This window comes from Mchenga conophoros, linkage group LG3 (genome assembly GCF_057382185.1).
Source record: "Mchenga conophoros isolate Kocher_MC1m ecotype Shallow Benthic linkage group LG3, M_conophoros_male_GT1.1, whole genome shotgun sequence".
NCBI classification, from domain to species: Eukaryota; Metazoa; Chordata; class Actinopteri; order Cichliformes; family Cichlidae; genus Mchenga; species Mchenga conophoros.
In genome coordinates, this window is record NC_140528.1 from 6,270,447 (window position 1) to 6,414,625 (window position 144,179).

Genomic DNA, 144,179 nt, shown 5'->3' on the forward strand with positions numbered 1-144,179 from the left:
GTACACGTATGTACATGTACACTATTTTTATTAATAGAGATTTCACCACTGAGGTTAAACATGATATATAAGTCACTTAGATCACTTCTAAATGTTAATGTTTGGCTTATTTCAGTGTTTTATTTGTTCCTGAGTAAACCGGTTTGGCTGTGATTAAAGTTAAGCTTCATAACATATTACTCACAGTTAAATTAAGAGGGGACGGCAGTAAAAACTCTGGACCTGTGACATCATCAAGTATGCCGGTGTTCCAATTGTACAAATTGCGAGTCCGTGCTCCCGTTTCCGGCAAGTCCGTGCTCCCGTGCGGTCTCGGCAAATCCGGTCTCGCCGAGAACGCGAGTACATACTTGCGTACTTAGAATTGAGAAAGGGCCTCTGACTATATCGCTCTATCGGGAGGCACCAAGATGGCGGCTTGAACAGTCGTGTTTTTTTCAGGAGCTCCGAAAGACCGCAAAATTTACTAAGTAACTTCATTCTCTTTCCACTCGAATTATAACTATGGATGCCCAAAAGGTTATTAAGAATGCAAAGCTGCAATTTGTGCCATCAAACCCCAATGTTAAGACGTCGTCGCATGCTAAAGTCAGTGACCATGGCTATGCTAACACTGAAGCTGCCAACGTGGGCTTAAACAAGCGAGAACGGGGAGCAGACTCGGCGCCGCCAACTCCTTCAAAACAACCGCCAGAGGAGAAAAGAACAAAATCTTCAGAGAAGGAAGACGATATCTCCAATAAAACTATTTTTGAAGCCATTATGGGACTTGACAAAAAATTTGAAGCACAACTGGAGGATATCAAGGAACAAAACAGACAAAGTGCAGCTATGGTTGCCAGCTTGGCTAAGGCTGTAGAGTTTAATGCTGCAGAGATAGTTGATTGCAAACTGAAAGTTGTTAAACTGGCAAATGCGAATGAACAGCTGCTTAAAGACAATGAAGACTTGAAAAGAAGAGTGAGAGAACAGGAGCGCTACCGAATGAGGTGGTGCCTAAAACTGAAAGGGATGAAGGAAGACAAAGATGAAAACATTAGAGTGAAGGTTTTGCAAACGCTTCAGAAGATTGCCCCTGACTTGAACTTAGAAGAGGCCGTTGATATTGTCCACCGTTTAGGGAAATGAGTTGATGGCAGAAACAGAAACATCATTATTCTATTCACACAGAGGCGAATTAAAGAAGAGTTGTGGAGGCGCACCAAAGACTCTTCAACCTGCAAGCAAGAAGGCATCAGTTTCGCAGAGATGTTGCCGCAGGAGGACATACAAGATCGACAGCGCCTATGGCCTCTGGTGGAGGAAGCAAGACGTGCGGGTAAACGAGCCTACTGTCGTGGTCCACATGCCTTCATTGATGGACGCAAAGTTGAGGAAAGACAGGAGAACTAAAAATGACAAAAACTGAAATAGTGGAAACTTGTTCGCGGTCTGAGGAGCTCAGCATTTAGTACTTTTTTTCCTTCTTTTTCTCACGTGGTGAGTGATATTCTGTCTATAGTTCATGTTGAATGTTAACATTTGTTTTGGTTCTTTAAATGTTAGGGGTTTAAGAGAATCTGTTAAAAGAAAAGCCTTATTTTTGTACTGCAAAAGTAAAAAATCAAACTGTATTTTTCTACAAGAGACTCATTCATCTGATAGTGATGTATCTTTTTGGTCAAACCAATGGGGTAGCAAAATCCTGTTTAGCCATGGCTCAACGAGGTCGGGGGGTGTAGCAATTTTATTCAATAACTTTCCTGGGGATCTTGTACTACAACGGACTGACTTGAATGGTCATTGGTTGATTGCTGTAATGAGAGTTGAAAGTTTGTTTTTCATTTTAGTCAACGTTTATGGATATAATAATGAAAGTCAGAATAAAATTATGTTAGAAGATATAACTTCAAATATTTTTGAACTTAAAGATCGATACCCTACAGAATACATTTTAATGGGTGGTGATTGGAACATGACTCCTGATGAATGGACTGATAGATGGCCCTCAAGGACAGGTAGACCACAAAAAAATAACCTAATTATAGATTTTTTGATAAATAACAACTTGACAGATATTTGGAGAGTAAGAAATCCAGGATTTAAGAGCTTTTCTTGGTTTAAACCAAATGGAGCTTGTAAATCTAGAATAGACTATTGGCTAGGAAGTGACATCATTCTTAGGCACACTGTAAAAGTTGTGATGTCAAATGCACCTCTATCTGATCATTGCTTTATTGAACTGTGCTTAGAATCGGAAATTAGACAATCAAATAAAAGAACTTATTGGAAGTTCAATGCCAAACTTTTACAAAATGAAGACTACTGCGACATAGTCAGAAAAATTATAAAAGATATTATGGCTGATCATCTAATTGTAGGATATATCAATAAATGGGAATTCATTAAATTCAAAATTAGAGAATTTAGTATTCAATTCAGTAAAACCATAAGTCAAAAGCAAAGAGAATATGAATGTAAATTATTCCAAGAAATTACTTATTGCTGTAGTAAAGATGATCTAAATACCCAAGAAAGGAGTAAACTTATGGAGTTGCAAACTAAATTAGATCAGCTCTACCTAAATAAAGCAGAAGGAGCTTTTGTGCGTTCACGGGCCAAGTGGATTGAGGAGGGGGAAAGAAATTCTTCATATTTTTTTAATTTAGAAAAGAGCAGACAGAAAAGAAATTTTATATCTTCTCTGTTAATTGATGGCATTGAATGTGACGACCCTAAAATTTTGGAGAATGAAACTTATACATTCTATTCCAATTTATACTCCTCACAGTTCTCCCAAGCAGATTGTGATGTCTTTTTTGATCAAATAGATAATCTGATCCCTAAAATTGATGAATCATTTAAGGAATTATGTGAATCTGACTTCAGAATTGAAGAGTTAGATGCATCTGTTAAGAAAATGGCACTTAATAAATCCCCTGGTCCAGATGGGCTTACAGTTAATTTCTTCCAATTTTTTTGGGAAGACTTACGGGAAATTTTATTCAAAGCTATACTGGCCAGTATTGAAAAGGGAGAATTGATGTCTAGCATGAAACAAGGATTAATTACATTAATTCCTAAACCAAACAAAGATAAACGACAATTGGATAACTTAAGGCCCATAACTTTATTAAATACAGATTATAAAATTTTCTCTAGCTCAGTTGCAACAAGGCTCAAACAAGGGGTTTCAAGTATAATTAGTGAGACACAATCAGGGTTTTTGAAAGACAGGAACATTCATAATAATATCAGATTGGTTTTAGACTTACTGGACTACAATGATCTAATTAGTGATGACAGTTTTATTCTTTTCTTGGACTTTTATAAAGCTTTCGATTCAGTAGAACATCCTTTTATTTTAGAAACACTAACTCGATTTGGATTTGGGGATAAATTTAGGAAGATAATACACTGAACAAAAATATAAACGCAACACCTTTGTTACTGCTCCCATTCCCCATGGGATGGACGTAGAGACCTAAAATTCATTCCAGATACACAATATAACCATCCCTCCCAAACAGTGGTCACAAATCAGTCCAAATGTGTGGTAGTGGGCACATCTGCTATATTGAGATAATCCATCCCACCTCACAGGTGTGCCACATCAGGATGCTGATCTGACATCATGAGTAGTGCACAGGTGTACCTCAGACTGCCCACAACAAAAGGCCACCCTGGAATGTGCAGTTTTGTCTCACAGCAAAATGCCACAGATGCCACAAGCAATGAGGGAGCGTGCAACTGGCATGCTGACAGCAGGAATGTCAACCAGATCTGTCGCCCGTGCATTGAATGTTCATTTCTCAACCATAAGCCGTCTCCACAGGCGTTTCAGAGAATATGGCAGCACATCCAACCAGCCTCACAACCGCAGACCTCGTGTAACCACACCAGCCCAGGACCTCCACATCCAGCAGGTTCACCTCCAAGATCGTCTGAGACCAGCCACCCAGACAGCTGCTGGAACAATTGGTTTGCACAACCAAACAATTTCTGCACAAACTGTCAGAAACCGTCTCAGGGACGCTCAACTGCATGCCCGTCATCCTCATCGGGGTCTTGACCTGACTCCAGCTCGTCGCCGTAACAGACTTGTGTGGGCAAATGCTCACATTCGATGGCGTCTGGCACGTTGGAGAGGTGTGCGCTTCACGGATGAATCATGGTTCACATTGTTCAGGGCAGATGGCAGCTGAGAATGTCCCAGTTCTTGCATGGCCAGCATACTCACCGGACATGTCACCCACTGAGCATGTTCGGGATGTGCTTGACCGGCGTATACGACAGCGTGTACCAGTTCCCACGAATATCCAACAACCTCGCACAGCCATTGAAGTGGAGTGGACCAACATTCCACAGGCCACAATTGACAATCTGATAGACTCCATGCGACGATGTGTTGCACTGCATGAGGCAAATGGTGGTCACACCAGATACTGACCGGTTCTGGGTCCCCAGACCCCCAATAGTGCAAAAAACTGCACATTCCAGGGTGGCCTTTTGTTGTGGGCAGTCTGAGGTACACCTGTGCACTACTCATGATGTCAGATCAGCATCCTGATGTGGCACACCTGTGAGGTGGGATGGATTATCTCAATATAGCAGATGTGCCCACTACCACACATTTGGACTGATTTGTGACCACTGTTTGGGAGGGATGGTTATATTGTGTATCTGGAATGAATTTTAGGTCTCTACGTCCAACCCATGGGGAATGGGAGCAGTAACAAAAGTGTTGCGTTTATATTTTTGTTCAGTGTAGATATACTGTATAATGATATAAATAGCTCTGTGTCATTAGGCTATGGCACTGGTAAAAGGTTTAGCGTTAAAAGAGGAATTAGGCAAGGGTGTGGAAGCTCTCCGTTGTTGTTCATAATGGTTGTGGAGATGCTCGCAATTCTAATTAAAAACAGCAGCGTTGTTGGAATTGAGATTATGGATAATCTTTTAATAATTAGTCAACTTGCAGATGACACTACTCTTTTCTTAAAAAATGAACATCAGATCCCCCTGGTAAAACAAATAATCACTACATTCTCAAAAGCTTCAGGCTTAAAGTTAAATTTAAATAAATGTGAATTATTGGCATTAAAAGAGTGTAATTCACAATCACTGTACGATATAAAGGTGAAGAAGGAGGTAAAATATTTGGGCATCACAATTTCAAAAGATCACAAAGTCTTAGAAAAAGTAAATATTTTAGATAATGTTGACAAATGTAAGACAATCTTAAATAAATGGTTACAGAGAGACATCACAATTTTTGGAAGAATATTATTAACCAAAATGGATAGTTTATCTAGATTTATATATCCAGCTTACTCTTTATCAATATCGAATAAAGTTATTAAGACAATTAATGGCTTGAATTTTAATTTTATTTGGAGGAATAAGTGCCATTATATATCTAAAGATGATTTGGTTAAACCATACATTGAAGGCGGTGGAAACGCAATTGATTTTGATGTAATGAATGGTGTTTTGAAACTTAAATGGTTAAAATCCTTCCTAAATAATCCACACTCCATTTGGTTTTTTATACCAAATAAGGTCTTCAACACACTGGGGGGTATCGACTTTCTCCTAAAGTGTGACTTTGAAATTACTAAGCTACCTGCTAAACTCTCTGAATTCCATAAACAGGTCCTTCTTTATTGGAAAATGTTATTTAAACATAATTTCACTCCACATAATAGCCCAATTTGGAACAATAGATATATGCTGATAAACAGAAAATCTATTTTTATTCAAGATTGGTTATCAAAAGGTGTTTGGGCAATTGCCCATTTTGTAGATGAGGAAGGACATGTTCTAGGACATCAAGATTTTTGCCAGAAGTTTAATATCCAATGTTCTAAAAGTAAATTTAATCGGGTTATAAAATCCATTCCATTGTCACTTAAAAACATAGTTGTAAATGATATAATATATTCTGACATCTCCCCCAAGTTAAGGGGTATAGATATATTCGATTTTGTGATGTTAAATGTAACAATAAGTTTCTTAGATCTTCATTAAGGAGTCTTTATTCTCCAAATTTACTTAGACGTAATTACATATTAAAAGATTTCCAAAGGGAAGAAATTGAAAAAATAAGAACTGATTATATCACCTTCCCTATCCCTCCTAAAGGGAAAGAAGTCCAATTTAAAATCTTGAATAAAATTTACCCGACAAATAGACTCCTTAGTGATAGATTCAAAATAGAAACAGGTAATTGTGCATTTTGTGAAACAGAAGAGGAGGATTTGGATCATCTATTCTTTTTGTGAAATTTTATACAAATATTTTGGTTGGATTTTCATACCTGGCTTTATTCCAAGGGGATTCAAATTACCCCATTTACCCTAAATATGATAATGTTTGGAGTGTTTTTGAAAGAAAAGAAAGCTAATTATGGTGTTAATGTGTTATTAATCTTGTGCAAGCATTTTATACATAAATGTCGTTTTTTTAAGACTAAACCAACACTAGCTTACTGGAAAAACGACTTAAACCTGTTGGTTAAATCTTTGACTTTAGTTAAGAAGAAAAAGGCTGCTTCTTTTATTTCCTTTATAGAAGATTTTGATTTAGTGAGTTAATAATTTGTTGAATTATGTGACCCCATCTTTGTATTTTATTTTCACTATGCATGAAAGTTCCTAATATGTAAGAAAGGTCTATTCTCTGAATCTGTAATATATGGTGCATTTTGTTTGTATGTTTATATTACTAATAAAAAAAATAAAAATAAAAAAAATAAATATATATATATTAGGGGTGCAACGATACTCAAAATTCACAGTTCGGTTCGATACTTTGGTGTCACGGTTCGATATTTTTTCGATACAAAAAAAATGTTCATGCCTTTTTAATTTGTCATTTATTAAAATTATAAATATATATTTTAACACAAAAGTACAGTTTTTAAATTTAACCCTAACCCTTGTGCGTGTTGTTTTTTAGCTCGTCATATTGCAGCCACAGAAATTCTTTTGTCCATGAAACCATAAAGCTGCACTTTCTTTTTGCCTTATAGTCTGATTTGTCATAACTTCTCCGTTTTGTGGTAAGCTTTTCTTTGGCTGTCACTTCTTCACCCTGACCTGTCTTATTTGGCTCAGCAGAACTAAAATATATATCCTGCTGCTTTTACACGCGCACTCACATAAGCTCAGCGATTCTCTGCGCGATCAACCTCTCACATGTTTAAGCTGCGGGAGATTTCACTTGTCATGTTTGCATAGTAAGCTAACAATTAATAAGACGATGTCAGAGGAATTGGTGCACAAATTATCATCACTCACAGATCAGTGCTGTCGCTCTCTATACACAGTTCGCGCGATTGCAAAGTGAAAGCAAAAAAACAAGCGCAAATTCAAACACGATTTCAATATGTCACATATTGACAGTGGCTCACCCAATGACATAATTACCCAGCTACATTTCTGAAAGAATGCAAAAGCATTGACATATATTTTTCCTTCCTACAATAGCCCGACAGGCAGGGCAGAGATAGCCCCGGGACATCGGGCTAGCGATATTGCGAGCCCTGTATCTGATTGAGGAATCACTCATCTTTGGAAAAGAGAGTTTATTACAGAGAAATGGCTCTTTCCAAAATAAAAGCTATACTATCCGCTTCTTCTGGGCTATATTCTCAGCAGCATATTAAACATATCAGGTCTCCATAAGGAGAATCCTGTGCTAACAGCTGTCTAAATGACTCGGCTAAAGTTTGTAGCATGCATGCTTGTTTTTGTCTTTGCACTAGGATGATGTCGGTGTAAATGTGCAGTCATATTCGTTGTGTTCCCACTAGTGCTTTCAGGTTAATCTCGTTGAAATAACCTTAACGCCACAACACGGCAAATCTCCATTAACGAGCTACCCTATACAGAGGGGCTAGATGGCCAACACGTTAACGAGCTAACTGCGCTAACACACTAGCTCCCACCCATGTAATTGAGCATTGCATGGCACATCCAACATACTGTTTTACTTTAGTCCATGACTCGCTTACCTTCAGGGTCATACGTCACATGAAAACCAAAATAATTCCAAACGCCAGATCTGAATGAGGGTGGGGAGGTCCACTTCTGTCTCGCTAGCTTGCCCTGCGCTCTTCCTTCTGACCATGCTGTCTGTGTTGAGTGCTCAGTGAATCTGCGTTCGACTACTCTGCCTAGGCTGCACTCTCGAGCCTAGGCGGAGTAGTCGAACGCAGATTCACTGAGCGCTCAACACAGACAGCATCGTCAGAAGGAAAGTTGATAAAATAAATTACAAATTTTGTATTGTTCTTTTTTTTTTCTCCCCTTTGGTTTTCTTTCTTTCTCTCCCCCTCTTTCTTTCATTCTTTCCCCCTGTCCTATCCCACAGTCATGTCTGTCCCGTTTGCAACTGAAAATAAAATAAATTCATAATTATAATAAAGGTCAATCAAATGGACCAATATGATGATCCACTTAAAATAAATCCTCTTGGCATCTTTCTTGGCCTCAAGACAACAATTCTGATGGCTATAGATCCAAACGGGACACAAAAAAAAAAAAAAAAAAAATTGAAAAAAATTGTATTGTTCGATACATATGCGTACCGAACCGAAAGCACTGTATCGAACGGTTCAATATCGATACGAATATCGTTGCACCCCTAATATATATATATATATATCGCTCTATCGCGATAGCGCATGTTGATGATGTCATCAAGCTGTGCCTTTTTTGGTCTAAAGCATCGCAGCGGCTACGCTGGTCGTGTCCAAATTCATGGGCTGCATCCTCCTGAGGACCCGGCCTTCGCGGTCTACGTGGGCCGGGTCCTCAGAAGGTCGAGTAGGCCGGAAGTAAACGGCCGTGAAATTGGACGGTCTAGCCTTCAGATTAGCGTCACCGCTGTCTCGGTGGAGTTTAATAAACTCAGCCGTCTGCTCCTTGCTATCTAAAATATAACAGGACACTGGCGTAAATTCTCGACTGTCTCATACTTCTGTTTAATCAGTTTTCTGTTTCACGTTTAGTCAGCTGTGTGAAAACCAAGGAGGAACCCACCCGGGGGATTAATAAAGTTTTATTTTATCTAATCTAATCTAATAACTTTAATCTTAGCCAAACCGATTTACTCACGAAGAAACAAAACACTGAAAAAAAGCCCAACAATAAAATTTTTAGGTTGTCTAAGTGACTTATACATTACGTTTAAATCGAGCAGCGATAGTCCGCGGTGATCTGAAAATGATGTGCCGGGAGTTGTGCCATTCTCGGCCGCATCAGTAACCCTCGAGCTCCCGGCTAGCTGGGTAGCAGACGTCTCCGAAAACGTCGAAGCACTTTTGCAAATATGCGATACCTTGATAAACCGAGCAGATATTTGATGTTTACACAGCTACTTTCTCGCATGAAAATATGTTAAAAGTTTATTTTGTGACACAGAAAGATTAGTATGAGTAATTTTAAAACTTAGTAGCGGCCGCCATTGTTGGAAACTGGAGTTTGGCTGGGCCGCGCTATGAATTCTGGGATATGGTAGGCCACGAAGGACACACCCGACCCATCCTTCAAATTCGGGGAAAAGGAGGACGCATTTGTCGGCTGCATTCGGAGGAGTCTACGAATTTGGACAGCCTTCGACGTGTCGCTGTGACGTAATCGGTCTACAAATGCGGCCTCAGGAGGATGCAGCCCATGAATTTGGACACGACCAACCATTATCCTCTTCAAATTATGGCGGGCGACAGTCATAACAAAGAGATAAAGCACTTTTGAAATACGGGGAAAGCCAAAAACTGCACTTCCTCCACTTCCGTAACATTGATTCATTAATGTTGAATTCTCTCGCAGCTGCTCTATTCCCATGTTGTTGCAGTATATTAATCAGAATCAGAATCAGAATACTTTATTGATCCCTGGGGGAAATTATTTTTTGTTACAGTGCTCCATTTTAAACCAACATTAAGACAAGACAGACAGGCAGGCAGGAATGATTTCCTGTGTCGTTCAGTGGTGCTTTTCGGTAATCTCAGTCTCTCACTGAACGAGCTCCTGTGACTGACCAGCATGTCATGGAGTGGGTCGGAGGTGTTATCCAACATTGTCTTTATCTTGGACAGCATCCGCCTCTCCGACACCACCTTGAGGGAGTCCAGCTCCATCCCCACAACATTGCTGGCCTTACGGATTAGTTTATTAAGTCTGTTGGCATCTGCGACCCTCAGCCTGCTCCCCCAGCATGCAACAGCATAGAGGATCGCACTGGCCACAACTGACTCATAGAAAATCCTCAGCATTTTCTGGCAGATGTTGAAGGACCTCAGTCACCTCAAAAAATAGAGACGACTCTGGCCCTTCCTGTAAAGTGCTGTGGTGTTTTTAGCCCAGTCCAGTTTATTGTCAATGTGTACTCCAAGGTATTTATAGTCCTCCACAATGTCAACACTGACCCCCTGGATTGAAACAGGGGTCAAGTGTTTCCTGGTCTTCCTGAAGTCCACGATCAGTTCCTTGGTCTTTGCCACGTTGAGCTGCAGATGATTCTGCTCACACCACGTGACAAAGGAGTCGACCACAGCCCGGTACTCTGTCTCATCATCCCTGCTGATGCATCCAACCACCGCAGAGTCATCAGAAAACTTCTGAAGATGGCAGGTCTCTGTGCAGTGGCTGAAGTCTGTGGTGTAGAGGGTGAAGAGGAAGGGGGAGAGGACAGTCCCCTGTGGTGCCCCTGTGTTGCTGATCACCTTGTCAGACACACACTGTGGGAGACATACATATTGTGGTCTTCCTGTCAGGTAATCAACAATCCAGGACACCAGAGAAGCATCCACCTGCATCGCTGCTAACTTATCACCCAGGAGGGTCGGCCTGATGGTGTTGAAAGCACTGGAAAAGTCAAAAAACATGACCCTCACAGTGCTCGCCGGCTGGTCCAGATGGGTGTAGACACGATTGAGCAGGTAGATGATGGCGTCCTCAGTTCCGAGACGAATCATAACTAACCTCATATTGTGGATGGATGATTTCAGTTGTTCTCCTGACTGAAGTTTGGCCCGTGTACAGCATCCTGCTATGCGATTGCATTTGTCCCTGACCACCAGAATCCCTCACGTTAACTTTTATCGAGTGGAAAAAGAGTTGGCGTTCATCCTCCAGCTTCACTGTGCTAATGTTATGCTAACATAGCTGTGTCGCTAGCAATCACTTAGCACAACATTATATACCAGGTAGTCCAACTTCAGTAACCCTGCAAACGCCACTGCTGTTTAGTTTTCTGTCTTCATTTATGGTGGAAGTGATAGCAGGGCTGTACATTTGAATTAGTTTCAAAAATCTCTCAGTCAGAACATGGTATGAAATGTTTAGGTGTAAACTAGCGAGCTAACTTCCTGTTAACGTCTAACTCCGTTAAATTTAATAAATTCTGTTTTCATGGATGTTAAACTTAATTGTTACACCTGGTAAAGCAGCAACGCTGATGATTTTATTAAAGATGAAAGAATTTAGACCGTTTTTAACTCTTAGTGTTCGTTTGACTTTGGGACCTGAAGCGGACAGAGTTTTAGACCCAGATTACTCCGCGAAGCTCCTCACCATGGCAGCCGTAATGCTCTGACAATCCATCAAGCAATGCGGCTTCGTAGCTTACCAAAGTTCTACTAAAACATTTTTTAACAGATTTCTGCAGCCCAAATCGGTTCGAGGTCAGTAAGCACAACCAGAATTCATACATAAGACACACTCTTGATTTTTGAGAAAATTAAAGGATTGTAAGTCCTTATAGTGTGGAAAATATGTTATACAGAAGAAAAGAATATATCGCGATATATATTGTTACCGCACATGCTTCAAATTATACCGCGATATGGATTTTAGGCCATATTGCCCAGCCCTAACTCCCAATTTATTTACAACATTTGAAACATACAGTGTAGCTCCGTCAAAACACTCCAAGGCCAAGTGAAAGTGCTGAGAGGGAAAAGATCATGATTAATGATTTATTTAAACTCATAACTGGGTGCAGCAGCTGAGCTTTGACCTGTGAGCTGCAGCTTAAGCTTCTTTTATGGTTCAGTGTTTAATGTGTAAACTGTTTATCACTGCAGAGACGCCTACAGGCTATCTACTGTTCAAAAGTGAATTGTTATACACAGTGCAGCAGCTGACCGTTGACCTGTGAGCTTCAGACTCTTTGCTGAGTGTTTAATGCTCATCTATTGAAGCCTGCAGACACACCCACACACCATCTGATTCGTTCTCAGGGTTGTTTTCTGTGTGTTGGAGTTGGAGCAGAAACCTGCTGCAGGTTAATTATTGATCAAATTAATATCACAAAAGGTGCAGCAGCTGACCTTTGACCTGTGAGCTTCAGAGTCTTTGCTGGTGTGAAGTGTTTAATGTGACGCAGCCTGCAGACACAGACGACTGCTGACGGAGAAGAAGCAGAGGATTTTATCTGTTTCTACACAGACCTGGTCCAGACAGCAGAGAGCTGCAGAGTGAAGACGTTCATTGGAAGAAGAAGCTGAGTAAGTTCAACGTCCTCTTTGAATCCTGGATCAGGAAGTGAATATTTGGTGTTTAAATAAGGTTTCTGTCTTTGACTCAGTCTGCTGTCACTTTTTAGAGAGAAAAGGAGATTTTAGATTAACTGGTGTTCCTGCTGCTCTAGCATTAAAGGACAGTATAGGTGACCGCGCTGATGCCTGTTTATAATTTCACCAAAGCTAATAAACTGTTGGCTAAATTTTCTTGTTTTTAGATGTAAACAGAGGTGAGAGGAGCAGATAATAAGGATTAAATATTATGCTGAATAACTAAATTCTGCTAGTCTGTGACGTAACTCCCAGCAGCATCGCCTCATTTCTTTGACCTTTAACATGAGTTAGCTTAGCTAGCAGAGCAGCTATCTCTGCTGTCTGTCATGTGACCGAGTCAAGTGTGTGTAGTAGACTTGTTAGCATAGCTAGCAGGCTGACAGAGGCTAGCAAACTGTGTGAACACTTTGTAAGAGGTGAGCAGTAAAGAGAAGGATAAGGAGCTCCTCCAAATGCTGATAATGCACTTAACCTGAATTTTCTGCTTGTTACATTATATGTGATGTTCAGTCAAAAACAATTACTTAAATTAACATTATTATTAGTATTATTATTATTCATAACATGGCTCCCTACTGTAGTGGTTTGAACAACTGATCTGTGGTTATTGTGTCCCTGCAAATTCAACAATGCGCCTCAATGCAAAGCATCAAATAAACATTTTTATTATCAAGTCATTCGACCTACTGGTTGAATCACCGTAGCTCTGACAGTGAAGCACACTCATTTTTATTGGTAGTCACCTTGTGAGCAATGTTCCCTCTAAGCTGCGCAAGTGCGCAATTCAACCTGCCAACACGGACGATGATGCAGTTCTACACTGCAATCATCGAGTCCATCCTCACCTCCTCCATCACCGTGTGGTACGCTGGAGCCACTATCAGGGACAAACAGAGACTGCAGCGTGTTGTGCGCTCTGCTGAGAAGGTGATTGGCTGCAGTCTCCCATCTCTGCAGGACCTGTACACCTCCAGGACACTGCGGCGTGCAGCTCGGATCTCAGCTGACCCTTCTCACCCTGGACACAGTCTGTTTGACCTGCTCCCCTCAGGCAGGAGGCTCCGGTCCATTCGCACCAGAACCTCTCGCCACAAGAACAGTTTCTTCCCCTCTGCTGTTGGACACATGAACAATAACCGTATGACTGTCCCCGCCACAAACACAGGACCCTACGCTGTGTCACTGCATCATTCCATGTTTGGCACTGATCACCACCTGCACTCATGTATATATCTTTCTACGCAGCACTCTTAATCCTTATTCTCATGTATATATCTCATGTATATCTCATGCACATATCTTTCTACGTAGCACTTTTAATTCTTATTCCTACTTTTATTTTTTTTCATGTCTATTTAAGCGCAATTTATGACAGTTTGTTTGCACTGAAGCACCGCAGCAATTTCCTAATGTTGTAAACCTGCTCAACATTTGGCAATAAACCCCTTTCTGATTCTGATTCTGATTCTGAATTGCGCACTGTTGGCACGGTCTCTGCGCAGAGAAAATCTGTGTTGCGCACACAAAAAGAATTCTTTGAAATTAAAGTAAACCAATCAAAACATGGCATTTAGTTGTTAAGAAACGGAGTGACGGCGTGTTTGAGATGTGAGAGATTTGAGGTGTTTAGAGCAAATCTTGTGTAGTTAGTGTGTAGTTAGTGTGTAGTGTAGTCAATAGTGTTGTTGTGTGTGTCAGAACAATGAGGCGACTGCTGAGTGTTACAGGTGTTACAGCAGTGACACATCTGCTGCTGTCAGGCCTGCAGGTATCAGGCTGTTGTTCTCCTTCATCTCATAGAGGACAGGAATTATTTTTTGGAGCGGCACAAATAATTTGTGTGGCATCAGATTTGATGCAGAACAGCTGATTGTTCTGTAAATAGTTTGAAATGTTTATTTTAAAAAAACACCTTGGCTGCATTTTTAGGTAAACAGCTGCAAAAAACTTTGTTTGCATAACTCAGTTACTTTTTTGAAGAAGTAACTATATAATTAACTGCCCAACTGTCAGGGGTTTTGACATTTATTTTCACAAGTAAGAGAAAATAAGACACTTGCAGACCAAATCAGAGAGTTTTAAGACATGCGCATGGGTGTGTGCCTCTCAGCAAAATCACACACACAGAATGCATGTCTTGTTCCTTTATTTATAGGGTAAGAAACTGATTACATAGTACTTCCTCTTTTCAGTTACAGGAGGAGAGTTCAGGCATTATCTCAACCTGTCTGACCTTTCAGACTGGGGTAAAGAATACAGAAGTTTATCATGCTTATCTGACATCACAGATACTAAAAAAGAATACATTGCGTTTGTGTTAACAAATAGACTCAGTTACGTGAAAATATATGAACACTAGAAAATAAAACACACTTGATTATATTGTATTTGAATATAAAGCACATTTGATTATACTTGATCATATTGCATAATAAAAATCCTCTATCACCAACATTGGTCATTATTTACTGTATGTTGCAGACAGAGTTACAGACTCTCTCCCAGACCACAGACTCATAATACAAGTCAGAGCTTTATAAAAAAAAAAAGAAAGTTGTGTTTTCAAAATTGGAGTTCAAGTTTTTTTTTTTCCTTCCAATAGTGTTAACATACTACACACGTCATGAACAAGATTTTTTTAAATTTTCATTGTAAGTGGGCTAAAGCAGTTAATTAAAAGTAGTCCATCAACTGAAAGGTTTAAAATGTTCACACGTGTTGGACTGACTGAAGCTTCCAGTCACAGTGACTCAGTGTGTGTCAGTGAATGCATCGTGTGTGCTTCAGGCTCCACCTAGTGGACTGATAGCAGAGCAGCTGATGAATTTGAAGAGTGTGGCCTTTTTGCACACAGCCTGTAAATGTCAACAACAAAAGGAGTGTGTAAAACATGTATATTGTAGTGATGCAGTGTACTGTGTATATTTATACTGGCAGTATGGAACATGATTATTTGGAAATGCCTAAAATGGAAATGATCATATACTGTGAGGTGAGGTGTGGACAGAGGTTGTGCTTTTGTAACATTGAGGCAAGGACAGTGATTAGTGTTTAGGGGACACATCATTGGTTTTTGTTAAAAAGAAACAGTTTCTCCACTGTGGCAGGTCGTAGGCGATTTTTTTTTTCTAAACTGTCTCTAACTCTCACTAACCGCAACTCTCCATCAAACGCCCACATTTTGTCTGAGGGGTTTATATCGCTGTCATAGCTCGCGGCAAAGTTCGAACCGCTTCCTGAACCAGTCACGTGGTACAGCCGGGCAGCGAGGCTTCGGACGTCATCATTTTCAGCTCCTCCCATAAATGAAGCAAGCCTGGATACGCGCTTCGCGGAAACGCCCCCTCCATTACTCGACACACGCTTCGAAGCCTCGATACAGAACGTCACATCACTAGTTAAAGCTGAGTAAACACTGACCCCAGACCAGCACCGTGATAAAGTGAGCTGCTGCTGCTGAACTTGAACAGGTAACAAAGTGATGAGCAGTCAGGCTGCAGGTTTCTACCTGTTCATGTTTCTACAGTAGAATCACTTTGAAGTGTCTTTGTGCTGTTTCATCTTTGATTTGTGTTCATAAACACTCAGAGAAACATCACGTGACCTCATCAGGATCTGTGTTGGTGTGTGGGGCTGTACCTCAGCTTTATGTTGTTACATGCTCATTTGTTCATTTTACACAGTAACATCAAAGTAATGTTATGAGGAGTAATGAAGTAACGTACTCCATTACTTTTAATCAAAGTGTTCTGTGTAATATGTGTAATAATGACTGTTTTGAGTAATGACCAACACTGATCACAACAAAGAGGAAATGCCTCCAACATGCACAAACATTTGAGCCACAACATGCAGTTAATGTGCACAAATGTCTTTGATATGCTGCTCAGTGATGGTAGTGACTGTCAGAGCAGAGCTACTGAGAATCAATAAGTAATATCAATGATGGGATCAGAATCACTAAATTCTTCTCATCCCTGTCAGTATCATACATGTGCTGTATAATGTGATAAATGTAGAGGTGCTGGCTGTTCTCTCACTCTGCTGTTTAGCTGTAAAGGACGCCTCCCTGCCTTTGTCTCATTCATGACCTTTAATAGTCTCTTCTAACATGCAGAGATCTGTATGATCTGTTTCATAGAGTCTAACCAGCCTGTACAGGTAACAACAACAGTCACTGCATCACTGACACACAAACGTCATCTCTGTCAATAACAACATTCATACATGGAATAAAAACACATCAGTGGATCATTGCTGGAGCTGATGTTTGTGCTCCTGGTGCAAAGGCTCTCAGTTTCCTCCTTGAAATAACATCAGTGGTGGGTCAGCGACATGCTTTCTTTCCCTCTCAGGTTTAAATATCTGGGACTCTCCACCGTTTGGTTTTAGAGCTGAAGAAGCTTCTCAGATGAAACGTCTTCCAGAAACTTAAAGACGTCTCTTTTCTCTCCAAGCTCCTTAGATCACATGACCTGGATGACTGAACCTACAGACACATTGACCTGGTTTCATGGTCACATGACGGGTCAGAGGTCAGCGACTGTAACTCAGTTCCTCCTGTTAATGTGAACTCACTGAGCGTTTGTGGTTTACCTCTCAGACTGACTGAAGATGATGATGGAGGAAGAGGAGGACAGAGCAGAGTCTGCAGGGTCCAGCTGTCCGTCTGTGAGGAGTGACCGGTCCAAAGGTCAACAGCCAGACTTCAGTGGTGAACCTGGAGCAACGAGGTCAGAGAGCTGAACTCACTGAGTAACAGAAATAATTCTGCACTGACATTATAATCAGTGTTGACTCTGGTTGATTGTCTGACTGTGTTTGTGAGCTGAGAGGAAATGAAAATGAGTTTGTAACAAAAATCAGTTTTGTCCAGTTTTCCTGTAAAAAGCTGAACTCTAATCTAAGAGGATGTTACTGACAGGAAACAGCTGCATTATCTGCAGTCTGTGTGATCACAGCTGCTTCAATCATGTTTGTGTCTGCAGAGGTCAGAGGTCACAGTCTGCAGGGTCCAGCTGTCCGTCTGTGAGGAGTGACCGGTCCAAAGGCGAAAATCCATTCTTCAGTGGTGAACCTGGAGCAACGAGGTCAGAGAGCTGTGATGACTCCTTTACATGTTTGTGTTTCCTGGATAAATATGACCTGAAACATCCTCAGATTGTTACAAAGATTCATTAAAAAGAAAACAATGAAAGAGAAAAGATCCAAATGTTCGACTTGGTCATTTGCTGTTTGAGGACAGTGATGCTCATATCTGTGGGGAAAGTGTGACCTGAGTGGGTTCATGTTTGTCTTTAAAGAACAGAGCTGCTCTGATTCTCTTTGTGTCTGATCTGTTAAACAGTCTGAGAGGTCACACAGAGACCCAGCAGCTAAAGCCTGGATCATACTGGCTGCTGTTACTCCATCAGGACAACACTGAACCACAGTGGTGTGGATGTAGTGGATAAATCCCACCATACTGATGCTCAGAGTTAACCACAGGGAACAAAACCAGATGTTACCTTCAGATTGTGACCTTTGGAGTGGACGATGCAGATTTCAATAGAGAATAAATGTTGTTGTTTTTCAGCTGTGAAGAAAGAATCTAATTTTCTGAACTTAAGAATTTATGATGCTGGAAACAACATGGAGACTATAACACAACATTTCCACTGTGTTCATAGAATGAATGTAAAACTGTCAGACATTCATTAAATATGCAAAATGTCTACAGAAGCATCAGAGGGTCAGACGTGAAGCACTCAGTGATTTTGATCAAATGACTCATCAGTTATTGATCTGTACTACACTGATCTACCACGTTAGTAAAGCTGGTGTTCTGGTGGTGGAGGGAGACTCGGATCATGTTCTGGTTTTGGAGCAGTGATCTGCTGATGGTTCAGTTTGATGAGCTTCTTCAAAATCATCCCTGACATCACCACTGAAAGGACGTCCATGAAAACAGACTGAAAATTACTGATATGTTCACAATCTGAGAGTTTAAAACTTGACAGACTTGATTCAGATGAAGTTATTTGAGCAGAAACTCCTGGATCTTTATCCTGTGTGGATCTAATCCTTCATGGTTCCTCCACAGAGTGGAGCAGCAGAGCTCAGAGGTTCCCAGTGGTCAGTCTGCCCAGCAGCATCAAACACAGCTGGACTCCATATTTATGGTCTGTACATGTACAACAACTACTGTTACATCTGTTCTGTTCACAGTCATCTCCATGCTGCTCTTTGTAGACCAGTGGATCGTCAGTGTGTCCAACATGGATCTGATGTTTGGCTCCATGATTTCAGTCTGATTGGCTCATTCATAAATATTCTGTTCCAGCTGCTGGAGGACAACATCATCACTTTTGTGAAGAACGAGCTGAAGAAGATCCAGAAGGTTCTAAGTCCAGGTTACCCAGAATGCTTAGAGAGTCAGAGGAGCAGCAGCAGAGAGGCGTTTGTGAAGATCACAGTGGACTTCCTGAGGAGAATGAAGCAGGAGGAGCTGGCTGACCGTCTGCAGAGACGTAAGAGGATTTATCTAAAGATTTAAGCTGCTGGATAAATGAACATTTTCCAGAGATGGAAGATGGAGCAACATGTTTTAAAGATTAGTTCTTTTTGGAATTGAGTGTTTATTTTTCTTCTCATTCAGAGCTTCAAGCTGCAGTTTGTCACTGTAACCTTAAATCCACCCTGAAGAAGAAGTTCCAGTGTGTGTTTGAGGGCATCGCTAAAGCAGGAAACCCAACCCTCCTGAATCAGATCTACACAGAGCTCTACATCACAGAGGGAGGGACTGCAGAGGTCAATGATGAACATGAGGTCAGACAGATTGAAACAGCATCCAGGAAACCAGACAGACCAGAAACAACAATCAGACAAGAAGACATCTTTAAAGCCTCACCTGGAAGAGATGAACCAATCAGAACAGTGCTGACAAAGGGAGTGGCTGGCATTGGGAAAACAGTCTTAACACAGAAATACAGCCTGGACTGGGCTGAAGACAAAGCCAACCAGGAGATCCAGTTCATATTTCCATTCACTTTCAGAGAGCTGAATGTGCTGAAAGAGGCAAAGTTCAGCTTGGTGGGACTTGTTCATCGCTTCTTTACTGAAACCAAAGAAGCAGGAATCTGCAGCTTTGAAGACTTCCAGGTTGTGTTCATCTTTGATGGTCTGGATGAGTGTCGACTTCCTCTGGACTTCCACAAAACTACAATCCTAACTGACCCTAGAAAGTCCACCTCAGTGGATGTGCTGCTGATAAACCTCATCAGGGGGAAACTGCTTCCCTCTGCTCGCCTCTGGATAACCACACGACCTGCAGCAGCCAATCAGATCCCTCCTGACTGTGTTGGCATGGTGACAGAGGTGAGAGGGTTCACTGACCCACAGAAGGAGGAGTACTTCAGGAAGAGATTCAGAGATGAGGAGCAGGCCAGCAGCATCATCTCCCACATCAAGACATCACGAAGCCTCCACATCATGTGCCACATCCCAGTCTTCTGCTGGATCACTGCTACAGTTCTGGAGGATGTGCTGGAAACCAGAGAGGGAGGACAGCTGCCCAAGACCCTGACTGAGATGTACATCCACTTCCTGGTGGTTCAGGCCAAAGTGAAGAAGGTCAAGTATGATGGAGGAGCTGAGACAGATCCTCACTGGAGTCCAGAGAGCAGGAAGATGATGGAGTCTCTGGGAAAACTGGCTTTTGATCAGCTGCAGAAAGGAAACCTGATCTTCTATGAATCAGACCTGACAGAGTGTGGCATCGATATCAGAGAAGCCTCAGTGTACTCAGGAGTGTTCACACAGATCTTTAAAGAGGAGAGAGGACTGTACCAGGACAAGGTGTTCTGCTTCATCCATCTGAGTGTTCAGGAGTTTCTGGCTGCTCTTCATGTCCATCTGACCTTCATCAACTCTGGACTCAATCTGCTGGAAAAACAACAAACAAGAGGCTCTTGGTGGCCTTTCCAGTTTATGCTGTGGTTTAAACCATCTCTCCACCAGAGTGCTGTGAACAAGGCCTTACAGAGTCCAAATGGACACCTGGACTTGTTCCTCCGCTTCCTCCTGGGTCTTTCACTGCAGACCAATCAGACTCTCCTACGAGGTCTGATGACACAGACAAGAAGTAACTCAGGAATCACTCTAGCAACAGTCCAGTACATCAAGAAGAAGCTCAGTGAGAATCTGTCTGCAGAGAAAAGCATCAATCTGATCCACTGTCTGAATGAACTGAATGATCGTTCTCTAGTGGAGGAGATCCAACAGTCCCTGAGATCAGGAAGTCTCTCCACAGATAAACTGTCTCCTGCTCAGTGGTCAGCTCTGGTCTTCATCTTACTGTCATCAGAAGAAGATCTGGATGTGTTTGACCTAAAGAAATACTCTGCTTCAGAGGAGGCTCTTCTGAGAATGCTGCCAGTGGTCAAAGCCTCCAACAAAGCTCTGTGAGTAAATCTGTGATCATGTTTATTTTTAAAATATTGATTAAAAGTGGTCATAGATTTCTTCCATGACAGATCCATGTCCTATGAGCCAGCGTAGTTGTATAGTATAAAAGAAAAAAGGAGAACTTTTGACCACAATATTGTAACTTGAATGAACTTTGGATACAGCCTTCAAACACTTAAGGAGCTTTAAATGTTTTGATCTATGAACCCACATTAAACACTCTAGTTAAACTCTAAAACCAGAACATTAAAGTCTGCAAATGTATGTGCATTGATGTGAGCATGCGTCGAGATCTGAGGTTGGTTGGTAGGATGGACCCATGTGCAGAATCACATGTGTGCTAATATTTCTTTGTTTGGATTTTTGAGAATTTGGTTCTTTGTCTTTTCTCTCGGTATGTAGCCTTGGGCTGGTTCACATGAATCAGGGGTGTCCAGGCTGCTGGGCGTGGTGTGTTGATTGTTATTTATTGATATATATTATTTCTGTTCTAGAATGTATTAAAATATCGACATTTTAGTAATTTGGGGTATTTTTTTTTTATTATTAACAGGAACACAGTTGAAAGTAACTGCATTGTTGGGATTGTCTAAATGATTAGTAGGAACTACTTCTTCCACAGTAATGTGTGAAATACAGCCGTAAAAATACTTCACAGCTGATGTGTGCTCGCTCACTCAGGTGATGATCATAAGCGAGTCATGTGTGAAGATATTTCAGCTCCACAAACTGCCAAGATGCTAGTTGTGAGAAATGTGGCAGGGGTGAAAACCTCCTCCAACACAAATAAAAGTAAATTTTAACACAGAGTAGTGCTGCAGGCAGGTACTATCCCTGCATAGAGGGAGGAAATATGTAGCTGGCAGTGTTGTATAGCACGGTTGCTAAACTTTGTACAGTGACGTAAATCCAGGCTCCGGGTTTTTCTGTTTATGTTTAAATGATGGGAATTCACTGCATCTTTAAAACTACAAATCCCATTTGTTCAAATTGTAGAGCATTTAAAGTTGACTATAGACTAGCTATTTTAAAAATATACAGTGTACTGGGAGTGAAACAGCAGCTATTGGCTTTAAGCAACAGAAATACAATTCAAAATATTTAATGGTAAATGGCCTGTATTTGTATAGCGCTTTTCTAGTCCCTAAGGACCCCAAAGCGCTTTACACAACCTGTCATCCACCCATTCACACACCCATTCACACACTGGTGATGGCAGCTACATTGTAGCCACAGCCACCCTGGGGTGCACTGACAGAGGCGAGGCTGCCGGACACTGGCGCCACCGGGCCCTCTGACCACCACCAGTAGGCAACGGGTGAAGTGTCTTTCCCAAGGACACAACGACCAAGACTGTCCAAGCCGGGGCTCGAACCGGCAACCTTCCGATTACAAGGCGAACTCCCAACTCTTGAGCCACGATCGCCCCATATAGGAAACAGAGAGAAAATAACACCATCCATCCATTTTCTTCCGCTTATCCAGGGCCGGGTCGTGGGGGCAGCAGCCCAAGCAGAGAAGCCCAGACCTGCCTCTCCCCAGCCACCTCCTCCAGCTTGTCCGGGGGAACACCAAGGCATTCCCAGGCCAGCTGAAAGATATAATCTCTCCAGCGTGTCCTGGGTCTGCCCTGGGGCCTCCTCCCGATGGGACATGCCCAGAACACCTTCCCAAGAGGCATCCTTGTCAGATGCCCAAACTATCTCAACTGACTCCTTTCAATGGCCTTTCCGGATGGCTGAACTCCTCTCCCTATCTCTAAGGGAGAGGCCAGCCACCCTTCGGAGGAAGCCCATTTCCGCTGCTTGTATCCATGATCTCGTTCTTTCGGTCACTACCCACAGCTCGACACCATAGGTGAGGGTATGGACATAGATCGATGGGTAAATTGAGAGCTTCGCTTTAATGCTCAGCTCTCTCTTCACCACGATGGATCGGTACATGGTCCGCATCACTGCAGCCACAGCACCAATCCACCTATTGTTCTCCTGCGTTCTTCTCCCATCGCTCGTGAACAAGACCCCGAGATACTTAAACTCCTCCACTTGGGGCAGGAACTTGTCCCTGACCCGGAGTGGACACTCCACCCTAAGGACCATGGCCTCAGATTTGGAGGTGCTGATCCTCATTCCTGCTGCCTCACACTTGGCTGCAAACCGTTCCATCACCCGATAAAGCCAACAGAACCACATCATCTGCGAAAAGCAGAGATGAGATTCTGAGACCCCCCCCAGGTGAAAGCCTTCTGCCACTTGGCTACGCCTAGAAATTCTGTCCATAAAAATTATGAACAGAATCGGTGACAAAGGGCAGCCCTGGCGGAGCCCATCACCCACCGGACTTATTACTATCCAACTTATTGCCGGCTATGCCAACCAAGCTCTTGCAATGGTTGTAAAAGGATCGAATGGCCTGTAGCAATGGCCATAAAATGTTTCCCAGCTTGATTATTTTCAGTCACATTTGTTTTTGATTATTAATTGAATATTTTATGTTATACAAAACATCATATTTTCTTATGATGTCTTGTATTGATTCTGAGGGAATAGTTTTCATCAGTATCGCAGATACCAGCCTGAATTTTACTTTGTATTGGATCAGGAAGGAAATCAGTGGCATCACACATCACTTACAGCAACTTCAGTACCACTTCATTTTAATAAACTGGGGGAGGTGCACCAAGATTCAGTATGAGATAAAGAATTATTTTTAACTGTAAGGTTGGAGAAATCTGTTGTTGGAAATTGGAAGAACAGGTCATCTTAAAAATCACTGCATTGTAGTTTTATTCAGGCCCCTTCAATCTGTGATCGCTGTTGCTTTGCATTGTAAATGCTACTATTACAAAAGTCACAAATATTAGTGTATGTGTGTGTTGTTGGGTAATAAACCAAAAGAACAGAATCTACCAGCACCTCACTGATTTCTGCTTAAAAACAATAAAAAAGCAATAAAGCTCTGATTTGTTTGGTTGATCTTGTCTCCCTTCCACCTTGATTTCAGACTGAGTGGCTGTAACCTGTCAGACAGAAGCTGTGAAGCTCTGTCCTCAGTCCTGAGCTCCCAGTCCTCCCATCTGACAGAGCTGGACCTGGGTAACAACAACCTGCAGGATTCAGGAGTGAAGCTTCTGTCTGCTGGGATGAAGAGTCAATACTGCAAACTGGAAACGCTGAGGTCAGATCAAGCAATATCGATTTTTTTTTCATCAATTAACATCATTTAATCAATTTCATTTGGAAAAAATTAACAGTGTTTATGTTTTGTTTTTTTAATGAATCCATCCAAATCACACTAAACTGCCACATTTGTCTTTTGTAACATGAGGCAATAAGGATTCCAGCATGTCCTGAAACAGTGTTGAAATATTGTAAATGTAGTAGCTCCGCATGGCACCATGAATATACTTTAACACAAGTATTTCATGTCTTCTTGTCATCCTTTCTTCAGACTGAGTGGCTGTAACCTGTCAGACAGAAGCTGTGAAACGCTGTCCTCAGTCCTGAGCTCCCAGTCCTCTAGTCTGACAGAGTTGGACCTGGATCTGGGTAACAACAACCTGCAGGATTCAGGACTGAAGCTTCTATTTTCTGCAGTGGAAAGTCCAAAGTGTACACTTGGAATTCTCAGGTCAGGATTCAGTCTTTTCTGATAATGATTTAAAACCTGAGTCAGGTCGATAAATGGCTTACTCATTTACAACAGGCATGATTTGTGAAATCACCTTATATCTAACCCAAAGGTCCTGTGTTTTACTACTTTGATTTTGTGGTAAAACACAGGACCTCTTAATATTTATCTAAGAGACCATATATAATTTTTTTCCCTGGATCATGTGTGTACCCTCCTGGTTGGAGCTCCAGCAGCCTGTATCAGTGAATGTGACTTTAAATGAAATTGCTGCCCCTGTCAGGAAGAGGTCTGAGTGACACACAAAACAGAAAATATGAGCACTGCATGTGTCTGAGGCTACTCAGATACAGACCTGAATGAGACACTAACTTTGTCTCTGAGAGATAACTTTTATTATTAAATACACTTCATTTCTCATCTGTGTAGAGAATGTAGAGTTTGACATGCTAATATTACAAAATGCAAAATCACACTGAGTCACAAAGAAATTGTTTTGGAGTATTTATGGTTCAGCTGATGAAATTGTTCAAACAAACCAGTAATTTACACCGAAACAGCACAAGTGAAACTTTTTCGAGGGACTTACACTAAGCTTGTCCTGGTACACCTGTAGAGCCCAGCTTCTATGGACCATGAGCTTAAGTTCTGTGCTGCTCTGATTTATTGCCTGTGCTGTCTTTCAGTTCAGCTTTGTCGAGCCTCTGGTAGGATTTCTTTTACATGACCTGTGTAAAAACAAAACAGTAAACATATTAAGCTGAAGTAAGATGCACAATTTGAAAAATGGGGCACAAAAAATGTTGCTGCTTTCAGGAAAGTGCATCTAAGAAGACCCAATGGAGAAAGTGAAGAGAAAAATCAATGATTAAGAAGAAGAAAAATGGCAGAGGCAGTTTCTCTTGGACTACCTGCAGATGGGGCGAGACTCTAGAAACAGGGATGATTGGAGAAAATGTAAAGAGGCCAGGAGATGAATACTCTGGTGTTCTGGGGATAGTGGGAGTGAGAGGGAGAGATGCCAGTAAATGATTTCCAGGATAAATTTCAGAGAATCAGAGCTAAGAAACCAAAGCAAGTGGGGAACTACAAACATGTGGACAGACTCATAATTAGGCCAAAGACACATTAAAGGAATTATTACAGGTTTAGAAACAGGGATGGATATGAAGGAGCTTAGCATGAATTTGCATTGAGGAAAGAATAGCAACGAGCATCAGAGGAAACAGTTAGGAAAACTAAGAGGATGTACTGGCAGGAATACTGCAGTACTTTAGGAAGAACTACACCAGTTCAGAATGTGTGGAGTACAGTTAAGAACATGAATGCAGACAGGAAACAACAGCAGCTGTTGTAAAGTAAATTCAAACTCCTTCATTAAATGCAGCTGGTTGAGTTGAAAACAATGGAGAATGATTGTGTTAAACTGTTTATTCTCTATAGAAACGGAGCAGAAGGAGTGCATGCAGAGCTGGACGTGGGCTGAATATACATGCGTGTATCTGTGTTGTCTGTGAGCAGAGAAAACAAAACACTTTTGATTCTCCCACAATGAAATATAAATGTAGTTTACATAACACCTGTTAAACAGTTACAATAATAATGATGCTGTTAGCTTCAACAACAACTCCTCTCGACACACATTAACAGGCCATGCAATAAACTAATATCCACAAAGGTCCTGACAGGTAATAAACCTGTTATTACTTACAGTGGCTTCATAAACGCACTGATGGAAATGTCCAGTGTATCATAAGCCAGCCAGTCCTGTTACTGCAATTCACTTCTTCACCAGAAAGTGTCACCATCAGGTTTCAACAGCAGTTTCCAGTATTAATAGTATTAATGAGCTACAGGTAGTATGGACGGGAAAATGTAGAGATGCTGGGCAAACAATCTGATCAAATCCACAGTGGGAATAATTGAAGTGATGACGGCAGGTGTAGAGAACAAAAATGAATCATATTGAAATGTTAAATCAGGAAAATCCTGGAGAAGAGGATAGTTCTAATGTTCAGTTTGTAATGTTGAATTCAAAGCAGCTCTTAAATGCATAAAATGACTTCACCTGGGAAGGATCAGGTGTGTTACATCATGATGAAGCAGTTAGAGGAGGCTCTGCTGCTCTTCTATAATAGAATATATCAGGAAGCTGGAAAGAACTGTGAAAGCAGGGAAAGACCCCACTACGACCACAGGTTACAGGCCTACAGCTCTAACACCTCATCCAGGGAAAGTCATGGAAAGACTGACAGTGGACAGACTGATGTATGTGATGCAAAGAAGGCAGCTGTTTGCAGCTTCTCAGCAGGGGGAGGAACACCATGGAGCCAGCAGTCAGTCAGAGTCAGAGATAAGGAAAGCTCAGTGCATTAGGAGATGAGGTGTGGTTTGTATTAGCCAGCTTAAATGATGGAAATGAAGGAGCTGTTCCTGGTTAATATTCTGTTTGCTAACAGTACCACAGACCCAGGCCTAATCTGTCATCTGTTAACACGTCCAACATCTCCTCATTTATTGGTGGATAATCCACTAACATGTTGTAATGCACAAGTTCATGTGATGTCTGTGTGCTGATAACATTCAGTCTGTTCTGTGTGGAAATAAAATAATGAAACCAGACGAGGTCGTTTCTGGAGAAGTTGTGGTGGGATTGTTGCTCCTGCCGGACTCGGTCTGTGGCTCGCTGCTGCTGATGCAAAGTTGGAGGTAAACAGGTCGGCTAAAAAAGCTGAAGGGAGATGGCTCGTAAACAAGTGACCGCCACTTTATTAGGTCACGGGTGAACTGTACCTGAGACAGTGGCCACTGTGTACCTAATAAAGTGTCAGCCACGTTAAATGTGTTTCCAAGAGGAGAAAACCAGCTGGCAGCAAAGGCAGGGAGGTGTCCTTTCCACCTAAACAGGAGATATAAAGATGATGAAGGCCACAGTTTGTATTTCATTCAGTACAGTGATGTACTGATCTAGGATCAGTCCAATCATCGGCAGTTTGATCCACGTATGGATTGAAGTGTGTTTGTGAAAATGTTGGACGGTTCCTTTATCAGTGTGTAGCAGTGTGTGTGTGAGAGCCATGTAATGTCCATGTGTGCATGCTGACTGTGCTGCTCTGACCCCCCTCCTCCTTTCAGGGTGGAGCCTGCTGGAGTCCGATGGTTGAGACCAGGTCTGAGGAAGTGTAAGTGTGTTTTTAATGGGATTCATGAAAACAAAGCAGCACACATTCAACCATCTTCATCATGTCAGGAGTCATCATCAAAGTGTCAATCAATGAACAGATGATGGATCAATAACTGCAGCTGGATTGTGTTTGTTCTCTCCATCAGATTCCTGTCAACTCACAATCGACACAAACACAGTGAACACAAAGCTCCAACTGTCTGACAACAACAGGAAGGTGACACGTGTGGAGGAGGTTCAGTCATATCCTGATCATCCAGACAGATTTGATGTTTGTGAACAGCTGCTGTGTAGAAATGGTCTGACTGGTCGCTGTTACTGGGAGGTCGAGTGGAGAGGAAACGTTTATATATCAGTGAGTTACAGAAGCATCAGAAGGAAAGGAGTCGGTGCTGACTGTGTGTTTGGACTCAATGATCAGTCCTGGAGTCTGGAGTGCTCTGATCGTGGTCCTCAGTCTGTCAGGCACAATAAAATAAAAACATCCATCTCCTCCTCCTCCTCCTCCTCCTCCTCTGTCTCTAACAGAGCAGCAGTGTATGTGGACTGTCCTGCTGGCACTCTGTCCTTCTACAGAGTCTCCTCTGACACTCTGATCCACCTCCACACCTTCAACACCACATTCACTCAAACTCTTTATCCTGGGTTTAGAGTCTGGTCTCCTGGTTCCTCAGTGTCCCTGTGCTGAGTGGAGTGTAAAGAGTGTCTCCTGTTACAGAAACACTCTGACTGTTGAACAGATAGTTCAGTCTGTACATGTCTGTCTCTTTCACTCACAAACACGTTTTCAGATTCATGGATTCAATCAGTTGATGTTTGAAACTCTTCTAAATGATTCCTTGTAAACTTCTTCCTCTTCAGTCACAAACAAACAGGAAGTGATGTCACATGTGTTCCTGTCCACACAGCAGAATGAGTCTATTGCTGACAGTGATGTACAAACAGAGTGAGCATTTCTGAGGCCCAAAATAAACTGAGTAGTTCACTGAATGAACAATGGACTGTGAGCTCAGTTCCTTCATCATTAGTATGGATTATATATGTATATGTATTATATTAGTATCATATATATCAGGTGCTGCTGCTTTCAGTCATTGTGCAAATGTGCTGTTTGTAAGCTTGTAAAGCTGCAGTCAGCTGAGACTGAAGAAGTCACCTGATCAGTGAGCAAACGTTTCTGAAAACGTCCAGATGAACAGAATCAACCTTTTGGGATCAGCCAGCAATGCAGCATCATTGTTGTTCAGCTTCAGAGGTTTGCAGGAATGAACTGATGACCAGAAACAGCTGCAAAGTCCAAGAAAATACCAGCTGGAGTTCAGCTGCATTTGAAGAAGTCAAAGAAAAGTAAGGATGGCAAAGGGCGACGTTTTCTTCCAAAGAGCTGCAAACATGGTCGACGCCTCATTAGAAGAATCATCTGGACATTTGTGAGGAACTCTAACCAAGAAAGCAACGTCACACAGATCCAACAGACAGTTTCCATGACTGCAAGTGTTGAGTGGAAAAATGCTACATTGCATTATTGCATCCTCTCACCACAGGAGGCGCTGTTGGCACCACTGATTGCTGATCAGCTGTTCTCTGATGATCTGATTGATACTGTGAATAACGGGACTCACTGAACTCTGTGACACAGTGAAGATTACAGAGTTTAACTTCAACATCTGACTGACGTCACACAGACAGAAGGATGAACCAGTGAGGCACAGAACACAGTTACTGGAGATACTGGATCAGCTCCATGTGAACCTCTGATGGAGAAGCTGCTGAGCCAGAGAAACATCAGGACATGACAGCAGCTGCACTTATCTAACAACATGTAGCAGAGCTGATCTATGTTAGAGGATCTATCACAGCAGCTGAAGCCAAAGTCCAACACTGGATACCAGCTGAGCCTGTGCTGAGTGTAGTGTTACAGGAAAAGGGCAGAAACACTGGTAGCTCCCAGTGATGCTGACTGGGGCACAGAGCTGAATGATGCAGCATCAGGACACTGTTTCAGTCTGACTGACAGAGAAACCTGTAGCTGTATCTACATGTGAGGCAGAGGCCACACAAGCAGCTTTCTATGTTTCACAGTGACTGAGATCTTCAGTGGGGGTGGACATGCTCCTGTACAGACCTCTGAGGAGAACCAAGGTGCAGTCAAAGAGTCCAGTCTGTCCTCACAGATGTGAACATGTGCTTTCATCAGGTCTGCTGTCAGCTAGCAGGCTCACATCAGAATCACTGTTCCTGAAAAACACAGTCTGTGTGACATCATCAGTCAGCTGATGGTCCCAGATCTGAATGGTTTCTGTCTCTACTGAGGAAGTCAGAGAATATCACTGAGGTGTGGATCAGGTCTGAGTGAGCTGTGGAGGGACAGCTTTAAACAGTCCACAGGTCTCACGTCCTGCTCAGTCTGGTAGCAGATACCTCGTATTGTTCCAGATGTGCTGACATCAGCAGCAGCACAGCTGTGTGATACCATGAATCTCAGTTATTGATCCAACACACAGTAAATACAAAGATCAGGATTTCTGAGAGTAATCATTATGAGTCTGAACACATGATCACTGAATGTTAGTCTCCACAATAATAAGCTAACACAAGCAAACACAGCTTTCAGCTCTTATTTTGAAACTGGCTTATTTAGAGAGCTGTGATGTGAGCGTGCCTGGCTCTGAGGCACTTGGGTCAGCCTCTGTTGTTTAGAAGTGTTACAGACTGTGAATGACACAGACCTGTCAGTTTCCATGTTTGTCTGTAACACAGCTCAGGGCTCCATGCTGAACGCATCCATCCAGTGTTATTGATCCAGGACTGATACCAGCATTGGGATCAATACTACAACACACAATCACATGTGTCCACGTGATGCAGTTTGAAGAGCAATCAGATGTCTCTGTATGAGGAGGCGGGGTCACAGGAGGTTCACAGAAACTCTGCAGCAGCATCATCAGCTCACATGGAAACTTTGATGATTCACTTCTGTGGTGTTTTTACAGAAACACGTCACAAAATTAGCTCCACCTGTTTTGTGAGCTTTGAGTTTCTTGTCTTCATCCTGGATTCTTGTGTTGCTGTTTTTACACACAGCAGATATTTCCTGGTTGCTTCCTTGATGACCACATGAAGCTTTCTGAAGCTTGGATTGAAAACGCTTCATTACTCAAAGCTTTCCAACACAGGCCTCTGTGCTGCCATCTGGTGGACAAACATGTGAAGTGCAGCGTGAAGCTACAAATGAAACTGCTTCAGCTACGTTTATATATAACATACTATAACCTATATAACTATATGTATAGTGTATTATGTAGGTGTTAGAGCTGGGGGTAGAACTGCTGATGGCCTGGTTGTTATTTATGTTCCCCATGGTTCACCAGCTCTCACACAACATCAGCACCAATGATCCACGTCCTTATAAACCTCTGAATCAGGTCCTGAAGCAGTGACGTCCTGAGTGAAGACCTCACTGATCACATGACTCTGGTCACCTGGACTCAGTGTTTCTGAAGCAGTGTGCTGGGTTTTTAAAAATACGTGGCTGCTGCCTGATGTTGGGCCCACAGAGGAAGACGACTCACTCGCTCTTCTTCACTTCCTCCTTAAACATGTGGAAGGAGAGCAAAGTGCTGCCAGACTCTTATTTCTGACAGGAACAGAAGAAACCACAGCAAACTGGTCCAGTTCTTCATCTTCATCACAATCTGTTTATTTCTGATGGTGTCTTCAGTCTGAGGTTTGAAGTTTCCATGTCTGTGTGATGTGTGGTGTGAAGGCTGCTGGTTAAACTGGGACTCACTGTTTAAAGCACTGAGTGCTCATAGAGAGATGCTCCATGAGTCCCAGTACAGACTACAAACATGGTGGAAACTTAGCTTTGATATCCACACACTCTGCACGTCTGTGAGTAACTGTGATGAAGATGTGCAGAGATCTGTGTCCAAACAGGAGAAAGACTGTAAAGACTCTGTGCTTCTAACAGCCTCTGTTAACATATGTGAGGCTGTTTGTTGTTGTTGCCATGGAGCTTTACACTGTTTGGGTCAGCAGGTCATGTGATCAGGTTTGTTCTGCTGGACGATGGTTCAGTGTCAGGTTTGTTTGCATTCATCAATAAATATCTAAATAAATCAAAGACTCCATGTTTGTTCTTTCATCATGTGACCTCTGCTCATCCATCTCTGTGTGTATCAGGATACATTTGGTTCATAATACACAGAAAAATCAGAGTTATTACCTGTAATAAATGTGAAAGATTCCTGCAGTGATAACCAGGCAGGACTGAAACACATCCAAGCTGTCACCACGGTAACAGCACCGTCCATCCACAGGTGAGGGGAGGAGCAAAAAGAGGGACTTTGACCATTTTATACTAAAAACACTCAACTAATGTTTCTAATATGAAACAAATAAGCCCACATTAATGTGAGCGTTTATTAAATAATAATAATGATGATTTCCTCCTGATCTCATTTCCACAGCAGAGAAAACTGTGGTGTATATTGAGGTGGAGGGTGTGGTCTGTGGCTCAGGTGTAGAGTGAGGGTGGGGTGCACCACAGCAGCATGCTGGGACTGCTGAGGGTGGAGGAGGGAGTGATGATGACATCAGAGCTGCAGCACAGAGACCAGTGAACACACAGTCTGTTCATCTTTGCATAGATACAATATACAGCACAATATTGAATGACAGACACGCTGTGGGAGCTTCCACAGATACACTGACGTCAGCATCCAGAGTCCTCCTGCTGCTCCCCCCTCAGAGCCCCGTGATCAGCACCAACACATTCAGTTAGATGACAGAGTCCAGCTGCAGCTAGAATCAGCTCCCCTCTGTGAACAACAGCACAGCGTCAGTGTTTCACACTCAGTGAAAGGAGGAAACAGCAGAAGAACACCATGTGTGCTACGTTTCCCAGGACACACTACAAACTGCACAAATACAGAGCAGCACGTGGAAGGACCTGGAGCTGCATTTACAGAGCTGCAGACAGCGTGATGTCCTGTATGGACAGGTGGAAGGAACCAAGTCCTCAGCTGGAACACTCGTGTTTGTCCACAGACAGGAAACACAGCAGGAAACTTCCTCACAGAAGTGCAGCTCATGGATAACACACTTCCTGTCAGTCAGAATGAGGCTGCAGCCAAACACAGAAAGGTGTTTTTGTCCAGATGAGCCCAGAGAAGAAACACGAGTGTTCACAGACATCAGAAGCTCAGAGAGGTGAAACATGAGGTTGGAGTCCTCGTCAGCATCCAGAAGAGCTGCTGTGAAACCCTGAGTACTCATGACAGACTCTGATGGCACAAACACATCATGATTCAAACAGAAAGACAAACATGGAGCTCCTGATCCTCCTGCATGAGAACAAGCTGACATGAGCGCTGTGTCTGAGAGTGTCTCCCTGTCACAGTGACAATAACACAGCTGCTGCTCACAGTCATTAAACTGACCTGAGGTCAGCTGTGCTCCTTACATATGAACCATGTGACCTCACATCAGTGCTGTGGATGACTGTAGTCATAGAAGAGTAGAGCTGTAGCAGGTGGTGTGAGGAGGAGGTGGTGTATTCTAGTTAACGCAGTACTGAAACACTCCAGCAGAGGGCGCTGTTAAGTCCTTATTGTAACACAGTTACTGTGTGCAGTTAGACTTCATACATAATCTGCACTTATTTCCATCAGACATGCTGTCAGTAAATGATTGGTTTCTATTGATTCTACTTCCTGTTGACTCGTTTGATGACAGTGAAACAATCACAGCTGATTGTGTGATGATGTAAACTGTCACTGTTACATTCAGTGTGTGTGACATAATGTTAGTGCAGGCTGATAACAGCCTGGTTCTGTTAGAAACACATGAACGTGTCCATAGATCAGTGTGTGTTTAACATGAGAGCTTCAGCCCTGCTGATGTGTTAAATAAAGACATGCAGGAAAACTGATGAGACTCTGAAATAACTCTTTATATTTATAATGTAACTCTGCATCAAAAGAACAACAAAGGATCCCAGACAGGTTTCTGTGAACAAAGACCATTCTGATGTTTCTGTGTTTCTAACACTTTGACATTATTAGTAAACAGACTGCAGTGAGCAGCATTTATAAAGAGCTTCTATATAAAGATATGACAGCTGTTTGACAAGTTTATCACTCTGTGTTTGGACCTGATCAGTCCAGCTGTTTACTTGAAACATGTTCATTTACCTGTTCTGTTATATTCATGTTCTTGTCTCTGTTGAAAACACATTTTAATGTCCCTCAGATTTTTCTCCCAGATGAATAAATATAAAAATGACACAAACTGACTGCAGCTACTTTTTGTCCTTTCTGTCAAAAACCTTCATGTGACTCATGAGAGACACGTTTCAGCTGTTTGTGACAGATCAGAGGCCAACAAGTCATTTATAACACTTTCCATCATTGTTTAAAGTTCTCAGTGTTTCTGTGTTGCTGCGTATAGGATCTCCCAGCATCATCACTGTGCTGTCCAATCATTGTGTGCGAGGTTACCCTTATAGTGCGATGTGTGTTTGCACAAAGAGAAGCATGTGTGTCAAATATAAATAAGCACAGAACAGAAACAGCTGCTCGTTTCTTCTGTTTAGAGTCAAGTTAGTGTTTTGTGTCTTTGTTTGAGGCCTGATGTCGAGCAGAGGTGTGTGTAACTGCACCGCTCTGTTATATGTGTGAAGTGTGTGCTTCTCTTCAGCATCATCTTTGTCACTGCTGATTCCTTTGTGTCATCATGTGTTGAGAAGAGAGAACAGTTATAACGGAGAAGCAAAAGGAAGCCCTGAAATCTGCATCAACAAGGAAGTGTTGGCTCACCAGTGATCCCAGCAGAGCCACTGGTTTGGCTCCAGTTGTTCTAGATTCAATGATGTTGTTGCTACAGATACATGTCAGCATCTTTATTGAATTTTATATGAAGCAGAAATGGTGTCATTAGGAGAAGAAGAGGAGAACAAGTCCGGCGAGGAGGCAGCAGCTCTTAAAGATGAAACAGCAGCTCAGCCCTGAGCTCAGAGAGCTGCACATGAAAAAGCTCCTCAAGCAGATCCTGTCAGAGGTTTGTCATCAACAGGAGGAACTGTTCACATCATAGGATGAAGATGCTGTCAGCTGGATGAAGAAGGTTATTTAATGCAAAACGTTCACACTGAAGTCAAATTGTTGTCGTGTTGAACAGATTCATGTACTGATCGTCTCCAGAATGTTAGAAGAGCTTCAATGAATCATTAGAAACAACTTACAGCTGCACAGCTGTGTCAAACACATCTGTGTGTCATTGTGGGATTGTTGTGTTTCTACATGTGACACACGTCTAAAACATGCACACAATCTGAACACAAACAGGGACTCATGTGTTCCCACAGCCAGATGCTGAGAGCCATTTCCTTGTAGTCCTGTGTCTACATACATGAACCATTAGATGTTATTGGAATGATTGTCAGCTCTGATAGTTTCATGTGTGTTTAGCTGGACGCTGTTTGATCCTCGACATGTTTAAAGGTGTCCAGTCCTGAGACACTGGGGCTGGAAACAGCTGTGATGTCATTGGACTGTCACACAGACAGAAGTGCATGAAGTGAGCAGCCGAGGAGCCGCTGATGTTTTGGATTCAACAGCATTTGAAAGGTCGACACAGACACATTTGCACACAGAAAGCTGAATCTGTCATATGCCACAGTGAACTCACTGTTCAGTGTTTTTCAGGAAGCTTCTTAACTGCCTCTGCTGCCAAACAAGCAGCTGATGTCCTTGAGAAGAAGCTGAAGAAGTCTTCAACAACAAATACAGGAAGTGGACTTTCAAATACTAGATTCACTTTAGACTCACAGAGAAATGACTCAACCAGCTGTGTTTGACTATATGAAAGGTCAGTGTGTGTCTGCACACAGACTGTTGTGTTGGACTGTTATTCAGTTGTCTGCTGAATGTTTTCAAATGTCTGCATCTCAGCTGTGATGAGGCTGGGGGTCATGGGAGGCCACCGTAGCAGCCTCTTCAACATCATGACATCATCATAAATGCTGCTGGACTGTCTGATGGGCTGACGGTGAAAAAGCCGTCGGGAAGGAAACAGAAGACATTTCAGAGGCTGCAGCAGATTTCTTTGATTCGGGGCCTTTTTCAGCTTTATTGGACAGAGCAGTGAAGATAAGTGACAGCAAAGCAGAGAGAAAGGGGGCGTGGCCCGGGTCAAAGCCAGGCCAGCTGCTCTCCACCTCGTGGTCACCTGCTCATCCTAGTGAGCTCCACCAGCAGCCCTTTCACACACTTTACACTGTCAAACACTGTGTGTGGACCTCAGCTAACAACAGGCTACATTTAAGTCTGGACTACATGCTTTTATATTGTTTTTATTCCATCAGCAGCTCAACATCATGAGCAGCTTTGACATAAAGACATCAAACTCAAGCTGACTTTAAACTACTTTTAATACAGGGGCTCAAAAACAACAACATCTTTATTATATATCAGGACACAAAGTCATTTCATCTCAAAGGGAAACAGCTTTATTTGGAATAACCAGTACTATCAACTGGTTTGGGATCTCCACCAGTTTCATGTCTTTGCAGCTTCTCCAACAAAGTTCCTGTAAAATCAGCATGTTTGTCTTTATTGGTTTGATAGTGATTGATTATTCAGTCCCAATCTGCTGTCATCTAAAGAACAAAATGATGTTTCTATGAGTCACAAAGCTCCAGATGTTGTCGGCTTCACAAAGAAAACAAAGAACTTAAACACAAAGTGTTTGGAGCCAAAATGTTCCCAAGCTGCTCTTTTTGAAATGGCAGAGGTACAGTGGTGTCTAACAGCACACTGTGGAAGGCAAACATGTTATTGTTGGATGAAACTTCATGAATCCTTTGTAGATTTGAGCTGTTGGAGCCTTTCTTTTCTCTTCAGGTGTACAGATGCTGAGGAGGCAGGTGAAGCAGGTGGAGCTGTTGTGATGCTGGCAGAGGGTGTGTCTTAGTAACTCTGTGAGGCAGAACTGGATCCAACATTGTGGATGTGTTGATGTTGGAGCCATTAAGAGTCTCTGGCCACACTGTAGGATTTCCCTTTGATCCACTGTGGGGGCATTTTGGAGTCTGTCAGTGAAACTCTTCATGTTTGTGTTTGACTCCAGTTTATAGAAACAGAGAAATGTGTCATGCTTTTGTTCGGCCTCCACAAATACACACATTTGTTCATTGGTTGGACTTTTTGGAAGGAGACACATTGAAAACCATGTTAATAAGATCTTGTTGTTTCCTGTGGATCCGACACAGAGAGTGGACTTCAGACAGAAAGCGTGGAAGAGATTTTAGAGGCCGTGTGTGGCAACAGGAAGTTTCTGTGTGTTTGCTGATCTTACATGTGGAAAACAACACGTGATGTTTGTGAAGTCCTACAATGATCATTGTTCTCACAGCATTTTGAGTGGGAACAGTTCAAACTGGGAGTAGTGGGAGTTATTTACTGATTGAAACAAGCTGAATGTTTCTGTGACGATGAAGATCAGCAGCTCAGCTGATCAATGAACTGACATCTATCAGTCGTTTCATGAGATGAAGTCATCAGCAGACATTTGTTCTGACTGTGTGATGAATGTCAGAACGTCAGGGCTCTGCTTTAGTCACTGCTTGATGATCATTGGCTCATTGTTGAATCCAGGGCCCAGTCTGACCTCTGACCTTTGCTGCAGGTCTTCTGTGTTATCTCCACTTTCATGTCTGATCTTCTACTTGTAGTCCTGTGTCTACATATACAGTGGCTTTCAAAAGTATTCGGCCCCCTTGAACTTTCCCACATTTTGTCACATTACAGCCACAAACATGAATCAATGTTATTGGACTTCCAGGTGAAAGACCAACACAAAGTGGTGCACACGTGAGAAGTGGAACGAAAATCATACATGATTCCAAACATTTTTTACAAATAAATAACTGCAAAGTGGGGTGTGCGTAATTATTCAGCCCCCTGAGTCAACACTTTGTAGAACCAGCTTTTGCTGCAGTTCCAGCTGCCAGTCTTTTAGGGTCTGTCTCTGCCAGCTTTGCACATCTACAGACTGAAATCTTTGCCCATTCTTCTTTGCAAAACAGCTCCAGCTCAGTCAGATTAGATGGACAGCGTTTGTGAACAGCAGAAATTGAAATTGAAATTGCAGTGAAGTCAGCTAGAAACTTACAGTGACGTGGACATCATGCAAAGACTGCCAGACTCTGTAATACTGCAAATGATCAGTGACTCAGGTTAACACTAAACTTTAAACGGCACCTCTGTGTCTCTGTGTGCTGAACATCTAGGATTGAGTCAGGCTGCATCAGCTGAAGCTGTTATTTGTATATATCAGTATTTTTTTATTCAGGTGTGGGGAAAATACGTAAGACTGCAGTGAAGCGATGCACCAGATGAATCCCTGGCCAAAGGTATCGTACTCAAATCAGACTACTGATCCAGCCACATCAGCCTTTTGTGAGGTCTGTTTAAAGTAGACTAAAGTGAACTGCAGGTTCCTGAGAGGTGGACTGTGAGCACAGAAACACATGTTCATACATACAGCTGCAGCAAACTTACATTAATTTTAAATAGATTTGTTACTCTGATGTCTGTCTCTGTGTTAGTCCTCTGACAGACTGGTGACCTGTCCAGGTGTGCTCTACCTACTACTGGGACAGGTTCCAGCCTCTGTAATAGAAATGTTCTGTTATTCTCATTTAAAGTGTTTAAGTGCTTATGCATATGCTTAGTTGTGACACTGTTACTGTTCAGTCGAAAGTTGCTAAAACTAGATGAACTTACTTCAGCAGTTTGAGAAAACAACTCCCTTTACAGGTGCTGATAAGGCCAAGGGCACAAAACAGCACAACCATTGATGCGTTAGGTTTCATAGCGAGACACGTGAAGTGTGGTAGGATCAGTTTGTAACTTCCTCCCTCTTCCTTGGAAGGCGTAAAGGAGGAGGAGCACGACCTCTGTGGCAGCGCTGACATGACTGAACTGTGATGTTTGATGTGTGTTGGCGCAGTAATAAATAGCTTGATCACAGCTCTTTCTGTGTTGCAGACTTTATTTTAAAAATTCCACGAACCCCCCCCCCCCCCCACTGTGAACCTGAATTGAATATTCAGAAGACATTTGTTTAAATAGTTCTACAAATCTGAGCTGTTGGTGTGTCCTTGGATTGTGTGGTAATAATATTAGAGCCTGCAATCTTTCTTACTGGATCTCTACTATGAGTCATGTTACCTGAGATTAGTTCTATGTTTACCTGTCAGCCTGGACGAATGTGCTGTGTGAAGAATGTAAATGACATCAGATCTGAACTGCTTACATCTAAGGAGCCTGTTCATATTTAATTGTAATATGAACCAATGATTTTCTGATTGATTGCTGATATATACAGTGGGGCAAAAAAGTATTTAGTCAGCCACCGATTGTCATCATTTTAGGTGGAGGAACTTGCACAGAGGTCAGTAATTTGCACCAGAGGTACACTTCAACTGTGAGAGACAGAATGTGAAAAAAAATCCATGAATCCACATGGTAGGATTTGTAAAGAATTTATTCGTAAATCAGGGTGGAAAATAAGTATTTGGTCAATAACAAAAATACAACTCAATACTTTGTAACATAACCTTTGTTGGCAATAACAGAGGTCAAACGTTTACTATAGGTCTTTACCAGGTTTGCACACACAGTAGCTGGTATTTTGGCCCATTCCTCCATGCAGATCTTCTCGAGAGCAGTGATGTTTTGGGGCTGTCGCCGAGCAACACGGACTTTCAACTCCCGCCACAGATTTTCTATGGGGTTGAGGTCTGGAGACTGGCTAGGCCACTCCAGGACTTTCAAATGCTTCTTACGGAGCCACTCCTTTGTTGCCCGGGCGGTGTGTTTTGGATCATTGTCATGTTGGAAGACCCAGCCTCGTTTCATCTTCAAAGTTCTCACTGATGGAAGGAGGTTTTGGCTCAAAATCTCACGATACATGGCCCCATTCATTCTGTCCTTAACACGGATCAGTCATCCTGTCCCCTTGGCAGAAAAACAGCCCCATAGCATGATGTTTCCACCCCCATGCTTCACAGTAGGTATGGTGTTCTTGGGATGCAACTCAGTATTCTTCTTCCTCCAAACACGACGAGTTGAGTTTATACCAAAAAGTTCTACTTTGGTTTCATCTGACCACATGACATTCTCCCAATCCTCTGCTGTATCATCCATGTGCTCTCTGGCAAACTTCAGACGGGCCTGGACATGCACTGGCTTCAGCAGCGGAACACGTCTGGCACTGCGGGATTTGATTCCCTGCCGTTGTAGTGTGTTACTGATGGTGACCTTTGTTACTTTGGTCACAGCTCTCTGCAGGTCATTCACCAGGTCCCCCCGTGTGGTTCTGGGATCTTTGCTCACCGTTCTCATGATCATTTTGACCCCACGGGATGAGATCTTGCGTGGAGCCCCAGATCGAGGGAGATTATCAGTGGTCTTGTATGTCTTCCATTTTCTGATGATTGCTCCCACAGTTGATTTTTTCACACCAAGCTGCTTGCCTATTGTAGATTCACTCTTCCCAGTCTGGTGCAGGTCTACAATACTTTTCCTGGTGTCCTTCGAAAGCTCTTTGGTCTTGGCCATGGCGGAGTTTGGAGTCTGACTGTTTGAGGCTGTGGACAGGTGTCTTTTATACAGATGATGAGTTCAAACAGGTGCCATTCATACAGGTAACGAGTGGGGGACAGAAAAGCGTCTTACAGAAGACGTTACAGGTCTGTGAGAGCCAGAGATTTTCCATGTTTGAGGTGACCAAATACTTATTTTCCACCCTGATTTACGGATAAATTCTTTACAAATCCTACCATGTGAATTCATGGATTTTTTTTTCCACATTCTGTCTCTCACAGTTGAAGTGTACCTCTGGTGCAAATTACTGACCTCTGTCATCATTTTAAGTGGGGGAACTTGCACAATCGGTGGCTGACTAAATACTTCTTTGCCCCACTGTATGTATGTATATATATATATATATATATATATATATATATATATATATATATATATATATATATATATATATTTTTTTTTTTTTTTTTTTTTTTTTTTTTTTTTTTTACATACATAGTTTTTTGTTGCCTTATGGTTCCAAGCGCTGTCACCAATCTTTGCATTTTGTTATTATCTCATGACACTTGTTTAATCAGCTACCATCTCTCCTGTGGACTTTTTAATGTCTACAGTCTCAGACCAACACAGCCCTGCCCTTCCCATATTAGATTCTTGATGAATGTGTGTTGTTGTTATTCAGCCTGGTTCAATGTGCCCCTTTTTAACTTTGAGCACCCGCCCCTTTAAACCTCTCTGCACAGCCCTGCACTGAACTCACTATCTTCTCCCTCTAACAGCCTCCACATGTTCTCACTGTAATTTCCCCTCATGAATGAATTTATGCTGCACTAATGTGAATGTTTGCAGGGAAATCAAACGCATTTCACACGCAGTACTCGAGCTGACTTACCTTTGTTTGAATGACGACTTGTACGCGCTGACTCCACAGATAAGGTACGAAAATATATCAGGCTACGTCTTCAGGGTTTCTACTCCACGGCCGTATTTCATACGGGTCCACATTTCCACTGCACGCAATTTTCTGCAAGTACCGCCGCTTCGCCTCTGGACGCAATCGGTCTCTATACAGTCCGTTCTCTTTTGAGCTGCTTTTAAGCATCTTGTAATCGTCGTTCCAACACAGTGTGTTTGTTTTGATTCGTAGACCTCGAAAATGGTGCCGCGCTCCCACAATGCATTGCGGCGTGACGTCAACTCCAAAGCCCTATAGAACATGTTCTTTTTCATTGTCAAAATTATCAGGAATAAAGAAGAAAACTGATTCAAAACCTGTGGAACCTGCCAAAAAACAAGTTTTACTGCAAAGGATTTCTAGATGTGAAGGTTTTGTGGCTTTTTTCAGTTTCTAAAACAAACTCATTTGTACAGAAGGATATGAGGATGTATATGTCCGGTGGTGGGTTTTTTTCTTCTTGATTTAATGTATTCATTTATCTCTTCACTTAATCTTTCTTTATGTTGTTTTTTTTTTGATTTGGCATGAGCGATTTCCGGTCCTCACTCCAAGCCAGTTGGTGGCGGTAATGCACCACATGTTCTATCACAGCTGCGTCCGAGAGGACAGGAAACGTCTGTATGCGTCTGCAAACCAGGTAACTACACTCAGCTGAGCCTCTCTGCTAGTCGTTATTAGTTGGAGGGTTTTGCGTCACTTTCTCTCGGCTTGATAAAGGGCTGTATAGAAATCTCTGGTACGTAACACGTAACGTCATTTTTAGGGAGCGTCGCAGAGAAGTGAGGCTGTTTCTTTGTTTTTGTCGAGTTTTGATTGAAGACATGTTTCCAGTCCGTTTTTTACTCGTTTGTTTTTTCATTAATAACTTTACATTATCACAGAGAACAAGAAGGCGCTTTGTTTGTCACATTCACCTTATGTCTGTGAAGGTTCTCAGTCATCCAGGTCATCGTAGTCAAAGGAGCTTGCAAAGAAAAGCGTCTGGACTTCTTTAAGTTACTTGAAGACGTTTCACCTCTCATCCGAGAAGCTTCTTCAGTTCTAAGGTCAAATGGTGGAGAGTCCCAGATATAAACCTAGTGGGAGTGTCCCCCCACAGAGGGACAAAAGGACCCCCTGATGATCCTCTAATCACCTGAGCCAAGGTGGGAAACTGGGTGTGGGCCCCAATCAGCCAGAGTTTCGGGTGTGTTCATTGTGAAACCTGACCCCACCTTATCATGCGAATTCCTGAGGTCAGATGGCCCAGGATGTGAGTGGGCGTTAAGGCGTCAGGGAAGGGATCTCAAAACTGGATTATAGATGGCAGAGAGTTGGTGTCGTAAACCCCGCCTCTGTTCAAAGATGGTCGCTCACAGTGGACATAGATGGCTTCTTTCACTCCTCTTTCAAACCATCTGTCCTCTCTGTCCAAAATGTGAACATTGGCATCCTCGAAAGAGTGTCCTTTATCCTTAAGATGCAGATGGACTGCTGAGTCTTGTCCTGTGGAGGTGGCTCTTCTATGTTGTGCCATGCGCTTGTGAAGTGGCAGCCACTTGGCAGCCACAGTGATAAATGGCTGAGATGGCTGCAGCTGTACGTGTGAGGTACCTACATATTTCAAGATGAATTTGCAGAGATGTCATGTTTGGTGCTTACAGACATCACACTGCATTTTGTGATTTCGTAGCTATTGTTGTGATATTTCGGAGCTTCCCATGATCACCGTGACAGTCATTCATTTTAACATAACCTTTCTATTCCTTTCAGGGATCCTCATTTTTTTGGTGAGGAAGATCAGCAGCTGTGTCGACAGGCAACAGGTAACGGCATGCTTTTCTGTTAGTACTGTAGACCTTGGTCTGGTGCTCTTTTTTAGTTTAACACAGTATTTTCATTTGCCGAAGTGTAAAAAGCTTGTTCCAGGAGAAACAAACTTTAGTGAGTTCTGCAAAATGATTCCCACCATTGCACACTCTGTCAGCCTCCAGTGTGCCCTTTTTTTGTCTTTAACTGAAGAAAGTCGGTAGTCAGAACATATGAGATAAGTGAGATCCTCATTTTGCCTGCTTATTTCAAGATACAACATTTTCACAAACTGCTGTAGGATAACCTTGCTATTTGTCTTTTCCAACACTTCTACATTCATCCATATTTCCTTGTCTGCTTCTTTCCAGGTGAAAAGTACCTGAAATGGGTGAAAGATTTTGTTTCCAAAAACAAAAGCATGTGCGTTCACCTGAAGAAGCCAAGTGGTGCTGACCTGTGGATAGAAGAGCTTGAGAACACCAAATACGACGGGGATGATGATGAAGTTAACGCCTGGGGAAAATTCTACCTTCCCGAGATTGTAAAAATGCAGGTTATTGGTGTGGTAAAGGGCACCTCATGTCCATGTGACGAGCTTGTGCTGATGACGCGTGAGGACAAAAAGCTGTACGGCTATGACGGAGAGGAGCTGCATCTGGTGGCTTCCAGTTTCCTGGAACTATGTGACAAAACGATAGAGTATCCAGCATCCAAGCGCTACTACAATGGAGAGGCCTTCAAAGATATGGTGAGAAGTTAGACTGCTAAGAATAAGACTGGGGATGCCTAGTGTTAGAGATCAATCACCTGAGCTTTTCTTTGTATTGTTGTGTGTTCTGTTTAGACTGAGGAGGACTGGAAAAAAGTTAAGATGAGTGATGTGGGGAGGAAACTGCAGGAAGAACATAAAAAGCTGGTAAATGAAACCCAGTCAGCGTTCGTAAGCCTAATATCATAGGTGGGTATTGGAGCTGAGTATCATCACTGATTTCTAGAACCTGTTCAATTCCAATTCACAAGGTCCCAATTAGATTCCATTTAATTCTTACTCAGAGAGTCAGAAACATTATAATTCTGATCATTTATCAGTACTGACACTTGTGAAACTTCATCAGAGGTGTGAGCATCACAGCAGATGCTTTTGTGTCAAAGTAACTGAGGATAAAACACAAAACCATGAAGCAGATTTTCCTGGCCTAGCTTTTTACAGTAGATAACCTTAAAAATATTATTCTGCAGTAGAACAAAAGCAGACGAGAACCACGACTCAACAAATGTACATTGGCTGATGCTGCTGAAGTGATTCAGAGGTTTTAATAAGAGGTTTTAATAGAGACACAGCAGAGCATTTTGCAGTTTCACTTAATTTGAAAAAAATAAATAAAATTTGGTATTGAACAGCAGAAATGAGGCTGTCTTGTCAGAAGTCATTAAAAAAAATGGCTGTAAACAACGGTAGACTGCTTCATAACAAGCAAGCGAATAATGCCAAAAACAGAGATTTGAGATGGGAAACGGTGTTCTTAAAGTACACTGAGAGAGGCAGAGAGCTGTGCTGTGTTGTTTTTCTGTGTGTGTTTTAATGGTGGTGGAAGCAAACCAGCAAAAGTAAGAGGGAATTCATGACAATGTTTATGTCAAGCGAAATGTGTCTTCTTTTGCTGCTGGTTTGGTTAGAGAGAGACAAAACGTGCAGCTTCAGGATCTGAGCAGCTTTCAGCACCAACGGCATCACAGCTCAGACTTGGATTCAGGATTAAGCCCTTTATGTTTGACTGTAGTGATTGTAGCTCTGTCCTTGTTATTAATCGCTTTAGTCAAACACAGCTATTGTTTGCTGGGATGTGTATATCCTTGACAGTTTGTATCTCAGAGTTATCAAAGACACTGTGGATAATCATCAAGAGATTGTTGTTCTCTTAATAATGACCTATTTGATTGTTTGTTTTTTCTTCTTCTTACAGATTCTGGTATTTGGCCAAAAGAGAGCTTCACAATTCTTGGCTTCACCTGTGGTAGAAAAATGACTGAAGTTATGCAACGCTCTCTAAAATTAAAGCTATGCAACGCTTTAACATGAATGGTGAAGGAGTGCATCTCTTTCACTGTCTCTTCCTGTCCTCTTCTCAGTCTTTGTTGTGGCACCTCTGCTATGTGTTATAGAAAGCACTTGGAATCATGTTCAATACAAAAACACCAAACTCGTGGGATTGCCCTAGCAAGCAGTTGGTAAAAACTAATTAAAACTGATATATATCAGCTTCACTTTCTAGCTGCAAAAGCACGTTTCTGCAAAAGCATGCAGTTTCCTGTCAGCACTTTTTGGCACAGAGTGTACTCAGAGTTAGGCCTTTCTTATATAAAGCAATATAATCAGCATATAAACATTTAAGATGATAAATTTAAAGCTCAACAGTAACTGCTATAAATATTATAACTACACATGTAGTGCTTTTGCTTAAGTAAATTATAGTTGGGATCATAATAAGAAAACATGTTTTTATTTTCTGTGTACCCTGGGTACAGACCAGTATAAATATGGGATTCTTCCCAATAAATGCTGTCTGATAATGCTTCATATTGCATTAAACACTAGATATGTAAGCAAACAAACAAAAACCCATAGAAGCCAGTTTTAATTATTAAATGTGACAATTACATGGAGATGGAAAGTAAACATGCTTATACACGTCTCTGTGATTACAGAAAATCCACACAGATGCTGTCAGAGCAGAGAATCTTTGATTTATCAGAATGATGAATGCAAATGATTTCATGAAATCTCACTCTTGTTCTGGGTTGTAAAATTCACCTGTCCAGTTAAACCGAATCCTTTGCAACACGGTTCTAAGAACCCTACCAACCTCATCCTCAGCTCTCTGCCTGTTATCCTTTTCAGCTGAGTATTCATCCACATGTGTTTCAACTTCTCTCTCATTTTCAAGCAAATTGCTCAGGCTCTCAGCTTCAGCACAGTTACCATATGGCCACTCTCTGAGGTCTTCTGTGTTCAAGCCAAACAAATTCTTACATGATCTGCAAGGCTTCATTCTGGCACCATCACGGAGACAAAAAGCCTCACACCTGATATTTCCAGGTACTTCAATTGTTCCATCAAAGTAATCTTTCTGGACTGTGTTTGGATAATAGGTCATCACCGCACCAGATACATATTTATGCCATTTGCTAAGACAGGAGGCAGCAATCATAATTTTCCCAGCGTTAGGACCTTTGGTGGACATGGAGACTCCGCAGTACCTTTCTGATTTGTTGGTTTGGGATTTTTGAGAAATGCAGATGGTGGACGAGACGAAAGCTGTTTTTTTATTATTCTCTTCTAAGTCCAAGTCTGTGAGGAGATCTTGCAGACTCTGCTTTATTTGCTCTTCATTCTCTGAGTTATTTTGCAGGACGATCTGAAAACAGTTACAGATCTGGTCAAAGTGTTGCACCTGATTATATAGTTGTTTTTAATATAAAGTTGATCAACATGTTTGTTTCGCTGCTTGACTTATTTAACTATGCAGGACCATTGGATGCTTTTGGTTTAGACATTTTAAGATAGGGGGTGAAACAAGTCACAAAAATCTATTTAATTTTAAATCAATAAGCAAAAATCCATCTTTGTTCTCACTAATTTATAATTAAATTTGCTAATTGACCTTTTTTTTTCTATTTTGCTATGCCGGGCTGTCAAAACACGCTGAATTTAGAGTCTTTGAGCTTAACAGATCCAGCAGCTACACAGTGACAGCATCATATACGCCTTGAAGACTGTAAGCATCTCCAATAATGAGTCTGTTAGACATTATTTAGAACTAACAAATTCTGAAGCAAGTCTCCAGCTCTCCTGCAGTCTCTGTGTTTGGTGGAGAAGTATAGCTAGAAGCATATGTTGAAGTATAAGGTACAGTATGGATTTTCTTTGGATTTCTCAGTAAAAAAGCACTTTGCATTATACTTTCCTAAAAACTGGAAGTTTGTCAGATTGACTGAAAATGTGAGAAGAGTTATCTTACCATGTCGAGCACACAGGAGAAGGGACTTCGCCTGGGAAGCTGAGTCGAATACAACTTTAAAGGCCTGGGATATCTTCTCATTAAAGAACCCAAAACAAAAGGATTAGGGAAGATTTCTTCTGGAGAAAAGGGGATGTTGTTGATTTTGCCCAGAAACAACATGCTGTGAAGGATCTGTTGAGTGAAAACATATTTGCTTATTGTTAGTAGTGATAAACAGGACTGTCTTAAAAGTGTCAAAGGTAACACACCTCATCCACCAAGTGTTGACTTCCTGGAGTCATGTAAGAGCCCCGAACCCTCCTCTTGGTAATCTTGTAGGCATTAGTTTTGAACTTCCTTTGAGAAATTGTTGTCTTCTAAAATGATAATGATCGAGCAGTTAGGGATTTAAAAACACAGGAGATCTGATAACTTTGGCTACAGCAGAGTCTGCAGACATACCTATTTTGCTCTTGGTCGGCCTATTTTAAACATGAGAGAAAACATAGTTAGTGAAATGTTGATAACATACAATGACTATCATTGGTGGCTGAAAAGATGCCAGGTAACAAGTGAAAAGCTGCTACTTACCATCGCCACAGTCTAAGAATGAAACAGGAAACACTGAGCGAGTTGCCTCCATCTTAAAGCTGTTGATCATGTGATTTAAAGGAAAGCCACACCCAGCTCCTTCCTGGAATTTTACTCGACTGTAGAAAACTGCTCCATTTGCCCCGCCCACCCATGATCTTTAATATCTACCAAAAACAACCTTTTGGTTGTCAGTAACCAGCCGATCGTTTGCGCGATTAAAAAATGACTTTGTGCGGCGGCGTTCCCACCGCGAGCAGAACTCCGGCTCAAAAACCGCTGTTTTTGAACACTTTTATTTACTTAAGCATTTTTATGGGCTTACTTTGAAACAAAGTGCGATTGAATGATTATTGTTATGTGTTGCCTTGAATTCGGCTATGCTGTCTGTTAGACAGCTGTTTTCCTTTATTGTTGTTTTTGTATTGTTTGTAGCGAACGCTACTGGAATGTATAGATTAAGCTACGTAGCCAAGATAATTAATAATTTAACTGTTGTACATTGGTTGATGATGATTTGCATTGTTACATAGGCTTGCAGAAAAATATATTTGTTCACCGGTAAACTGAATCGAACTTGATGTGCTAATGGACGTTTTTCTGACCTACAGGTCAGGTTTTGTTCCCTCCCTTTGAATTAATCTTCTTCATATTGAAGTGGCGAGCCGGTAGGACCATTCTTTGTTTCCCCCCATACGGTAAAAAAATGTATTTTAAAATACATTTTGAAATATATTTCAAAATATACAAAAAATGGCCAAAAAATATATGTGCTAAAATACATTTTAAAATATATTTATATATTTAAAATGTATTTTAGCACATATATTTTTTGGCCATTTTTTGTATATTTTGAAATATATTTCAAAATGTATTTTAAAATACATTTTGAAATATGTTTATGTATTTTGAAATGTATTTTAGCACATATATTTTTTGGCCATTTTTTGTATATTTTGAAATATATTAATAAAATATATTTCAAAATACAATTTAAATTTATTTAAAATCATTCAAAAAAATATAAATTTAACCCTTCATATATTTCTAAGAAAACACATTCACATGTAACATCTGAAAGAAATCTTTATTTGATGTTTAAAACATACATATAGCATATCAATCAAGCAAGGAATATTCATTTTATAAGTTTATTCTCATTACATACTTAAACATTCTAAAAGAAACACACACACATATACATATATGTGTATATATTAGGGGTGCAACGATATTCGTATCGATATTGAACCGTTCGATACAGTGCTTTCGGTTCGGTACGCATATGTATCGAACAATACAACATTTGTAATTTATTTTATCAATTTTCCTTCTGACGATGCTGTCTGTGTTGAGCGCTCAGTGAATCTGTGTTCGACTACTCCACCTAGGCTGCACTGTCGAGCGCAGATCCACTGAGCGCTCAACACAGACAGCATAGTCAGAAGGAAGAGCGCAGGGCACCTCCCCCACCCTCATTCAGATCTGGCGTTTGGAATTATTTTGGTTTTCATGTGACGTATGACCCTGAAGGTAAGCGAGTCATGGACTAAAGTAAAACAGTATGTTGGATGTGTCACGCAATGCTCAATTACATGGGTGGGAACTAGTGTGCTAGTGCAGTTAGCTCGTTAACGTGTTGGCCGTCTAGCCCCATGCACGGAGCGATCGGCGGTAGCTCGTTAACGGAGATTTGCCGTGTTGTGGCGTTAAGGTCATTTCAACGAGATTAACCTGAAAGCACTAGTGGGAACACAACGAATATGACTGCACATTTACACCGACATCATCCTAGTGCAAAGACAAAAACAACAAGCATGCTACTAACTTTAGCCGAGTCATTTAGACAGCTGTTAGCACGTGATTCTCCTTATGCTGCTGAGAATATAGCCCAGAAGAAGCGGATAGTATAGCTTTTATTTTGGAAAGAGCCATCTCTCTGTAATAAACTCTCTTTTCCAAAGATGAGTGATTCCTCAATCAGATACAGGGCTTGCAATATCGCTAGCCCGACGTCCCGGAGCTAGCGATTTTTTTCAGTCGGGGTACCAAAATCTATCTCTTCCCTGCCCGTCGGGCTATTGTAGGAAAAATATATGTCAATGCTTTTGCATTCTTTCAGAAATGTAGCTGGGTAATTATGTCATTGGCATCGGTGAGCCACTGTCAATATGTGACATATTGAAGTCGCGTTTGAATTTGCGCTTGTTTTTTTGCTTTCACTTTGCAATCGTGCGAACTGTGTATAGAGAGCGACAGCACTGATCTGTGAGTGATGATAATTTGCGCACCAATTCCTCTGACATCGTCTTATTAATCGTTAGCTTACTAAGCAAACATGACAAGTGAAATCTCCCGCAGCTTAAACATGTGAGAGGTTGATCGCGCAGAGAATCGCTGAGCTTATGTGAGTGAGTGTGTAAAAGCATTTCAGTTCTGCTGAGCCAAATAAGACAGGTCAGGGTGAAGAAGTGACAGCCAAAGAAAAGCTTACCACAAAACGGAAAAGTTATGACAAATCAGACTATAAGGCAAAAAGAAAGTGCAGCTTTATGGTTTCATGGACAAAATAATTTCTGTGGCTGCAATATGACGAGCTAAATAACCAGGGCTGCACATAAGTGGTCCGCAGGTGCGCATTCGCTGTCAAAATAAAAAACACGCACAAGGGTTAGGGTTAAATTTAAAAACTGTACTTTTGAGTTAAAATATATATTTATAATCTTAATAAATGACAAATTAAAAAGGCATGAACATTTTTTTTGTATCGAAAAAATATCGAACCGTGACACCAAAGTATCGAACCGAACCGTGAATTTTGTGTATCGTTGCACCCCTAGTATGTATGTGTATATATATATATATATATATATATATATACACACACACACACACACACACACACACACACACACACACACACACACACACACATATATGTGTGTGTATGTGTATATGTGTGTGTGATTGTATGAACATAAATCAGCATACTTAAAATGTAATTTCTTTTCCTTTTCCAGCCGGCTTCATTTAGCAAACAGATATTTCTGTTTATATAGATACAGATATTAATACAGATATATTTTACGCATAATTTTACCTCTTTTTTTTCCTAGATGGGAAGTCTATCCAGTTCACATTACAGTAATGCTAACACCCCTTTTGGTCGTCTCTCCTTACCTTCCAGCATTCATAAATCTGTTGACCTTCTTTGTCTGAGACCAACCACTACAATGCATCATCACCTATTTGTATTGGTAACTTACTTTACAACCTATTTTAATGGTTGCAAAGTAAGTTACTTGTGCTGTATGCAATTTTAGATACACAGAAAGTCTTCACTTACTATATATGGCTGTCATAGTGTCCTTATCAAGGGCAGTTCTTCACTCTGCGCCGATGTCCTTTTTGCTGTGTCCTCCTATAAAAAGCATGAACATTTGAGTGTTTGACTAGTTTTAGATTTCCAAAAATTTGATATTTGTACAACTAAACATTTGAACTACAATATATGCTATTGAGCGATACTTTTATGGGTAATTTTTGGTAAAGAAACTGGTGACAGAGTTGTAGGCTTTTTAAAGTACTATTAGCTAACCATTTGAACTGACTTTCAAAGCTGATTACCTTTTAAATTGCTGTGGATCAAAACCTCCAGTGGGAAGGCGGCCATTAGAAGAACACGCACCATTGAACCTGAAAATAACAAAAACAAACAAAAAACAGAACAATATATAAGAGTCCGGTAGGGTAATAAATCTCTTCTGAAGCAATATAGTTCATTTTGGGTGAAAAACAAAACATTCCTCTAAAATATATATACTGACATCAGCAATCAACATCATGATTGTAATTATTTCCTTTTTAGTACATCTACTGCTGTTTGCATGTGTCAAGCACTACGACTGTATCTATGCATATGCAATGTCTAAGCAGTAGTATTGGTCTGAATGACAACAAACCTAACTAGTGTTTTGGAAAATCTGTTAGAAAACAGTTATTTCAATAATTATGATTAGCATGTGACACAGACACTGCATAAAAAACTACAACAACAAATACTTACTTTAGGAGGATGGGGGAGGGCAGCATGAGGTTGAGACTTTGACATCTGTAAAAAACAAATTCATGTATTACAAACAAGTCACTTAAAAATACATTAATGTGGCAGACTGTTCCCTGTTCAGATGCAGTGTATAAGTACAATCAGGGCTGTCACAACAATGGGGTGGGGCCACGTGGCTGCAACCCTAGGTACAATGTGCAGGTATATATAATTACATATAATATATGTGAATAAAGCAAGAATCTGTTTAGGTTAGTCACTGTGCTGACTGATGTTTGCTAGGTTTATATGATTGCAAACTGCACAAAAACAACAACAGCAACAACATTAATGACAATGACAAACAAAATTACTTACATTTATGTAAATCTCACATTAGGAAGATCTGCATTCGATTTCATGGGCTGAAATAAATAGGCAGAAACATTACTGCTAAAAAAAATAAAAAACAAAAACTCTAAAAAGCCTAAAAATGACTTAAAAAGCAAGGAAATGTGGAACATTGTAATTAGCGAACATTAATAAAGCATAACTGTTCTTTCTTTCTAACCTTGGTAAGTACTCTGTAGCCAGAAGGAGAGGTAGGATTTCTGTGAAAGCCAAATTAAATGTGAATAGGCTTTGATAGTTATTGAGAAGGCAGAATAATAAGAAAAGGCAAAAGTACGTCACAATATAATTAATTAAGTTACATATTTTGATTACCAAATTATGGAAGCGTGGAGCTGCCACCCAGGCAAAAGAAAAATAGAGCTGTATAACATTATGACGTGAAATGTTTATTGTTCTAACATTATGCTTTTCATGTTTGTATAATATAATATCACGTTATTATAATATACATAATTGTCACGTTCGCACAATATTGTACGGACGTGATAATTATGTACATTTTTCGTACAATGTTGTTCAAACATGTTGTTCAAACATGATAGTATATTGTTAGAACGATAAACTTTTCACGTTATAACGTGATATACTTATATTTCTCTTTTGCCTGGGTGGCAGCTCTACGCTTCCGTTCCAAATACACGAGAATAAAGTAATATTATATGGGAAAAGGCACCTGCTAGCTTGATGATGGAGGCTTCTTAGACTGGCCACCCGCCTTGGCTTCTTGTCGCCACTCCACGAAATAAAGGTCCGTTTCCTCCATGCCGGCTAATTATTCATCCTCATTAAAATCTCGTATATGTTCAGTTGGCAGAATTGAGAATTTTACATCTTCCAACCACTTAATTAACGCGAACATAATCGGCTTGTTTCTTCCCGTCTCCTGTATCCGGCCGTTCCTCTCGCTGTCAGATTTCGCGCCTCAGAGACGTCGTTATTGTTCAAAAAAAAAAAAAAAAGAAGAAAGAAAGAAAGAAACAGCAACAACTACTAAAGAGAGTTTTTGCACGTTCATTGCACATTTGTGGGAATGTTTAAATATTTAATTTTTATTAATTACTTTTCATTATATCTTTATTTTTTAAACCACCGTGGCAATGCGCATGCGCATACACTCCTGCACGCAAAGGGCTTTGGAGTTGACGTAATGTCGCAATGCATTGTGGGAGCGCAGCACCATCTTGGCAGGTCACGAATCAAAACAAGATTGCTACGAACCATTCTGAAACGTAGCTCAAAAGAAAATGACGGTATAGAGACAGATTCTGTCCAGATGCAAAGAGACGGTACTTGATTGTTGAAATGTGGACCTGTATGAAATATAGCCGTGGAGTAGAAACCCTGAAGACCAAACCGCTATTGACTTAGCATGATCTACTCTCATACCTTGTCTGTGGAGTCAGAGCATACACGGCGCACCAATTTCGCAATTATAAATCTCTGGAGGCGCACATCCAATTCACCAAGGACTGGGTACAAGATTTGGTTATTTTTAAGCCTCCACGTTGTGAGTACGCTGTCATTCAAGCAAAGGTAAGTCAGCTTGAGTACTGCGAGTAAAATGCGTTTGATTCCCCCCAACATTCAAATTAGTGCTAGCAAAAATTCATTCGTGAGGGGGAAATTACAGTGAGAACATGTAGAGGCTCTGTTAGAGGGATAACATAGTGAGTTCAGTGCATTGATGTGACATTGTCCTGAAGGATTTAGTTATTCTTTATGGTTAAAGAAATTGCCCTAATTAATTCATATTTATTATAAATAATCCTAATTACACATCTTGCACACAAGAATTTCACTCACATGTGCTGTACCAATGTACCTGCACATGTGATGTGACAATAAAAAGTGATTTGATTTGCTTCCTTGTTTGTGTCCTGTGTCACTAAAAATACATTCATTACATACTTTAGGTTCATTTTTTGCTGATAGGTTTCTAAAAAGAAACATGCAGATTTAGAATATAACATGCAGCGTTCTATAGATGGATACATAAAAACACTTTATTTGTTACATTTATGATAAATGGATTTGAAAGTAAATAAAACACATTTGTGTCGGCCTTGGCTCATAGTTCTTGTCTTTAAATGAACTTTGTCTGTGTGTGTTTCAGGTCCTGCACTCTTAAAGACTGAATTGCAGCATTGCAGCCACAGGTCATTGTGAGCATCACAGGGAAGGTTGAAGCCGCCCACTGCAGCTGTACGGCTAGAGTCGTGGAGACTTGCAGCCATGTCACTGCTCTTCTGTTTAATGTAGAAGCAACAGTGAGGATCTGTGGCACAAGGACTGTTACAGATGAACCTGCATACTGGGTTTTGCTGGGTAATATGACCAAGATACAGCCAGAGGTTGGCCATAAGATAAACTTCTCCTCTTCAGCTGCCCAAAAAAAAGGTTCTTGATCAAAACATAAACAGACCATTCGTTGTGACAGGTAAAAGAAGCCATCCTCAAAAAAGAAAGGTTCCACCTGCTACTGTGGAGGAGTTGGATCAACTGATGGGACAATATTTTTCCAAGCATAGTTCTGTTCTGAATAACCCATAGTGTTTTAATTTAGGGGGCCATGTAAATACTTTGCATTTACTGAATATGTACTTACTAAATACCACTGTTCAAAAGTTGAATAAAGAAACAAAGAAATGTTTGCCTATTTTTAATTAAAAGCACTTTGTAGAACATCACATCAGTTACAATGTAGAAAAAATGTTATGTATAGTTTACAAATGACAAAATGTTCACATAAAATCATGACAGCATTTGTATAATATCACCCACTACTAGCATTCTGTAATTTACTGTCTCTTTTGAAAACTTATCACTACATAAACAGCACAAGACTTAAAAGTATTTAACAAGAGCATTTTTCCCTGGTTTTACTACCACACTGGGGCACATGTTCACCAAAACGCAGCAAACCTTTGCCATCTTATCCAGGAAGGTCACCTTTTTACCCACACATGGAAGAAGTAATCTGATTGGCATGGTGGTATGTAGCATGTAGTTTGAAGCAGGGATTTCGTAGTGCCCCATGTGTAGTGTTGGAACCCAGTCAGGATTTGTTTCATTCATTTCATAGGCTGGTTTGTTGCAATAATGCCAAATAATTAGCAACTCTATAAATAGAAGGTAGTTCTGCATGTTTGTTCTAAGTTTGTGCTATGATCTCAGAGCGCATTGAAAATAAAATTAACAGGCTATAAAGAATAATATGAACTTATTTAGAACTTACCTGAATGAAAATACTGGAGCACACCAACAGATATCTGTGGCTGGTAGAGAACTGAATATCAGCTCGTCTCGCAGCTGCTATCCAGGCTAGACGCCTTCTTTTGGTAACATCCAACACATAAGCTCCCTCATGATGTTTCCAGGTGAGGAAACAATGAAAAGAGAGCCTGTTTTCAAGCTTATTCCTTTGTCGGTAGTGCAATCTAACATTACAACCGACCACACAGCAAGCATTTGTTTGGCCTGCTAATATGGCGCCTTGACCAAAAATCGTGGCTACGCCCCATCCCGTAAGATCACGCTCCAGAGCCCTATTAACGTACGGATCTAGAAAGAAGACGCTGCATTTTTAACTCTGAGGGAGATGGAGAATGAGCCTATTTCCAAAACAGTGGAGTGTGTTCCTTTAAGTACTAAATTGTATATATTGTCAAAAACTAAAGTGTACATAGCAGTTGTTGTATCTTGTTTACTGTATCACTGACAGATAATTTCAAAGTCAATGAACGCTACATTATAGTGAGATATTGTGTAATGTGAAATACTGTAAGCAAATGAATAAACAACCTAATTCGTGATAGACCTTTGACTCTGTTTTGTTTGAATCCAACTGTTTTTTGCAGATGTGCATAAAACATGTTACTTTTAGTATTGTTATCATTATCATCATTATTGCACTAAATATATTTTAAATAAAGGATACTTTGATATACATTCTACTGTAAGGTTGGAAATGTATTTTCTTCACCCTAAAATATGTTTTGAAATGTATTTTGGTTTGAAAGAAATATATTTTCAATTTCAAAAATATATTTTTTTGGAGCATCACAAATACAAAATATATTTACCATATATTTGAAATATATTTTGGCCAGGAAAAATGTATTTTTTTACCGTATGGGCCCTCTTTCCCCCACTTAGCCGTCTTTGGATTACGGACATATTTCCCCATTTGTATGAAGCTGGACTCTAAGGAGGAATACCTTAAAAGTGAACTTTAAAAAGAAGAGGACCAAAAAGGACTTTTGCACAGAAAAATCACAGCATTGATTTATTATTTAATTGTGGGCATTTATGTTGTGTGTTGTATTAATTATTTTGTTCCATTTCCCCTTTCCTCCATTTATTCAATATATTTTTGGTACAAGATATTGCAGTCTTTGGTCTCATCATTCACACCATCTAGGCTCCATAAAGAACTATTTCTTCTGCGCGTCAGTCAGTAAACTCATCCATTGAAATAAACTAGTCCTTAAATAACTTTGAGTTACACAGTGGCAAATGTAATAGAGAAAGACACAGGGCCACCTGAAATCTGTCGTCCTATCTGATTCAAAACCAACATGTAGGAGAATCTGGAATCTTTGATTTTGAGTTAAAAATAAAATATGGGTAAAATGCAGAAATGTTTTTACTAACATGTACTAACAGAGACTTGGAGGAGAGAGACCTAATGTTTAATAATCCACATTTCACTGTTTTACTCTTTGGTTCAGATGTGGATACTGTATTGTTCTTTCTTTGTGATTGTTTATGTTTAAGTTGTTTGTTGCTGGTTTTTAGTTTGTTTTTTGTCTGTTTGGGAGCTGACACAGTCTCTATGGAGATGGGTTTTTGGGGGGTAGCAGGAGGAGAGAAGCTGCAGAGAGGCGTGTAAGACTGCAACTCTGCTTCCTGGTCCCAACTCTGGATAGTCATATTTTGGGGGGTTTAATAAACTACTACTGCATGATGTAAAGCTGAAGTATTACACAGCTTTATGAACCTCCTGTTATCCTGGTAGACGAGTACAGCAATAAATCTTTTACTTGAACATCTTCTGGCTCCAATAAGCTTTGAAATGTGACCATGAAGTTAGAGACACACTGACTGAAACCCACAGCTGTGACTGTGGATCACATCCACACACAGTGTAGCTGCTGTCTCTGTGTGAGGTCTGTGTATATATGTACATATTTATGCTTATATTCATATTCTCTTATTCCCCTTTATTTGATATCCTAATTCTGTGCTGTGTAAAAGTTTGTCGGTGTTCTGCTGCTACAAACTGGATTTCCTGGAGGATAAACATGAGGGATTCATAAAGTTCTATCTCTCTGTTAAAATCCCCCAAAATAAATGAAATGTGAATTTCAGGCAGACGTGTTTTTAAAAGAGTCTCTTTAATGGAAAAATGTGTTTTTAAAACCAGCCAATAGGAGCGTCTGTGGATATCAGCTGAGGCTGAACTCAGGAACACCATCACATATAAATACACAGAATTAAATCACTAGATAAAAGACGTCATTAAATAAGGATCAAATCAACATGTCAGAGGTCAAAGGTCAGTCAGAAGAGGTGTGGTTAAACACTGGCAGTGCAGTGACCTAATGCAGTTTGGTTACCGCCACGGGAAAAGCCCCGCCCCCTCTGAGCCTCCGCTGTGTCCTCAGCACATCCAGGAGCAGCAGGTCAGAGGGGGCGGGGCCATGTCAGGACTTATTTTAAGTAAAATTTAAAGTGGAGCGACGGCAGGAGTCACACAGCAGTAACCAGCTCTGTCTGCCAGGGTCAAAGGTCAAACAAGTCCTGCAGCTGACCCACACACAGACTTACACTGATCCACAGAGAGTGATGAATCCACACATCACTCGGCTGGAGGAAGCTGGGTTTCCACACCGTCCAATCAGAAACCAGTGTTGACGCTGAGACCCGTCTCTGTAACAGGAAGTCCATGAACAGGCAGACCCTCTGCAGCAGGCTGACCTGTGACCTCTGAGACAGAGGAAGGAGTTTGTGTCAGCAGGGGGCGCTGCAGCATCGCCTGAGAGCTTTAAGAACAACAGCAATAAACAGGAAGTGAAAGTCACACTTCTGTTGGTGTGCGTCATCAGCAGACCTCCACCCTCTGCAGGAAGCTGAGATAAGAAGCAGCCAATCACAGAGCAGAGAGCATGTGACTTCCTGTTCCTGCTGTTACTGTGACAACAGCTCCTGGGACAGAGAGCAGCTTTCTAAAGAGGAAAGATGCTGCTGTCACCCCCGGGTGTCATGTGACCCGCCTGATGTACCGATTTAAGACTGTAAGAACAATAACAACAACATGTTTTAGTCAGGTGATCCATGCAGAGCAGATCCATGTGACCAAACACAGCTGGATCACATGTTTCCTCTCCTGGAAACAGAAAGCCTTCATGTATAAAGGCTCATGTACCCACTGAGCCCTGCTCTCAGATCTGTGAGGCTTTAACAAACAACAGTTTAAAGTCATGTTTAGCATCTTCTGTCAGTGTGGAAGGTCACACACTTTCCTGAGTGTTGAACCCTGAACTACTAGCTGTTCATGTCAGCCTGGACATAAATACAGACCTGCCTGCTGTCATAGACCCCAGCACTCACATGTTACTTATAAGTGACTCATATGTATGCATGTATATATTGTGTATGTTGTGCTATTTCTTACTTAGTGTGTTGTGTCTTTGTTCCTGTTTGTGCTGCAGCACTGTAACCTAAATAATTTCCCCTGGGATCAAAAAAGTATTCTGATTGTGATTAAATGAAAGCAGTCAGAGCAGAGGACGGTGATGTAAGGAATGGGATTTTAATCAGCCAGTCTCCTTTAACTCTCAGCATCACAAAGTAATGTGGTAACATCTGGACTGATGTGTTTACTGTCAGCTAGTTTAAATGCTGTAGGCTGCAGCCGCTGCTCTAACACTATAACTGTAACAGGGCTCAGTGCTGCTTCTAACAGTCTGAGCTGCTTCAGGCTTTATTTGTGAGGAGCACAGCAGCTTACAAACACGTGGCTGGGCCTGGACCCAAAGGAGTGTTTGTTAAAGCCTGCAGTGAATCCAGCAGCAGAATGATGGAAATGCAACACAGCAATGATGAAGAGGAGCAGCATTAAAGCCAAAGTCCAGTTCATACAGTTAGGTCCATAAATCAAATAAGGGAAAATAAAATGTTGGTTGGATGCACCTGTCTGCAGCCTTAATGCTCTCTGGTCGCTATGGTAACGCGTAAACATTTCTTTCAAAATAAGACACACGACTACAACACGGGAAAAGACCCAGGGAAACGAAGTTAACGATAAAAACCCTGAAAACCATTGTTGGATTTATATTTTATCATTGTCATTGTTATTGGGGAATATCTAACCATATATGCTCAGAGGTGTAGAACCAATTGTGTAATGATAGTAGTCTTTAAAGACTTTGTGTGACTCCAGAGTGTTCTGGCATTCACACCCACGTCCTGGGATCATGGGAGAGGTGCTACCTTCTTATTGTTTTGTGGTAGGATGTCTGTTTTAGTCTAAGTGCCTTTTGTTTAGATGAACTGCTGGACTTCCAGACCAGCAGGTTTAGGGAAGTCGTTTATGGGGTCACACTCTGACTCCACACACACACACACACCTACATAACATACAGACTGGTACCTTTGTTCACGTGTATGTTAATGAACCTATGTATGTTCATGTAACCTCAATAAAAGAACAGTGTTACGAGGGAACGGACGAGAGCGACTGTGGTCAAGTGAAGGAACGGCATTGGTCCAGTTCTCTCCCGTGCACGAGAAACATAAAGAACTACTCGTGTCTTGCTTTGCTGTGTAGCTGGATTGAACGATCCAGCGAACAGGTTTATGCTACAAACCTATCAACCATCAATTTCACACCGAGCCTCGACTCTCACGGCCCGGTACCAAACGACTCACGGACCGGTCCGTGACCCGGGGGTTGGGAACCGCTGAGTTAACGCATGAGTAGTTCAGGGCTGCACGTCATTTTCATTGTTAATATCTTTGTGAAAAGCACATTGATGTGAAAATCTTCATGAGAGTCAGAGGCCCTACAACACGATTAAAGATTCATTCAAAAGAAAATCACAAGTTATTATCATCTTCAGAACATTTCATTAAACATTAGAGACAGACTGCTGAGTATATCTCATCTCTATCCAAACAACCTACAGTCCACAAACACATCATGAACCAGTGCTCTGGGCTGTGGTCTGTCCCTAGTTACATGGATCAGCTGGTTCCCTGGAGGTGACTGTTGCTGTGGTTTGGAGCGGATGAATAAACCTGAACTGAATCAGGTGTCCAGTTACTTTTGGTCCCTTTAAACCAGGCTGTCACATGTTCAGGATGTGAAACTCCTCCTCCGTGAAAACGGGTGTGGGTCACAATCAGCCAAGGTTTTGGGTGAACCCATTGTGAGATCTAGCCCCACGCTATCATGTGATTTCCTGTGATCAAATGTCCCAGGATGTGAGTGGGTGTTAAGACGTCCATGTCCCTCTTCAAGCAACTTAAAGAAGTCCAGACGCTTTTCTTTCCAAGCTCCTTCAACAACATCATTCATAGAACAACTTCCAGCTTCTTTTGCTCGGCTACAGTTTGGATGGATTTGCATTTAAAGATGCAACAAGACTAAAATGGTTAGGGTCAGGAGGTCAAAGGTCAGAGCTCCTGTGGGTCTGAGGGCGGCCTCACGCTGGAGAAGGATGAAGGAGTCTGACCTGAGCCAGTGTTTGACATGAACACATCAGCACTGCTGTCAGTGAGCCTAACGACAGCCGTTAGCATCATTTCAGTGTTTCAGTCATAAAAACACTTCCTGTCACTGTGGTGGTTACAGTGACATCATGCAGTTTGTGCTTTGACCTCCAGAGGGCGACAAATCAGCACAGACAGAGAGCTCCATTCAAACTTTGCTGCCATCAGGAATAATTCTTCAAATATAATCATCAGTGTTTGAGCAGTTATGATATCAGGGACAATCTAGACATGTGTGACAATACTGAACATGTCACATGACACACCTCAAACATCATGTGATCCACTCTCAGTCTGCACTTTCATTCATGACTTCAACAGGTTGAAATGAGCTTTGAAGAAACATTCAGTGAAATAAATCTTTCATGGATTCATGTGAGCAGCAGATGAACTTTGTACCAACAACATCTTCAATAACAGAGTCTGAATGAAGCTCAGGTGTTGATGCTGCTCACTGATTGGACGCTTGGTTTCAGCTCTGCTCTCAGTCTTTACTGCACAGGTGAAGGTAGAAAGTGTGACTGGATCTATAGACTGGAAACAGAGAAACATGCTGAACATTTGAAGCTTTGCAGCAGAAATGTTCATGTTACAAATACAGCAGAGCTGATCTGGGATCAGTGTGTTCACACCTGCAGCTACAACAAGGTTTCATGTCTCCACACGTCAGCATGTGAACTTTACTCTGACTCAGTCTGAGCAGTCAGACGGCATATTTTTAAAGTTAACACATCAGCACACACAGAGCTGAGCCCCTCCCACCTGTGCTGAGTTTCAGGTGGAGTCCCGCCTCCTTCCAGGAAGCAGCTCACCTGTGTGTCCGTGTTTAGTGTCCAGGTGTGGAGTGGAGCTTGTTGTTGGTGTGTGAAGAAACTGTAAGTTTGCTTTGTTTCCTCCTTTAACAGTTTGTCTTTAGGAACTTTACTGTTTGTTCAGCTCGTGTTTGATTTCTTCACACAACAAACTGTGTGTGTTTGTATTTCCGGTCTCTCCATTAAAGTCAGTGTGTAATGTTTCCTGGCTAACATCAGCTGTGTGCAGCTTAGTTCAGCACAAATCTGCCGCTCCATAGTTCACGGTAACGGACTCACAGCTGGACCAACGAGGCCGAGTGTGTCCGCCACTCTGAGCTACGTTCGTGTTTGTGTACTTGTAGTTTGTACTTTGAGTTCACTCAGAGCCCACAGAGGACGCAGCGTACGTGATGACGTCACAGCCCTTTACCTCCTTTACTGTCACTGTGATTAATGTTTACACACGAGACACCTGCAGAGCTCTGACGCTGAGCTAGCACACAGCATGCTAACGCTAAGCTAACGCTAAGCTAAGCTAGAACCCAGAGTGAGGTTAAAGCTGAGTAAACACTGACCCCAGACCAGCACCGTGATTTGATTTTGATTTTATTGATTAGCATTCAAATATCTCAGTGAAAACAGAACAAAAATCTACCATAAAGCAAGAAAGCATGAGACAAGGCTAATCAAAAGGTATTGGCTGAAGCATTTGCTTATTACGCCAACCCTTTTCACAAAATATCTTTTTGCATGCAGCTCCTGTACACAGGGCCTGAAGCAAATAAGAAAACAAAGCAAAAACCAAACAAACAAACAAGAAAAAAAAAACTTTCCACCTTAGAAAAGTAACTACATCAAAGCAAAAGAATCAAGAGGTTTTTTTTTTTTTTTTTTTGCTCTTTTCATTCTTGATTTATATATTTTTCTAATACTCTATTTTTAAACATGTTTTTAAACAAGGAAAATGAACTACACCTTTTTAAATCCCTGTCAGAACTATTCCACAGGTTACCTCCTCTAACAGAAACACATCTCTGCTTTATATTTGTCCTTATCTTGTTTTTTTTTAAAGAAATCTCTTCCCCTTAAGTCATATTGACTCTCTCTGACTTTGAACAGCTTCTGAGTACTGGGGCAAAGCAAGTTATTTTGTGCTTTATACATTATCTGTGCCATTTTATATTCAACTAAATCATAAAATTTCAGGGTATTCAGATTAATAAACAAAATGTTAGTTGGTTCTATATAGTTTGATTGGTTTATAATTCTTATAGCTCTTTTTTGTAACTTGAAAATAGGAAGAGTGTTCGTTTTATATGCATTAGCCCATATCTCCAGACAGTAAGTCATATATGGAAGCAACAGAGTACAATAAAGTGTGTATAATGATTTTTTGTTCAGGACATGCTTTGTTTTATAGAGAATAGCAATGGTTTTTGACATTTTTGTTTTCACAATGATAAAGTGAGCTGCTGCTGCTGAACTTGAACAGGTAACAAAGTGATGAGCAGTCAGGCTGCAGGTTTCTACCTGTTCATGTTTCTACAGTAGAATCACTTTGAAGTGTCTTTGTGCTGTTTCATCTTTGATTTGTGTTCATAAACACTCAGAGAAACATCACGTGACCTCATCAGGATCTGTGTTGGTGTGTGGGGCTGTACCTCAGCTTCATGTTGTTACATGCTCATTTGTTCATTTTAACATCAAAGTAATGTTATGAGGAGTAATGAAGTAACGTACTCCATTACTTTTAATCAAAGTGTTCTGTGTAATATGTGTAATAATGACTGTTTTGAGTAATGACCAACACTGATCACAACAAAGAGGAAATGCCTCCAACATGCACAAACATTTGAGCCACAACATGCAGTTAATGTGCACAAATGTCTTTGATATGCTGCTCAGTGATGGTGGTGACTGTCAGAGCAGAGCTACTGAGAATCAATAAGTAATATCAATGATGGGATCAGAATCACTAAATTCTTCTCATCCCTGTCAGTATCATACATGTGCTGTATAATGTGATAAATGTAGAGGTGCTGGCTGTTCTCTCACTCTGCTGTTTAGCTGTAAAGGACGCCTCCCTGCCTTTGTCTCATTCATGACCTTTAATAGTCTCTTCTAACATGCAGAGATCTGTATGATCTGTTTCATAGAGTCTAACCAGCCTGTACAGGTAACAACAACAGTCACTGCATCACTGACACACAAACGTCATCTCTGTCAATAACAACATTCATACATGGAATAAAAACACATCAGTGGATCATTGCTGGAGCTGATGTTTGTGCTCCTGGTGCAAAGGCTCTCAGTTTCCTCCTTGAAATAACATCAGTGGTGGGTCAGCGACATGCTTTCTTTCCCTCTCAGGTTTAAATATCTGGGACTCTCCACCGTTTGGTTTTAGAGCTGAAGAAGCTTCTCTGATGAAACGTCTTCCAGAAACTTAAAGACGTCTCTTTTCTCTCCAAGCTCCTTAGATCACATGACCTGGATGACTGAACCTACAGACATATTGACCTGGTTTCTAGGTAGAGCTGGGCGATAGAACGATAACGATATGTATCGCGATATAACTTTTTCTCGATAGAAAAATTAAACTATTGCGATAGACCTCGCCGCTCTTGTCCTCTTAAAAAAAAAAAAAAAAAAAGGTCAGCCAATCCAAATTAAGTAGCGCAGAGCCGAACCAATCACAGCCGCAGTGTCACGTCGCGTGACTTGTTACCGTACAGCACAAGTGCCAAGCCACACGTGTGTTTGTTTGGGAAGCAGCCAGCGCGTAATGGAGGAAATGAGTGTGCCGGCTAGAAAAATCAACCGAGTGTGACCGAAGAGAAAACAGACGATGGTTCCAACGCCGGAGAGATTGTCGAACGGAAGAGCCATAGAAGCTCCGTAGTGTGAAGGTATTTCGGCTATAAGTCTGACAAAAAACAGAGTAGCGTGCACTGTAAATGTGCCGAAAGCAAGTCTGGAAATACAATAAACTGGTGCATGCGTCACACTGCGCCACGTTATTGTTTCGGTGAAATGAATTTCTACAATACTGTTACTGTTAATTCTACTCTCTGCAGTGTTTAAATGCTTACATATACACACAGTTACTGTCCCTCCACACATACGACTCGGTTCTGCTTCTATGCCCCAGCTTTGTTTACTTTTTCCCCACCGAGGCTTCTAGACTTCTGATTGGCCAACATTTCTGCACGGTTAGGAATCTAGCGCCACCTGCTGCTTTGGCATGTTCATAGCAGCGTTTTCCTTCATTTCTGCCTTTATGTGTGGACGGATTATTTTTTAAAACGAAAACGGAAAATCTCCGTTTTCAAAAATACCCGTGTACGTGTGGACGTAGCCTCAGTCTCTGACTGGAAGCGCTAATTCGTCATTCGGCTTTTGTCAGACTAAAGTAACTGTTAAAACTGTTTGAAAAGCTCAGCTATACAACAAGGAGAGGTTGAGAATTTCCTTTTAGTTCTCAGTTTATTTGATATTGACAAAAGTTAGTCAGTTTTGTCTGTTCTTCTGTAAAACAAACTAAGATTTATTTTTAGAATTAATATTTTGTTTCTAAGTGGAATTGACAATTTAGTCTGTTTCGTTTGTTCTATTTTGAAACTTAAACGCTTTAGCCGCTGCCTTTTGTGTAGTTTGCAATATTTGCCTTTATTTATCTGAAAAAGTCTCGTGTTCCTTAAGTACATCTACCCTGTTGAACTTATTATGGGAAATAAATATTTAAATAAAAACAAGCTGCTGATTATTTCACATTTTACTTGTGAGCAACGGCACATTTAAATCTTACAAATATAGTTATTTGGCTTATATCGTGATAGATATCGTTATCGCCTGAAATGAAAAAAACATATCGTGATATGAAAAAATCTCATATCGCCCAGCTCTACTTTAAAGGTGATCGTTTAGGACTTCAGCAATAATACAGACAGCAATGTAGTTAGCAGTAAAACAGCTTTATTGGGAATTAACTTAAAAAACAAACAAACATCTGTCTCCTATTTTCTGTCACACAGGAAAGAAGCATCAATATCTGATGAGAAGACTTATTTATTTCTTTTTGGGGGTTTTTTCAACAGGAGAAGAATATCTAACAAGTTGATTTGTTCACATCTTAATTTTTAAGTGACATGTGCATTTTGAGTTTATACACTCTTTATATAAGGCGACAGTTTCCTTTTGCAGTATTTTTGTGTGGAGTGTTTTTCTATTTCTTAACAAAAAGGGAACAAAGGTGTTTAAGTTCACCTAGGATGATTTGTCTTAACTTTCACATGGTCTTACTGAGGTGATGTGAATTGAAACATGCATTTTTTTTTTGGCGGTGAGGGAGGGATGTGCTGGAAAAGTTTGAAAAGGGACCTTGAAAGTGCTTAAGAAGTGCTTGAATTTGACCCTGAAAAAGGCATATGAACCCTGATCATTATCATTAGCCTGTGTAAGTCCTGAGTGTCCTCCAGTTCAGGGACGTGCAGAGGGGGGGGGCTAGAGGGGCTTGAGCACCCGCCCCTTTCCTGATGGGTGCCCAAAGTGCCCTTTTGTTGAGGCAACTTTTAAATTTTTTTTATTTATTTTTTTATGTGTGTGTGTGCGGAGTCCTGTCTGTGCCCCTCAACAATAATATTTAACTATTAATCACAGTTTTGCTAAATAAAAGCATCTGGCTTGCATCAGTCACATGATCACATTTAACCAATGATCGCCCTTGACGGCAGAACGCGCTGGTTACGAGCCGGGAACGAGCTCACAAAGAGCACGCGCATTTTTAGCGGTCCGGAGCTGTAGGAGAAACACAAGTTAACTCAGAGACACAGACTGATGCGACAAAACCAGTAAGTAGGTGTACAGCGTGCACTGTAGTGTGTAGCACCCAGGAGTATTAGCTTATTACGTACACGTTGGTAAGCTGTCTTGTTGCAACTGACGAACTGAAACAAACGAGCGTGCTGTGTGTGCAACAGCGCAACAAACATTACCTTAGAAAGATATGCAGGGAGACATGAAGGAGACGACACAGACGAACCAGCGACGAACACGAGACAACACACACTATAAATACACAGAGGGGAAACTACACACAGGAGGGAGGCACGGCCGATTCTGATTGACAAGACGAGACAGGGGAAACGCAAACTGAACACTCTGGCATAAGACACAGACCTTCACAATAAAACAGGAAATGCAGAAGGAAGCCACATAACAAACCCTAAAACTAGAACTCAGGAAACACTAAAAAACTAAGGAACCATGAGAAGAAACCAAAACTCAAAAAACACTGGGCCACCCACCCAGGACCATAACACTTCAGATCTGAGCAAGCACGCTGCCATGGGAACGTGACATTGACAGAGAAACCCCCGGATCCTCCCCCTGACATGACCGCTGTGGGCAGACCTCCACCCGCCCCACTCGGGAGTGGAAACACAAAACATTATTTTATGTCATGTGCTGGAATATACAGGAAATAGGTTTAAATGTTAAACACATTTCATCAAGTCAAAAACAGTTATAATATAATTTAATCTTTTCTTGATGCATAAAATAAAAAGATTAAAAACAATAAAACAATTAAAAGAAAGGCTTTTTAATTTGATTCATTTCTATATGATGGATTATGCAGAAAAAAGTCTCCGGCTGAAACGTCTACTTTCTACTTTATTACGTATTCAAGTCGTGTTTTTTTAAAGAGTAAAGTAACCAAATACTTTTGAAAATAAGTAATCAGTAAAGACATGGGATTACTTAGTAACTGAGTACTTATTTCCAGTAACTTGAGCAGCACAGCTTGTAATGAAGTAAATGTTGTGTATGCTGTGAATGAAAGAGAGCCTGGTGAGGTGAGTCAGTCTTTACACAGCTCTGTTAACAACATGTTGTTGCTGCTGCACAAAGATCAGGAATGCTGCAAACTGAATCTCTGCTGCAGGCAGTGACTCGTTTTTCTAGTTTAAACTTCCCTGGAAGATTGTTCAACTTGAAAACAGCCAACATCATTATCAACACCTCTCACTGTAAACTCAAACCATAAAACCCTTAAGGATCCACGGCCTTATGGTTTTTTAAACTGATGATCTTAAACATGTGAGCTCATCAGAACTGAAAATGAAGACAACCAGTTGGCTCAATTCTACCGAGTGCAGCTACATTTCAAGCTTAAATACATTTCTCCTGTAACTGTGTTTTCTTGGCCTCCATCAATGAAATACTGCACAGTTTATATTTAATAAATATGCAAACATTTTAAAAAGAAAACATGTTTAAGATAGTGTAAGTACTGTTGAATATGTTAATGGCAGGTTTGATGAAATGACAAACGTGGTCAGTCTGATGTATGATCTGATGCAAACTGCAGTTCTGTTAAATACTGTGTTGACATGTTGATGCGTCACAAAGATCAGGTCTGCTCCAAATGAAACTCTGCTGCAGTTACCAGTGTTTCCAGTTTAAACTTCCATGGAGACTGTGTGCTTGGCTGAAAACAGCAGCATCATTGAAACACGTCTGATTGTCATGAATATGATGTGAGAGCGAGCAGAGAGCTGATGCTGACTTCAGTAAAGAGCTCAGCTGTGACTGACTGTGTGGATTATATATGTTATACCTGGAAGTGTCTCTGCATGTCTGTGACTCTGGATTAATGTGATCCGTGAACAACTTTGTGACGTCTGCATGTTAGTGATGGTCTCACAGTAAAGTCTAGAGTATTACATGAAACACAACCTTATTGACGCCACTGATTTGTGTGTTGTTTCCCAGAACACGCGACTCTTAGCAAGACATTCTTGGAGATACACGTTTACCTCGTAAAGTCTGGTTAGCGTTGCTGAAAGGTTTTAATTCAACCCAAACGATGATGCTGAAATAAAAGTCCGAGACAAAACTGTTTGGTTCCAGTGTGTCCAAACTCTGATCTTGTGTTTCCTATATTAGAGCTGGAAAGCTGCTGAACACGTTTCCATGTTAGTTCCTGCAGCAGCCACTGAAACAGCATTTCTACAGTCCAGCACTGATTCAGCTCATAACAAGGTTCAGGTTGGTTCCTGCTGTAGACTCTAATAAAAAATGTCTATCTATTACAAACCAGACAATTTTTCTTGGATTGACGTTTTGTAAATGTCCACAGCAGTAGGTGGAGGAGGAGGTGGGGCCCTCAGGCAGCAGACTCTCTTTGTAGAACCAGGAAACCAATCAGAAGGAACTCGGGTTAAAGAGAGCCAGGAGGATTCAAATGCAATGATATCCTGCTCAGCTACAGCTGAGAAGTTTCCTTATGAGGAAGTAGGAGAGCCGCTGACCTTGGCTATTAGCTCCTTTTCTCAAACCTCAGCTGTTGCATTCTCCACAACTGTTACTCCACCACGTCCACGTTGGTCAACGATGCATGAAGGGACTCATGCTGTTTAGAGAGGGAGAGAGTAATCTCTGGTTATTTTATTGCTATGGTGTTTTATTTTAAATGTTACTTTTTGTAGAGCAGTGAGTTTCCCCATGTACCGTGAATGCACCGTAGTGCTGCTCATGGTTTCACTGCATCTGTCTGCATGGAGCAGGGTGAGTTTCTCTGTATATAGAGCCTGTGTTTCTTTAGCTCCATGAAACGAGGCACTGATTTTGTTTTGTAGATGCACAAAGCTGTTGTCAAAGTTTCTGTCCAGTAACGTGTTGAACCACAGAGTTTATTCTGTGAAGAAGATCCTGGTGAATCTCGTTTATTTGCAAATTGAATTGTGGTTCACAGTCCGGTGTCTGACTTCTAAAACCAGTCAGGATACGACGTTTTGTTGGAAATGTGATTGTAGAAGCTGCTAATGATTTCTTAGCTGTGTTAGCCTGTGAATGGATGCTAGCGTATCCACATGTGCTCCCTGGGCTAACTTGTGTTGTTAGTTTCAGCTAACACACCATGTGAGACACTTTCCATGGTTCCTTTGCACTCAAATGTATTTTGTTATGGCCAATAAGAACTGCACAGATGTAAGATATGTGGAGACAAAGACCACAGCAAAATTAGACTTTTATTGCATTTTGTACAGATGTGATACAGGAACCATCAGTTGATTGAAATATGTGCTTAATTACAAGTGAAGTCACCGGTTTCCTTGGAGGCTGTAGATGCAACGATTCACCTCTAAAAGGATTCAGTTTTTCTAACACCGAGATCTCAGGATGTTGCTACTTTATTTGATCTATTTATTTATTTATAGCACTTAACAAAACTGATGTACTCAGCTGAGACGGACACAGGGTTCATACGGGTGCTTGAAATCCGTGAAAATCCTTGAATGTTGTCTTTTCAAGGTTTGAAAAGTGCTTGAATTTCAGATGTGGTGCTTAAAAGTGTAACTGTATTTCATTCACCACAAATAACTATCTGGTTGAATACTTTTCTTGTCAGATATAAAAATAAAATGAGTCGCAAAATGTAAAAGCAAAATTTCCCCGCCTGGCTGCCTTGCGTCTGTTTCACCGTGTGACCCCGCCCCTCCGTCGGACAGTCGGGGATGAGTGCGCTAACATACCTGTAGGTCGCTGTTTTAATGAGTGTTTGATGGAACAAATGGCGGAGTTTGCGCTCTCCAGTCATGATAGGTGAGTGCTAGTAAATAATTTTCCAGTATGTGTATGTTACACACGCTATTTTTAAAAAATTATGATTATTATGTTGCTATCAAACTCGCTGGAGCAATGATCGAAATGCACTGAGTGTGATGCAGTATGGCAGCGCTGTTATGGAATATGCTGTGAACATAGCTAACATCACTTAGCAGTGATATGAGTTAATTTACTCAAGTGAAAGCTTTAAACATTAGCCCGATACATAACTATCAGTGTGTGAATGTGTGTGTGAATAGGTGGATGATTGTGTAGAGTGTAAAGCGCTATACAAATACAGACCATTTACCATAACTAGCTAACTTAGGCTTTCTGATTAACCCTCTGGGGTCGACGGACCCAGAGTCTCCATTTCAACTTGGGTCGAACGTGCGGACTTCAAACTATGTACCAGCTTTTAAATCGTGTTGATAGGCCTCGTAAAACTGATGTTTTTTCTGAATAAAACTGGCGTTTCCTCCGGGAAGAAACGGTAAAAACGGCGTTTTCTAAGGAGAGCGCTAGCAAACACGCTTTGATTGTGAGTGAAAAAAGAAAAAAACACTCCTTCCCTATTGGTGGAAAAATGGACCAATCAAAAAATGATATGGCAACATGTGGCATGTGGTTGTTTGGGAAGAGGCGGAAGTTTTAGGAGTGACCAGCGAGAAGAGAGAGAGAGAGAGAGATTTGATAGGTGAGAGGTTTGTGACGTTTACCGTGTTTGGAGTCTCAGGTTAGTGTGTTGTCTTGTGTAGTTAGTGTGTAGTTGTTGTTTTGTGTGTCAGTTCTACTAGTGAACGCCACAGTTGCTGCCTTAAAGCCACCAAAGGCAGGTTGCAGTGTAAGCGCTGACACAGCTGCTGTCAGACCTGCAGGTTTATCCCTGTGCTGTTCTCCTCTGTGTCACAGTGACACAAACTATTTTTTGGAGTTGCATAAATCATTCGTGTGTCTTCTTCTTTGATGCAGAACAGCTGATTGTTCTGTACATAGTTTGAAATGGTTATATGAAAAACGTCTGAGCCTCGGCTGCATTTTTAGCTCAACAGTACCAAATAACTTTGTTGTTTGCAAAACTTGTGCATATTTTTTAAAAATGCACAATTTCTATTTGCATTTCAAGTTACGAAAATGATTTGTTAAACATGCTTCTGGTTTTTACAGTCAAAAATATCACTTTCTACTCATGTTTTAAGCACAATATTTACATATTTACAGTTTGTCAAAATGAGAAAATAACAGTTTTAAAGGTGAAATCTAGAGAACAAATCAAAAGTAGTCAGAAACGGCCAGTTACAGCCTGGACCCCAGAGGGTTAGAGGCTAAAAGCAAAGTTGTCACCAAGTACTGTTTATATTCGTGTGTACAGCTGCAGCTTCTTTGAGTATTAACTTGGTGCCTTTGGGTGAAATAACGGTAATGTGACCGATCCATATGGTCACAAAGAATAGCCTCTTGTTTCTGTGCTACCAAAGTTTCATTCAAACTGTTTATCATCAGCACCGACACATCAAACTACTTAAAGATTATAAATGTCTTCAAGCTCACACTGAGGCCTGTGGGGCACAATCAGCCACTGCGACAGTACACACATTTATGTGTGTTTGTATATGAATATTTCATACTTACAGGCTGCCTGTTTATTTAAGGGAGATGAACAAAAAAGCTTGAAAAAGGACCTTGAAAGTGCTTAAAAAGTACTTGAATTTCACCCTGAAAAAGGTGTATGAACCCTGTGGACAGCGTGCCTGACACGTATCACTCACACGTTTTATTTTAGTAGGAAAAGTCAGACTTTGAGCTGTGACATTCAATCGTTGCTTTTTCTCGGTGAGAATAGTATTTTACATGATTATAATAGAAAACTAAAATCTTTGTAGATGTTGACAAACATTAAAAACTGAACAGCTGTAAGCAAACAAACACCAGCTAACACGTAGATACTAAACCTTTTTATCTCACTGCAGTGAAAATGAACTGCAACATTAATTTGATGACATTAAACTCAATTGATTTTTTCATTTTCTATACTTTAGGTGAGCAACACACGAGTTATTGGGGATTTTGTTTCCACCTCTCATGATCTTATCTTAGGTTTGACTGGTCTTTATAAACAGCTCCACTCTGCCTGATCTGAACTGTAAGAGTTGATAAAATCATTTTGTATGTTCCTATTTAATGTCAGCATGAACACAAGTTTATGTGTCTGCATGTTTATTCCTGGAGGTGAGCCTGTATATGACAGCACTATTTAATATTATATCTGCTTTAATACAGATGCTTAAAAAGGTTAAAGTCCTGACTTTGAGTCTCCACTGTGAGAAGCTCAGCAGCTCTGAGAACTCTCTAAAGTCTTCTTCATCCTGATCACCATCTTCACTCTGTTGGAGCGTCCATGAGTGTCACTGAGTGTTCTCAGTAAAGTTTGTTTGAAGGAAAAACACCATCAGTCTGTTAAGTCGTGTGGAAATGCGGAGAGTCTGTGAGCTGCATTCACAAACAGGTTGGATCACTCTGAATGACAACGATTAGAGGAGGGTCTTCCATCAGTACCAAGCTCTGCTGATTTTCATTAATAAAACTTAAACCTGCTCAGTGAAAAACAGAGTGAAATCAGACAAGACTGAGTCCACTTTTAACTTTGTTTCGTCAGATTTAACAGGAACTCATCTGAAGATCAGCCTCCTCCCTGTACGGGGAAAATTCCTATCAAGTCTCCACCTGTCCTGCTTCAGGTGAAGCCCCGCCTCCTTCCAGGAATCACCTGTGTGTCTGTGTTTAGTGTGCAGCTGTGCAGCTTGTTGTTGGTGTGTGAAGAAGCTGTAAGTTTGCTCTGTTTCCTCCTTTAACAGTTTGTCTTTAGGAACTTTATGAGCAGATCAGGAAGTGAGACGTTTGTATTTACATAAAATAAAACCAATGAGATGATTTGATGATTGGCTGAATCCACTCTGGTTATCAGTCAGTAACTCTGCACTCAAACATTTGTCTTTGATAAACAGTTTAAAACGATCTGAATGAAACTTTGGATCCAACATCACTGGTGGAACAATGATCGTCCCTTTAACTGGAAACAGATGAAACCAGTTTGTTCTTCAGAAGCCGACATTCAGGTTTTACTGAGTGACGTCAAAACAACATGAAGCTGCTCCAGCTCAGTTCAGGGTCACTGCAAACAGAGATAATCAGAAGTAAATACAGACTCTCTCACACACCATCAATATTTAAGGATGTTTTCACTGCGGTTTAAATCCTACATATACTTGATGTTGATGCAGGAGTAAAGCCTCTCAGAATCAAACACATTTAAGCCTCTGTGACTCAGGACTGTGTGAAGTGCACAATCGAACACTTTTTAATCTGTTTCAAGTTAAACACAATGAAGTGTTCAAAGGAAAAACATGTTACTATGTGAATCCTGCTTGATGGACCAGAGCAGAGCCTCCCTCTGTGCTCTGTTCATCACTCTGTCAGTCTGAGTTATTCATGAAGCACAAGGAGCTGATGATAAGCTGGTTAATGTTGGCACGCACACACACTGTGACACTGTCAGACATGAGGAAGTGTGCAGGTAAACTCTGCTCAGAAATGACAATGAGGAGCTACACAGACTGATGGAGCTCATAGAGTGAGACGTTTATTTTACATGAAGTAAACCTGATGTATGATCTGATCTGTGGATCAAACTGATGTGTTTAATAACCTGTTGTTTAGGGCTGGGCGATATGGCCTCAAATCCATATCACGATATATTCTTCTGTATAACATATTTTCCACACTTAAAATCCTTTAATTTCCTCAAAAATCGAGAGTGTGCCTTATGTATGAATTCTGGTTGTGCTTACTGACCTCGAACCGATTTTGGCTGCAGAAATCTGTTAAAAATGTTTTAGTACAACTTTGGTAAGCAGCACTGCTTGATGGATCGTCAGAGCATTACGGCTGCTGTAGGGAGGAGCTTCATGGAGTAATCTGGGTCCAAAACTCCGACAGCTTCAGGTCCCAAAGTCAAACGAACACAAAGAGTTAAAAACGGTCTAAATTCTTTCATCTTTAATTAAATCATCAGCGTTGCTGCTTTACCAGGTGTAACAATTAAGTTTAACATCCAGGTAGGGCTGCTCAATTAATCGAATTTTAATCTCGATTACAATCTGGGCTTTCAACGATCATTAAAAATGACTGAGCCGATTATTAGCCCCTCCCTCGTGCTTTACTCTCGCGCTGCTCCGTGTGGCAAATCGAGCGCACCTCTCTGCATTTCAAACACGTGTCACAACAATTAAGAGCAGCGGCCTCCAACCTTTTTTGCTCCACGGACCGGTTTATGCCGGACAATATTTTCACGGGCCGGCCTTTAAGGTGTCGCGGATAAATACAACAAAATAAAACTAGTACCGGTACCGAAAAAAAGATTTATTCATAACACACGTGAAAAGACCCAGGAAAACCAAGTCAACGATAAAAACGATAACAAAATAACATGGAAAACCGATAAAAACCCTGAAAACTATACATTTCACACCTGAGCCTCAACTCTCGCGGCCCGGTACCAAACGACTCACCGACCGGGACCGGTCCGAGGCCCGGGGGTTGGGGACCGCTGATTAAGAGGACCCGAGGGAAGCTTGGAAAGCTAAACAGAAGTTATTTGGAGAGGAGAGTGACTGCTGTTGGTTGAAAAGAGGTAAAAAAACTTCAGTGGTTTGGAAACATGGGTTCAGTCAGACGTGGATCAAGTAGACTGTGTGTAAACTTTGCTACGGTGTCATAGCTGCACCACAGAGCAACACTGCAAAGTTCACTAAACATAGATGTTTACATTTTTCATTTATTTTTTTATATTGCAAACATTTGCACTGTTATCAGTATTTGCACACTATTTTATATTATTTTTTGACAATCTTTAAAGTCATTATTCAACACATTGTTATTGTTAAATAAATATTGTCAAATAATCGAGATCTCAATTTCAGTGAAAATAACCGTGATTATCATTTTTGCCATAATCGAGCAGCCCTACATCCAGGCATCCATGAAAACAGAATTTATTCAATTTAACGGAGTTAGAAGTTAACAGGAAGTTAGCTCGCTAGTTTCCACCTAAACATTTCATAGCATATTCTGACTGAGAGATTTTTGAAACTAATTCAAACGTACAGCTCTGCTATCACTTCCAACATAAATGAAGACTAAACAGCAGTGGCGTTTGCAGGGTTACTGAAGTTGGACTACCTGGTATATAATGTTGTGCTACATGACTGCTAGCGACACAGCTATGTTAGCATAACATTAGCACAGTGAAGCTGGAGGATGAATGCTAACTTTTTGGCTTTCGCCATATTTCAATAGTGCTTCATCTCTTTGTTATGACTGTCGCCCGCCATAATTGCAGATGATAATTGTTGTAGCTGCTGCGATGCTTTCGACCAAAACAGGCGCAGCTTGATGACATCATCAACATGCGGTATAGTCACAATCTCTATCGTTGGCCAAATTTATATCGTTTCTATCGTATATCGTTTCTATGGCCCACCCCTACTGTTGTTACTGTTGATCAGCTGAGATCAGCTGTGCTACAAACTGGAACTCTGCTGAACTGGATTTACTCGTTTCGTGAACTTTTAAGAACGAATGCTTCCTTGGCTGAAAGCAGTGAACATAATTTAAAAAACAGCTTTACTTGCACATAAATCTGTCAGTAAAGTGTGGATAATAAATTCTGGTGGTGTTATAGGTTCTCTTGGTCAGCTTGGTGTTGGTTTGGCTCCTGCATAAAACAGTTTGCTCTCATATTTGACACTGACAGGAACAAACAGTAAAAAACACGACAACCAAACTAAAAAAGAGAGACGAGTTAAAGCAGAAGATATTTTGTGTGTCAGAACATGTGATCCTCACCAAGAGAGAAAAGCTCTGATTATTGTTGCTGAACTGTGATGGTGAACAGTCTCCTCTGTTGATCCCAGTGTGACTGAAGTCCGTGTGATGAGTGAGGACTGAGCCTGTGTTGGTCGATCGTCTCTAAACAGGATGTGAAGCATCAGTTCAGTCGTATTAAAGCCCTGAATAAACAGTCCTTCTGGATCCACTGTCTGTGTTTGGCTCCTCATCTTCAAAGGCTCAACACAAGATGTTGGTCACATCAACATAAAACACAGGATTTGCTGCAGATGTTGAAGTGTGTTCTCCATATGAGAGAAGCTGCTGATCGTGTTTGTATGTTAGCACCTGTAGGATCGATGAACAGCTCTGACTCAGTTCACTAACCAGGCTCAGGGGAATAACTGGGATATTTCCCCAACAGAGACGTCCTGCTGGGATCGTTTTCCTGCTCTACACTCTGGTGTTTCTGCTCAAAAAAACAACAAAATGAATTTCCATGAGCCTACAGATCGTGGACTTCTTTGAGAAACTTAAAGAAGACGCTTTTCTTTCCTTAGATTGAACTTAAACAAAGGATTTGAGGAGCAGAAAAGTTTTTAAAGATCAATTAAACATATTAATAAATATTCTGTTTATTTTACGTTATTTAGGTGTTTAGGTTATTTTTCTGTTTTCTGTCACACGTCTGCTCTCGAGTCGTTATCAACAGTGTATCAATGCATTCCTGTGGGTGGAGACAGAAACACACACCCAAAAAGAGCTCAGAGCAAGAATAAAAGAGGAGGAGACAGGATCAGAGTGGGACAGTGGAGCTTGTTGTTGGTGTCTCTGTGTGAAGAAACTGTAAGTTTGCTTTGTTTCCTCCTTTAACAGTTTGTTTGTTTCTGTGATGTTTGGACCTGATGTCCTCCATCACACCGACACTCTCTCTCCCCTCTGTTCCATATGTGACAGAGGGGAGAGAGTCTCTCACTCAGAGAACCAAGGTTACAATGTAACCACACGTTCAGCTCTTGTGTTTGAATCCTCATGATTATAGATTATTGATTGGCTGGAATCAAACAGTTTGAAGAACATTTATTCGTGTGGCAGTTTCAGCTGCTGCTCACAAATCTGATAACAGGAACAAGTTAGTTCCACGAGGAAGACGTTCGTCTGGGCGCGTTGGCCTCGTCGGTCATGTGACCGTGTTACTGTTCGGGCTCAAACTGATACGAGTGGTTTAGCAGGTGTGACAGGACGATGCTGCACAGCCTCATTGTTCAGGTGTGAGTCAGACTCTGAGTCTTTATACAGTCCTGTTTAACAACATGTTGTTCCTGTTGATGTGTCACAGAGATCAGCTGTGCTAAACTCTGCTGCGTGCAGCTACTAGTTTCTCTAGTTTGGTGATGGAAACGTCGATGAGACTGTTTCCATCACCAAACATCACGAGGAACACCTCTGAGTCTGATTCTGACTCTGTGCATAAAACCACAAATATCCCTTCATGTCTGTTCATCTGATTCTGTAATGTGAGAAACTTTGATGTCTGAATTTTGTTCTATCATTAAAGGATGTTGGCTGCTGTGTTTGCACATGCTCAGTGTGACAGGATGTTGGCTGCTGTGTTTGCACATGCTCAGTGTGACAGGATGTTGGCTGCTCTGTTTGCACATGCTCAGTGTGACAGGATGTTGGCTGCTGTGTTTGCACATGCTCAGTTTGACAGGATGTTGGCTGCTCTGTTTGCACATGCTCAGTGTGACAGGATGTTGGCTGCTGTGTTTGCACATGCTCAGTGTGACAGGATGTTGGCTGCTGTGTTTGCACATGCTCAGTGTGACAGGATGTTGGCTGCTGTGTTTGCACATGCTCAGTGTGACAGGATGTTGGCTGCTGTGTTTGCACATGCTCAGTTTGACAGGATGTTGGCTGCTCTGTTTGCACATGCTCAGTGTGACAGGATGTTGGCTGCTGTGTTTGCACATGCTCAGTTTGACAGGATGTTGGCTGCTCTGTTTGCACATGCTCAGTGTGACAGGATGGTGGCTGCTGTGTTTGCACATGCTCAGTGTGAGAGGATGTTGGCTGCTGTGTTTGCACATGCTCAGTGTGACAGGATGGTGGCTGCTGTGTTTGCACATGCTCAGTGTGACAGGATGGTGGCTGCTGTGTTTGCACATGCTCAGTGTGACAGGATGTTGGCTACTGTGTTTGCACATGCTCAGTGTGACAGGATGTTGGCTGCTGTGTTTGCACATGCTCAGTGTGACAGGATGTTGGCTGCTGTGTTTGCACATGCTCAGTTTGACAGGATGTTGGCTGCTCTGTTTGCACATGCTCAGTTTGACAGGATGTTGGCTGCTCTGTTTGCACATGCTCAGTGTGACAGGATGTTGGCTGCTGTGTTTGCACATGCTCAGTGTGACAGGATGTTGGCTGCTGTGTTTGCACATGCTCAGTGTGACAGGATGTTGGCTGCTGTGTTTGCACATGCTCAGTGTGACAGGATGTTGGCTGCTGTGTTTGCACATGCTCAGTGTGACAGGATGTTGGCTGCTGTGTTTGCACATGCTCAGTGTGACAGGATGTTGGCTGCTGTGAAAGCTGAATGCTCTGTGGTTAGAAGTGATGTCACACATTAGGATAACTGTGCTCGCTCTCTGTCAGAGTAACAGAGAGCGAGCAATTTGACCACATGACCCTCAGTACACAGCATGATGTGTGCGCTGTAAACAGGAAGTAGAGGAGCAGGACTAAGGTAAACCTCTGAGGGATCAAACTGAGACTGAGCTCCAGATGTTTCCACATGTTTCTGCTCTGCGTGTGTTTGATGATTATTTCAGGTATAGATGATGGAATATGGCCAGTCTGATGTGAGCCTGCTTCTCTGACAGCTCCTCACCTCTCTGTGCTGCCCCCTGCTGGCTCTGATCATTACTGACTGAGTCCTTGCTGCCACTTTATTAGGTACAGCTTGCTAACACAGGCTCAGACCTGCTTTGCCTTCAGAGCTGAGCCTTAAATCTTCATGGCTCAGATTCAGCGAAGTGCTGGAAACATCCCTCAGAGTCATGTGATCAGTGACGTCTGCTTTCAGCACTGACAGATAGACAGGATATATAATAATAATAATAATAATCAAATGCTGATTTTTTTTCAGCCCTTTGTCTGAATGCTAATCCAGCTGTGTGTGTTTGTAATGACAGTAAATAAATGTCAGACTTACAGCTCCTGCTTTACTGCATTAAAGTGATCAGATGAGTTCAGCACTTTGACATGGATGGTAGTGAAAGCAGGAAATGACAAATGTAGCACAGCAGCAGCGTTTAACAGAAACTCTGGGATGAACATCATTCATAGAACAGCTTCCAGCTTCTTTTGCTCGGCTACAGTTTGGATGGATTTGCATTTAAAGATGCAACAAGACTAAAATGGTTAGGGTCAGGAGGTCAAAGGTCAGAGCTCCTGTGGGTCTGAGGGTGGCCTCACGCTGGAGAAGGATGAAGGAGTCTGACCTGAGCCAGTGTTTGACATGAACACATCAGCACTGCTGTCAGTGAGCCTAACGACAGCCGTTAGCACACTGGCGTACACAGATAGAGACGAGGTGGTGCTGAAGCACTTGCCCTTTTGCCCTCAGTCCAAAAAAGTGCCCTTTTGAAAGACGTGATTTTTTTTTTTTTAAAGTTGCGCGATTTAAAAAGGTGTGAAAATAATGGCTTGATTTGTGCCCCTTCTTCAAAGACACCCAAACCCTGTCGCTTTTTCACTGTCACCGTGTCACGTGAACACGCTTGCAGTTCATTTGTTGTGAGGCGTGTAGCAGCGGCATGACACAGGACTACTTGGAGTAGGCATATTAGGCTGACTATAGCGACTGGGAGCCACGGCGGACAACACGGCAGCTCTTTCCCTTCCCAACCAGTCAGGTAACCCATGAATCGAGTGAAATTATTCTGTTTGCCCTCTAAGACCAACCTGCAATTGTTTTGTTGTGAAGTAGCCTGTCAGAAACTGCACATGACAAACTTTGCCAGCTTACCCCTCCATCCATCCATATGGATAAACAAAAAAACGACACATTTAAAATGTAACCTAAACCATTTAGGCAACCCCACTCTCCATCAATTCCGACCTTTTTGCATACACTATTGAAAATATCACGTTATGCTATAGGCTAAGGCTACATGCCGTTAGGCAGAGGGCTCTTTTGAGCCCATTTTTCGTTACAAATTTTAGGATGATCTCACGGAAATCTGTGAATAAATACAAAGTTTTCAAACTGAAGTCAGTGACGGGAAGACATCACACTTTTTAGAGATGGAACTGCAGAAAAACCTAAAACCTTGACATGATTATGAATAATAGAATTATGGACGTTTCTCCGTTTTTGTGGATTAGCCTTTCCATAACTAACGTCAACTACTGTCCTACTTTGGTAAGATTGAAATTAATGTCTTTGACTGTCTTTAGTAGGTGTCTCCTGTGAGAAAGTTAGAACACCGTCCAACTGTCTAAAGATGCAGTCTTTAGCCTAACTGGTTGTTACTGACTCAGCGATGCTCGCAGACATTTACGCACTGTGTTGTGACCTGATTGTGACAGAACAGTGACGTTGTTATTGGTAGTTTGAAGGGTACGGTGTTGGGGGTGGTGCATGTTAAAAGTTTTAAGAAGCACTGGTTAGACATGTTAATTTTTTTTGGTGTAACATATTGGCAACATTAACACATTAATTTGCTAAAGGAAAAATAGGCAGTTCCCAATTGCCTGTGAAAACGACCATTCTGCCCTGTTCTTGTAATGACCACAGTCAGTCTTATTCGTTCTCATACATTTTGGTCTATTTATTTACTAATTTCAGCAAGCATAATGTCTAGGAAAGAGAGGCTGAGAAAGGAGAAAATAAAAGTCAAATTGCATTTAACCTGTGCGATTTTTTTATTATACAAAGAAAAGGTTTTCCACATATGCAAAAAGTGCCCTTTTTTCCCCCTGGAGCACTTGCCCCCCAAAATGTCTGTGCACGCCACTGCGTTAGCATCATTTCAGTGTTTCAGTCATAAAAACACTTCCTGTCTCTGTGGTGGTTACAGTGACATCATGCAGTTTGTGCTTTGACCTCCAGAGGGCGACAAATCAGCACAGACAGAGAGCTCCATTCAAACTTTGCTGCCATCAGGAATAATTCTTCAAATATAATCATCAGTGTTTGAGCAGTTATGATATCAGGGACAATCTAGACATGTGTGACAATACTGAACATGTCACATGACACACCTCAAACATCATGTGATCCACTCTCAGTCTGCACTTTCATTCATGACTTCAACAGGTTGAAACGAGCTTTGAAGAAACATTCAGTGAAATAAATCTTTCATGGATTCATGTGAGCAGCAGATGAACTTTGTACCAACAACATCTTCAATAACAGAGTCTGAATGAAGCTCAGGTGTTGATGCTGCTCACTGATTGGACGCTTGGTTTCAGCTCTGCTCTCAGTCTTTACTGCACAGGTGAAGGTAGAAAGTGTGACTGGATCTATAGACTGGAAACAGAGAAACATGCTGAACATTTGAAGCTTTGCAGCAGAAATGTTCATGTTACAGATTAGAGATGGACCGATCCGATATTACGTATCGGTATCGGTCCGATACTGACCTAAATTACTGGATCGGATATCGGAGAAAAATAAAAAATGTAATCCGATCCATTAAATATCACGAAAGCACCTCACAAAACTTGCAACACGCCGTAACTCACCTCAGAACGTTAGCACGTCGGAGCAGTATGCATCACGTGATAGAGCAGCTGTGGCATGCGGGACCTGTCGTGGTCTGGATAGCATGTGGAGCTTCGCTAGCAACCCGGCATTTCATCTCCGACAAAGTTATCCCCGAGAGAAGTAAAGCAAGTGTGTAAGTCCATCTCTGAATGTTTGTAAAGCATTCCTGCGTTAAGCTTAACAAGCGACTGCCTCTCCGGCTGCTACTTCAATCATGAAACTGCTTAATGATCAGCTGATCGGCTTTTCTGTCACGAGTCCGTCTCTCTTGTTTGTTTTTGGCCCACTTTGCACCAGAAAGAGGAAACCAGTGGCTGAACAACAGCAGCACGTTTAAGCTTGATAAGCTGTTGTTAGAATTTATTTAATATTACTTTCTACACCAGGATCTTTTTCTACGTAGCTGACGCTGGTAACTGTGCAGGGGCGGATCTAGCAAAGTTTAGCCAGGGGGGCCGATAGGGCATGAACAGGGAAAAGGGGGCACAAAGACATACTTTTCTTTCTTATTCTCATTTAAAATGTCGAGCTTTTAATAAATAATTATCTGACACCCAAAGTTTTAATTTGATGTAAAATGAATAGAAGTCAATTACTGTATATGGTGACTATTAAGTCTAATATATATACCCTAGTAAGCTGTAGTACATTTTCCTTTGGGAAGGTACCATCTGTGCAGTCTGCAATTTTGTTGAAGAAAGATGTTGAATCTATTTAATATTTCTTGAAAAATAATTGATTTCTGTGCATTTTTTTCACACTGCATCAAATTAAGGTTGATTACGTCGATTAAGCATCATGAGGTGGAGCGTGAGGGGTGGTTCCCTATTTTTTATTTATTTATTTTTGTTGTTGCTGGGAGTTGGAACCCTATTAGTTAGGTTGCTTAATATTTACGCTAAGTACTCTTTAAAATACCAGAATAGGGAGGATGGTGTAGGTCTAAGTTTATTAGATTGATCAGTATTGCTGAACTATGAAATGTTTTTTTTGTATACAGGTATAACAGAATAGCTTTAGTGTAGTTGTTGTTTTAAACTTGAGTATGAACTTGCAGACTTGCAAAATGCAGCAAGATATTTAAAAAACAGTTTTGTTGATTAAAAAACACTATATCGGATTCATATCGGTATCGGCAGATATCCAAATTTATGGTATCGGTATCGGACATAAAAAAGTGGTATCGTGCCATCTCTATTACAAATACAGCAGAGCTGATCTGGGATCAGTGTGTTCACACCTGCAGCTACAACAAGGTTTCATGTCTCCACACGTCAGCATGTGAACTTTACTCTGACTCAGTCTGAGCAGTCAGACGGCATATTTTTAAAGTTAACACATCAGCACACACAGAGCTGAGCCCCTCCCACCTGTGCTGAGTTTCAGGTGGAGCCCCGCCTCCTTCCAGGAAGCAGCTCACCTGTGTGTCCGTGTTTAGTGTCCAGGTGTGGAGTGGAGCTTGTTGTTGGTGTGTGAAGAAACTGTAAGTTTGCTTTGTTTCCTCCTTTAACAGTTTGTCTTTAGGAACTTTACTGTTTGTTCAGCTCGTGTTTGATTTCTTCACACAACAAACTGTGTGTGTTTGTATTTCCGGTCTCTCCATTAAAGTCAGTGTGTAATGTTTCCTGGCTAACATCAGCTGTGTGCAGCTTAGTTCAGCACAAATCTGCCGCTCCATAGTTCACGGTAACGGACTCACAGCTGGACCAACGAGGCCGAGTGTGTCCGCCACTCTGAGCTACGTTCGTGTTTGTGTACTTGTAGTTTGTACTTTGAGTTCACTCAGAGCCCACAGAGGACGCAGCGTACGTGATGACGTCACAGCCCTTTACCTCCTTTACTGTCACTGTGATTAATATTTACACACGAGACACCTGCAGAGCTCTGACGCTGAGCTAGCACACAGCATGCTAACGCTAAGCTAACGCTAAGCTAACGCTAAGCTAACACTAAGCTAACGCTAAGCTAACACTAAGCTAACGCTAAGAGTTCTTACAGACACGAGTTAAAAAGCTTCTTTTAGTTTGTGATCAGAGTCCAGGACTGAGAGCAGCAGCAGAGCTGATGGATGATGAATTACTGGATGGAAGAAGCGTCTCATTAGCAGTGAATCAGTGTGTGTGCAGTTCTCTGCAAACTCAGCAGCAAGAATTAGTGTGAAGCTTTAACTCTGCTGATCCTCTTTGAATCCTGGATCAGCTGAAATGTTTAAAATGTTGTTCACACGTGTTGGACTGACTGAAGCTTCCAGTCACAGTGACTCAGTGTGTGTCAGTGAATGCATCGTGTGTGCTTCAGGCTCCATCTAGTGGACTGATAGCAGAGCAGCTGATGGCAGCTTCCTCTGCCTCACACTGCTGTCTGACTGCATCCAGCTGACACTGAGATGAAGCAGGAAAGAAGCAGCTGATATTTGGACAGCACACATGATGAAAGGAGGATTTCAGCTGATGTGCACATGAATGATTTGTTTCCTCTGCAGGTAGAAAGTGTGTGTGAGCTGATGTGAATTCTTTGGGTGAATTCTGAGCTTTTTGTGGATACGTGTCCATATTTGCATTAAAGACCTGAGAGCTGGAGGGTTAAAAGGCAGTTCACCCCCTTTGTACTGGGGGCGCTGGAGCTCAAGAGGTAAAAGGAGACATTAGGGCTCAATAAAAGCTCTGAGAACAAAACCTGAACTCAAACTGCTCAAACTCTAAATATTCTAAATAAGTAAATACATTGGACATGTGATGAGATTCATGTTCTCTCTCATGTTTTACAGTTGAAAGATGGAAAAATCTGTTGAGGAGCAGTTGCTGAACAGGCTGGAAGATTTGGGAGAAGAGGAGCTGAAACTTTTCCACTGGTACCTGGAAAAAGGACCCGGAGGTGATTTCACAACCATCAAAAAGAGCCGACTGGAGAACGCAAGGAAGGATGGACGTCATGGAACAGTGGATCTTATGGTGGAGACATACACTACTCGCCATGTAATGGAGGTGGCAGAGTTGATTTTAAAGAAGATGAATGAAGGTTAGTCAGAGAAAAAAGACATGACTCAGTGCAGTATCAGGACAACACTGTCACAGTTTATGGATGGAAAACTGAGGCTGTTTTAGTCTGAACTTTCAATTGTGTGTCTTTTCTCTTCTAAATTTGTTTGAGTACAAATATTATATTTAGACATCTTGATGCATGCTCAATCATGCAGGTAAGTAAATCTCCAAAAGTTGTTTTTGTTTTTTTATCTGAATGTAGCGTTTTCAGTGGGAGAAACGTTTCGTACATCTGTCACCATCTTACAATGCTGTGATTGCAGCCATTCCCCAACTCTCTGTGAATGGGACTCATGGTTATTGATCAGTGGTTGTTGATCAGTGGTCATGAGATTTTGCTTAATTACGATGAAGAAACTGACCTCCCAGCCCATTGTTCCTTCAGTGGGCTGGTTTCAGTCAATATCCAAATGTACAGTTTATAAGATTGAAACCTGCAGTCAGCTGAGACTGAAGAAGTCACTTGGGTGAGTGACGACACGTTTCTCCCAGAAAACACTACGTCCAGATGAACAGAATCAACTTTTGGAGATTATATTTAGAGTATTTTGAAGCCATGCAGGTCTTCATTGTTAAACAAACAGTTCCTTATTCATGGTGCACTTTACTCCAACAGGGAAACCCTCAGCCCAGGCATCTTCATCCTGTTTATCACAAGGTAATAATTCCTTAGTTTGTCTCAGGAGCCATTGGTAAGGTAGAAACACATGAAGCCTGCACTGACCAATAGGAACTCAGGTTGTTTCCATGTGGTATCTCTGTATCCTCATCTCTGTAGTGTAACTAAGCTCTGAGCCCCAGTTAATGAACAGTTGCCCATAAGTATAACCGCAGTTACCTACCTACTATCTTTATTTATAATACACTTCAAAACAGCCATAGGTGACACAAAGTGCTGTACATTGATACTAAATAATAACAATACATGTGATATAAAAAACAATAAAAAAGGTCAAATAACGAAAACAGACCGAGTCTCAGTGGGTCAGAAAGAATAAAATGGGTTTTAAGATGTGTTTTTGAAGTGGACAGTGAAGGGGGCTCTCTAACATGTAACGGCAAGTTAGTCCATAACTTATGAACAATGATAGAGAAGGCTATCTGAGTGAGCTGGTCAGCTGACTGATGAGGTGTGTAGGCGTGAAGAAGGTAAGGCAGGGCAAGACTGTGAAAAATGTAAAACTAAACACAACAATTTAAAAATGAACTCTAAAATATACAGGCTGCCAGTGGAGCGAGGCTAAGACAGGGGTAACATGCTCTCTTTTATAGGTTCTTCATGCAGCGGTGTTTTGAACCAGCTGAGCATGCGAGAGTAATGACTGACTCCCACATAAAGTCAATCACAGTAGTCCAGATGGGATGAAATAAAAGTATGGATCACTGTTTCAAAGTGCTGCCTAGAAACCACATGTTGTATTGTGTGTGTGACAAATAAAATTGTTGAATTTGAAAGAAAACATTTCACTGCTGTCAGTTGCCTAAAATAAAAAACGCTATACTTTGAAAAACTAGACAACAATTATAATTTACTTTCCAGTTTAAAATCACTGTCCAAATTAAACCCAAGGTCGGTAATAATTAGGGCTGGGTTTTTATAATCGATTTATCGATTAAAATCGATTCTGGCTTGGATAACGTGAAATCGATTCATTAAAATCCTGAATCGATTTTTTAATATAAATTTATTTTGCCCGAAACGCCAGAATCTCAGGTTAAACCTCACAAAATTTCAACAACCACCAAACAGCTAAGACAGTAAATGAGAGCAGGAACACGGATTCTGCACATAGACTTAAACACACAGCGCGGACCAGAATCAGTTACGGTGTGTTCACACCGAACGCGATGGACGCGAATAAAACGCCCCAAACGCCCCTAACTTGACGCGTGCACATTCGCGTCTCAACGCGTGTCCAAGAAAAATCCATCGCGCTCCAAAATATCATATTTTGACGCACGTGAACCGGAAATGTGGGAGGAATGTGGGAGGAAGTTGTGCCAGACATCTTTGCAAGATGGCAGCTATCGAGCTAGCGCTTGAAGAGAGAGTCTCCCTTCTCTATGTACTGTGGAGAGCAGAGCAGCAGCGTAAAAGACGTCCTCGCCGTACCTGGGTCCATCAGGTCCTCCAGAGGCGTGAGCAGTTTGGTGAGTTTCACCACTTGCTCCAGGAGCTGCGCCTGGATGACGGCCGATTCCAGCGCTATCACCGTCGGCCAGTTTGAGGACCTGCTTTCCCTCGTCGGTCCCAGCATTGCCCGCCTAGACACCAACTACAGACGCTCAATCCCACCTGCAGAGCGCCTGTCCGTCTGCCTGAGGTTAGTAAAACTATTTAATACGGTAGTCCTTTATTGATATCTGTGCTAATATGCTAATCCATCCAGTTATACACTGCTAACATGGATGTGCTATGCTAACAGTGAATGCTGTCGGTGTTTACTGAAAGCAAACTGTGGTACAGAGACGACTCTTTATAATATTTCTAGTGATACTCAGAAGCTCTCATCAAGTCCCGATTTAATTCGATTTATGCTGTTATCAGTGTTTGCATGATAGCATGGCTGTGGTGTCACATCAATGTATGCGCTCGGTGTTTGCTGATATCAAACTGTAGCATTAGGACCACTGAGTTAACCTTGTAGTGATACTCACTCCTTTTTATTTAGACCTGGTTTAATTCTGGGATAGTTGAATATTTGTATATAATCCCTGCAGCTGTCAGACTCTATAGCAGGGGTCACAGCCTTTATTAAAACAGAGTTAGATAAAACTGTGAACAGTTTGGTTCATCTCTAGTTACATGGTTCTATCTTGATAAGCTGTCTTATCACAGATTAATTTTTCAAAAATATTAATGATTTAAGCAAGGAAAGGGCTACATGTCAACACACAACTCTTTATTTCTATTAATGTCTCACTTCATTCCTACCTGATTGACATGTTTAGGAATTATGAGTGATTGGCTCACTGTAGTTGTGAAAGTTGCTACCAATCAAATTATGATATGTTAAAGTTAAAACAAAACACAACTGTTTTAGATATTATCTAATATACATTTTGTAATTATCCTTATAATTACAAAATGTTTTATGTAAGATTTAAGTTTTGTGATTTAAATCTGACATCACAAAAGTATTTTGGAATTTGAATGATGTATTTTGTAACTGCAGTACACATAATACTGATTTTGAACAATTTTGTCCAGGTTCCTTGTCACCGCGGACTCCTTCAGCACCAAGCGTTCAGTTACAGAGTCGGTGTGTCAGATCACCCCCCAGGCAGCGACGTCCATCTGGGACTGTCTAGTGGACGACTTCATGGCTGTGCCTTCACCTGGAGACTGGCGGTCCATCACAGAGGGATTCCAGGAGCGCTGGAACTTCCCTCTGTGCTGTGCAGCTCTGGATGGGAAGCACATCCAGACAAAGGCACCCCATATATCATATAGGAGACACACACATTGATATACACTAAATATTCATTTCATTTCTTTTTTGTGGTGCCCAAATTGATGCACCTGCTTGATTTTGTTTAAACAATTATTGCACACTTTCTGTAAATCCAGTAAACTTCTTTTCACTTCTCAAATATCACTGTGTGTGTCTCCTGTATGATATTTAACTGACATTTTTTATTGTAACAACCAACGATTTATACAGGAAAATAATGTCTATTAACAAGGTTGCCCAAACTTCTGCATCCCACTGTATCAGTATATTTTGTCATTAGTATAATATGAAATAAATTCTACATGTGTCAAGTTGTGTGCCAACATTTGCGGTGTAGTAGAACTGAGACATTAGTCATTATAAACATTTATTTGAAATAATATTAAAAGTCTCAAACAGAAAAACATTAAACATAAATATATAAAATATAAGAATTTACAGAGAGACAGGAATAAAAAGGACCAGCTGCTCTCCAGAGCAGGAACAAGGCTGAGGAGGAAATGCTCCATTGGAGACTGGTGTGGCCTCTTCAGGGACTCCAGGATGGCCAGCTCCACCGCCGATGGACCGTCCTGGGACCCGTCCCTCATCTGCCTCGGAGCCGTCCTCCCCTGTGGGCCTGTAAAACAGCACAAAACACAAAGAAATGAGAAGGCTGCTACTAGATTTTAATTTCAACATTGAAAAAAAAAAAAAACAATAACAGGATATAATCAGATTGGTTGTAGATATTTAGTAAAGGTGATCACAAGGGAATCCCACCGACTAAAAAGGTATCAGTGCTTGCTGTACATATCTGTGGGTGCAGCAGCAGGAGCTCAGGGGCTGGGGATGCTCTGCTGCAGAATCAGTTGGTTCTATCAATACAGTATTAAATGTTAACAGGTTGGATATAATAATCGTAGAGTAGACAGTGGTCCCTCATTTATTGCAGGGGTTCTCAGAATAACTAGCCCCTGGCCACGCACTTTATACACTGTTTTCCACACACACACATGAACATTGGTCACAGTTCTCACAATTGATTCTCAAAGTGCAAACCTTTGTAGATTGCAAAACGTAAAAGTATTATTATGCCGCGGTTTGTCTTCATCTGCCCGCCACTTTCGTGCACCTTTTTCCCTCGCGGTGCAGGTGTTTATTTCCGAATGAGCGGTGGCTTGCTAGCTTTTGTGCGGCTTCCCCGGGTCAGTGAAAACTTTCAAAAGAGAAATGAATGAACTTACCAGGTTGCCCGATCTCTTCACATATCTTCCTCCAAGCTCGGTCCTTTTTATTCCTGTCTCGGTACTGAAAGCAGCTGGTGTTGTACAGCTCCGAGTTGTTTGCTACCGCATTGATTAGCCTTCCCTCCATTGAAGTATGAAGAGATTTGGCTGGATCTGCCCCTTTGACCTAGGTCACAGCCACGTCACCAGGCTCCTGATTGGTTGTCGCGGCGCGATTTGACGCTGGAGTTCAGCTTTTTCCAACTCGAGCGGTAGACGCGAAACGCGCGTATGCACAAAATGCAACACAAAAACTCATGCGCGTGGTTTTATTCGCGCGTCAAACGCGCCAGACGCGCTACACTGACGCGCGTTTCACGCGTTTTCGCGACGCAAATCTGCTTCCGAATTTTCGCGACGCAAATCTGCTTCCGAATTTTCGCGGGACCCGCAATCGCGCGTCATCGCGCCTTTCCATTGACTTTACATGTAAACCTGACGCTCTATTAGCGTCCATCGCGTTCGGTGTGAACACACCGTTAGATGTCGCCTTTCTCACGGTTGGGTCTGCGCTTTGTGTTCACGCCCTTTATGCGCCGATTCTAAAGCTGTTAGTTTGATGTCTCTCCAAACAATATTGACCGAACCAGCAGCAAATGAAGATCCAAACTACGCTTCACATAAACATCGTCATGAATTCACTCTGACTTTTACTGTTTTGCTTCGACCACGATGCACAGCTCTCTCTCTCTCTCTCTCTCTCTCTCTCTGTACTTCAAGAACAGTTTCCCTTTCTTCATTATTCGCTTACTTGTTACGCACAAGTCTACTGTTGCTTACAGCTCTGTCGGCCGCTGTTTTTTTCCCTTTTGCATTCTTCCGAAAAGAAAACCTCATTTCTGCCGTTCAATACTGAGCAAATTTAAACTTTTTAAAATTATTCAAAATGCAAAATGCTTAGCCGTGTCTCTAATAAAACCGCTGTAACGTCAGAGGTAACGTTCATATGTTGATTAATGGTTTTTTTCCTTTTTTTTGGGTTTTTTTTTGGTTTTTTTTGTTCTTTTCTTTCGTTTTTGATGTACTGCAGAATATTTTTATAAAATCCAGTGGCGGGCTGCCCAAGCGTATCAAAGTAGCGGACACACGGAAAGAAGAAACACATGAAAACATGGCAGAGCCGGTTGTCTACGCTAGAGCTGATGGGGATGAACAGCATTTTCCTCACATACAAAGAATGTTTTGCTTAAAAGCAGCACAAAAGAGCAGCTATGTCTTCAGTGAGAGCCAAAACAAACCAACTTTTCAGCGTCAAACAACTCAGTTCATGTAACCTGAGGAAACCTAAGTTTTCTCTAAATATCCTTTAGCTGTGGTTAGCTGGATGTCAGTCTTATGTGTCGAGCTCGAGCTGCGAGTCATATTTTCGGCGCTACGTTGTAGTGAGATAAGTTTGTGGGTATTTTGTGCAGCTTCGGCTGTCTTTTTAACTGCTCGCTGGTTAGCTAGCGTGAGCTATAAGCTAACAGCTAGCATGGTTAATGACGCTAGAGTTCCACGCACATGCAAACAGCTCGTCTCTACTGCTTTAACTGTTAAAACAGAAGACAATACTGCAGCTGACAGGGTTTATTATGTGAAACAGCAGCTTGTTTAGTTTAAACAGTCTGCATTAAGCTGGGCAAACACTGTGCGATTTTTTTTTTTCAGTCGCGTTATTCAGCTCCTGCTCAAACTGTACAATTAAATCGCAGAGGTTAGAAGTTCATAGGTCACGATGCAGGGTCTCACACTATATGGCCTGATGCTCTGATGCGACCCGAGTGCTCAAACTGTGCCTTCATAACATGAAGCTTATCATACAAAATCTGTCCCTCGCTCTCCCTCTCTCTGTCTTACAGACACACACACCATCAACTTTGCTAAATTACTAATGAAAAACATTGACCAGGCAGCTGTGATTGAGTAGCAATGTCCATCCAACTCTTTTCATGGTTGTTGTAGTCATAATAATTTTGTGAGGCCACATTGAAAAGTGTTGGATACAGAAGCGTAGTACGGAAGCGTAGAGCCGCCACCCAGGCAAAAGAAAAATAGAGCTATGTCACATTATAACGTGAAAAGTTTATTATTATAGTATACTATTGTTCTAACAATATTAGATATAGTTCTAACAATATACTTTTCATGTTTGTACAATATACTATCATTTAGGTACAATATACCTATTACAATATACATAATTCTCACGTTCGTACTTGCACTCGTTCTTATTTTAAACTTAATCTGGAATGCAGGATATGAATGACAAGATTTTGTTTTTCATATTTTTCATTATTTTTCAGTTTCAATTTTTTCTTCGGTTTCATTTTAAGCTGGCATCATTTTAGCCCTACACACCCTAAAATTTAGTAAGTGAAACCTCAGAATTCATTGTAAGCAAAAGGAGAGGGCAAGAACGTCATTCTACGACGAATGTTTGGATTTGTTACATGCCTGCAAATGTATTTTCTAAACTACATGGAGGAATTTTGATGATCGTCATAAACCTGTGAAACTACTTAGATCTAATGTGAGCTGTATTTAATTAAACACAAGTGTTCTTTACTTTTAAAAACCATGCAAACTGATTGCCTTAAAGAAGAAAAGCATGAGTCATTTGACTTAAATGCCACATTTTTATATAATCAAGTTCAAGTTCAAATTTTATTCATCACCTGCAGTGTCAGGTTGCCCTGCAGTGGAATGAACCCGCCCCCCGACCATACACACACAACACAGACATCACATGGGGATACAAGTCAGAGAACGTTGCATTATAGAAAAAACACTGAAATCTACACTACAATGGGAAAGTACAAGGGGAAAAAAGAGACCTCTGCTCATGCTGGGCTATAGAGGACAGCATGAGAACAGGAAACAAAAAAACTCCTCTGCACAGAAAGCACATAAATGTCCACAGTACAACATTATAGAGCACGTGACCAACAACAAGGTTGGTTAGGGGATAAGGAGTAATCCCAGGCAACACAGCAGCCATCCTGCCACTGCGCCGACTCTCCGGCGTGGGCCCAGACCCGCCTCGTGTTCCCAGGAGGCAACAAGCATCGAAGGCATTGGAAGGGGAGGGGGGATGTGTGAGTGCTTATCAGTGTAAATGTATGTGTGTGCGTGTCCATAGTTCAGCTGAGACAGTGTCCTCCGCCCTATCAGGCTAAGTAAACAGTCTACCAGCCAACCCAGGTGGCCTTGCATGGAATGGGAAGGAACAGACTCAACACAGTCGTTATCAGGGTGTTTTTGTTCAGCTCAGGCCTTGAGCCCACAGCTGGCGCCAAAGGGGTAGCCGCATTATATGATTTGTGATTTTTCTTTTACAAACAACTCATGAGAATTTCAAGCTGTTTTTAACACTCCGACACCGACACTGGTCTCTCAATCTCCCGCTGGATAGCTGCGAGCCTCTCAATTATGTTATTTACCTTCAATTCTGTGGTCTTTTCAGGCTTTTGCTCACAGAGCAGATTCTGAGACTTCACGACCGCAGCCAACTGATCCGCGATGTAATCCAGCTTCCGCCCCAAGGTGTTGTTCCGAGTGGATTCTTCCTTGATGTAATCCAATATACACTCAGAGGTGTTATTCTGAGCCTTCACTGCAGCCGTTAGCGCCTCCAAGCTCTTAACCTGCTGCATTCACTGAGCCCTTTCTGAGAAGCCGCACCTCGTCCCATCCTTTCAATCCCAGCGGGCAGCCTTGTGGGGGTTTGAACAGCCGGTTCCGCTTTCTTAATTCTCCGATAAACCAGGGCCAAGCCAGCTCCGATCAGCAAGAACCCTGTTATCATGGTTCCGAATAGGTAGATATCTTCAGCGTCCTCGATCGACAGTCCCGCCAGGCACACGATCCTCCATGTCTGCCATTCGTCCATCGTGTATCCGGCAGGGAAAGTCCCTCCAGGGCACTCGGGCTCTCCCGAGCCCAGACAACTCGTTGAGAAAAGGGTGTCAATAGCATTCAGAGACCAGTTGATCAAATCCATAATTCTCTTTTAGGTTTTTAGACACAGACTGTGAGAGAGTGTTCCAGGGAAGTGAAATACACATGAGACAAGACAAAGACACAAGAGGCTAAGCAGGGAAGATAAGGGGAAGGAGAAGAGGAGAAAAGTGCGACTGCCTTCGCCAAGAGCCAAACGAGAAGGAACATGTTTAGTGTGGCCAGAAAGGGTTTACATTATCTTTCGCCATTGTAATTTACGACAAGAATTAAATGTGAATTACTGAATCTCTCTCAGATGCTTATTTAAATAACATAGCAGTGTTGTTATTTTTGGTGACAAAGTTTGGAGAAGAGGCACAGAAAGCAGAAACCTGTTTAGCCTGCACATGTTGGCATCAGGTACATATGAAAAGCTGCAAAGCAATACAGATGTGTAGGTTCAAAACATTTAATGTGGCTGTTTTCAGGAATTACATTTAGGAATTCCTGTAGCCCCTTTTTTCTGGTTTTCTGGTAGAATAAGTATATTAAAAACTAAAACGTATGATAGGCTCAACAAAGGACAAAGTACGTCAGATAGCTCCTTCAGACCAGATTTGTATTTTTCCTTCTTTTTTCCTTTTTTTGATTCAGATGCTCTTCAGAAGTGTCAGCCTAAACTTAAGTCTAAGCTGAAGAAGTTCCAGCGTGTGTTTGAGGGCATCGCTAAAGCAGGAAAACCAACCCTTCTGAATCAGATCTACACAGAGCTCTACATCACAGAGGGAGGGACTGCAGAGGTCAATGATGAACATGAGGTCAGACAGATTGAAACAGCATCCAGGAAACCAGATGGACCAGAAACAACCATCAGACAAGAAGACATCTTTAAAGACACACCTGGAAGAGATGAACCAATCAGAACAGTGCTGACAAAGGGAGTGGCTGGCATTGGGAAAACAGTCTTAACACAGAAATACAGCCTGGACTGGGCTGAAGACAAAGCCAACCAGCACATCCAGTTCATATTTCCATTCACTTTCAAAGAGCTGAATGTGCTGAGGAAGAAAAAGTTCAGCTTGGTGGGACTTGTTCATCGCTTCTTTACTGAAACCAAAGAAGCAGGAATCTGCAGCTTTGAAGACTTCCAGGTTGTGTTCATCTTTGATGGTCTGGATGAGTGTCGACTTCCTCTGGACTTCCACAAAACTGTGACTGATGTTACGATGCCCACCACAGTTGATGTACTTCTCACAAGCCTGATCAGGGGGAATCTTCTTCCCTCTGCTCACGTCTGGATAACCACACGACCTGCAGCAGCAGACCAGATCCCCCCTGAGTATGTTCACAGGGTGACAGAGGTCAGGGGGTTCACTGACCCACAGAAGGAGGAGTACTTTAGGAACCGATTCAGAGATGAGGAGCAGGCCAGCAGGATCATCTCCCACATCAAGACATCTCGAAGCCTCCACATCATGTGCCACATCCCAGTCTTCTGCTGGATCACTACTACAGTTCTGGAGCGTGTCCTGAAAACCAGAGAGGGAGGACAGCTGCCCAAGACCCTGACTGAAATGTACATCCACTTCCTGGTGGTTCAGGCCAAAGTGAAGAAGGTCAAGTATAATAGAGGACGTGCAACAGATCCACACTGGAGCCCAGAGAGCAGGAAGATGATGGAGTCTCTGGGAAAACTGGCTTTTGATCAGCTGCAGAAAGGAAACCTGATCTTCTATGAATCAGACCTGACAGAGTGTGGCATTGATATCAGAGCAGCCTCAGTGTACTCAGGAGTGTTCACACAGATCTTTAAAGAGGAAAGTGGACTGTACCAGGACAAGGTGTTCTGCTTCATCCATCTGAGTGTTCAGGAGTTTCTGGCTGCTCTTCATGTCCATCTGACCTTCATCAACTCTGGACTCAATCTGCTGGAAGAACAACAGACAACCTCCAAGAAGTCTGAAACAAGAGAATCTGCAGAGAAACACTTCTACCAGAATGCTGTGGACAAGGCCTTGCAGAGTCCAAATGGACACCTGGACTTGTTCCTCCGCTTCCTCCTGGGTCTTTCCCTGCAGACCAATCAGACTCTCCTACGAGGTCTGCTGACACAGACAGGAAGTAGCTCACAGACCAATCAGAAAACAGTCCAGTACATCAAGGAGAAGCTCAGTAAGAATCTGTCTGCAGAGAAAAGCATCAATCTGTTTCACTGTCTGAATGAACTGAATGATCGTTCTCTAGTGGAGGAGATCCAACAGTCCCTGAGATCAGGAAGTCTCTCCACAGATGAACTGTCTCCTGCTCAGTGGTCAGCTCTGGTCTTCATCTTACTGTCATCAGAAGAAGATCTGGATGTGTTTGACCTGAAGAAATACTCTGCTTCAGAGAAGGCTCTTCTGAGGCTGCTGCCAGTGGTCAAAGCCTCCAACAAAGCTCTGTGAGTAAACTCATCGCTTCATTCTTAAAATCATGGGAAATAAATCAGAGGTGCTCAGTTCAAAGAACACTACCACTTTAGAAAAATTAAAAAATAGTCACTAAAATAGTCATGATACTTTAAATATTTCTCTCCAGCAGGACATGTCAGCATTTCTGAAATATTTTTGTCTTCAACTCGAATCAAAGCACAATCCAGATCCAGCCTATAAGAACATGAGCTCTGATCCTTCAGCCCCTCTGACAGGTTTATTATCCTCAAGTTGTTCACTTGTCTCCAACAACCAGGAGTCTAGCTCTGTTTTTTAAAGCAAATACTTGAGCTACCAGACTGCACCTACATCGTTTTCAGATGTTCTTATTTTAAGGTCTGGTTTGTGTCTCATATTTATTGCAATCCCCCATGTCTCTCTGTTTTTCAAATATAAATCTGTTACCTCGGTGTGGCCAGAACAACATGGTGAACCCAAAATACAGACAAAGGTGAAGGAACTGAATATTACTAGACGTGAAGGCTTTATTTACACACAGGAACTTGACACTTGGAATTTTTTAACATGAACTGTGAACTATGGCGGAAGTCAAGCACTTGAAGCTGTGAGCATGAAGTGGGCTCTATGGTAGGTTTCCGGAAATGGGTCTTGGTTGATGGTAATCTGAGTCACTGTAACAGAGGTAGAGCAGCATCAGAAAGATCACTGGTGGAGGTTACAGTAAGTGAACGAGGTTATCTTCAATGTCTTATTTGGGGTTTCTGTAGCTCAGGAGGTAAAGCTGGTCTGATCTGACCTACTGATCAGAAGGTTGGTGGTTCGATCCCTGGCTCCTCCAGTCTGCATGTCAAGTATCCTTGGGCAAGATACTAACCCCAACTTGCTCTCCGATGCATCCATCAGAGTATGAATGTGCGTGAATGTACTTAGAAAGCACTAAGTTCAGATAAAGTGTTTGTGAGAATGGGTGTGATTGGGTGGATGTGGCATGTCGTATAGAGCGCTGTGAGTACTCCGTGAGAGTAGAAAAATGCTATATAAGAATCAGTCCATTTACCATTTACTTGTCAGTAATTGGAAAGCAACTTGGGGAAGGCAGGTGGTGAGGTCTGGGTGAGTACTTGTTAGCTTTGAATCCAGGCCAAGTGGTCCAGTAAGTCTAAGAGACGAAAGGCATTAATGTGGCTGTGAGTGAATCAAGAAGACCAGCATCCAGGAAAACGTGACTGAACTGCAAGGGTGAGTAGATGATCCGAGGATTAGGAGGTTAGCAGAGTTATTGGGAGTGCTGATGTTATATTCAGCCTAGTAGATTACTGTCAGGTGTGGACAATGGACAGGCTGACCAGGCTTCACCCAAAGGCAGAAACCAGAGTCTAGTGGGAAACCACCGCCGCTCACACAGACCATGACAGCAGCATGACCCCCCCCCCCAAAGCATTCTCTTTCACTTGGCATCATTTACCTCTCCCTGCTCCAATTTCTGATGTGTCCACCTTTGCAATGATAACTGTGATCAGGGTGAACCAAAAAGGTGCCGTGGTGAACAGATACTTAAGTTTGGTGAATGCAGTTTCAGCTTTGGGGGACCAGATGCATGCTGAGACTTGAGTGGTGCAGCTACCTGACTATAGTTGCAAATGAACCCTCTATAAAAAATTGCTATTCCCAAAACCCATTGGAGATGCTTCTTGAATCTACAATGGGTACAAGGGGTAGGCCACTCTGTGAAAGCTTTCACATTTGCCAGATCCGTCTTCACCTGCCCCCGTGCCAAAATGTAACTGAAAAAAGTTATTGATGAGGAATGGAATTCACACTTTTTTGCTTTGACATAAGGTTTATTCTCCAGCAAACGTTGGAAAAATAGCATGGACATGAGACTGATGTTCCTCGCAGGTTTTGGGAAAAATGAGGATATCATTCAGATACACCAATACGAACCTGTCAAGGAATTCCCGGAGGACATCGTTAACTAGTCTTGAAACATTGCGGGAGCATTAGTTAACCCAGGCGGCATGACCAAATACTCGTAGTCCCCCAATGGCATGTTTAAAACGGTCTTCCACTTGTCTCCCTGATTGATCTGGAAAAAGTGGTAAGCGTTGCGGATGTGGGGTTTTGTAAACCCAGTGGCACTGTGAAATGGCCTGAAAGCAGAGCTAATGAGGTAATAGGTACTTATTCTTGATGGTAATATCACTGAGGCCCCTGAAGTAAATGCATGGCCAGAGAGAGCCATCCTTTTTCCCCACAAAAAAGAAGTTCCAACTTGAGATGACAATCGTTGGATTATGCCTGCACCGAGGGATTCCTTAATGTACTTTTCCATAGCCGCACACTCAGGTCTAGACAGGTTATAGAGCCAGCTAGAAGGCCGGGTGGAGGCAGAGAGTAGTTCTATGGTGCTGTCCTGTGGTTTGTGAGGTGGCAGTGAAAGCGCTTTACTTTTGCTAAATACTTCCTGAAGATCATGACATTTGGTGGGGACAGAGGAGAGATCTAAAACAGTCTCAGTGTTGGTTGATGGTTCCACAGGTTCCGGTGGACGGGCAGAAACAAGGCAATTTGAATGACAGAACAGACTCTAACTGATTACCCTCTGACCTGACCAGTCTAAGTGGGGGTTATGTAATTCTAGCCAAGGAAACCCGAGTATGAGTGGTTTGTGAGGTGCATGAAAAGCAAAAAAGGTAAGTGTTTTCTTGTGATTGCCAGGGGTGACAGGCTCTGTGCGCTGAGTTATGTGAGGGGACACTCGGTTATTTAATGACTTAGTGGGAATGGGCGGATTAAGGGGGCATAGAGGGATGTTTAACTGTCTCGCTAACTCAGACTCCATGAGGTTCTAATTGAACAAGAGCCTGAAAGGTCTGGTTAACTAGAACAGAGAGTTGGAGTTGCAATCTGGGTTTTTATGTTTGTGTGAGTATCCTCCACCCTTATCCCTGAACTTTCCAGTGGGCAGACCCTGGTGTGGAATCGAAAACAGACAGGTTCATCACGAGAAGCAAGCTGATCTTTCATGGTTTGATTTAATGACTGAAAAACATACAGCGGACGGTGGTTAGCACTGTTGCCGCACAGCAAGAAGGTCCTGAGCAAAAGTCTTTACAAACTCAACCAGGAAATCATCATGCGAGCAGAAAGAAAGAGGATGAGCAGATAGGTAAGCAAGAGAAACCCGCCAGCGTCCCAGGTTTCCAGAGAAGGTTCAGGTTCTAGGTACCTGAAATGGGATGTAATTCAATTCAATTCAATTTTATTTATATAGCGCCAAATCACAACAGTCACCTCAATGCACTTTATATTGTACAGTAGATCGTACAGTAATAGATACAGAGAAAAACCCAACAATCATATGACCCCCTATGAGCAAACACTTTGGCGACAGTGGGAAGGAAAAACTCCCTTTTAACAGGAAGAAATTTTTGGTGTCAAAGTCAAAGCACAGATCCACCCAGTCTCTGTATTTCAGCTTATTTCCTTTATACACACATTTAACAGGAACAGTTTCAGACAGCTAGTGTTTACCTGACATTACCTGCGTACCTCACAGTTTGCAGGTAATGGGCATAATAATTACTGAACAGAGACATCCTGCTGTGAACTTTGTTGCTGTGGATCTAAAATGTAAAAATACATCTGAGAAGATTTCTAATCATGATTTTATGAGCCCCCAAAGTTTGATTCTGTTCATCTGGATGTAGCGCTCTCAGCGGGAGAAACATTTTGTCACTCATCAAGATGACTTCTTCAGGCTCAGCTGACTGCAGCTTTCCCCAATCTTATAAAGAGTACATCTGCATAATGACTCAAACCTAATGGTCAAGGAACTGACCTCCCAGCCTTATTGTTCCTTCAGTGGGCTGGTTTCAGTCATTATGCAAATGTACTTTTTATAGGGTTGGAAACCAGAAGTCAGCTGAGACTGACGAAGTCACCTGGATGAGTGACGAAATGTTTCTCCCACTGAAAGCGCTACGTCCAGATGAACAGAATCAACTTTTGGGATTTACTAACCTGGATGATTGAGCATGGATCAAGACGGGTTTTTATGAGGTTTACAGTTTCTTATAATTTCTAAACCAGAAGGTTGAGGAGATGGAGCTCATGATAACTGGCTACTGCCCTTCAGCGTGCTTTATGAAATCATCCAATCAAAATAAAGTTGGCCTTTAGGGAGAGCGGGGCTTTAAAGGGGAATGAGCCAAAGCAGCTTTTAGACAGAAAATGAAATGAGAGTCCAGGATGTGATACATTATTTATAACTACATTTACAGTAATCACACATATTAGAATTAATAAAGTGACCAGCAGTACTGTAGTAAGTGTAATACTGCAGTACTCACAGGCCTGTGCCAGCAGACACTGAACTACTGTCACTAAATCAACCTGGTCTTCACTGGTTTCCATTTACATACATTGGAATAATTGTGTTTAATTTGAAATAGTTTTCTTCTGTTACACTTAAATTCTTGAACATTTTTTATTTAATTGTGCATTGTAGTGTACTCATTTGTACACATTTGATTACTTACATTCAACATATAAAGAGATTTTATTTGATAATAAATATTATTGTCTTGTTGTTCTTGTTATTTTTTTCAGGCTGAGCAGCTGTAACCTGTCAGAGAAAGGCTGTGAAAATTTGTTGTCAGTGGTCAGCTCCCAGTCCTGTAGTCTGAGAGAGCTGGACTTGAGTACCGACAGCCTGGAGGCTTCAGCAGTAAAGCTTCTGTCTGCTGCAGTGGAGAGTCCACACGCCAAACTGAATATTCTGAGGTCTGACCGATTTGTATTCTTTTTTCTTTTGTTTGTTTGTTTTGTTTTGTTTTTAACTGAGAAAATAAATCCAGCAATTTAAACAGTAGAGGTAAACTTGATCAATTTACTGTTGTTTCGTACCACATCTGCTCAGCATAAAACAACAAGGATTCTTAAAATATAAGATTAGTTATTGCACCCTGATTACACTTTAACATCAGTCTTTGTTCATGTTTTCATTTTCAGACTCAACGTCTGTGAACTTCTAGCGGAAAACTGTGAAGCTGTGTCCTCAATGCTCAGCTCTCAGTCCTCTACTCTGACAGAGCTGGACCTGAGTATCAAAAATGTGCAGGATTCAGGAGTGAAGATTCTGTCTGCTGGACTACAAAGTTTAAACTGTAAACTAAATACTCTGAGGTCAGATCAATTGACATTTTGTTTTTTTTAAATGAACCAATTAAACATTTTATTCAAGGCTTCCGGTTCCGGCGCTCGTGGGGATGGACACCTAGTACGAGAGCTCTCGACTGAAACTTATTAAAACTGCCCCAAGTAAATTAATACACTATCTAAGTGCACATAAAGAGGAAAAAGGGGTTTAAATGATGTCCAGAAAGAACAAAATAGCTAAGAAGTTAACGTTTGAAAACGTGGAAGATGGCAATGTGCAGCTAACAGAAGGGGCTAACATTAGCCCCTATAGGGCTAGCCGAGGCCACTCTCCCACTCCTAGCCGCGAGGATTCTGGGACAGAAGATGAGGTTGACCCAGCAAGTTTGACGCTGATACTGAAAGAACTGAGAGGCGTTGGGAAAGAGGTGAAAGAATTTCGAAAAGACACGAAAGCGCAACTGGTGGAAATAAGGGGTGAGTTGGATAAAGCCAATGCGCGGCTTAATGATGTGGAAACCAGGGTTGCAGAACACAAAGATAAGCTCCAGAACACAGACAAGATTTTGTCTGAGATACTAACAATGCAATTCAATGTTATTTATATAGCGCCAAATCACAACAAAAGTCACCTCAAGGCACTTCATAGATACAGAGAAAAACCCAACAATCACATGACCCCCTATGAACAAGCACTTTGGTGACAGTGGGAAGGAAAAACTCCCTTTTAACAGAAAGAAACCTCTGGCAGAACCAGGCTCAGGGAGGGGCGGGGCCATTTGCTGTGATTGGTTGGAGTGAGAGAAGGAAGACAGGATAAAGACATGCTGTGGAAGAGAGACAGAGGTTAATAACACATATGATTCAATGCAGAGAGGTCTGTTAATACATAGTGAGTGAGAAAGGTGACTGGAAAGGAAAAACTCAATGCATCATGGGAATCCCCGGCAGCCTACATCTATTGCAGCATAACTAAGGGAGGATTCAGGGTCACCTGGCCCAGCCCTAACTATATGCTTTAGCAAAAAGGAAAGTTTGAAGCTGATCTTCAAAGTAGAGAGGGCGTCTGTCTCCTGAACTCAAACTGGGAGCTGCTTCCACACCCAGTCCAACATAGCCAGGCTTTCTTTGCTGCTTTGACAAAACCTCAAATCCCAGTCAGAGATGATGAGCATCATCACAGTGATGATCATTTCTCTATTAACCCAGGCTTTCTGCTTCAGGATCAGAAAACAAGGAGACCTTTAAACATAATTTCACTAAATGGATGGATTGAGCTCAGCCTACAGATGAACTGGTGCCAGAGATCATAAAGAACATCAAACAGTCAAATTCAACACTTTTAATGGAAATATGAGATTAATCTTAAAAGTAGAGATAGTGTCTGTCTCCTGAATCCAAACTGGAAGCTGGTTCCACAGAAGAGGGGCCTGAAAACTGAAGGCTCTGCCTCCCATTCTACTTTCAAATACTCTAGGAACAACAAGTAGGCCTGCAGTGTGAGAGCGAAGTGCTCTAATGGGGTGATATGGTACTACAAGGTCATTAAGATAAGATTGGGCCTGATTATTTAAGATCTTGTATGTGAGGAGCAGGATTTTGAATTCAATTCTGGATTTAACAGGAAGCCAATGAAGGGAAGCCAATACAGGAGAAATCTGCTCTCTCTTTCTAGTCCCTGTCAGTACTCTTGCTGCAGCATTTTGGATTAACTGAAGGCTTTTCAGGGAGTTTTTTGGACATCCTGATAATAACGAATTACAATAGTCCAGCCTGGAAGTAATAAATGCATGAACTAGTTTTTCAGCGTCACTCTGAGACAGGATATTTCTAACTTTAGAGATGTTGCGCAAATGGAAGAAAGCATGCAGGAAAAGTTTCAAACAAAACTAACATCACTGGAGGCTTACTCGAGGAGGGAGTCGCTCAGACTGTACAGGGTGCCGGAGGGAGAAGAATCGGGAGCTCCATCTATGGCCCACTTTGTGGAGAAGCTACTCCGGGAGAATCTCGCCATCCCACCATCAACACCGTTACAAATTCAGAGAGCACACAGAGTGTTATCATTACTCCCTCCGGACGGCTCCCAACCCAGATCGATCCTGGTAAAATTCCTGTGCTTCACGGTTAAAGAAGAAGTGCTGAGGCTCGCTTGGCAAAAGAAAGGTTTTATGCTGAATTCCAGCAAGATCAACCTCGACCACGATTACCCCCCTGAGATCATGGCTATGAGGAAGGAGTATGCAGAGGCACGAAAGGTCCTAAAAGAGAAGAATGTACGGTTTAGGACCCTCTACTCAGCGCGCCTTAAGGTTTTTTTCGAAGAAGGAGTGAAAACCTACAACACGGTGGAGGAGGCAACGGCTGACCTGGCGAGTCGGGGCCTGCCGGTAAAGGTGATTACACCACCGGCAACCCCCAGAGAAAAACTACAAAGATGCCCGCTGTGGCGGGGAGTTGGTGGTCGGCGTCCGCGTCAGATCCGAGGAGCTGCGGGATATAGAGAGAAGCTGCAAGTATACAGACGTGAAGAGAACGAATTTAATGTTATGTATTAGCTATGGACAACATGGTGAAATATGGTTACTGTCGAGCTAAAATGGGTGGGGCTTCTCGTGCTGTGAGTGACGTCGCAGTGGAAAGCCCCCTAACTCAGGGAGTAATAAGGGGTTTCCCTTCAAGTTGTGAGGGTGTCAGTGGAAGTGCTCCACTGTCAGAAGCCAGCTTAGGAGCTTTCAAGCTCCAGTTATGTTCAAATGTTTTCAGTTCATTCCTAACTTTTTTCACTTGTTACTGTTTTAAGAGGGGGTTGCCTGCTGCTATTGAGTTTATGCGCTGTGGTAACTTAATATATCTTTATGGGAAGTGAGTCAGTGAAAGTAATCTCTTTTAATGTTAACGGGGTTCTGAACGTGATTAAGATGAATAAGATACTGTCCAAACTAAGGAAGGAGAAGGCCCAGATTGCATTACTTCAGGAGACACACATGAACCAAGTAGATCACTTGAGATTGAAAAGAAAGGGTTTTAAATATGTATTCTCCTCTTCCGTTAAGTCCAAACACAAGAGGGGTGTGGCTACACTTATCTCTGGTACACTTAACTATGAACATATCTAAGAACTCTGTGACGAGGAAGGCAGATTGGTTAGAATAACAGAATGGATAGAGGGGTCTGAAATCACAATTTTAAATGTTTATGCTCCCCCTGGGAGCGATTGGCTATTCTATAGGAATATGTTTGATTTATTGGTGGATTCTCAGGGGATAGTTGTCTGTGGAGGGGATTTTAACTTTAGACTTGACCCTAAACTAGACGACTCCTCCCCGACCAACCAGGTAACAGCACTTACTAGAAAAGTCAATTCCTATATGGTAGAGATGGGGATAATAGATGTATGGAGGGACCGCTACGCATCTACCAGAAATTTCACTCATTACTCTGGTTCCTTTAAAGTGTATGCAAGGCTGGACTACTTTTTTATGTTTAAAGTTGATAGGTTTAGGGTCAAAGACTGTGACATATTAACAAGAGATCTATCTGACCACAGTCCTATCTCTCTATCTTTGCAGGTGGCTAGGAAAAAATGTACCACACTGTGGAAATTGTTATCGCACCTTAATGATCCTGCCATAGTTTCCAAATTAAAGGTAGACATTAAAGAATTTCTAGATGTTAATGACACAGGAGAGGTATCTCCAGCTATTCTTTGGGATACGCTCAAAGCGGTAATGAGAGGTACATTAATTTCTATCGCCTCCCACTTAAAGAGAATCAAAGGGCAAAAATTAGCAGAACTACAGGCAAATTTAAAGTTGAAAGAATAGGAAGACATAAACACCGCAAATCCTACTCTGAAGCAGGATATCAGGAAAATACAGGATGAAATTAATGATATTTACACCCAGGAGGCCCAAAATAACTTAATTTTTTTGAGGCAAAAATACTATGAGACAGGAGGGAAATCTGCAAAATATCTGGCACATAAATAACGCAAACAACTAGAGGAAAGTACGATATACCAAATCAAGGACCCCAAGACTAATATTCTGGAATCAAAATTAGAAGACATTCAGAAATGTTTTGAGACCTTCTTTAGGGAGCTGTACTCACAGCCCAATGCTACGGAGGAGAATTGTACTGATGCCTTTCTTAGCTCTCTAGAATTACCTTCACTCCCGTCTCTCAAAAATGAGCTTCTAACACATCCCATTTTAGTGGAAGAAATTAATGCAGCTCTTTCCAGATTAAAACCAGGTAAGGCAGTTGGGCCGGACGGGTTCAGTTCTCAGTGGTATCGCACCCTGAGGGCAGATCTAGTCCCCACATTGCTGAAGTCATTTAACTACATCCTACAGGAGGGAGAAATCCCACCCTCCTGGAGGGAGGCAACTATTTCAATTATCCCAAAAGAGGGGAAAGATAAACGAGAATGTGGAAACTATCGACCAATCAGTGTCCTTAACTTGGATTACAAACTATTTACTTCTATTCTTGCTCGTAGGCTGGAGAAGTTTTTACCTGACCTCATCGATTTAGATCAGACTGGTTTCATTCACTATAGACAAACAACTGACAACATTAGGAGAATATTACACATCTCTACTCAAATTTACAGTAAATCGGGATAATGAGAAAATTAAGTACCTGGGAATATATTTGACTGCGGACCTCTCGCTGCTCTTTCAGGCAAACTACGAGCCAATATCTGCAAGTATAAAAGCTGATTTGCACAGATGGAATCTGGTCCCCTTTATGCGTCTCAGCTCCCGGGTAACCGCAATCAAGATGGACACGCTCCCCAGACTGCTTTATCTTTTTAGAAACTTGCCAATAGAAGTGAGCGATTACCAATTTATTGAGTGGGACAAATGGATCTCCAGATTTATCTGGCAGGGCCGAAAGCCAAGGATTAAATATGCTACCCTCCAGCTCCCCAAGGAAAAGGGAGGACTGGGTCTCCCCTGCCTCAGGAATTACTATTATGTCGCTCAAATAACCCCCCTCTTATATTGGTGTAACAAAACATACACGGCTAAGTGGAAGGAACTGGAGTCCAGCCTGTTGGACCGATTCCCCCTACAAGCTGTAATGGCAGATAAGGGTCTAATGTGCCGGCTGGAAAAGCTGGGGAACCCCTGGTTAACCCACACCCTCCAAGTTTGGCAGAAGGTAATCAACATCTGTGGGATACACAAAATGCTAAAAATCTTCAGGTGGGTTGCTTTCGACTCGGATTTTATTCCAAACAGACACGACTCTAACTTTGAAGCATGGATATCCTATGGCCTTACGGCATTCCTCTCTCTTACTCATAGAAATATTGTGCTCAGATTTGAGGCCTTACGGGACGATCACAACCTGACAAAATACAACTTTCATAGAAACTTACAGCTGAGATCATATATTGATCATGAATGCAAACTGTCCGACTTCAATGATGCTGAGTCGCATTTTTTCCTCATCCTGAAAAATGCCACAACCATGACCCCTACTAAATCTATTTCTAAACTATACAAAGCCCTCTCTAGTGCCAGCAAGGATAATACTTTATACACTAAGGATAAATAGGAAAGGGAATCAGGGATTGCTATTTCTGTGGGGGAGTGGGAAAATGTTTTGTACTGCCAGTGGTCCACGTCCAGTTCTATGAGCTGGAAGGAACATGGCTGGAAGAATATTATTAGGTACTTCAAGACTCCATATCAGGAGAGGTACAAAGGGGCTTATATGCAATGCTGGAGACAATGCGGCTCGACTGTTGCTAACCATTTTCATGTCTTTTGGGACTGTCCCAAGTTAAAAAACGTTCAGGTCTCCTTAAGTGCAGTCTTTAACGTTCAAATACCTTTAGATTTTAAGGTTTTATACATGGGTTTGGTCCCCTTTCTGGAATGTAGGAGTGAGATTAAGTTGGTGCAATTACTCTTGGTGGCAAGTAAAAAAAACAATTACTAGAAGATGGTTAAGCCCAGCCCAGCCTACCCTAGACGACTGGTTTGGGATCATTTTAGAGATATTTAGGATGGAAAAACTTTCATATCTGTTAAGAAATCAAAAAGCCAAATTCTACCAAATTTGGAACAATTGGATCCAATTCATCACCCCCACGAGGGCTGACTTCACTTGATCTCACTATTACTTGGTTGTTTTTTGTTTATTTTTTACATTTACTTCTATTACTATTGCTTGTTTATTTACTTATTTCTTCACAATGATTGCAGCATGGGCACCCCTCCCAGTTTGTGTTTATAGTTCCATGTAATGTGTTCTATATATCTCCTTTGGGAGAGCATGCGAGCAACTGTCCTAGTAATAGCTAGTGGAGGTTAATATGCACCCGCTGATCACTTTGTTTATCATTTGCTCTCCTGGACTTAATCTAAAACCTGGAAGGACTTTGTTCCCATGTTATTCATATACTGCTATGCAGATGGTTTTTTTCTTGTCCAATCCAAATAAAGATATAATTAAAAAAAAACATTTTATTCAAGTTCATCCATATGATGTTGTATCTTAGTATGTTAAGGTTTCATCAAAAATAAAAAGATGGCATGTAATATAATAACAAACTTTACATAAGTATTATAGATTATCTTTTGTTTTTCAGACTGGGTGGCTGTAACCTGTCAGAGAGAAGCTGTGAAGCTCTGTGCTCAGTCCTCAGCTCCCAGTCCTCCAGTCTGAGAGAGCTGGACCTGAGTAACTCTGACCTGCAGGATTCAGGAGTGAAGCTTCTGTCTGCTGGACTAAAGAGTTCACAGTGTGCAGTGGAAACTCTCAGGTCAGGATTCAAACGTTAACACATATGATCATTTAAAATGTGAATTATATTATTGATTGACTTATCTATAGAGCTTTTAGCTAAACTTATATTTATATTTGAGTGGATTATTAGACTGAATTACTGTGTAAAATTTGTCACAGTCATACGATTTTGTTTATTTATTTATTTTTTTAATTCATGTACTGGCCATTTTACATAAATTTGGCTAATCTTCTACAATATATACATTTGATTTCGTTAGGAACAAAATGTACAAATTACATATTTTGCTGGATATTGGGTATTAATGAAATTATTATGTCTTTAATGACACCACATTTCCATATGTAGGAGGTTACTGGTGGTATTGTTTCAGTGTCTGAGTTTTCCTTGCAAAGAAACATCTGGAATTTAACAATACATATTTTAAAGCTGTTTTCTCCAAAGGGATTTGTATTAGTGATGGTAAATTTGATTCTTTTTACCGAATCGAGTTTAAATGAGTCACTCACCAAAATGAATCGGGTTTTTTAAGTCATTTGAGTCTCTGAGTCAGTTGCCCAGAGAGTGCCAAAAATGTACTTTTTCTCTCAAACTTAATTTGTTTTTATTTTCATGTAAATCCTACTGCTACGATGAGTGACTGAAAAATAAAAACAACTATTTTATAGAGCAAAAAAGAATAAGATTTCTAAATTGGACATTTATTTTTGTTTATGTTATTAGTATTTCCTCTTTATCATCTTTGCACAAAAACAAAGTGTAGACTGAATGTTATATTGCATCAGTCAGACTATCAGGCTTCATCTCAGATGAAGGAGTGACTCTTCCGTGGTAACAAACTGTGAGTTTCAGCAGCTGAGAGGCAGGAGGGAAGGGTGAGTGAGTGGTCTTGATGCATTCTCAGTCTAGACTAGACTAGAAAGAGGGGCGCTGCTCTTGTGGCGAGCAGCAGGTTGTCTCTCTCTGTCAGTGTTTTAACTTATTTTATTTCATTCTTTTATTCCTTTATATATATATTTTTTTGCCTGAGGAAATTCTATAGCATCGGCTTGTGCTTTGTGGAACTTCTTTTAACGAAGATGGGTTTTTTATTTCGCATGATTTTATTGGCAATCCTGACGGTTGTTTGGAGTCATTCCTTTACCATCAATAATCCTGGCTAATGTGCAGTCTCTGAGGAGTAAATTGGATGAACTGCATTTGAATGTCGCACACTTGCGTGGCTACAGGGATACATGTCTAATGGCATTCACAGAGACTTGGCTCAAGGACTCTGACCCTGATTGTTCTCTGGAACTAAATGGCTTCGGGTTTCCCATACGTTTGGATCGAGACCCCGGAGCTACCCAGAAATCTCAAGGAGGAGTGTGTTTGTATATAAATCAGAAATGGTGTAAAAATGTGACCGTTCGTAGACAAGTGTGTCTGCCTGACATTGAGCTCCTCTCTGTGTCTTTGAGGCCGTTTTATCTGCCGAGGGAATTCCCACAGATCAACGTCACCATTGTTTACATCCACCCTAAAGCGAATCCTAAGAATGCGACTGACACCATCTCCATTTTTTTCCTAATAACAAACCATGGTCTTCAAAAGGTCTTATGAGGCTGATTCATGAAAGGAAAAAAGCTTTTATTGAAGGGAATATCTTGAAAGTTAGAGGAATTAGGAAGGAGATCAGATCAGAAATTAAAAAAGCCAAAGTAAAATACAAGGATAAGGTAGAGGCGGAGATGGGTAGCAATAACTTAAGGGTGGCCTGGGCAGGCATGAAACACATGACTGGTCACTGTTACAGTGACTGTAATAAGATAAGTCTTCCTGGTTTTAGTTCAGACTCTCAGTTAGCAAGTAGAGAAGCTTATAGACCCTCTACAATTTGCATACAGGCCTCGTAGACGTGTTGATGATGCAGTGGTCACTCTGTTGAACTTCCTTTATCGCCATCTTGATGGCGCCAAAGCTCATGCTCAGCTCTTATTTATTGATTTTTCTTCAGCTTTTAATACTATCCAGCCACATCTTTTAGCTGATAAACTTCTTAACCAGTTTACACTTGATCTTAATCTCGTTGGTTGGGTTTTAAACTTTTTAACTGACAGATCTCAGTGTGTGAGAGTGAACGGCTGTTTTTCCAAACAGCTGAACTCTTCCACTGGCTCACCGCAAGGTTGTTGTCTCTCTCCTCTACTGTATATTTTGTACACTAATGACTGTCGCAGTACACAGGCCAACAGGCATTTCATTAAATACGCAGATGACACAGTCATTGTAAGCCTCCTTCATGGTGAAGAGGATTCCCATGGGCCTGTTGTGGATGAGTTTGTTTCGTGGTGTGATCAGTCCTTCTTAATGATCAGCACCTTGAAAACCAAGGACATGGTTATTGACTTCAGGGAGACATCCCCTCATCCTGCGCTAACAGTGGTAAATGTGCAGCCATTGAACTGGTGGACAGTTATAAGTATTTGGGGGTTGTTCTTGATAAAGCTCTGTGCTTTGAGTCACATCTTGCTGCTACAGTGAAAAAGGTTCAACAAAGACTTTTTAAGGAGGTTGAGAGGTTTCAATGTTTCATCTGCAATGATGACTCGTTTTTTATAAAAGTTTTATTGAATCTGTTTTAACTTTCTGTATCATTGCTTGGTACGGTAATATGTCTCTGAATAATAAGACCAGACTTAACAACCTGGTTAAAGTGGCTGGTAAGATTTCAGGGAGGTCTCAGGTCCAGCTTGTGGACTTTTATAACAGGCAGGTGCTGAGGAAGGCGACCTCTGTCATGTTGTGTTCAGATCATCCTCTCTTTAATGATTTTCAACTGCTTCCATCAGGTCGTCGTTATAAAGTGCCTGCAGTGAAGACAAAGAGACATAGATTGTCTTTTGTACCTACTGCTATTATCATAGTTAATAACACTGAACCATATGTGTTGTTGCCATTGCACATTGTACTTTTTTGATGAAAAATCTAGGTTGTTTTCTCAGGCTTATATTATATTATATTATTTTGGAGTGTGTATGTGATGTGTTGGTTGCCTGTTTGTTTGTTTGTACGGACATACTGCAAATCAATTTCCCATTAGGGACAATAAAGTTACCAATAACCAATAATCATCCAGGTAAGTAAATCTCCAAAAGTTGATTCTGTTCATCTGGACGTAGCGTTTTGTGGGAGAAATGTTTCATCATCATCCAGGTGACTTCTTCAATCTCGGCTGACTGCAGGTTTCAATCTTATAAACAGTACATTTGCATAATGACTGAAACCAGCCCACTGAAGGAACAATGGGCTGGGAGGTCAGTTCCTTAATCATAATTATGCAAATTCTCATGACCACTGATCAAAGCCCACTGATCAAAGCCCACTGATCAAAGCCCACTGATCAATAGCCATGAGAACCATTCACAGAGAGTTGGGGAATGGCTGCAATCACAGCATTTTAATCATTATTTTAAAGGCTGTAGATTGGAGCCATTGCTCTAACAGTGTACAAATGTAACAGGGCTTGGTGCTGATGCTAACAGTGCTAGCTGCTTCAGCCTTTATTTACACATTATAAGCACATTTCGCTTATTTTAAACAGTATATAAAACAGCTAGTACTGCTGGGACGTTATATTTTCACAAGCTAACATGAGCCAATCAGTGAGATGTCTAGCCATGACAGTTGTATGTTGCTGTGAGAAGAGTCGGGCTACATACAGTGATGATAGTGTTAGCCATGTTAGCATTTAGCTTCTATGTTTTTATAGTTTACACTTCTTGTTTATTGCTAGCTGCTCTGTTTAGTTGCTTTAGGGTTTCTTAGTTTACTTTTCCTGCATTATTTTGGTAGTTATCGTGCTTGGTGTCATAAGTTCAGTTTGACTTCCTCCCCTGACATTGTCTACATTAGTTTCAGCTGTGGAAGGATTTATTGAGTGTTTTCTATTTCTTCCATTTGAACAATAGTGGTGCACTCTATGCTTGTAGCTGCTGTGTGCTACGTTCTTCTGTGAAACAAGATGGCGCCTGTGTTTGGCTTTGCCGCCGCTGCAGCTTGCTGGAGGCAACAATGTAGTTTTTCACTGTCGTCAATCATTTTTTGTAATGTCATTTTTGCTCTTTTGAGTTCTGACTTAATTTCTGCTGCTTTAAATTATGATTGGGAGATACTGTTAACCCTTTAAGGCCGGTCAGAGTGGGAACGCTCAGTTTTGCGTAACTATTTTTAAATGCCTGTAGATCGGCAACCACACAAGCTAGTGCAATAATTTTTATTTTTGCATGTGAAACCGGAGTTGTACTTACATCTTATGTATCCAGCTTATCCTAGGTCACCGTTTCCTTCCACACATAGCTTTGCAAAAGTTGCATGAAAAGCACTTGCAGCAACAAAAAAGTAATATTCCAGAAACACGCTTTGCCAATCCGATCAGATGTTCATAGCACTTCCTACGTTGGAATAGATGTCAGCCCAAACTATCGTATGTCCGCCATTACCTGCCCGAAACCTGAAGTGACGTCGTTTTTGCGAAAATTCTAGTTGTTTGTTTGTTTGTTTTTTTTACCTTGAAGCCTACACTGGTGTTTTTAAAAGTCATGTTTGAGTTTACCCTTTCAGTATAGTTTCTGGGAGGCTTAGAATTCAAATTACACAGTTGGAAATAGTTTATTTTGATGCACTGAAGTTTTTCTTGCAAATTCACATGGTAGTATTTATTTCAGTTTTTCATGCAGTATATACATTTTGGTGTATCTCAAAAATACAACTATGGATACACTCAAATTACATTTCCTGGGGTTGGAAACTATTTTGTGCAACTTTTTTAGTTCTTCAGTTTTGAGGGATAAACCTCTTAAATTTCTCTAACTACAAATATATGTAAAAATACAAAACAAAACAATTTTCAATTTGTTCTAGTTTATTGCACTTTTTGCTGTATATGTATATATGTATATGTAGTTACTATGGACTGAATGCATACATATTATTAAAATTTGGGCTATAACGGTTGTATTGATGTATAGCAACTTGAACTGCTCCCCAAAATGGCACTACAGCAGTGGTTCCCAAACTTTTTTTGCTGGGCCCCCCTTTGTTTTACACGAAAAACGTTCGCCTCCCCCCCGGCGCGTGAACAGCACGCACACGCACTAACACATCCTCCAACCACACACGCCCATATTTTGCTCCATTGCGGTTTATTTCACACCTCAAACATTTAGTAAACAATTAAGCAAATACAAGTAATCTGCAATAAATTACAGGTAGTAAGAAAATAAACTACTAAATCTTTTACGCTACGTCCGCACCTACACTGGTATTTTTGAAAACGCAGCTGTTTCATCCAAACAGCGTTTCAAATCACCAAAAACTGAGATTTTTTTAAAACTCCTTTTTTGCGGACGAGGAATACAGAGTTCATCTGGCAACGTCAAAGGGTGCGCCTTTTTTCACGTCACGTTATTGTTTATGTGAGATGAATTGCAGAATGGCAGACAGAGACAAAATACTGTTAATCTGAGTATCTGCAGGTTTCACACGCAGTTACTGTCCCTCCATTTACAAAGGCGTCACGGGTAGTTGTTTTTTCTTCTTCTGTAATACTAATCAACATTGCTGTCAATACATTTTCAAAAAATGCCTCTCTGTGCAAAATGGGTTCAAAAACATAAACAGCTGTGGGATCCTGTTTGTCTGTGATTTGAATCGAGGGAACAAATCGTGGCAGGATCAGCCTGATGTTATTTGTATCCCGCTGTAACTTTACTCTATAAAGAGCAAACATCTCCAAAATGTCAGGAGTAGTTAGTCACTACAACAAGTGTTTGTGAACTAAAAATTAAGAATGTGGGATCCTGTTTGTCCATGATTGGAAGAGCCCAGCGCTGCTCCCGACGCAGGGACCTACCTCAGCACCTGTGCAGGTGAAACCAAAGGGCAGATTTGCTTCACCATATTTTCTAGTCTTTGGCTTAGAATGAAGTTGGTTTGGAAACATATTCAGCGATGCTTCATCTCCTGCTTTGCGTTTCTGTGGGCGCCGTGCTAGCAGTGTTCAAGCGTCTTGTTCCCCTCCCTTTTCATACCGCGCCCCCCCTGCCATGGCTCTGCGCCCCCCCTAGGGGGCGGGCACCACAGTTTGGGAAGGTCTGCACTACAGCATGTAAAAATCTAAAGATAAGCTCTGGCAGACTTGGTTCTATGGTAGGTCTTAAAGGGTTTAACATCAAAGATTCAGTGGAGAGCTACTGTAACAGCTGAACAGAAAAACTCTTCCTCCCCTGGTGTGCTACTCTTCACAACCCGCAGGACTTTCACCCTCAAGAGATGGAAAAGGGGAACGAGGGCCGACGTCCAGGTGAAACTGAGAAGCTACCAGAGGCTAGCTTCTTGGCTGTGGGGAGAATCCTGGTGCCTGCGTCCACTTCCTCTCCTGACATTTAGTTAATATGTTACGCCGGTGACTGGGACCTGGGCTCTGTGGCTCAGAAGCAGTTTTTCTCACGGTGTGTCCGTCAAACGTTCACTGTTTTTATTGATAACAGCTATGTCTGCTCATCGATCATTGCTTCCCCCAGCTCTGGAGTCGCTGCCCTGCCCAGCAGGTCCACAGGTCTGCATTGTCTTTATTTCAAGTGCCGCTGCAGTCAGCTGTTGATTTTGCAGATCGACCGTCATCAACTCGGTTGGCCCCGCTTAACGTTCGCTCCATAACAAACAAATCATTTATTCTAAGCGATCTCTTTATTAAAGAGTCTCTAGATTTCATGTGTCTGACTGAGACGTGGCAGCAAAATAAGAATTATGTCCAATGTTCCCTCTAATGTTTCATGTGTCTGAGCGAAAACACAAACTCCCTGAGCGTCCCTTGGATCACGGGATCACGTTGTCATTAACGTGGCTTCACTCCACATCAACCAAAACACCGGTGTCGGCACATGAGGACGCTGTCATAGCCCGTCAGCGACATTGATTAGCTGCGTATATACGAATGTGAATCATTGGCTGGACTATGGGATAAGGCGGCATCGTTCTAAATACTGGAGCAGCCAGTCACTGACTAACACTGCAAAGCAGAATTGTTAACGTATTTATTTTAATTTCAATTCAAGTTAGATATCTTTTTGTGCGCAATGCAGATACTCTGTGTGCAGAGAGCGTGTCAGCGGATTGCACCCGTGCGCAGCTTAGAGGGAACATTGATTATGTCCACTTGAATGAAATCTGCCCGGCTGGCTGCTCCGTCATCTGAACTCCGCGTCTTTTAGGACGTGGTGGAGGACTCGCTGTTGTTTACCAGGACAGATTCACATGCAGTCTGATGACCTCGGACTCCTTTTCGAGGAGAGAGGTCGTACCCTCTCTTACTGATTTATGGTGTAGGACAGAGGTCTCAAACTCAATTTAGCTGGGGGCCGCTGCAGGCAGAGTCTGGGTGAGGCTGGGCCGCATTAGGTTTTCCACAAGAAAGGCATGGTTAAAAAATTCCAATCTTCTCAAATCTCTTTATTTTTATTTTTTAACACAAAATATGAAAAATAAATAAACAAATTAAGAATTAATAAGAAAATAAATCAATCTGTAATACATAAATAAAATAATAAGATATTTTTAGTCAGTGAACTTGTGTGTTTTTCTTTCAGTCTTCTATATCTGCTGTATTTAGATTGAAATGTCTGTATTAACAGTTCTATAACCTTCTTCTGAACATGAATGGAACACTGTAGAAAATGAACTGTTCTTCTGAACATGGCTTCTCTTGCCTACTCCTTGCTGCTAGAGACCTGGCAGCGTTTCCTCTCGCATAGCCAAGCCAGATTTGGCCTGAGGGAGGAAGCAGTTGTGACCCTCAGTATGTCTTGAAGATGATCATCCGTAAGTCTGGACCTGTACTTGGACTTATTGAAGTTCAAAGTGGAGAAGAGCTTTTGGCACAAGTATGTGCTACCAAAAAGGCACATGGTCCGCTTGAACATTCGGGAAAGCCGAGGGAAACTAGGGCTCAAGTCTCTCAAAAATTGTCCAAGCTTGTCTGCTTTTCCACTCACCTCCCTGAACTTTGCTTTGAGTTCAGAGTTGCACTGCAGCTCAATGAGCTCCATTTGAAGCACAGAAGGGGCATCTTGCACATCAAAGGAGACGGGGTCCGCAAAAATGTGAAAGGTGGCTCTGTGTGTCTTGAAGTCAGCAAATCTGTGATCAAATTCCTCCTGTAGCCTCAAAAGCCATCTGAACTCCGCGTCTTTTAGGACGTGGTGGAGGACTCGCTGTTGTTTACCAGGACAGATTCACATGCAGTCTGATGACCTCGGACTCCTTTTCTGCATTTGAGTCACAGATGATGGTCAGTTCTCTAAAAACCAATTATTGTATTTTATTCTACCTGATGGGGTCTTTCTAACTGAATTTAATGACCTTCTGACATCCATCATTTCATTGGAGAAGGTTGGGAGATTTGAGCCGTCATATTGATGAAGCATCCTGTAACACTGCTGCTGAGCTCATCACTGTCACTGAGTCTTTTAACTTTAGGCAGCATGTTTCTGGCCCCACACATACAAAGGGTCACACACTGGATCTTGTTTTCTCCCTGGGTTTAAATATACATGATGTATGTGTGGAGGATGTCCATGTGAGTGACCATAGCTGCATATTTTTTAACTTGTTATTTTACTTGGATCCTTCATCTCCTAAACTGATGATCCAAAGGCGGATTATAAACCAAGATGCTGCTCCTCCTGGAGCCTGTTTTCACTGGGAGGATCTTTGTGTCAAAGGGAGTTCTTCTTCCCACCATCACCAAGTGCTGCTCACAGTGGAGGCGGTTACCTTACACTGTTAAACAGCTTCAGATGACTGTTGTTGTCTGTTGGGTATTGTCACTTATAAATAAAGTTACATTGAATGGATGTATGGATGGATAGATGTTATTGTGACGAAGAGAAAACGATTGTTGACAGATTGATTGTTGTTTTGTGTGTCTGCAGTCTGTCAGGCTGTCTGATCACAGAGGAAGGCTGTACTTCTCTGGCCTCAGCTCTGACCTCCAACCCCTCCCATCTGAGACAGCTGGACCTGAGCTACAATCATCCAGGTCCCTCAGGAATGAAGCTGCTGTCGGCTGGACTGAAGGATCCAGGCTGGAGACTGGACACTCTCAGGTATGGAGAGAATGTCTGATAGAGGAGGAAGAGCTGGAAACATTTCCTGTGTCCTTCACTCACTTCCTGTTTGTTTCCTGCAGATGAGACATGAACAATCACACATGCAGGAATATTTTCAGGGACAGACACACTAGTCTAGCTGGATAGTTCATGGATATTTATGTAGGGGTCTCCAAGGAGTCTGGTTGCAGGAACATTTAGGTCACAGGTGTACCTGAGATAGATACCAGTGTACCTAATAAAGTGTCAGCCATGTGTATGTTTCCCATGCTGTATGTCCACAGTGACAGAAGGATGAAACAAGGCTGTGAATCATTTCAGTCTGTGTTTGTGACAAAGAGGCAGACAGGAGCAGCTAACATTTGGAAATGGAAGCTTAAATAATGACAAACTCTACATTCACAGCTGAATTAACAATAAATTTGTTCTCAAGTGCACATTTAGCAGCTAATGCTATTACTGTTTTCCCTTGCTTTCTACAACTTGAGCAGCTATTGCTAAGTAGGCCACTTTGCTCTGCTAAGGATTTATGTGACCATGATGGAAACTCTGATAAGCTAATGCTGCTAAGCTAATACTGTTTATGGGCCCTGTTAGAATCAATATTTCATTCTCATTCTGTTGTTTGAGAACAATATTAACGTTTCACATCATTATAACACAAGAGAAAAGGGTATTAGCGTTAGCTACTAATGCTTATTCACCTCAAATTAGCTTTAGCTGCTAATGGTAGCCTACTTAGCAATAACTGCTCACTAATATAATGCTAATTCACATCAAATTAGCATTAGCTGCTCAAGTTGTTATAAGGAAAGAGAAAACGGTATTAGCATTAGCTGCTAATAATTGTTCACCCCTAATTAGAGTTAGCCCCTAATGGCAGCCTACTTAGCATTAACTCCTGACGTCGTTGTAATGCAGGGGAAAAGAGTTACCATTATCGGATAATGCTAATTCACATCAAATTAACATTAGTTAACAACGGTAGACTTCGTATCATTAGCTGCTGTCATTCTTACAAAGCAAACAGTATGAGCATTAGCTGTTAATGCTTTCTCATCTAACATTAGAATTGGCCACTAATGGCGTATTGTTAAAAAGTAAAAAAACACATTGTTAGCATAAGCGGATGATGCTAATTCACCTAAATTAGCATTAGCTAATGATGGCTACATACCTAGCATTAGCTACTGATATTGATATAAATCAAGAAAATATGGTATTAGCATTAGCTTTTAATGCTTTTTCATCTAAAATTAGAATTAGCCACTAATGGCGTGCTATTTAGCATTACCTCTTCACATCACAGGGGAAAAGTTACAATTAAATAAAAAAAAATGTTCAGATTAGCTACTCATATTGTTAAAAAGTAAGAAAAAACATTGTTAGCATAAGCGGATAATGCTAATTCACCTCAAATTAGTATTAGCTAATAACGGCAACCTACTTAGTATTAGCTGGTCACATTGTTATAATGCAAGAAAATATGGTATTAGCATTAGCTGCCAATTCCTAAATACCTAAAATTAGCATTACCTGTAATGGAAGTCTACTTAGCATTAACTCCTCACTAATGTAATGCTAATTCACATCAAATTAGCTTTAGCTTTAGTATTAGCTGCTAGCACCAGCCTACCCAGCACTAGCTGCTCACATTGTTAAAAGGGAAGAGAAAACGATATTAGCATTAGCTGGTAATAATTATTCACCCCTAATTAGAATTAGCTGCTAATGGCAGCATACTTAGCATTAACTCCTCACATCGTTATAATGCAAATGAGGCTAACTTACATTAAATTAGACTGCTGTTATTAGCTAATGCTATTTAGCAGTAGCTGCTCACATTGTTATAAAGCAAAGGAAAACGATATGAGCATTAGGTTCTAATGCGTATTTGCCTTTAATTAGACGTAGGTGCTAATGGCGACCTACTCAGCATTAGAAGCTCAGATGTTGTATTGCTAGGGAAAAGAGTGTTAGCATTAGCCGTTCACATTGTTATAAAGTTAAGGGAAATAGTGTTAGCATTAGCTACTCACATTGTTAAAAAGTAAGTGTTAGCATTAGTGCATAATGCTAATTCACATCCAATTAGCATTAGTTAATAACGGCAGCCTATTTAGCATTAGCAGATAATGTTGAATTTGGCCCACTGGAAAAGTTAAGAACTCAAGATTTAGGAGTGTTTCTCGATAGCTCTTTCTCATTTGAGAAACAAATAAATGTTGTTATTAAAACCAGCTGTAAGCTTTATATTGTTGATTGTCATTTCCCATATGGAAAAGATATATAAATCTTATAAAGTTTGTATCTGTCTTGTGTGAAACTTGTATGAAAAGCATACAAGAGTGAAAACAGATATAAGATCCCTTGAAAAATTATATAATGAAACTTGTATGTTTTCGATACTTACTAAAACAATATATGAAAGTAATGAGAAAGTGGCCACTTTCGTGAGTATGACTTTCATCATATAAGTTTTTAGTCTTTTCCATATGGGATATGCTTAAAAATATTTACTCATACATGCTTAGTTTTATAATCGATTGGATGATGATAGAGGTTTGATCCTGAGTAGTCTGTAAAGACTCTGTGTGCCTTCCAGAGTGCTCTGGCATGCACACACCACTTGGGGCCATGAGAGAGGTCGTACCCTCTCTTACTGATTTATGGTGTAGGACAGAGGTCTCAAACTCAATTTAGCTGGGGGCCGCTGCAGGCAGAGTCTGGGTGAGGCTGGGCCGCATTAGGTTTTCCACAAGAAAGGCATGGTTAAAAAATTCCAATCTTCTCAAATCTCTTTATTTTTATTTTTTAACACAAAATATGAAAAATAAATAAACAAATTAAGAATTAATAAGAAAATAAATCAATCTGTAATACATAAATAAAATAATAAGATATTTTTAGTCAGTGAACTTGTGTGTTTTTCTTTCAGTCTTCTATATCTGCTGTATTTAGATTGAAATGTCTGTATTAACAGTTCTATAACCTTCTTCTGAACATGAATGGAACACTGTAGAAAATGAACTGTTCTTCTGAACATGGCTTCTCTTGCCTACTCCTTGCTGCTAGAGACCTGGCAGCGTTTCCTCTCGCATAGCCGAGCCAGATTTGGCCTGAGGGAGGAAGCAGTTGCGACCCTCAGTATGTCTTGAAGATGATCATCCGTAAGTCTGGACCTGTACTTGGACTTATTGAAGTTCAAAGTGGAGAAGAGCTTTTGGCACAAGTATGTGCTACCAAAAAGGCACATGGTCCGCTTGAACATTCGGGAAAGCCGAGGGAAACTAGGGCTCAAGTCTCTCAAAAATTGTCCAAGCTTGTCTGCTTTTCCACTCACCTCCCTGAACTTTGCTTTGAGTTCAGAGTTGCACTGCAGCTCAATGAGCTCCATTTGAAGCACAGAAGGGGCATCTTGCACATCGAAGGAGAAGGGGTCCGCAAAAATGTGAAAGGTGGCTCTGTGTGTCTTGAAGTCAGCAAATCTGTGATCAAATTCCTCCTGTAGCCTCAAAATGACATCAACATACTCGTCAGCACTGAATGGTGTGCCTGCATCCACGAGTGCCTTGCATGCTGGGAAATGGCAAAGGTTTGTCTGAGAGAGCTGAGCTTTCCAGAGCGCCAGTTTTGTGGAGAATGCTCTCACGTTGTCATAGGCAGCACTGACAAGTTGCCCCTGGCCTTGTAACGTCTTGTTCAGTACATTAAGCTCATGTGTCATATCAACAAGAAAAGCTGAGTCCATGAGCCATTTGGGATCAGTTAGCACAGGAACACTAACTCCATCCTTCTCCATGAAGGCTTCACTTCTGCTCTCAACTCAAAAAGTCTCTTTAATACATTTCCCCTGCTGAGCCAACGTACCTCAGTGAAGTCGAGCACATCCCCATATTCTGACTCCATTTCCTCTAAAAAAGCACAGAACCTTCGGTGCTTTAAGCCCCTGGATCTGATTTGGTTGATGCATTTCACAACAATAGACATCACATTGTCAAACTTCAGGCATTTGCTGCAAAGGACCTGCTGATGGATGATGCAGTGCAGAGCAATGGCCTCCTCCACGCCTTCCTCTTCCAGTTTGTTTTGTGCCACCAGTCCATGTTTCCTCCCTGTCATTGATGGCGCTCCATCTGTTGTTATTCCAACAAACCTCTTCCATGGCAAACCAACATTCTCAATGGCATCACACAGCTTGTAAATATCTGCTGAGCGGTGGTCTGGCCATGCATTGGAATTACTGTGAGCAGCTCCTCCATCACTTCAAAACTGTCATCAGCACCACGGACATACATTGGGAGCTGGGCAGTGTCGGTGATGTCTGTGGTCTCATCAAGAGCGACTGAGTATACACTGAAACATTTGGCTTTCTCACACAGTTGGTCATAAATGTCACTTGACAGGTCAGAAATGCGATCTGCTGCGGTGTTGGCAGAAAGGCTGATGTTGCTAAACTGACCTTTCTTTCCCGGACAGACTATATTTGCAGCCTGCAATATGCACTTTTAGACAAATGCACCTTCTGTGAATGGCTTCCCTGCTTTAGCAATCATCTCACTAACCACGTGGCTCCGACTGCTGCATTATTCTCTTTGGTTGCTTTCTTGGAGAAATCTTGCTGCCTCAGTAGATCTGTTTTAAGACTGGCAACCCGGTTCGCTCTCTCGTCTCCCTGGTATTTTGCATCCAGCTCAGCATGTCTAGTTGTGTAATGACGTTTCAAATTGTATTCCTTGTGCAGCGCAACTTTCTCTGTGCAAATAAGACAGGTCGGGGTGCCCCTGTGCTCAACAAAGAAATATTGCATTTCCCACTTTTCCTGAAATTGTCGGTGCTCATCACCAACCTTTCTCTTCACCGCAGGCTTTGAAAAAGACATGTTTGGGGCTATGTGACATTTATAATTCTACTTGGTGTCACTGTCGCATTGAAGGTTCAATCAAGCGTTTAGCCGACGGACGGGGAACGTCTCAACGCGTAGAGAACGTCATTTCTGCTTCTTTTTCTTGCAACCGTAGCACGGCGATCGGCAGATAAAAAGCCGGTAGCAGTCTCCTTTGTTTTTACGCTCGATGTTCATGTCTTTCATGACGACACGAACACCGTGGCGTTTGCAGATGGTAGAAAGTGCAGGGATAGCGAGCGCAAAAAAGGCGACTGCTCACGGCGCCGGGCTGTTGTTACAGGAGAAAGAAGCGGAAATGACACCGTGACATATAACAAATAACATCAGCTGTTTCTGATGTTAGTTGTTTTGACTGCTTTTACATTATATTGAAATATATGTAATGTTCATGTTTGCTGCAATGCAAACGCAGTGATGCAAATAAAAACATCGAGCCACAAATTACGGTGCGACCCTATAATTAGTCCGGGTTACCGGGGACTGTTGTTGCCGATGAACAGGTGTCGCTATGTGACTGCAGACTAAATTGGGCTGCATTGAGTTCATGACTTTTCTTTTATCCCGCCGCCTACGCATCACTGTGAGAGTTAATATGAGATCTCTCTCTGTGGAAAAATAACTTTAAATCCCACTGACGTGTGTATAAATCTATATACGTATAATGTCCCGCTGGGCAGCAACTTAAAAAAACAACTTTTTTTGAAGTGTTGTGAACGCAGCGCGCTGGGGCGAATGTCGGCGTTTGCCCAATAGAAAGGAGGAAGCCAGCCAGGCACAGGAAAGAAAGAAACACTCCAGGGCAACGCTGCTGGAACTTTGACTCATTGAGAAATGTTTCCCTGCTTGCATCAAGCCCGGCTGGTGTCCCCTGAGATCCATATCCCACCCTGATTGGTGGGTTAATTCAGCTCCGCCCACAACACTGTAAAGTGTCATACATTATCAAACTAACATTACATTTTCATATTAAGGTGGGGCCAAAAACTATCGTCCTGCGGGCCGCAATTGGCCCGCGGGCCGCGAGTTTGAGACCCCTGGTGTAGGAGGACACCTACTCTGTGTCTGGTTAAGTATAAGAGCCCTTTGTTAGGGGGACCGCTGGACTCTTAGCACCAGCTTTGGGGTCACAGGGTCACATCTGGAACACACACACACACACACACACACACACACACACACACACTATGCACAGACTGGTACTCTTTGTTCATACCTGTGTAAGACGTCATAATGAACTTGTGCATATTCATGTAAGCTCAATAAAGAGCAGTGTTACGAGGGAGCAGACGAGAGCGACTGAGGTCAAGTGAAGGAACGGCGCTGTCACAGTTCTCTCCCTCATCAATTGTCTGGTTCCAGCGGTGGGTCTGTGCTAGACGACCCATCACCAGCTTTTTCCACTGGTTACCAGTACGTGGTAGAATCCACTTCCAGATCTGGTTGTCTTTAAATCTGTGAATGGATTGGCTCCATCTTATCTCTCTTTAACAAAAGAATCCAAGTGGAGCCCTCAGGTCTGCAGATAAGCAGCTTCTGACCAGAACTAGACGTAAAAACAGAGGTGAGCTTTATCGATGGCTGCAGCCAAACTCTGGAACAGTCGCCCTTCACATCAGGTCGTCACCAACACTGGACATTTTTAAAAGCCGGTTGGAAACACATTTGTACTCTGTAGCTTTCAATCCTGACCAGTCTTTATAGTCATTACTGTGTATGTTTCCTATTTTCTCTCTACTCTGTGCAGCACTTTGGCTCAAGCTGTTTTTAAATGTGCTGATAAATAAATGTAGATTTCTTTGAATAAAACAGTGGAGCCGAGCTTTGAGCTCAGTGTGTAACAGTGTGTGTGTGAGAGCCATGTAATGTCCATGTGTGCATGCTGACTGTGCTGCTCTGACCCCCCTCCTCCTTTCAGGGTGGAGCCTGCTGGAGTCCGATGGTTGAGACCAGGTCTGAGGAAGTGTAAGTGTGTTTTTAATGGGATTCATGAAAACAAAGCAGCACACATTCAACCATCTTCATCATGTCAGGAGTCATCATCAAAGTGTCAATCAATGAACAGATGATGGATCAATAACTGCAGCTGGATTGTGTTTGTTCTCTCCATCAGATTCCTGTCAACTCACAATCGACACAAACACAGTGCACACAGAGCTCCAACTGTCTGACAACAACAGGAAGGTGACATGTGTGGAGGTTCAGTCATATCCTGATCATCCAGACAGATTTGATGGTTTTTATCCTCAGCTGCTGTGTAGAAATGGTCTGACTGGTCGCTGTTACTGGGAGGTCGAGTGGAGAGGAAGAGTTTATATATCAGTGAGTTACAGAAGCATCAGAAGGAAAGGATACAGTTATGACTGTGAGTTTGGACTCAATGATCAGTCCTGGAGTCTGAGCTGCTCTTATGATGGTCCTGAGTTTGTCAGGCACAATTACAGCTACACATCCATCTCCTCCTCCTCCTCCTCCTCCTTTGTCTCTAACAGAGCAGCAGTGTATGTGGACTGTCCTGCTGGCACTCTGTCCTTCTACAGAGTCTCCTCTGACACTCTGATCCACCTCCACACCTTCAACACCACATTCACTCAAACTCTTTATCCTGGGTTTTGGTTCAGTCCCTGGTCTCCTAGTTCCTCAGTGTCCCTGTGCTGAGTGGAGTGTAAAGAGTGTCTCCTGTTACAGAAACACTCTGACTGTTGAACAGATAGTTCAGTCTGTACATGTCTGTCTCTTTCACTCACAAACACGTTTTCAGATTCATGGATTCAATCAGTTGATGTTTGAAACTCTTCTAAATGATTCCTTGTAAACTTCTTCAGTCACAAACAAACAGGAAGTGATGTCACATGTGTTCCTGTCCACACAGCAAAATGAGTCTATTGCTGACAGTGATGTACAAACAGAGTGAGCATTTCTGAGGCCCAAAATAAACTGAGTAGTTCACTGAATGAACAATGGACTGTGAGCTCAGTTCCTTCATCATTAGTATGGATTATATATGTATATGTATTATATTAGTATCATATATATCAGGTGCTGCTGCTTTCAGTCATTGTGCAAATGTGCTGTTTGTAAGCTTGTAAAGCTGCAGTCAGCTGAGACTGAAGAAGTCACCTGATCAGTGAGCAAACGTTTCTGAAAACGTCCAGATGAACAGAATCAACCTTTTGGGATCAGCCAGCAATGCAGCATCATTGTTGTTCAGCTTCAGAGGTTTGCAGGAATGAACTGATGACCAGAAACAGCTGCAAAGTCCAAGAAAATACCAGCTGGAGTTCAGCTGCATTTGAAGAAGTCAAAGAAAAGTAAGGATGGCAAAGGGCGACGTTTTCTTCCAAAGAGCTGCAAACATGGTCGACGCCTCATTAGAAGAATCATCTGGACATTTGTGAGGAACTCTAACCAAGAAAGCAACGTCACACAGATCCAACAGACAGTTTCCACGACTGCAAGTGTTGAGTGGAAAAATGCTACATTGCATTATTGCATCCTCTCACCACAGGAGGCGCTGTTGGCACCACTGATTGCTGATCAGCTGTTCTCTGATGATCTGATTGATACTGTGAATAACGGGACTCACTGAACTCTGTGACACAGTGAAGATTACAGAGTTTAACTTCACCCTTTAAGACTGACCACAGAACCAAGTCCGCCAGAGCTTTTGTTATATTTTTACATGCTGTGGAGCCATTTGTGGGAGCATTTCAAGTTGCTATACATCAATACAACTGTTATAGCCCTAATTTTAATAATATGTATGCATTAAGTCCATAGTAACTACATAAATTGCAAAAAAAACCTCTGCTCATCCATCTCTGTGTGTATCAGGATACATTTGGTTCATAATACACAGAAAAATCAGAGTTATTACCTGTAATAAATGTGAAAGATTCCTGCAGTGATAACCAGACAGGACTGAAACACATCCAAGCCGTCACCACGGTAACAGCACCGTCCATCCACAGGTGAGGGGAGGAGCAAAAAGAGGGACTTTGACCATTTTATACTAAAAACACTCAACTAATGTTTCTAATATGAAACAAATAAGCCCACATTAATGTGAGCGTTTATTAAATAATAATAATGATGATTTCCTCCTGATCTCATTTCCACAGCAGAGAAAACTGTGGTGTATATTGAGGTGGAGGGTGTGGTCTGTGGCTCAGGTGTAGAGTGAGGGTGGGGTGCACCACAGCAGCATGCTGGGACTGCTGAGGGTGGAGGAGGGAGTGATGATGACATCAGAGCTGCAGCACAGAGACCAGTGAACACACAGTCTGTTCATCTTTGCATAGATACAATATACAGCACAATATTGAATGACAGACACGCTGTGGGAGCTTCCACAGATACACTGACGTCAGCATCCAGAGTCCTCCTGCTGCTCCCCCCTCAGAGCCCCGTGATCAGCACCAACACATTCAGTTAGATGACAGAGTCCAGCTGCAGCTAGAATCAGCTCCCCTCTGTGAACAACAGCACAGCGTCAGTGTTTCACACTCAGTGAAAGGAGGAAACAGCAGAAGAACACCATGTGTGCTACGTTTCCCAGGACACACTACAAACTGCACAAATACAGAGCAGCACGTGGAAGGACCTGGAGCTGCATTTACAGAGCTGCAGACAGCGTGATGTCCTGTATGGACAGGTGGAAGGAACCAAGTCCTCAGCTGGAACACTCGTGTTTGTCCACAGACAGGAAACACAGCAGGAAACTTCCTCACAGAAGTGCAGCTCATGGATAACACACTTCCTGTCAGTCAGAATGAGGCTGCAGCCAAACACAGAAAGGTGTTTTTGTCCAGATGAGCCCAGAGAAGAAACACGAGTGTTCACAGACATCAGAAGCTCAGAGAGGTGAAACATGAGGTTGGAGTCCTCGTCAGCATCCAGAAGAGCTGCTGTGAAACCCTGAGTACTCATGACAGACTCTGATGGCACAAACACATCATGATTCAAACAGAAAGACAAACATGGAGCTCCTGATCCTCCTGCATGAGAACAAGCTGACATGAGCGCTGTGTCTGAGAGTGTCTCCCTGTCACAGTGACAATAACACAGCTGCTGCTCACAGTCATTAAACTGACCTGAGGTCAGCTGTGCTCCTTACATATGAACCATGTGACCTCACATCAGTGCTGTGGATGACTGTAGTCATAGAAGAGTAGAGCTGTAGCAGGTGGTGTGAGGAGGAGGTGGTGTATTCTAGTTAACGCAGTACTGAAACACTCCAGCAGAGGGCGCTGTTAAGTCCTTATTGTAACACAGTTACTGTGTGCAGTTAGACTTCATACATAATCTGCACTTATTTCCATCAGACATGCTGTCAGTAAATGATTGGTTTCTATTGATTCTACTTCCTGTTGACTCGTTTGATGACAGTGAAACAATCACAGCTGATTGTGTGATGATGTAAACTGTCACTGTTACATTCAGTGTGTGTGACATAATGTTAGTGCAGGCTGATAACAGCCTGGTTCTGTTAGAAACACATGAACGTGTCCATAGATCAGTGTGTGTTTAACATGAGAGCTTCAGCCCTGCTGATGTGTTAAATAAAGACATGCAGGAAAACTGATGAGACTCTGAAATAACTCTTTATATTTATAATGGAACTCTGCATCAAAAGAACAACAAAGGATCCCAGACAGGTTTCTGTGAACAAAGACCATTCTGATGTTTCTGTGTTTCTAACACTTTGACATTATTAGTAAACAGACTGCAGTGAGCAGCATTTATAAAGAGCTTCTATATAAAGATATGACAGCTGTTTGACAAGTTTATCACTCTGTGTTTGGACCTGATCAGTCCAGCTGTTTACTTGAAACATGTTCATTTACCTGTTCTGTTATATTCATGTTCTTGTCTCTGTTGAAAACACATTTTAATGTCCCTCACATTTTTCTCCCAGATGAATAAATATAAAAATGACACAAACTGACTGCAGCTACTTTTTGTCCTTTCTGTCAAAAACCTTCATGTGACTCATGAGAGACACGTTTCAGCTGTTTGTGACAGATCAGAGGCCAACAAGTCATTTATAACACTTTCCATCATTGTTTAAAGTTCTCAGTGTTTCTGTGTTGCTGCGTATAGGATCTCCCAGCATCATCACTGTGCTGTCCAATCATTGTGTGCGAGGTTACCCTTATAGTGCGATGTGTGTTTGCACAAAGAGAAGCATGTGTGTCAAATATAAATAAGCACAGAACAGAAACAGCTGCTCGTTTCTTCTGTTTAGAGTCAAGTTAGTGTTTTGTGTCTTTGTTTGAGGCCTGATGTCGAGCAGAGGTGTGTGTAACTGCACTGCTCTGTTATATGTGTGAAGTGTGTGCTTCTCTTCAGCATCATCTTTGTCACTGCTGATTCCTTTGTGTCATCATGTGTTGAGAAGAGAGAACAGTTATAACAGAGGAGCAAAAGGAAGCCCTGAAATCTGCATCAACAAGGAAGTGTTGGCTCACCAGTGATCCCAGCAGAGCCACTGGTTTGGCTCCAGTTGTTCTAGATTCAATGATGTTGTTGCTACAGATACATGTCAGCATCTTTATTGAATTTAATATGAAGCAGAAATGGTGTCATTAGGAGAAGAAGAGGAGAACAAGTCCGGCGAGGAGGCAGCAGCTCTTAAAGATGAAACAGCAGCTCAGCCCTGAGCTCAGAGAGCTGCACATGAAAAAGCTCCTCAAGCAGATCCTGTCAGAGGTTTGTCATCAACAGGAGGAACTGTTCACATCATAGGATGAAGATGCTGTCAGCTGGATGAAGAAGGTTATTTAATGCAAACGTTCACACTGAAGTCAAATTGTTGTCGTGTTGAACAGATTCATGTACTGATCGTCTCCAGAATGTTAGAAGAGCTTCAATGAATCATTAGAAACAACTTACAGCTGCACAGCTGTGTCAAACACATCTGTGTGTCATTGTGGGATTGTTGTGTTTCTACATGTGACACACGTCTAAAACATGCACACAATCTGAACACAAACAGGGACTCATGTGTTCCCACAGCCAGATGCTGAGAGCCATTTCCTTGTAGTCCTGTGTCTACATACATGAACCATTAGATGTTATTGGAATGATTGTCAGCTCTGATAGTTTCATGTGTGTTTAGCTGGACGCTGTTTGATCCTCGACATGTTTAAAGGTGTCCAGTCCTGAGACACTGGGGCTGGAAACAGCTGTGATGTCATTGGACTGTCACACAGACAGAAGTGCATGAAGCGAGCAGCCGAGGAGCCGCTGATGTTTTGGATTCAACAGCATTTGAAAGGTCGACACAGACACATTTGCACACAGAAAGCTGAATCTGTCATATGCCACAGTGAACTCACTGTTCAGTGTTTTTCAGGAAGCTTCTTAACTGCCTCTGCTGCCAAACAAGCAGCTGATGTCCTTGAGAAGAAGCTGAAGAAGTCTTCAACAACAAATACAGGAAGTGGACTTTCAAATACTAGATTCACTTTAGACTCACAGAGAAATGACTCAACCAGCTGTGTTTGACTCTATGAAAGGTCAGTGTGTGTCTGCACACAGACTGTTGTGTTGGACTGTTATTCAGTTGTCTGCTGAATGTTTTCAAATGTCTGCATCTCAGCTGTGATGAGGCTGGGGGTCATGGGAGGCCACCGTAGCAGCCTCTTCAACATCATGACATCATCATAAATGCTGCTGGACTGTCTGATGGGCTGACGGTGAAAAAGCCGTCGGGAAGGAAACAGAAGACATTTCAGAGGCTGCAGCAGATTTCTTTGATTCGGGGCCTTTTTCAGCTTTATTGGACAGAGCAGTGAAGATAAGTGACAGCAAAGCAGAGAGAAAGGGGGCGTGGCCCGGGTCAAAGCCAGGCCAGCTGCTCTCCACCTCGTGGTCACCTGCTCATCCTAGTGAGCTCCACCAGCAGCCCTTTCACACACTTTACACTGTCAAACACTGTGTGTGGACCTCAGCTAACAACAGGCTACATTTAAGTCTGGACTACATGCTTTTATATTGTTTTTATTCCATCAGCAGCTCAACATCATGAGCAGCTTTGACATAAAGACATCAAACTCAAGCTGACTTTAAACTACTTTTAATACAGGGGCTCAAAAACAACAACATCTTTATTATATATCAGGACAGAAAGTCATTTCATCTCAAAGGGAAACAGCTTTATTTGGAATAACCAGCACTATCAACTGGTTTGGGATCTCCACCAGTTTCATGTCTTTGCAGCTTCTCCAACAAAGTTCCTGTAAAATCAGCATGTTTGTCTTTATTGGTTTGATAGTGATTGATTATTCAGTCCCAATCTGCTGTCATCTAAAGAACAAAATGATGTTTCTATGAGTCACAAAGCTCCAGATGTTGTCGGCTTCACAAAGAAAACAAAGAACTTAAACACAAAGTGTTTGGAGCCAAAATGTTCCCAAGCTGCTCTTTTTGAAATGGCAGAGGTACAGTGGTGTCTAATAGCACACTGTGGAAGGCAAACATGTTATTGTTGGATGAAACTTCATGAATCCTTTGTAGATTTGAGCTGTTGGAGCCTTTCTTTTCTCTTCAGGTGTACAGATGCTGAGGAGGCAGGTGAAGCAGGTGGAGCTGTTGTGATGCTGGCAGAGGGTGTGTCTTAGTAACTCTGTGAGGCAGAACTGGATCCAACATTGTGGATGTGTTGATGTTGGAGCCATTAAGAGTCTCTGGCCACACTGTAGGATTTCCCTTTGATCCACTGTGGGGGCATTTTGGAGTCTGTCAGTGAAACTCTTCATGTTTGTGTTTGACTCCAGTTTATAGAAACACAGAAATGTGTCATGCTTTTGTTCGGCCTCCACAAATACACACATTTGTTCATTGGTTGGACTTTTTGGAAGGAGACACATTGAAAACCATGTTAATAAGATCTTGTTGTTTCCTGTGGATCCGACACAGAGAGTGGACTTCAGACAGAAAGCGTGGAAGAGATTTTAGAGGCCGTGTGTGGCAACAGGAAGTTTCTGTGTGTTTGCTGATCTTACATGTGGAAAACAACACGTGATGTTTGTGAAGTTCTACAATGATCATTGTTCTCACAGCATTTTGAGTGGGAACAGTTCAAACTGGGAGTAGTGGGAGTTATTTACTGATTGAAACAAGCTGAATGTTTCTGTGACGATGAAGATCAGCAGCTCAGCTGATCAATGAACTGACATCTATCAGTCGTTTCATGAGATGAAGTCATCAGCAGACATTTGTTCTGACTGTGTGATGAATGTCAGAACGTCAGGGCTCTGCTTTAGTCACTGCTTGATGATCATTGGCTCATTGTTGAATCCAGGGGCCCAGTCTGACCTCTGACCTTTGCTGCAGGTCTTCTGTGTTATCTCCACTTTCATGTCTGATCTTCTGCTGTATCGTCCAAAATAAACATCTGGATCATTTCCAACACTTCAGCAGATCTTTAGTTTGGGCAGTGCAGCACAGAATAACACATATTGTACTATACTGCCCACTTCCTGATCTTATTGGATCTGTGTGTGAGGTTGGTGAAGGAAACACATGTTTACTGAGTGAGTCGCTGCCATTAGGAACTAGTTTTTATATCACAGCCTGGAAATCACACAGGACCATTTCTGCAAGTGAAAAGTCGTCATTGGAGGAAAATCATTGTGTAGTTTGTGCGACTGAAGAATTGTCCCAACTACATGTGCTGCTGACCCTTGACCTTTTCTTTAGGTGCACAGAGGAGTCTGTGGGAACATCCAGAACTGAGGCATCTTGTGTACAAACGTGTTCAGACCAGATGTCAAATGATGTCAGATGTCATCCGTGAATGGATGCAACTGTGGATCGTTCCAATAAAATGAGGCAGTTTTGTAAGTACAAGCCCACTACAACCCATCATCAACATTTTAAATTACATTATACATCTTCACTGATATAAAGCACCACTATTTTAACCTGATTCACTTTTTCCACCCTAACAGTTCATTCCTCAAATCAAACAAGATATTTGACCCTAAAAAAATGCATCAACAAATAATTTTGTAATAAAATATTTATTCTTCAACTTTTACAAGTGAAATCAAACAAGTGTGTTTAAGAGTGAAACCAGAGTGGAAGCTGCTCATATAGAGTCCAACCCAGGCTAAAGTAAGCTGAGTAGAGCAGCACCATCAAAGTGTCGGCTCTCTGAACACGGTGCAAGATCGCCATCTGCAGGACAAAACTAGTTTTTCTCGCCCTCCTCGTCAACATCAAGATGATGTCATCGTACAGCAACTGATTCCCTGTCCGTCTGGAACAAAGCATTTACATTAAAAAGACATTTACAGAAAATACAAACACCAAGAACACATCTCATCATCACATGATATTTTATTATTTATTATATTATATATTTTTATTGTACCATCAACATCAACAAATACCAGCATATTTTCTTTGAGATTGAGTAGAGTGGACCTTTCCCTTGGTTCACTTCCTGCTCGCAGCATCAGCTGACCTCTGACTTCCTGGCAACCAATGAACAAGCGTTACTGTAACAGGAAACATCAGAGGACCTGTATGTTCATCATCATCACTGTTTCCTTGTTCTGTCACAAACACACAACACTTCCTGCTCTCTCTCTGATGGATCTGATTGGCTGTTTCATTCACAGGAGGTCAGGGCGTCACACAAACAGCTTTAACTGCACAACGACACACTTTAAATCATCTGCAGACAAACCTGTGTGTTTGATTTATGAAGAAATAATAAAGACGTGTGTACAGCTGTCCATGAAGCAGCTTCTCACACAAACTCTGACACTTCAGCCACTTTAATTCCTGCAAAGCTGCGTAATAAAGAGCTGCGACTGCTATGAGCTGCTGATGATGACTGCATGAAGCTCTCAGCTGAAGCTTCTTTCATTTATTTTAATGTTAATGTCGCCTTTTTAAGTCTGTGTGAGGATTTTAATGACACACATTAAAGGAGCTTCTTTGATTAGAACCAAATTCATGTTGATTTTCAGCCTGAAATGATAAAAACTTTAATAATTCTGTTTATAATCATCAACCTGGAGACTAATGAAAAGTATAATAGTGAAAAAAAGCCTTTATTATTTGAGTAATGCCTGAATCTGCTCAGAGACGGAGACGACACAGAGGTGTTGATGACAGTTTGACATTAACTGAATTAAAAACAAAGTGCTCTTATTGTGAAAATCTGCCTCCTACTTCTTTAAATCATTTTTATGTATTTTTTAACCTCACAGTGAAACATTGAGGCATTAATCTGACACAGTTTGATCAGCAGCTGTGTTTTCACTGACGTTTCACTTTGATTTGTTCAGACTGAGCAGAGAGGATCGGTTCTCTGTGTGCGCACTGCTGAGAAACACAAGCTCATTTCTGCTGTTTCATGAAAAGTGTTATGGAGGAACAAGAAGTTCAGCCTCTAAACTCTCAGCGTGAGGACTGAGTGAAGAGTTTCAGAGCAGAGAGTTTTGGCTCACAGCTTTTAGCGTCTACACAAAGAGACGATTACGCACTTGATCTGAGAACATCTCCACCTCCTACAAACAAACTCTCCTACGAGCAGCTGTCACAACCACAACAGGCAGAAGACTGGATTTCTTCAGGTCAGATTTCATGCAGTTTGCATAAATTGTGTGTCACAGACTTTGTAGTTCACATTTGTGTGACTCGTTTAAATCTTCTCCTCCTGAAAGTGAAACTCTTACAAACACATCAGGCCACAACCTGCTGCAGGTTAATGATTGATCTGAAGGCAGCTGACCTTTGAGCAGGAACTTGTGAGTCTTTTATTGTGTTTAGCACTGCCAAGTGCTGGCCTCTGCTTCCACCATCACATTTACACTGGTAGGTTCAGCACTGCTGCCTGCTTCAGACTGAATCCAGCAGCACAAAGACACAAGTTAATAAAATCAGCATCTATTCCTTTATCACTGCTTTGTTACAGAGGAGAACAACGCTCCAGTAACGCGTAATCCCATTATTTTTTTGAAGTAACGAGTAAAGTAAGGGATTACTATTGCAAAAACAGTAATTAGATTACCGTTACTTTCCCGTAGGAACGCTGCGTTACTGCGTTACTAAAACCGTGATTTTTTTGCGAGAATGTCTCACGACAGTGACGTAAGCGAGTGCGACGTTAGTGACAACAGCTGTGTGCAGATCAACAATGGATCACATATCGAGTGCAGAGAGAGTATGAGCGTGCAGCGTTTAAAGCGTGGAAGTACTGACCTTACTTTGAGTTTGATTCCATAAAAAGTGACAAAAACATTAGTGTCCGCTGTGCGTGGGAAGAAAACTTCTTTTTACAGCGAAAAAACCCCAAAACTTCCAACAAGCACCGAGTAGCTACGACGTAATGGGAAACTCACAGAGAAACTCGCGGATTCTTCCACTGACCGCGGCACACCTGCACCAGGGTAAACCTCCGCCTACCCTGCTCCTGCTTTACAGGTGAAAATAGAGCAACAGGAGCGCTGAGTCTGTGACTTTATTTATTTTCTGCTGTGTTTTACTTGCATCTATTTGAAAGACTGAGTGTAAACACAAAAAATATTTTATTTTATGAGCTGGAATGTGCAGAAAATAGGTTTAAATGTTAAACTAATTTCTTCCAGTCAGAGAATGTTGCAGATAATTAAATGTTTGCTTGATGCATAAAGTTAAAAGATTAAATCTAATAAAACAAGTTTTAAAAAGAGACTTTTCCATTTGATTACATTTTGTATGATGGATTATGCAGAAAAAGTAGAATTGGGCTGAAAGATCTATCGCTTTATCACCTACTCAGGTTGGAAATCGGGTTTTTAAAAAGTAACTAAGTAACTAATTACTTTTGAAAATAAGTAATCAGTAAAGTAACGGGATTACTTTTTTTGGGAAGTAATTAGTTACTGATTACTGTTTTCAAGTAACTTGCCCAACACTGGACAGAGTGTTGGCTTCATCACCGACACACGTCACCACATCAGGAAACAGCTGGTTCAGTGAGTATTTAAGGTTCACTGCAGACAAACTGGAGAAAAACGAATCACATGAAACATTTGTTACTGGTTTCTGACCTCGTCGTAGAGACTCACATACCTGTGTTCTGCTATCAGTGTGATCACATGTGCTGGTACAGTTTGCCAGGTTGACCCATGTAACCTCCACTATCCTGTAGACGTGGAATATGTTTCACATATGGATCGCTTCATTACTCGACTATGACTGTGTGCTTCACAGGTGCTTACTGAAGTGCTGCTTTACACAAAACCAGACAGTAAAAATAAGAACTGCAGGTCCAGACCACAGGTTTATGTGTTGATAATGATGATGTGCAGTCACTCATTGTCACAGGATACTTCCTGCAATGATGCTACAGGTCACGCAGTTCTGCAGAGGTGGAGGAAACAGATGCTTTTCCTAACAGAGACACTTTAATGACTTAAAGAATCTAACTGACACACAAACCTCAGTTTGTCTGACATTCATGAGAGTAAACTGCTCCTGAATGTTCTGTTAGTTCACTGGATGATTGCTCCTGTTTACCTGACTTCAAATGTAAAGATCCCTGAGACAAACTCTCAGTTTCAGGCCACACGAGTTCAGCGGCGACACGATCGCACAACCAGCCGCGACATTAAAGCCCGACGCGCTCACTACCTTTGGTTACAGCGCTCCACTCTCAGCTCACACGACATACACAAAAATAATGACGCTGGATGCTTCTGTGTCCTCAGAAACACCAGATCGCTGTTCACGAGAAAAGGATGGAAACGGAGTGAGACATCACTCCCGGCGGACACACAAACACTGTGCTAAGGTTTGTTTCAAAACTGAGCTCCTGGGTTGTGTAGCTGCTGAGCGAGCAGGTGGCACACAAAGACGCGCTGTTAGGAATCATTACATCGAGACTGACAGGACGTCACTGGTACATAAACACTGATCTGTGGTTTACTGACAATGTTCTCAACAACAGACGCACAACCCTGGTTTGGTCTGGTTATTTGTGTTGTACGGCTTCGTTGGTCTGACGAGCTTTTAGGGACGTCAACAAAAGGATTTCACGTGCTGAGGTCATATTTATAAATCAATCTGAACAGCAAACAGCTAATAGTTTACCTCTTTATTTTATAACACATACGAACACGTTATAGTAGATTTGTGCAATGTGTATTTCACGTCTTTATGGGCGTATAGATCTGTAAACAGGCTGATGGGTGTGTGTCTGTTTATTGTAGCGGTGCAGAAATGTTAAAAATGATGATAATAACAACACTTCTCACATCAGGCTACAACACAAACCTCCTGATAGCTGCAAACACCAAAACCCCCAACGACAGGCACACAAAGAGCGAGCAGGGACCCACCCTGACAGCATGTGAGCCTCCTACTACGACTCACTGTGGAGCAACACAACACCAGGAGACGGAGGATACGAGAGAGGATACAACTGCTGTGGGGGAGCAGCCACACACTCCACAGGAGACGACGGGGTGAGAGATGGTTCGGTGCTCCTAACATCATGTGGACGCTCGTCTGCACATAAACAAACCTCACCTAACCCCACCTCCTTTCTCTTTTTGCAGGGTGGGGTGCTCCATCCTTACACACTTTGCACCACGTGGCTCTCCATCTATTCGTTTACCTTCTTGGGTCTCTTCCTCCTCTGTCCCAGCCCGTTGAGCCGATCGCTGGGGTCCAGCCTGTAGTGGGAGTGGCTGTCCTCGCTCATCCTGTCCCCGTCCACTCCGGGTTATTCCTTTCTTCTTTCTGTCCTCTGAATCGAGCTGACCTCTCTCCTCTCTGGTGCTCGCTCTCTGAGCCGGCGGAGCATGAGAGAGAGGAGTGGTTGGGGAGAGGGAGGGGAGACGAGCGAGGGAAGGAGGGAGCACAATGGTGTTGCCATGGCAGCAGCTGCCACCAGTGTTTATGTGGAAACCAGAATAGTTGCCACACGTTGCCACACTCGCACACTCAGCTGCCACACGTTGCCACACTCGCACACTCAGCTGCCACACGTTGCCACACTCCCACACTCGGCAGCCATACGTTTGTGTGCGACCTGCCCGTGGCTTCCTCGTTACAGACACACCGAGAGGAAACGCTGAGACACAAGGCCGAACATGAACGAACACTCGTGTGTGGGAGGAACAGGGCACAGACTCCACGCCGTCGTTAAAGATGGCGTGTGTGCTAAACGGAGCTGTGCGCTGATCGATCAGTCAAGTGAAAAAAACAAAGGAAGCTGTCTGGATGGAGTTTGCTGCTCCCACTAATCAAAGAGATGCATCACAGCTGGAGCTGATTGATGCACGAGCCACCGTTTGCACCACCGACTCCACGCTTGTGTTTCCTTTCTGCACCATGTTGTTAACACTGACCCCACACTGTGTTCATGAGCTAAAGAAATCACGATGATTTCACGGACCCACACAGACACACACACACACACACACACACACACACACACACACACACACAGACCCACACAGACCCACACACACACACACACACACACACACACGGGGTCAGCTTCCAGCAGGGGCCACGATTATGCACAGAAGGAAGACGGGACACGGCCGGTCCTTCAACCATCGTATGGATGTAAGAGCCTAACACAGGTAACACAGGTCACAGCAGCAGAGCTGGTAGCAGCTTTGTGCGCTTGTAGAAAACTCAGCGGTACTGCAGAGGTCGTGTACTTTACCAGGGAAACGTATGTATTTTGTGTGTGGTTGAAGATTTCCAGGTTGTGTGTTCTCCTGTTTTATTCAGTTTATCAGAAGTCAGCAACTAAAATGTAAAAGCAGCTAAAAAGAAAAGACAATGATAGCATTGTGTGCACAGTGTGTTACAGAGCTGTTGGTGGCAGTCCAATCCAATCCAATCTTATTTATAAAGCACTTTAAAATAGCCAGCACAGGAACAAAGTGCTGCACGGAAAATAAGTTAAAACAATAGAACAACAGAAAACAGCAAAATAAATAAATAAAACACATAAAACATCAAATGAAAACAAAACAAGATAAAACAGCATCGAATCACCTAAAAACAACTGAAATAAAAACCAACATCTCACGTGGTGTCAAAGCTCAGGGTAAAGAGGCGGGTTTTCAAGACTTAAAAACAGGTAAAGAAGAGGCCTGTCTGATCTCCAAAGGAAGCTCGCTCCACAGTTTGCAGCTGCTACAGCAAAAGCAGGATCTCCTCTAAGTTTACGCCCAGTCCTGGGTACATGCAGGAGCAGCTGATCAGCTGGCCTGTATGAGGCTGTCGCAGCTCAGAGAGATGAGATGGGGCGAGGCCATGGAGAGCTTTAAAAGTAAATAAAAGAATTTTAAAATGAATCCTAAAAGAAATGGGCAGCCAGTGACGTGAAGCTAAAACAGGGGAAATGTGCTCAAACTTTCGAGTGCCAGTTAAAAGACGAGCTGCAGCATTTTGACTAATATATGATGCGCTGACCCCAACATGAAGGTCATCACAGTAATGCAGCCGAGTGCTGACAAAGGCCTGGATCACTGGATCAAAGTGCTGCCGTGAAAGAATTGGCTTTGTTTTTGCAGCTGCCTGAGCTGAAAGAAGCTAGATTTGACCACTGCCTTGATTTGACCACTGCAGGTAGAATGAAATGCCAGCATGTTGTTCACACTTCTTACCCGAGCTGTTCTCCAGCGCATCCGTGAGTGTGGCTGTGAACAGAGGAAGCACTCGAGCAGAAAGTGCTCGTGTGAATGAGTTCAGAGTAGAGCAGCTCGATGTGGGAACAACTCGTGGCGTTCATTTAGAGAACGAATATGTTCATGGTTACTGTACATTTCAGAAATGTGACACTTTAAATGAGAAACACGATTCTGCTTTAATAACAGGGGAGCCTGTTCACTATAAACACCATCCAGCCATAACTCTGCCTGCACCCAGAACACGGAGACAAATATGTCAGCGTTGTAGCGCAGTTCTGTAACAGCCACCACAAATATCTCCTCAGCCGAGCCGCCCTTCGTGCCCCTCCCACAGCCACATGCTCCGTCAGTCTGCCTGGCAGAGAGGGAGGGGGGCGTCTGGCCTAGTGCCAGGCTCTCTCAATATTTTATGAGAGGGAGGGGAGGGAGGAGGTGCAGCGGGTTGGTTGGGGGTTAAGAGACTAGCTACACTGAACTACGACGGGGAAACAATTATCCTTCCTGCTGAATTTATAAGTTTGCTCACTTACAGAGAAATGAACAGTCTCTGATTTTTACCTGAGTTTAGAAACATCGAACAAAAAACATATCAGTTATGAACAGATCTGCATGTCCCTGAATGAAGTGTGTGATCCTCTACAACCCTGGATCCCACAGACTGGCTGTGGGACTCTCAGCATATAGATGCAAAGGGCGTCAGCATGAAGCTCGGTGACTGTGGGTGCAGCAGTTCTGACCATGATGTGATCAGTCAGCCTCATGGGCGGAGGATGATCATAGGAAAGGTGCTGGATGGGCCCAAACTCACACAGGAGGAGCTGGTTAATGGTGAGAAGGCAGGTGGATGACAGTCACCACATACTGGTAACACTGGTAGAGGATTGAACTACTGCAGCACCCACGCGGTTTAGCATGTACAAGCCCGTCTGAGGTTTGACCGTCTGGATGATTGGCTGAAGGCTGAGAAATGCTGAGTGTGACACACCAACATCCCCACAGTCAAACACACAGTGGTGGCCGTGGATGGGTGCAAACAAAGCAGGGGCTGAAGAAGAAGTGGGCTAGCCAGCCTCCACAGCCTCCTTTACTAAATCTGTGGAAGCAGCTGTAAAGAGGAGTGGGCCAAAATCCCTCCGGACATGTCGGCACTTTTTGATCAGTTCAGATTCTGGGAGATGCTCTGATATAAAACATGTACACAACAGAAACGAACAGAAACATCCGTTATTGTCCTGATTGGGGAAATCCCGGTGCTCCAGCAGCAGAGTGACGGGCAGGAGCAAAGCCTCACACAAATAAGAAACACGAGACTTACAGTAACAATAAGAGCTGAACAACATGTAACAGCAGCAGAGTGACGGGCAGGAGCAAAGTCTCACACAAATAAGAACTACGAGACTTACGGTAACAATAAGAGCTGAACAACATGTAACAGCAGCAGAGTGACGGGCAGGAGCAAAGCCTCACACAAATAAGAACTACGAGACTTACAGTAACAATAAGAGCTGAACAACATGTAACAGCAGCAGAGTGACGGGCAGGAGCAAAGTCTCACACAAATAAGAACTACGAGACTTACAGTAACAATAAGAGCTGAACAACATGTAACAGCAGCAGAGTGACGGGCAGGAGCAAAGCCTCACACAAATAAGAACTACGAGACTTACAGTAACAATAAGAGCTGAACAACATGGAACAGCAGCAGCGATGGAAACAACCTCGTGTTTGTTGGAGCAGGGATGGTTAGAAAGAGACGACGCCGCTTTGTGCACGGACCATATTTATGAGTACGAGTAGTGAGTTTAATGATATTTCAATTATATGACAAATATCCAGTGTTGGGGAGTAACAGAGTACACGTACGAGTAACTGTATTCTGTTACAGTTACCGTTTAACTCAGTTGTTTAAGTTTCTGCCAAAGCAAAACCTTTGTGTGCAACCAGTGTCCACTATTGAATCAAGTAAATCCAACATGTTTTTGTCAGTGCAAAAGGAGTTACGGTGCCTGTATTCCTGCACAATATTGTCCCGGGAGGGAGGAAAACTTTCTGGTGAAGTTTTGGTTGATTTTTGGGTTTTGCTTGACACTAGGTTGATTTTATCAGTGAGGTTTGGATTGTTTTCTTTCTCTAAGAGAGAGAAAGATGGTTTTATGCTTGGACATGTTTGCAATGGGCCCCAGTATTTGTTACTTTATTAGTATTTTATTGGTTGCGTTTGTTTGTGCTTTTGTTACAGTGCACTGAGATAAGAACATCTGAGAGGTGTGATCCACCGCTGGTGATATTTTGGTATTTTGTGAGTTCCCGATTTAACAAATCAGCTCTTTAATCCAGACCTGAGAGGTTGAACTTTAAAGCGCTATAAAATATTCTTACTGGAAACAGTGGCAAAGTGTTTTTCTCCATGATTATAATGGGCTTGGGAGAAATTCACTTATATGTGACATTGATCACATGAGAAGTCCTGAGCCTAAAAGGATTGCAGCGAGTCAATCCAGTCCAAAAACAAGGAGCTGTTTTCCTTTAAAATGATGACATCATCTTGCTGGTGATGGAGGCTCGAATAGGCTGCGCGTGAGACTCCATTATCAGCAATATCTGGTATGAATGTGTGTGGATGTATGCATGTGACTGGACTGTGATGGACTGACGACTAAAAGTTTTACTGACTTGATACTGAGACAAAAACGGTGCCGACTTTAGGATTAGTGAATGTCCACAACAATTCACCCAGCCTGTAGAAGAAGGGTGGAGGTTTTGTCTTGCTTTGTTTTGTTGTTGCAGGAGCAGAAGGATGACAGAGACTAAAGGGGGAGGCTGTAGCTTCACATGAGTGTGAGCTGCAGACTGAACCCTTTGGTTGCTAATGTTGAGTCACTGATGTTTGCATTAAGAAAATTGTGTTTTATTAGCTGTGTTTTAATTAAGGTATCACATTATATTGTTGGGAATGTTAAATGCTAAAGTGAAGAAAAGCTTTGATTTCACTCATGACTGAACATGTTATTATTAACCATAGCAGGCCACTGTAAAGAGTCAATTAACTGTTATAGAGGAAAAAAAGGCCAAAAGCTCTGTGAATACCTATGAATAACAGGGAATGATAGACTTGTCACATTCAAAATAGAGATATGTAATAACAAACACGGGTCCGTGTCATTTAGGTTCTCCATTGAAATAGTCAATCATTTAGAAAAGTAGAATATATATATATATATATATATATATATATATATATATATATATATATATATATATGTCTCAACGCTGTTTCTCAATAATATTAAAAACCTAAAAACTATTGTTGTGGAAGATAGAAGTCACTGTGACAGCCCTCTGACTGTGGAGGACGTTTGTAATCCTATTTCTGCACTTAAGGCCAACAAATCTCCCGGCACAGATGGTTTAACTGCAGAGTTTTATGAATCATTTTCTAATCTCCTGGCTCCGTTCTTACTGCAGCTTTTCATAGGAAGTGTAGAGAATAACATCCTCCCTCCTACTCTTACTCAGGGTCTCATAACACTTATTCCAAAGCCAAACAAAGACTTACTTCTTATTGATAATTGGAGACCCATCTGTCTGCTCAATGATGACTATGAGATTATGGCTTTAGTACTTGCTAACAGAATGAAAGAGTTCTTGGACACAATTATCGATGAGACACAATCAGGCTTTATGAGAAACAGACACCTTTCTAAGAACATGAGACTGGTTTTAGATCTACTTGATTACTCTGATTTGGTATCTGACTATAGCTTCATTCTCTTCCTGGATTTTTAAAAGGCTTTTGATACAATTGAACATCAATTTATTTTCCACTCTTTGGAAAAATTTGGCATTTTTCTGTAAAGCTATCAAAACCTTGTACACGAATGGCAATAGCTCAATTAAAATGATTAAGACTCCACCCCGAGATTTGACCTGTTATACAAGGAATCAGCACAGCTGATAAGGAGCTCATCATCAGCCAGCTAGCTGATGACACCACACTCTTCTTGAAGAATGCAAATCAAATCCGTCCAGCCCTTAGTGTTATTAGTGATTTCTCTGAGGCATCTGCTTTATGTCGAAATCTAAAAAAATGTGAATTACTAGCAATTAAAGGCTGCACTGCAAATGCTCTCTGTAACATTTCTGTTAAACAAGAAGTCACATATCCAGGACTGTTAATATCCAAAGACCAAAAGTCAAGATGCTCGTCAAACTTGTCAAACAGTGTTGGGGAATTCTCAATGGTGCTTGGTGCCATACCCTCAGGGACTTTAATGTTATATAAAAACACTGACAGCTCAATATCTGCCTCAGTCACTCTCCCTGATCCAGCTGAGTCAGCAGTGGGAAAAATCTGCTTTTCACAGGAACTTGGTAACAGCAATAAGAGAATACGTAGTTTATTATGGCGGGGAGTCTCTGGCTGGCTGGAGCGGCATCTAATAACCAACTCGCAAAACAAAATAAAAACAACACAACAAACAGATATTATGATACAGACTTATAATCTGCACCGATGTTTTTTCTAAATTATATAAAGTGAGCGCGAGAGCCCTCGGTGCGCCTGCGCGCTGCTGAAGTCAAAGTAAACTTTATTGTCATCTCCGCTACAGACAGTCCAGCATATAGAGAGACGAGACGACAAGGCTGCAGTTACAGCGGTGCAAGTAAACAAACAATAAATATAAGAAGAGTAAGAAAATAAATCTACACTTTAGGACTCGGGGTAAAGGATCAATAACAATTTAAATTTATAATTTACAGTTTGATGATTTAAAGTCTCACACAACCCGTCAAAAGGGGCGGGGCCGGCTGCTTCCAAGTAGAGCACATTTCATTTATAATGATGTAAATCCAAGCCCATCATGGATTCACGATCTGAATCCTGGGTTGTGTGAAATCCCAGAAATCAACCTTAGACAAAGTGAATCTGTGAACTAAGGTGTAGGTCTGTTAGGTTAATTGTGCTGATCCTCGGGTTGGGGGATTTGTGTTTGTACTGGAGCGCAAAATTCAAACCAATGGAAGATGGACAACAAAAGTTCAAAGCCATCAGGTGCTCAGTTTATGTATTTATTTTTGGCCTACATCAGTAAGAAATGCCAAATTATATACACAAAGTTACAGGAATCACCACTCCTGTTATTCATGATGATTTCAGTAACATCACATAATAACATGTAACGTTATTATGTGATGTGCGTACTGTTAATGCTGATACTGTGGTGAAATTCTCTGCTTCTTTTGTGTATTCTGCATCTATTACGTCAGATTGTCTTACCCCTCATATGGTTGAGAATTTTGCCAATACCCTGTTAACTACATGTTCCTCCATCCTCGACACTGT

The 144,179-nt window shown here is 41.7% G+C and overlaps 5 protein-coding genes, 1 long non-coding RNA gene and 1 pseudogene across 6 annotated transcripts; 4 read left to right on the top strand and 3 right to left on the bottom strand.

Annotated features, from left to right (window-relative positions):
• Positions 1-12,372: 12,372 nt before the first annotated feature.
• Positions 12,373-117,287, top strand: LOC146577100 (protein NLRC3-like). The gene is made up of 8 exons (XM_085267625.1): positions 12,373-12,496; positions 17,169-17,298; positions 17,554-17,655; positions 18,648-18,726; positions 18,888-19,074; positions 19,203-21,006; positions 24,014-24,187; positions 117,095-117,287. Exons 2-8 carry the CDS (start codon positions 17,180-17,182, stop codon positions 117,285-117,287), a joined length of 2,658 nt encoding a protein of 885 aa, XP_085123751.1. The 5' UTR covers positions 12,373-12,496; positions 17,169-17,179.
• On the top strand, positions 24,333-28,788 carry LOC146577101 (stonustoxin subunit alpha-like). The gene is made up of 3 exons (XM_085269697.1): positions 24,333-24,337; positions 24,461-24,621; positions 27,971-28,788. Exons 1-3 carry the CDS (start codon positions 24,333-24,335, stop codon positions 28,510-28,512), a joined length of 708 nt encoding a protein of 235 aa, XP_085125823.1. The 3' UTR covers positions 28,513-28,788.
• LOC146577102 (uncharacterized) lies at positions 45,806-47,490 on the bottom strand. Its single transcript, XM_085268196.1, has 3 exons — positions 47,458-47,490; positions 47,207-47,380; positions 45,806-46,603 (listed from the first exon to the last, which is right to left on the bottom strand). The coding sequence occupies exons 1-3, from the start codon at positions 47,488-47,490 to the stop codon at positions 45,971-45,973; spliced, it is 840 nt and encodes a 279-aa protein (XP_085124322.1). The 3' UTR covers positions 45,806-45,970.
• Positions 51,210-53,166, bottom strand: LOC146577103 (uncharacterized). The gene is made up of 5 exons (XR_014891363.1): positions 52,912-53,166; positions 52,396-52,435; positions 52,203-52,249; positions 51,846-51,890; positions 51,210-51,475 (listed from the first exon to the last, which is right to left on the bottom strand). It is a non-coding gene; the product is annotated as an uncharacterized LOC146577103 (long non-coding RNA).
• LOC146577104 (protein NLRC3-like) lies at positions 84,620-96,205 on the top strand. Its single transcript, XM_085268160.1, has 4 exons — positions 84,620-84,707; positions 84,844-85,094; positions 85,734-85,775; positions 94,416-96,205. The coding sequence occupies exons 2-4, from the start codon at positions 84,851-84,853 to the stop codon at positions 96,203-96,205; spliced, it is 2,076 nt and encodes a 691-aa protein (XP_085124286.1). The 5' UTR covers positions 84,620-84,707; positions 84,844-84,850.
• LOC146577105 (uncharacterized) lies at positions 87,142-89,175 on the top strand. Its single transcript, XM_085268199.1, has 2 exons — positions 87,142-87,441; positions 88,329-89,175. Exons 1-2 carry the CDS (start codon positions 87,182-87,184, stop codon positions 88,585-88,587), a joined length of 519 nt encoding a protein of 172 aa, XP_085124325.1. The 5' UTR covers positions 87,142-87,181; the 3' UTR covers positions 88,588-89,175.
• LOC146577106 (uncharacterized) lies at positions 93,149-94,456 on the bottom strand (annotated as a pseudogene).
• Positions 117,288-144,179: the final 26,892 nt, after the last annotated feature.

What these genes read in the sequence shown, in the direction of transcription:
- LOC146577100 (XM_085267625.1), top strand. Translation starts at nt 17,180, where the DNA reads ATGATGATGGAGGAAGAGGAGGACAGAGCAGAGTCTGCAGGGTCCAGC. An exon ending in GGTGAACCTGGAGCAACGAG is followed by an intron (nt 17,656 to 18,647) that starts GTCAGAGAGCTG and finishes GTTCCTCCACAG; the next exon opens with AGTGGAGCAGCAGAGCTCAG. An exon ending in GGCTGACCGTCTGCAGAGAC is followed by an intron (nt 19,075 to 19,202) that starts GTAAGAGGATTT and finishes CTTCTCATTCAG; the next exon opens with AGCTTCAAGCTGCAGTTTGT.
- LOC146577101 (XM_085269697.1), top strand. An exon ending in TGCAGTGGAAAGTCCAAAGT is followed by an intron (nt 24,622 to 27,970) that starts GTACACTTGGAA and finishes TCTCTCCATCAG; the next exon opens with ATTCCTGTCAACTCACAATC.
- LOC146577102 (XM_085268196.1), bottom strand. Translation starts at nt 47,490, where the DNA reads ATGACTCCAGGAAGTCAACACTTGGTGGATGAG. An exon ending in GTCAACACTTGGTGGATGAG is followed by an intron (nt 47,381 to 47,457) that starts GTGTGTTACCTT and finishes TTCACTCAACAG; the next exon opens with ATCCTTCACAGCATGTTGTT. An exon ending in TCTCCTGTGTGCTCGACATG is followed by an intron (nt 46,604 to 47,206) that starts GTAAGATAACTC and finishes AACTGTTTTCAG; the next exon opens with ATCGTCCTGCAAAATAACTC.
- LOC146577104 (XM_085268160.1), top strand. Translation starts at nt 84,851, where the DNA reads ATGGAAAAATCTGTTGAGGAGCAGTTGCTGAACAGGCTGGAAGATTTG. An exon ending in TTTAAAGAAGATGAATGAAG is followed by an intron (nt 85,095 to 85,733) that starts GTTAGTCAGAGA and finishes TTACTCCAACAG; the next exon opens with GGAAACCCTCAGCCCAGGCA. An exon ending in TTCATCCTGTTTATCACAAG is followed by an intron (nt 85,776 to 94,415) that starts GTAATAATTCCT and finishes TTTTTGATTCAG; the next exon opens with ATGCTCTTCAGAAGTGTCAG.
- LOC146577105 (XM_085268199.1), top strand. Translation starts at nt 87,182, where the DNA reads ATGTACTGTGGAGAGCAGAGCAGCAGCGTAAAAGACGTCCTCGCCGTA. An exon ending in CGCCTGTCCGTCTGCCTGAG is followed by an intron (nt 87,442 to 88,328) that starts GTTAGTAAAACT and finishes AATTTTGTCCAG; the next exon opens with GTTCCTTGTCACCGCGGACT.